At 33.2% G+C, this 144,179-nt stretch overlaps 2 protein-coding genes across 3 annotated transcripts in view; one reads left to right on the top strand and one right to left on the bottom strand.

Annotated features, from left to right (window-relative positions):
- The window catches only part of LOC111060651 (D-beta-hydroxybutyrate dehydrogenase, mitochondrial), a 281,404-nt gene extending 228,016 nt beyond the window's left edge, over window positions 1-53,388 (top strand). Inside the window, exons 3-6 of the mRNA XM_039437445.1 lie at window positions 42,567-42,719; window positions 46,240-46,429; window positions 51,014-51,418; window positions 51,574-53,388. Of these exons, the coding sequence (XP_039293379.1) occupies window positions 42,567-42,719; window positions 46,240-46,429; window positions 51,014-51,242 (572 nt within the window). The 3' untranslated portion in view covers window positions 51,243-51,418; window positions 51,574-53,388. The remainder of the gene's footprint in view (window positions 1-42,566; window positions 42,720-46,239; window positions 46,430-51,013; window positions 51,419-51,573) is intronic.
- A 5,974-nt stretch (window positions 53,389-59,362) lies between these two features.
- On the bottom strand, window positions 59,363-115,217 carry LOC111062084 (protein FAM13A-like). 2 transcript variants are annotated; one of them, XR_005572437.1, is made up of 18 exons: window positions 114,797-115,217; window positions 111,783-111,923; window positions 110,237-110,414; window positions 108,039-108,251; window positions 105,658-106,006; window positions 104,265-104,447; window positions 101,370-101,577; window positions 89,405-89,861; window positions 87,479-87,600; window positions 86,150-86,395; window positions 78,468-78,734; window positions 76,659-76,834; window positions 73,689-73,828; window positions 71,276-71,418; window positions 67,295-67,525; window positions 64,145-64,329; window positions 62,041-62,303; window positions 59,363-61,531 (listed from the first exon to the last, which is right to left on the bottom strand). XR_005572437.1 is itself a non-coding variant. In XM_039437442.1 (18 exons), exons 1-17 carry the CDS (start codon window positions 114,905-114,907, stop codon window positions 62,096-62,098), a joined length of 3,558 nt encoding a protein of 1,185 aa, XP_039293376.1. In that variant the 5' UTR covers window positions 114,908-114,972; the 3' UTR covers window positions 59,363-61,262; window positions 62,065-62,095. The 2 variants fall into 2 exon arrangements, 1 of the variants encoding a protein (XP_039293376.1); XM_039437442.1 differs by having other exon boundaries at window positions 59,363-61,262; window positions 62,065-62,303; window positions 114,797-114,972.
- Window positions 115,218-144,179: the final 28,962 nt, after the last annotated feature.

Below are 144,179 nucleotides of genomic sequence, written 5' to 3' on the forward strand. Positions count from 1 at the left end.
ATTTAAAAGCCAAAACATAGCCTCCCACACATTTTCTCTTACCTTTGAACCAAATAAAATAGAATTTATTAGGTCATGTTTATTTATGACTAGACTGCCTGTTTATCAGCCTGCAATGTAAACGCAATGCTGTGACAACGTCCCATGTTCATGAACATCACAATGTCCTACTTTTGTTTCTGTTTGTCTGGTAGGAATAGGCACTCGAAGATGAGAGATACTCCCTAAAGTAGGAACTTTGAATTTTACCCATTGAATAGTCAATATTGTAAATAAGGATATTTATTTAAAATAACTCTTATTCTTTTGAAATACAAAAGTTTTTTAAGTTGCCTGATTTGAAAAAAATGTCGTAATTAGTTTGCGTTTTATTTTTGGTTCAAAATTTTTCTTAATAACTCAATATTTTCAAGTTCTGAGAGTTTATTGAATGTCATCATTCTATTATATTCGGTTTTTAATCAAATCAAATTCAAAATTTTTAGTTTTATTTCTGGATTGAAAAAAGGACTCAAATCAATTCAAGAGGATAGCATAACCTATCATTTTATTCATTCATAACTCTACCTTCATTGTATTATCATTCATCCCATCATCATCACCTAGGCTTAAAATACTTCTACAAAGTCGCCTTTGTAAAATAATAAATAAATTAACAGGATTGGCTCGTCAAGTGCTTCAAAGGTCTAGAAATCTTTCTAGTTTGATCATCGTATGACTTGTTTATCAATAATCACCTCGGTCGGTTCTTCTAAAGTTGCGTTTATACCAAAGTTATCAACAAAATGTTTATTTTTCCGTCCTTATAGATTCTATTACATTAAACGGATCTTGACAAACACATAAGCACATCATTTGTATGATAAGTTACAGTATGTTCAATCTAATAGAATCTATAAGGAAGGAAAAATAAAAATTTTGTTAATAACTTTGGTGTAGACGCATCTTTAGCTAGGCACTGAAAAGCCTTCCAACGAATACCACCAAATAGTAGCAAAGCTGCCTTAAATATTACTAAGAATATTTATGATATGAATTATGGAATTATCTGATACTTTCATTAAACATAGGATGTCTAATCTGGCAAGTCGAGCAGTTTATTCAGAACCAGTTATTGCAGATTCGGCTCATAGTTTCCAATACGTATGATTGACTCTTATTGGTAGAAATACTGTATATTTAACTTTGAATATAATATTTTTACCCTTTTGAAAATGAATATTTCTACAAATTTTGAATTTTATTTGGGAAGCTTTCAATTGTAATTAAGAATTGTGAATTGTAATTGAGAAATAGTAAGATGTAAGTTACATGGGAAGTTGTTAATTGAAGATTAGAAAATATTCCACTTGTCCAACGTCACATTCCATACTTGCATTCTTTGCATGAATTTTAATTCAGATTCAATTTTAATGAGATCAACTGGATTTTCAACAGAAATTTATGACTAACATATCTCATTACCGTATCTCAAATTGAATTCATACTTTCTCAAATACAATTCACTATTCTTAATATTACATGATGTGATAACTTCTAAAATACGAATGTCTATTCTCAATTATTAGGCTACAATTGATACTTTCTTGAATCAAATTTGAAAAGGTACCTATAGATTATCTCAAGTCTGGTAGCCTATAGGTAATACCTACACATTTATAATCAATTCAACCAGATTTTAGCGAATACTTAGCCGTGATAAAAAATAGCCATTTAATAACAATAATAATGCTTTTATTAAATCAAGAGCTTTTACAAACACAATTTGTAATAATTTTGAGTCAATACAATATAAAATACCTTTAAATAATAACTTTTCCACTGAGTAAACTGAATTCCATTCAATCACAACAATGTATGAAAAAGGATTGTCTGTTTCATTGTTAAATCATGACTAAGTGCCAAGAGCCGGTTAAATTTTAATTGTGATTAATTCCAGGAGAGCCAATCAGACAAACCGTATTATAAAAAATGCCTTCTCTGATTGGTTCTTGTGAAATTAATCATGGTTAAAATTTAGCCGGCTTCTGTGCAACTGACATTAATTAGAAGTTATTATTAATATAAAATATATCAATCGAATATGAGAAAAATAACATTGATTTAGAAAAAATCATCAGTCTGTAATAATTATTTTAGTAAAAATAGAATTGCTATCACCCGATTTCATTCTTTACCTATTTTTCCATTTTTTTTAAATAATGCAATGTTTCCAAATACCGGTGACATAGCCTATTAAAATTACGCCAAAGATAAGGCTAAAATCAGCGTTTTGAAGTGCATTATCGTATTTCGAAAATTACACAAGGTACATCTAATTGAAATTTTGTAAAGTTTATAACAAGATAAGCAATGCAATTATTACTGATAAAAATGTACTAGAATAATAATGTATTAAGAAAGTAAAACCGGTGATTAGGTTAGTGATTAGTTTCCATAATAGGCCTACATTTTTTATTCACAATAAATTATTTTAAGCTGCCGTACTACTAACAAAGAATTTACTTTATTATTGTAGCTACAATACATACGGCCTATCTAAATAAAAACTGTTGATTGAAATAGTCTTCTACATAATTTATTTTAGACCTTAATACAAATAAATGTAAAAATGATTCAAACTTTTCTATTAGCTAGCTCTACGTAACGTATTGTTTTAAATTATATTCATATAGGTATTTTAGGTTTTAAATCAGTTACCTTTGATTTGTAACTTGAAGTGAGTTCTAATAATAATAAATAATTATAAAATGTATAACGCACTGGAAGCTGTAGTGTGAGTAGTTTTTGAGAAAAAAGTTGAAATATGCAAAAAATCTAAGTAGAAAAACACAGACTTGATGCCCAATAACTTGACCAGTAAACAAATAATTTTTCGCAATAAAAATTGTAGAGAATTTAATTCTGAAAAGAATCATGTAAGCTGTGTAAACTAAATTTAAATAAAAGTTGAATAAAATGTATTGTTATGTAGTACATTACACCACAAAAATTTGCTGTTTTATGAGGAGAGAACTAATAACTCCTAAGTTGTAGCAAATAAAATATTCGGTTTCTTATGAAAAGTCTTATTTTTATATGAAAGTAACATAATCTAAATGACATTAAACTTATACCAAAAGACTAAAGATGATGTTGAAAGTGACTTCCGTTGTTCTGAATGCTTATGTTCAGACGTCTTCTCATCGATTGTCGGACCCGTTCAAATATTCCAGGAGTCTGCTTTATCATTTCTATTCCGTTCAAAATCCTTAATCGGAGTTCTTCAATGGTATCAATCGGAGTATTGTATACTAAGGTTTTCAAGTGTCCCCAAAGATAAAAATCCAAAGGATTTAAGTTTTATTTTTACCTCTACTATCACGTATTAAATTATTTTACCATAATTAAGAATCACCCTGTATAGATCAGAAGATACTCATCATATCATAAGAGAAATGGAACCTAGTCTATAGAAAGAAATCATCTACTGTGTACAAACATTCATTAACTAATACATATTTTATTTTATTTTTTAAATTGAGTGAAATTTTTGCCGACACCCCGCAAGGACTTCAATTGCTAATGGACAAAGTCGCTGAAGTTAGTAAAATATATGGTCTGGAAGTCAACATTAACAAAACAAAGACAATGATAATTAGTAAAGAAAAAGTTGACAATGTGCATTTTACTATTGATGGTAGGGTAGTGGAGAGAGTGCCAACTTATATATTTATCTGGGTACAGTTTTGAATGAGCAGTGGGACCATTCTCAGGAGGTGAGGGCTCGGATTGAAAAGGCGAGAGCGGCATTCAAAATCATGTCAAGAGTATTCAAGTCGCATAATTTGACCCTTGAACTGAAAATTAGACTCCTCCGTTGTTATATATTTTCCATTTTATTATATGGAGTGAGTCTTGGACCATGACTGAAACAACAACAAAGAAACTTGAAGCGTTCGAGATGTGGACCTATAGACGAATCCTGAAAATAGCATGGATGGACAACATTTCCAACAACAGGGTTCTTCAACAACTCAATAAGAAGACGGAAATAATGTACACTGTCAAGAGACGAAAATTTGAGTATCTGGGACACATTATGAGGAATGGAACTAAATATCAGTTGTTGAAATGTGTACTACAGGGTAAAGTTCTTGGCAGGAGAGGTGTTGGTAGGAGACGAATTTCCTGGTTAAAGAACTTGAGAGCATGGTTTGCAGTGTCCACTCCGGAACTTTTTAGAGCGGCTGTCAACAAGTTTATAATTGCCAGAATGATTGCCAACAATCGGTAACGGATAGGCACCAGAAGAAGAAGAAGAAGAAGAAGGAAATTGAGTGATCATTTTTAAAGTTCTGAATTCAATCTCCAAAATCGTGCTGAAAATACCTACATCACAAAAATGGATTTCGATCCATGAAATGTGATAACTGAGCATGTCAAACAGTAACTTATTCAGTCATCAAATCAGACATAAATATACGATTATGTAACAAACCAAGAATAGCTTGAGAATATTCCTTGGCATTTGAATTTGAATTTTGAAGATTTGAATGTATTACGGACTTCATTTCTGTTTAAAAAAATGTTAGAATGTGTCCGTCAATAATAAACCGGTTTCTCAATCATATTCACACGTTTTAAAAAGTTAGAAAATATTTTTTAATGTAGTTGTTTCAAGAGTATCTGAAGTCTGACACGTTCCATTCAGCTAGGCCTTGAATAACAATGAACTGGACATTAAATTGAAAAAACTTCAAAGCTTCAGAAATCAATATTCCTTTCTAAAGGATGAGAAATTATGGCTCAGTTTCAAAGCCTCTAAGTTTCAACGAAGCGGAAAACTGATTCTCGATTTTCCGACAAATTAGAGGATTGATGAAAATAATTTTTGTTTTTGAAGTAACAGTTTTCTCGGTAATAAAGAGAATTTCCTTCCGTTGTTGTTGGTCCATCCCTCGTCGAAAACTTCCTTCAAAGTGATTTTCCTTCTGAATTTTTAATGAATATTTATCTTCGGAATCATTAAAGAAAAATATGATATTTCCACTAGTCTGGTGCTTTAGCAGCACGTTTTTTCTAGAGATGGTAGCGAAGTATGATAATTTTTACAATTCATTGAAGCAGTTTGCTTAGACAACATACATCTCACAATATTCTGAATTTCTAATTATGGATCACATTTTAATTAGAATCCAGAACTTTACACAACATGACGTCAGAGTTCACTTCACAAGGCCACGCCTCCAACACCTATCATTGGCTGATGCAGTTACGTCATGGCATAGACTCCATTTTGTTGAACAATGTTATTTAAATCGATCGCACGTCATTGTTAAAGTCTACAAACCTTGATAATAAATCAAACCATATTAGATTAGATGAATTGTAATTAGAAGTGATAATAATTATCATTATAGCATGATATAGGATATATGACATGGGGAGAAGAATTTTGAAACTGAGTAAACATTCTGTAGTAATAAACTTAAGGGTCCCATACACCGTGGGGTCCCATCTGACCGAATCCCAAAAGGTCGAAGAGTATACTTTCCCATCTAGCCGATGAGATTCGATAAATTGCGACAAACTACAACATTTTTCTATCAAATGGGATTCGACTGTTTGAGAATCGGTCAGATGGGAAAATCAAATCTTCGACCTTTTGCGACAGTTGAGATTTTCGGCCAAATGGGATTACTATTGAAACTTTTCGATCATTTTGGATTCGACCATTTGGGAAAGTATAAGTTTCAATTCTATCATTTGGGATTCTTCAATTTTCGATCTTTTGCGACAAAATAATAATTTCGACCAAATGGAAATCGGTCATTTGGCATGCCACCAAACTTGCACTTTCCCAAATGATCGAAAAGTTTTAATAGTAATCTCATTTGGCCGAAAATCTCAACTGTCGCAAAAGGTCGAAGATTTGATTTTCCCATCTGACCGATTCTCAAATGGTCGATTCCTATTTGGTAGAAAATTGTTTTAGTTTGTCGCAAATGATCGAATCTCATCGGCTAGATGGGAAAGTATACTTTCGACCTTTGGGATTCGACTATTTGCGACAAACTACAAAATTCTTCTACATAATAGGATTAGACCATTTGCGACGAACTGCAACATTTTTCTATCAAATGGGATTCGACTGTTTGAGAATCGGTCAGATGGGAAAATCAAATCTTCGACCTTTTGCGACAGTTGAGATTTTCGGCCAAATGGGATTACTATTAAAACTTTTCGATCATTTGGGATTCGAACATTTGGGAAAGTGAAAGTTTCAATTTCTATCATTTGGGATTCTTCAATTTTCGATCTTTTGCGACAAAATAATAATTTCGACCAAATGGGAATCGGTCATTTGGCATGCCACCCCATACACTAGGGAACTTGGATCGGCCAACTTGGTTCGGGGAACCAAGTTCGTGTAGGATTTGTCCACACACTGTAGTGGGGAGGGCGAACAACCGTTCGTTACTTCAGTGTTTTTTGGGGTCTAAATATGAGCGTTTCAAAGCTTGCAGCTGCTTTGGGAAGAAAATATATTGAATATATATAGATAGAATATATCGCCCTGGCGGACCAACCGAACAAAGTTTTTAATCCAGATTGAAGACCAAGTTCGTCACAAATTTGGTTCGCGGTTCGCCAATTTTCCACATACACTGGGGAACCGAGTTCGCCGATCCAGGTTCCCTAGTGTATGGGGCCCTTTAGCCTCAACAAATTGATGATATTAAAGCTATTTACAGCACGTGATGTTATCAATGTTTCACATCGTGTTTTTTAGAAGTTCTAAAAAAGTTCCAACTATGTTGAACAAACTGATCACACAACACTACATGAATAATATTAACAGAATACTAAGATATTAAAAATGTATGTATCTCAAATGGCTTGATTTTGATTGAGATCTCTCATTATCAATAATAAACTGTCCATTTATTGTGAAATTTACCTTACACCTATAGTGAAGTCCACGTTATAATGGCAGAGGAGAAAGATAAGAGACCAACGTTGCCGATCCTCTGTCTTGTCAATGCCTTCTATAGACGGTAGCTGATACAGGTATATTGATGTAATATTAACTGTTCATTCTCGTTTAAAACAATTGACCGAACGAAGTGAGGTCTATGTTTAACTCGGATTTTCTTTTGTCTGTATTTCTGTATGTAACGCAACTTACGGCCAAACGCGTTGATAGAAATGTATGAGATTTGGCAAGAAAATTCCTTTTTCAACTGCGCGTCGATGTATACACAAGGTTTATTGAAATTTTGCTTTTCAAGGATAATATGAAAGGAAAAGGAATTTCCTCCATACTCTGATATTACTATATATATATCGTCTACACTGAAGATAGGATTATTCAGATATAGAACTATTCATAATCAATCAGCTGACAAGTGGATTATTCATTGCATACATTGCACACAGATGATTGGAGATGCCGGTAAACAGGTGAGACCAGATAGAAGATACCTGTGGATGAGAAACTGCGTGAGGTCTAACTGTTCACAAAACTACTAGTCAATTATATTTTATTAAGCAAGAAATCATATTTTTCAATAGTTTCATAATAAATTTTCATAATTAAGATAACATATTTTGTCAATTAATTATCAATTCTACATTGTTAAAAGACGATCTGGCAACAAAGCAAAGCGAGAAAGAGATAGCGCCATCTGCTTTGTTGAACGATAGACAAAGATAGCAACACCATTGCAAATCACACACTGCCATTATAACGTGGACCTCTCTATAGTTATGAGTTATCTTTCTCATACATAAGTTATACGGGTCCTAATTCTTATGAAATTGCTACTTAATAATCATCATAATCCAGCTTTGCAACACTATTCTTCCACAATAACATTGAAATTATTCAAAGTGATGTGTGTTGGTATAGTCACATTCATTTCAAACTGTCAGAATTAATCATAAATAACATCAATGCCTCTAATTCAATCAATGCTGACAATTTGAAGTGAATCTCTCTACAGCTTATCTACAATATCGGGGCACCGAGCTTCGCTCGTTATTTTTATTTACTGATAAACAGAACACAATTCTCTAAAATGATCGTGATTTATATTTCACAGCTGGCTATACGTCATCTTATGAATTTCGGGGATGCGATATTTTGATTTTTCACATACTCACTCGCTCACTCACTTTTTTACTATCCACAGCTGTTTCAGCCAAGGATGAATCAATTATCCTTTTAATGTCATCAGCAAGTTTTCCCAAGGATGAGACCTAGTGCAATCGAATCTTTATATCATAAACCTACTATGTTCCAAATTTCTTGAAAATCGTTGGAGCCGTTTTCGAGATCCGTTAAACATAGATAACCAGATATAAAAATAGCCAGATAAAAAAATAACCAGATATAAAAATAACCCGACATATAAATACAGATATTGCTCGCTTAATATAATTCATCAAGTGAAGTGAGGTCTAAGATTCAAGTCGCCGGTTTGGCATTTCTCTTAATGTTTAAATGTTTGAATGTTTGTAAATGTTGCGCATTTACGGCGAAACGCGGTAATAGATTTTCATGAAATTTGACAGTATGTTCCTTTTTTAATTGCGCGTCGACGTATATCAAAGGTTTTTGGAAATGTTGCATTTCAAGGATAATATGAAAGGAAAAAGGAGCCTCCTTCTTACGTCAATATTAGAGTAAAAATCAGACTATGGAATTATTCATCATAAATCAGCTGATAAGTGATTACACAGATGTGTGGAGAAGCCAGCCTATTGCTGTATTTCCATAAAGTCCATAGTTTCAATCAGGTACTTGTGGATGAGAATACTGCGTGAGGTCTACTGTTCACAGAACTATTAGTAGGATTCCATCTGAATTCCCCACATGTTTACATAGATTAAATGCTCCGAGATTACATACATTGAATGGATAAAATCAAGAAAAATGGATGAAATTCCAAAGTGAATACAGTATTTAAATTCTCTACACGTACCCAACGAAGTAAAGAATCGTTAAAAGCGTAACGACTTAGATGGGATTACGCCTGAATTTGTAATACGAGAATATTCAGGGTTTGTTGTGGGAGTCTGAGGTTTTATTTGTTCGCAAAAAAGTTGGCGAGAAAGCTTTTTCGGGAAAACTAAGTGAAAAAGTTGAAGTAGGGTCATTAGAGATGGACTCTGCTTTCTTTGGACTGTTCTAATTTCCTCGTCTCTAATAGGATTCAGCAATTAGTGCTATGCAAAACGGGGATTTCTCATTTAAAGTTTGTTCGGTGTGCGGAAAATGTTGCTGGGGATTGTTGAGTGAAATATTGGTGAAGTGCTGTTCTCTTTAAACTGTCAGGGTTCCTTGGAAATAACATAGATGTTTCCCATTCTAACAATACTGACTGAGGTGAATCTCGTGATAGGAGATTTGCATTGGGAGATGGGATTGCGTTTTCTGATTCAGCTGGTTGATTTTTGTTTGGGAGCTGAATTAATGTTTTGAGATATTTGTTGGTGGTTCTTCCAGAAAATTGAACGTTCTTCTCTAAAATGTTCAATCGATGAACAGAATAAATTGACCGAACCTAGTGAGGTCTAAGTTTTAACTCGGATTTTCTTTTGTCTGTCTGTATGTAACGCGATTACGGCCAAACGCGTTGATAGAATTCGATGAGATTTGGCAGGAATATTCCTTTTTCAACTGCGCGTCGACGTATACACAACGTTTTTTGAAATCTTTGCATTTCAAGGATAATATGAAAAGAAAAGGAATTGCTCCATACTCTGATATCACTTTATAAATATCATCTACTTTGAAGATGGGATTAATCTGACTATAGAATTATTCATAATCAATCAGCTGACAAGTGGATTATTCATTGCATTCATTACACAGATGTCTGGCCGTGTCTATTTCTATAAGGTAGGGTTTCAATATTTTTTATGATGCGTGCTCATTATTATCAATATTTAATAGGTGATTGAAAATAAAAATAAAAAATGATTAAATGAACTAAATAATGCTGAAGAAATTATAATATTCTTCATTGAAAAAAAAATAGTTGAGAAATATTTTTATCAGATGGAAAGATTATCACGGAGCTGGATAAATTATCATATGGGATACAAATTCAAACGTGAACTGAGTTTATTAACATAAGTGGGTTTTTGATCTTGGAGAAAACAAATAACAGTTTTTAAGAGTAAATTATGATTCAACTGAATCAACTAGAACAGGTGATAAATAAATAAATAAATAAATAATAATAATAATAATAATAATAATAATTATGATTAGATTTATGATGAATAATTCTATAGTCTGATTTTTACTCTAATATTGGCGTATGAGGGAGGCTCCTTTTTCCCTAAACATTAAAAGAAATGCCAAACCGTCGACTTGAATCTTAGGCCTCACTTCGCTCGGTCAATTAAAATTGCCTAGTAATCAATTAGATGAATGAGAGATTGATTAATAGTCTAAAAAATATTGATAGGGATACCAGTTCGGGTAAAGTCTGCATGACTATTTAGATGGTGGAAACAACAGATCATAATTTTAATTTAATCAAGTACTAATCCTATTATAAAGTATAATCCTTGAGATTTTAATAGACCTGTATATTGATGACGGTGTTGACTTGATATTTAAAATTGTTGATCCACGATTTAATTTCATTCATTCCTTTGCTGTATTCTGTTTAGACATAGATACTAGTATAGGGTATTCGGTTCTGAATAGTGAAGATATCAAAAATATTTCATACTTACAATTTAAATTCTTATATACATTACAGTATGGTTGAAATCTGCTTTGTGAAAATATTTGATAACAGAACATTTTGTGAAGTGAAGATCTACAAGACTTAACTTATTTTGTATTATTGTGTAACCTTATATAAATCAGGAAGAGGAATAGCACAAGTTCATCTTATTTTTTTCTCTTGCTATCATTTAGATGATGTTCTAAAGAATCATTGTAAGAAAGAATATCAGCCTACAATCCTCAAAGCTTGCACCAATTGAAATTTTATTTGAAAAAAACTGGTTATTTCTAACAACTAGTAGTTCTGTGAACAGTAGACCTCACGCAGTTTTCTCATCCACAAGTAACTGATGTCACGTGTTCTAGTTGATTCAGTTTAATCACAATAATTCACAGTTTTAATCATAATTTATTTTACTCTTGAAAGCTGTTATTTGTTTTCTCCAAGATCAGAAACTCATTTATGTTTATTAACTCAGTTCACGTTTGAATTTGTATCCCATATGATGATTTATCCAGTTTGGTGATAATCTTTCCATCTGATGAAAATATTTCTCAACTATTTTAAAATTATTTCTCAACTATTTTAAAATTATTTTTTTCCAATCAAGAATATTATAATTTAAGTACCTGATTGAAACTATAGACCTTATGGAAATACAGCAATAGACTGGCTTCTCCACACATCTGTGTAATCACTTGTCAGCTGATTTATGATGAATAATTCTATAGTCTGTTTTTACTCTAATACTGGCGTATAAAGGAGGCTCCTTTTTCCTTTTATATTATCCTTGAAATGCAAAATTTTCAAAAACCTTGTATATACGTCGACGCGCAATTAAAAAAGGAACATACCTGTCAAATTTCATTACCGCGTTTCGCCGTGAATGCGCAACATATTATAAACATTTAAACATTAAGAGAAATGCCAAACCGTCGACTTGAATCTTAGACCTCACTTCGCTCGGTCAATTAATTTGATTCTCACAGTGACGATTTGAGATTTCTTCAGTGTTGAAAAAACTTGTCACTTTTGAAAAAGTTACAATGCTTGTGGCATCACATGAGAGTGTCAAGCCCTCATATATACACTTTCACTTTTCAAATCTGAATCCGACAAGTTTCTTACTTGAATTACATTGGCTGCGATGATGATATGCGTTTCAAGCCGTATGGAAATCGGCTTTCTATCAGGTTTGGGATTTCGAAACTTGTTCGTTCAGTATCTGTTGAGATTCACTTTGAACTGTCAGTATTCCTTGTGAATAATGTTCAATGCTTTCCATTCAAGCAATGTTGTACTCTAAATAGGGATACCATTTCGGGTAAAATCTGCATCACTATTTTGACGTATGAAACAACCCCTCATAAATATTATCGTAATCATATTATTAATATTATCGTAATCAAGTACTAATCATTTTATAAGAATTGATCCTTCATGCTTTAATAGGCTTGTAAATATATTAGGATGTTGACATGATTTACAAAATGTTTGCAACATTGTGTTTGCAACATTTTGTTTGCAACATTGTGTTTGCAACATTGTGTTTGCAACATTTGCAAAATGTTTGCTGACTGCAAAATTAACATGAATCTATATCAATACAGACTGACTCTATACGATACATACTGCCTATATACTATACAGACGTACTTTACAATATAGAATGACTGTCTACAATACGAAACTATGACAATCATTTGAATGGAATCACCCTCATAAATTGAATTCATTTTTGCTCTCTTTCTTCTTCCCTTCATAAGATTCACTCTACTTGACCACAAAATACCAACTCGAGTCTACCACGCACAGGCCACAGTGCCCATGTAGGCTCATTCCGTAATGTATAATATGAAACCCTAATTTAAGTACTTAATCATTTGTATTTTATATGATTTATACATTATGATAAATTCAACCATATCTACATGTAAACGTGGTTTAGCGTTAATCGTAGAAGGTGCATATGACTAACGTAATAATATTAGTATCTATGTGATTCAAAATTTGCTCGTTTATCTGAGTATTGAAGAGCGTAAATTGTATTTTGTAAAGTGGAAGTGACATAACCAACATTTTGATTTGGACAGTATAGTATAAATTGGAAATGGGACAGTTTTGGGCATGATCCTGTTGTGCCTTTCCTCATTTTAAGTATTTGTGCACAATGTGATAAATAAATAAAATTTATCATTTTTGTGCTTGCTGTATTGTGGAATGAAGAAGATCCTTGATTGATTGATTGAGTTACTTTCTTCCACTCCTTTTCTGAATTCTATATAGACATAGATTCTGTTTAGTATTTAATTCTGTTTAGTATTTACTTTCATACACAATTTATAATATTATATCAGCAACAGTATGGTTATCACAATCCTCAAAGTTTTCACCAGTTTAAATTCATTCAAATATAACAAGTGATTTTGCTCTCACAGTGACGATTCAAGATTTCTTCAGTGTTGAAAAAACTCGTCACTATTGAAAAAGTTACAATGCTTGTGGCATCACATGAGAGTGTCAAGCCCTCATATGAACACTTTCACTTTTCAAATCTGAATCCGAGAAGTTTCTTACTTGAATTACATTGGCTGCGATGATGATATGCGTTTCAAGCCGTATGGAAATCAGCTTTCTATCAGGTTTGGGATTTCAAAACTTGTTCGTTCAGTATTTGGTGAGATTCACTTTAATCTGTCAGTATTCCTTGTGAATAATGTTCAATGCTTTCCATTCAACTAATCGTGACAGTGAATCTGAGTATAGTAGACTCAGGCTTCGGCCTATGTTTGGGGAGTCTAATCGAATCTTGTTTCTTAATCCTCAAGGCAGCTGCTGTATGTTGTTACAAGTTAACATTAGAAAATTGGGTGTAGCGGTTTCCAGTCGCCTTCTAATTAAAAAGTGATCAGTTGAAATGTTTGTACAAAGTTGTAGCTTGTTGGCCTCAAGTCGTTTTGTTGGTTTGATCATCTCAATGCGAAATTGTTCTTATGATTTTCCGAGATTTACTTTGAATTCTGCTTCGAAATTCACGTTTTCTCGTTTAGTAAATCGGTATAAGGTCCGTATGCAATCTTCGGAGAAATGTCAGCTGTTCGTTTAAACCCCGTATGAAACACATTATGATAAATGCAACCTTATCTACAACTAAACGTGGTTCAGCGTTAATCGTAGAAGGTGCATAAATGACTAAGGTAATAATATTAGAACTTACGAATTGTCAAAAACAGGTGTGGTTCATCTTTTTCTCAAATATCCTATACTAGCCGTCAGGCTCGCTTCGCTCGCCATATCCGTCTAGCCAGGGGGCTCCGCCCCCTGGACCCCCGACTGGATCGTCCAAGAATGAGATCAGCAGGCTCGCTTCTCTCGCCTGCATTTTTCATTTGAGCATTTTTATCATAATTTATGTTAGGACAATCTAGTCGGGGGTCCAGACTAAACGTCTGGCTAAACGGATATGGCGAGCGAAGCGAGCCTGACGGCTAGTAATATAATATTCCCAGGAATAGTTATGATTGAAGTAGTAGTGCCCAATCAATTTTTCCGCGATAAATGCATTTCTATCTTCAACTTGGTGCCAACCTAACAAAGTCAACTCATTTTAATGCCAACCTTACAAAATTATTAATTTAGTTACCAGTTAACAACTGTTTCGAAGAGGTAATCTTTTAAGATTATAGTTCTATATTAACATATGGTATGGACATTTTTCAATTATAGTTAAGAGAATAAGAAGAACAGGGGTGCCCACAGCATGTTTTGATGTCGCAAGTTGCGACATGAGGCTGAATTTTGGGGGGAGTTTTGGAAAAAACTAGGAAAAATGGGGGGGATTTTTCAATATACAGTTTTTAAGTACCTAAATGGATACCAAATTTTAAGAATTTTGGGAGGGAATTTTGCGACATGGACCATTGGGGGGATGGGCACCCCTGAAGAAGAATATACATGCTAAAAGACAAACTTCAAACCCTTAAAAACCACACTTATCGTTAAAATATTGCCAAAAGATTTCTTAGTGCGCCTCTAAAGGGCCAACTGAACATAGCTACCAAATTTGAACGTTTTTGGTCCAGTAGATTTTTAGTTCTGCGAGTGAGTGAGTCAGTCAGTCAGTGAGTGAGTGCCATTTCTCTTTTATATATATATATATATATATATATATAATATATATATATATATAAGTAATACTGTAATCTATTGGTACTTTATATCTGTATCTACATCTGGTACTGTATTATATATATATATATATATATATATATATATATATATATATATATATATATATTATATATATATATATATACATCCAGAACTATGCGTATTGTTTGTATAGAATTTATCTCTATAGATAAATATAGAAATATAGTATAGTTTGTATAGAATCTCTGTGTGTAGTGGTGAATGTTTGAATAATCAGCCTACCTCACTCACTTTCAGCAGAGATCATAGATATTACTATGATGTACAGTAGTCTCTCCTCTATGCTTCCAGTAACTAATCAGCAGAGAACCGCAAATCGTATTATGCGTTCCTTTCCTTGTACACTTCCACTCTGGAATTATATAAACAACGGAAAGTAAACAAATAATACAGTACCCTTGCTAATGAAAGTCAAGGTTCTCTGAATTTCTCACGAGTGTGGGAAGAATTGGCCAATACAAACAAACATTTCCAATTCAATTTCAAATAGAATCTTCTCACCATTTTGTGGCAGTGCTTGACTAATCTTGTGAACTGTATAATTGTTACAACTTTATTGTTTTTAGCTATATCAGTCATAGTGTACACTCCAACCTGACAGCGTAGGTTAAATGTGAAGCAATGACCTCATTGTAGAGTAATTCTGACAGTTTAAAGTGCATAACAAGCAATGTAGAGAACCTATTTGTTTAATTATTAATTCTGGTTATGCGGCTTTACTTTTGATTTCATTTCAGATTAGGTAGGAATACTTTCTCTAGTTGTTTAATCTGAGTGGGTGATCTTGTGTAGGCCTATTGAATTTGGGAGTTGGATCTCATTCATTGCTGACCTGTGAACTTGAATAGAAATTGGAATTACTGGAAGATCATATTGAAGTTCTGATCGTTGGTGTCATTAGAAAGTGCTGACTATGCTTTGAATGAAATAATACTGGTTTAGTTAGGCTACTTTCACACGATAGGAGACGTGCAACTTGAACACTGAACAGTGTTCACGTTTTTTTGTCGAAGTACATTGAGTCAAATCGTGTTTTTCACATAGCGACCCCTAGCCACGAACCTCGTTTTGTCACGTCTTTCCCCTCGAGGCAAGCAGAAACCGGCTTGCATCGAGATACTAGCGGACAAATCGTCGCTTTCACATGGTGATTCTACGTCTCTCCGGTCACCACTTTTTCTCAAAAACTATCTTTCTTGAAAATGAAGATAGAAAGATTCTGATTTAGGATTTGGATTCAGCGACCCAAAATTCTTTAAAGCGTAAGTCCCGTTTTCGAAAATATCCGAAAACAAGGAAGTTATGGCTGTTTTCAATAAAGCTTTCTATTATCATATAATAGACGGTGAAAACGATCAGGTACTGTACTATACAGTACGTATGTACAGTAGCTATAATAATACAACTTACACTGTATTCGTGTAGGAAATTTGGTAGGATATTTATCTTGATTTCTGAAAATACCCCAAAATAAGGGAGTAATATAACTTTGAAAAACCAAAGTTTTCCTGCCGATTGAAGAAACATTAAAAATTAGTCTAAGACATATTATGTCTTAGACTAAAAACGTGTAACAAATATCAGATCACTATTCAAGCTATCAAGCATTTGTCTCCTCATGGCAGAAGGTTTGCGCCCAACGTTTTCACTTGAACATTTCTGTGATTAAATTGTGATAGAACACATTATCGTATTGATCTTCTAAATCCAGTTACATGTATATCGATTTTCGTAAAATTGATTTTTTACCGTTCCTATGAATTCTAACAGGTTCAGCAGTTAACATTATGTTTGATTTAACAGAATTCGTAAGGACGACAAAACATCGAACAACAAAGAAACGCTTTCTGAGTAACTGGCTTTAACAAAGCATGGCTTCACGAAATACAGTACGATAATTTAGAATAGTTGGTACAATGGTTATGCTTTTCGCATTATGGCAACACTGAGGATTCAGCTCAGCGACTAAAATCGACAAGCCATGACTATGTTAATCTTACTCATGATACAAAGTATCGAACTGCTTTGTACTATGATACATGGTTTTCATTCCGTATCATTATTTAATAAAAATAAAACAAGATTCCGGTTTCAAAAGCATCAAAGTCACCAGGCTGGTCTGAACTATTCATGACTTTTTCAATATGCATTATCCACTCAGCAGTTATAATACACAGACATCAGTTTCACTTGGAATGGCATGACATTTTCTATTCTTTCAATTCCTATTATTACCAAAGATCGATTCAGATCAGCACAATGTTTATACTGTATGTTTATAATAGATTTTTCTGATTGTTAAAAAGAAATGGTCAATAATTGCTGGGAATTTAAAGTGATATTCAACAATTTGAACCTGATAAATTGGATTGTTGAATTACAATTGAAATTCAGTGAAGTCTACTGTACAATATTCCTTTTCCTTCTATTTTATTGGGTGATGAGTGGAGATGATTTATGATTTCATATTTGGATTCATCTTTTCATAGTTCAATATTTTTTTGGAAAACTAGAACTTTTGAAAATTGAAAATGTTTATGTTTAAGCTTCTCAGGTGTTCAAAAACTTCTTGAAACCTTTGCCTGTCCCTTTGTGAGGCAGGAGTATTATTATCTTAGTATGTTTACTATATTATAATCATATGATAATGGAAAGCTATATTAAAAACAGCTATAACTCCCTTGTTTTTGGGTATTTTTGAAAATGGGACTTACGCTTTGAAGAATTTGGGGTCGCTGAATCTAAATCCAAAATCAGAAATCTTCTATCTATATTTTTAAGGAAGTTAGACTTTGAGAAAAAGTGATGAGTCATACTTTGAGCAAACGTCGGCGTAGTTGTTAGATCTGTCAGCTTATTCGTAAGATCCCCATGTGAAAGCACAGGAGAGCTGCAAAATATGAAATATGATCTTCCAGGAGCGAGGACTCTGCCGTGTGAAACTGGCCTTACAGTTTCTTTTATTTTACACCAGCAGGTTATCCCTGCTCATCAAGGGTTTAACCAGATAAAACTTCTATAATGTATTTGTATTCTGTGGTCTAACTTGTTATCAAAATATAATCAAGAATTTCAAATAGGCCTATAACCATCCTCGGTAAATTAAGAATCCATGTGAAAAAATTATATTATTTCATACGAGTAGGTTTCACAGGTGATTCCTTCACATTGTAATAACCATAATAATTAATTGATTTTTTCAATAAATACCAAATTATAAACTTTTCAAATTGAAAACTTGATCTAATGGAATCTTGAAGAATCCAGAATAAGCCTATCACCATCCTCGGTAAATAAAGAATCGATAAATGCAAAATTTCAAGTTAATCAGTTGAGTAGTTCAGACGTGATGATGCGTCATTCGTGAATTTCCTATCCCATAGTTTATAAGCCAATTCTTTCATTTATTATATTATAGACTAACAGGTGACCCGTGCTAGGGGTCTATTTTAAAATTTGACAAACTGAAAACTTGACCTAATAAAATCTTGGAGAATTTAAAATAATACTATAACCATCCTCGGTAAATTGAAAATCTACATTCAAAATTTCAAGTTAATCGGTTCAGTAGTTCAGACGTGATGATGCGTCATTCGTGAATTTCCTATCCCATAGTTTATAAGCCAATTCTTTCATTTATTATATTATAGACTAACAGGTGACCCGTGCTAGGGGTCTATTTTAAAATTTGACAAACTGAAAACTTGACCTAATAAAATCTTGGAGAATTTAAAATAAGACTATAACCATCCTCGGTAAATTGAAAATCTACATTCAAAATTTCAAGTTAATCGGTTCAGTAGTTCAGACGTGATGATGCGTCATTCGTGAATTTCCTATCCCGTACTTGTATAAGCCAATTCTTTTCTCTATTATATTATAGACTAGCAGGTAACCCGTGCTCCGCAAGGGTCTATTTTAAATCTTGACAAACTTGAAACTTTACCTAATAGAATCTTGGAGAATTCAAAATAAGCCTATAACCATCCTCGGTAAATAAAGAATCTATGTGCTAAATTTCAAGTTAATCAATTCAGTAGTTCAGACGTTATGATGCGTCAAACATAATTTTTACTTTTTGTGTAGTTGAGAAGTTGATATTGTGGTAATTATTCATATTGAATGAAAAAGACTAAGAAATTGTCAAAAACCACAGAAATGTGGGGTTTTTGACAATTTCTTAGTCTTTTTCATTCAAAACATAATTTTCCTATCACTTACGTGTTAAAGACAATCTTTCCTTTATTATCTTTATCTATATATATAAAAGCGAAATGGTACTCACTGACTGACTGACTCACTCACTCGCAGAACTGAAAATCTACCGGACCAAAAACGTTCAAATATGGTAGGTATGTTCAGTTGGCCCTTTAGAGGCGCACTAAGAAATCTTTTGGTGATATTTTAATTCTAAGGGTTTCAAGTTCTAAAGTTTCTTTTAGCATGTATATTCTTCTCATTCCAATATCTTAAAATTATAATTGAAATGTCCATACCATATGTTAATATAGAACTATAATCTAGACAGAGTACCTCTTCGAAACAGTTGTTCTGGTAACTAAATTAAAAATTTTGTCAGGTTGGCATTAAGTTGAAGATTGAAATGCATTTATCCAGGACCTCATAAATACCAATTTATCCAGTTAAACGCCAAAATTAGCGTTTTCTCAGCTTTTCTGCGTTTTCTCACCTTTTTCAATAATTATTGAAGGAAATATGTTAAAAAAAATTCAGTACACAGGTTTAGCTGAGGTGGAAGAATTTTGTTCGCCAAAGATACGCCGACATAGTAACAGGTGTTTTTCGAGATCAAATTGACATAATACGTTCAAATTCGGTACAGAGGTTCCGCTGAGGTCTACATGCAGGCGAGCGAAGCGAGCCCGCTGATCTCATTTTTGGACGATCCAGTCGGGGGTCCAGGGGGCGGAGCCCCCTGGCTAGACGGATATGGCGAGCGAAGCGAGCCTGACGGCTAGTATTTTATATTGATGAAGTGTTGTGTAATCTGCCTGTTCAACATGCTTGGAACATTTCTAGAACTTCTAAAAAACAAGATGTTAAACATTGATAACAACGCTGTGAATTGCTATCATATAAATTTGTTGAGGCTAAGTTTATTACAACAGATTGTTTTCTCAGTTTCAAAATTCTTCTCCCTATGTCCTATCCTATATCAGGCTATATGATAATTATTATCACTTCTAATTACAATTCATCTAATCTATTATGGTTTAATTCATTATCAAGGTTTTGTAGACTCTAACAATGACATGCAATCGATTTAAATAACACTGTTCAACAAAATGGAGTCTATGCTGGCTAGACGGATATGGCGAGCGAAGCGAGCCTGACGGCCAGTAGTATAGATAATCAAAATACTCCTCTCACTGAGCAATTATGAAGTTCATCATTTCACTTTTACTGCTTTTTGCACCTGCGTGACTTCTACACTTATTTCTCAATCTTTTACATTTGCATTCAGCATTAATAACTATGATAATGATGATGATACGCAACGCGACCTTGGAGGCTGCATAATAGCATTCACATTCTCGTCACGTGCCGTATTTAAAATATCCAGCATATAAATTATTGTTCCTACTGTGATATTCAGTTTAAATTGTCAGATAATGTATATATCTAACATCAATCCTTCCCATTTAATCAATACTGACTGTATTATGTGAAATTCCATGTGATAATCTGAGAATCTTCTAGTGAGATTCATTTTAAACTGTCAGCAGGTTTCGTATAAAACATCAATCCTTCCCATTTAATTAATACTGACTGTGTTATGTGGAACTAGCCGTCAGGCTCGCTTCGCTCGCCATTACCGTCTAGCCAGGGGGCTCCGCCCCCTGGACCCCCGACTGGATCGTCCAAGAATGAGATCAGCAGGCTCGCTTCGCTCGCCTGCATTTTTCATTTGAGCATTTTTATCATATGTTAGGACAATCCAGTCGGGGGTCAAGACTAAACGGCTGGCTAAACGGATATGGCAAGCGAAGCGAGCCTGACTGCTAGTAATATAATATTCCCAGGATTGAAGAAGCAGTGCCCAATCAATTTTTCCGCGATAAATGCATTTAAATCTTCAACTTGGTGCCAACCTAACAAAGTCAACTCAACTTAATGCCAACCTGACAAAATTATTAATTTAGTTGCCAGTTAACTACTGTTTCGAAGAGGTAGGCCTACTCTATCTAGATTATAGTTCTACGGTAACATATGATATGGAAATTTCAATTATAATTAAGGGATTAGGAGAAGAAGAATATACATGCTAAAAGACGAACTTTAAACCCTTAAAAACAACCCCTTAGAGTTAAAATATTGCCAAAAGATTTCTTAGTGCGCCTCTAAAGGGTCAACTGAACATACCTACCAAATTTGAACGTTTTTGGTCCGGTAGATTTTTCGTTCTGCGAGTGAGTGAGTGAGTGAGTGAGTCAGTCAGTCAGTCAATCAGTCAGTCAGTGAGTGAGTGCCATTTCGCTTTTATATATATATATAGATTGTTCCTACTGTGATATTCAGTTTAAATTGTCAGATAATTGTATATAATATCTAACATCAATCCTTCCCATTTAATTAATACTGACTGTATTATGTGAAATTCCATGTGAGAATCTGAGAATCTTCTAGAGAGATTCATTTTAAACTGACAGCAGGTCTCGTATAAAACCTCAATCCTTCCCATTTAATTAATACTGACTGTGTTATTTGAAATTTCATGTGAGAATCTGAGAATCTTCTAGCGAGATTCATTTTAAACTGTCAGCAAGCCTCGTATGAATAAATACTTGTTCATTTCCCAAAAAAAACTAAAAACTACAACATGAATTACACAAGATATTATATAAATTACAATATTACATACAATAGTTAGTTACAAAAAATTCGTATAATGTGTCCTCTTCTTGTTTAGTTTTTTCTGTGTGGAAATTGACCTACTCCACTATGGCGTACCATGTTCTAGAGTAGGTTTTGTTGGTTTTTTGTGCGTATTATTAATTAGTTAGTGTTTAGTAAGTCATTAAGTGGTTAGTTGTTGTTTGTAATAATGTTTTCTATGTTCTGTCTTCCTGTATAAAACATTAATGTTAACATTAATAATACATAACGTATTATTATTAGTTAGTTTTTAGTAAGTCATTAGGTGGTTAGTTGTTGTTTGAAATAATGTTTTCTATGTTCTGTCTTCCTGTATAAAACATTAATGTATTGATAATTAATGTAATTATAAACATTAATGTTTTATACAGGAAGACAGAACATAGAAAACATTATTTCAAACAACAACTAACCACCTAATGACTTACTAAAAACTAACTAATTAATAATACGTTATGTATTATTAATGTTAACATTAATGTTTTATACATAAGAATAATAAATAGGTTTTGTTGGTTTTTTGTGCGTATTATTAATTAGTTAGTGTTTAGTAAGTCATTAGGTGGTTAGTTGTTGTTTGAAATAATGTTTTCTATGTTCTGTCTTCCTGTATAAAACATTAATGTATTGATAATTAATGTAATTATAAACATTAATGTTTTATACAGGAAGACAGAACATAGAAAACATTATTTCAAACAACAACTAACCACCTAATGACTTACTAAAAACTAACTAATTAATAATACGCACAAAAAAAACCAACAAAACCTACTCTAGAACATGGTACGCCATAGTGGAGTAGGTCAATTTCCAAACAGAAAAAACTAAACAAAAAGAGGACACATTATCAAAATTTTTTGTAAAATTAATGTTTTATATAGGAAGACAGAACATAGAAAACATTTTTTCAAACAACAACTAACCACCTAATGACTTACTAAACACTAACTAATTAATAATACGCACAAAAAACCAACAAAACCTATTTATTATTCTTGAGAATCTTCTCGTGGGATTTGATTGCAACTGTCAGTATGATATACCTATAGTATCAATACTTTGCATTCAACCAATGATGACAATATGTCGTGAATCTTACAATAAACAATTTCGTAATCATAATAAATGCTGGTAGCTATCATGGAATTCCTTATATCTATATGTGACATGAATACTTGACATTTAACCAGTACTGACTTCATGAAGTGAATCAGTGTAGACAATTCCAAATATGCTGGTAGCTGTTAGGCTAGGGAAGTGTGTCACTGGAACTCATTGTTTCAAGTTAGACTTTTCACACTGCAGCGCAGTCCTGCATTTGAATTATTGAAGACGTGTTTTGAATTGTTGATACTTGCATTTTTATAGTCTATTGTGTGTCATGTGATAGGTGGTAGGTTGAATATTTTAACAGTATGTTTTTGAAATGTAATTTTTTTCGTATGGGAGAATCAATGGCATCCAATCGATACCATCAATTCTTTTCATTGGAATTCTTTATTGATTGATATAATAAGTATACATCATCTAAATGATAGGGAGAGGAAAAATTAGGTAGCCTTGTGCTATTCCTCTCCCGAATTAAGATATGGTTACACATAGTCCGAAATAGGTTAAGTCTTGTAGCTCTTCACTTCACAAAATTTTCAGACCACTAATATGTTCACAAAGTAAATTTTCAAATTTAGATGCTTCAAAACAAAAAACAGATATTTGACATTATTATCACTTGAATAGAGAAGATTCGTATATTAAAGATATAAGTTTGGAAAAGAACCGAAAAAAATCAATTATTTATTGAATGGAGTTTTTCAGTTCATCGCGTAATAATTTGACATCTTGGGAGTTTGAGGTGAATTTTACTAGAACTATTAGGCCCGGTTGCAAAAAAGCCTGTTAGATTTTAATCATGATCAAGTTTAACGAGAACCAATCAAAAATGTTTATCTGAGAAGAAGGCGACTTCTCTGATTGGTAGTCGTGGCATTTAATCTGGATTAAAAGTTAACAGACTTTTGTGCAACCAGGAGTCAGTTTTTATTTTCAGCACACCACTTTCTCTTGAAAATATCTCATCAAATATCATCATCAACTCTTCTAGACGAGCTGTAAGCTGTGAATAAATGCATAATCCATATTCATATTATAGAGAAACAATAGCGTAAGTAGATATCCCATGGTATGAACACTCATGGTTGAACATGGTATGGTATGGCGTTTATGTCGCAACTTTTACTGTTTAACTCAAGCAGATTATTGTCAATTATTGTCGATTTTTTTTGTTTGGTTGGGGTGAGAGAGTGTATGAACGGCACAGTATGAGAGACTACCAGCGTTACACAGCTTCACGGAAAAGAACTACATGGAATATCAGCTTGAGATAACAGTAATAGTTGCGACATAAACGCCCCATACCATGGGATATCTACTTATGCTACTGTTTCTCTATGATATTATCAACTCAAGTGCATATATTGTGAAGGCCTATGTAAACCCATATCTCTCAGTAGCTAATCTCTTTGAGATATCAATTATCACGCACCGATAAACAGATCTCATCGATAAACAGATCTCATCATCTCCAAACCTGTGAAGCAAACTATCCAATCGGATCTCTATCAACAGTTCCTATCATATCAACATGGACCAAATAACACGTTCCGCGCTTTTGTGTGTATATTATCAATGGTCTATTATACCAAATGTGTTTTACCAATGGGCTATTACCGAATGCGTATTATTGAATTATTATGTGAGGCTATTGGGTGTTTACAATGCCAATACGCTCTCCTGTATCGACAAAATCATCAGGATATCATTGTTCTCTCTGAAATAGGGACATTCACTTCTAATTGTCAACATTTCTCGTATATAACAGCAATTGTTCCCATTCTGCCAATGCTGAAACTATAGAGTAAATTTCACTATAGAATCCATGATTCAACATTGGTTGAGTTCAAAGCCACTGATCAATTCCATCGGGTTTTTTTACGTCCAATAAAAAACCTGATCACAGATTAGTGATCACAGATGAACCACAGAATGAAGAGTCGGCTAGTATCTTGACGCCATAATCCGCCATCTTGAAAGAAAGTGTAGCATTGTAATACAGCAGTAGTTTTAATTTCTAACAAGATGATGCAGTCATGTGTCGTGGTCTTGGTGCACTCAAATCTTGATTAGATTGATACCTTCCATTTTGTGTGTATTCTGTGGCTGAACGGTTGCTCATGAGTCATAACTGACAGATGTTTCCCCTGTTGATCATATTTTGTAAACAAAACTAGAACTTAACCTATTTCACTGTAATCAATTAAAATGGAAAACCATCCGGTGATTGGAGTAGTTTTAAATGCTTTGTAAAATATTTTAAATGCTATTGAATTTATGTAATCATGCATTTCTCTGCTCCCAAATACATCATAATGGATTCCATCATTTTAAACAACCTCATATTCAGCCATGTCTGTTTACGTTCAGCTACTCTATTTACGTTCTTTTCCATCGGTGGAAAAGTACGATTAACTGATCAGTGAACGAACCGGATATGACGTATTTTTTTCTTATCAGTTAGACCAAAGACCTTGAAGAGGTATAAACGCACAATACCTATGCCTCTCCAATGCTAGCTCTTACTTGAAATTAAAGGTTCCATTGATGTATTTTAGCACTAGATATTATATTATATATATTTTTGTAATATTATAGATCAAAAAAATCTTCAAGATCTTTAGTATGTAATAATCTTCCAGGCTGTCCCCTTAATGGCCGATTTCAATTCCAAATAGTCTAGCGCTGCATGTGAGTCTATGCATCGTTCAACGACAAAACAGTGGTTCGTTCAGAGCCATGTTCACTCACCGATCTCATCGTTCACTCACCGATCAGTGGCTTTGAACTCAACCATATCACCACGTAGAATAATTCATGATTCAAACCAGAATCAACAAGTATTGATGATGTAGATTTTTGTGATGAAGTTGATACAATACGAGGAGTGGTGGCTCGATCCTCGGTTACCCAACACATAGACTATCACTTCTGGAGATAGGCCCACACTATTGCGCAATAAAAATTATAAATAGACTCCCCCATAATTTAAAAGATATTTCCAACTTTCCAAAGATGATCGGAAGGATAAGGGAAGTTCTGTTAAAAAGAGCGCCATACACAGTGGATGAATGTGTGGCTGTCTTGAGGGAAGGAAATCAAATATCATAGAATTATTGAAAAATAAAAATTTCCTTTAAATCAACTGAAATTGAACGATTTCTTCGACGGAGTGCTCCTAGAAGCAGTGTTATTTTTTGACGTATCCTCCTTGCTCTACTATATCAGTAAAAAAGTCGGACAAGCAGCAAAAAGAAATAAAATAAAAAGGCAATTACGAATGCTACTTCTAGAACCTTCATTGCTGGATCGGATTCTACTAATGCTGTAAAATTTGTGTCTCGATTTATTAACTCTTTCTTCATTCTCAAAAATATTTCCTCAAAGTTCAGTGGTTCGATAATATTTGGCTATTGATAACCTATGCTCGGTACAACGAGACAATTTACTTTTTTTATGTGTTCATTATTGATTGTGACGATTCAATGTTGCGAAGCTCGTCTTTTTATGCAACTCCTCGAATAAATGAAATTTGATTAATTGATCGATTACATACCTTATTACTGGAATGTCAATATTCTAGTAGAGAATTTCTATGAATTATTGGTATGATTATTATGAATAGTATACTAGTATCAATATCAATTCAAGAGAATATCAATATTGGAAAATGTACGTCGATATTATGAGTGATAATAATGATATTATTCTCGTTTCAATATGAATATTATAGAATGTCAGTCTGTATTATTGAAGAGAATGTCTAGAATATCTGGTCAAGAATATCTGGTCTTTAAAGTATTGAGATTCACTTCAAACTGTCAGCATTCCTTATAAATAACATCAATGCTTCTCACTCAACTAATGCTGACAGATTCAAATGAATCTCAGTTGTAAATTGTTGTCAGAATGTGATAGCTAATGGAATTTCGGTGTTCATAGCTAGCGAAAACTATCATTAAGAACTGGATAACAATGTTTTTGTATTTCAAGGCAGTTGTTGGGTGTCTTAGAGGATGGAATTCGATGGATTCTTCTGAAAAAGATTTCTCTTGTTGGCGTACTATTTTTATATGATTTTTTCCTTGAATAATCGAGTTATTGAGCGTGTATTTTCCTTCAAGAACATCTGTTTTAAAAAAATAGGGAGCTATAAAAAAGCAGATCACATTGTAGGTGAAAAGTCAGGGATTTGGAATTCTTGTTGAACAATTAAAGCAATATTATTGCATTAAATTGTAGATGTAAAGTGAATTCGTGTGAATTCGTGTTGGACAATTAGAGCAATATTCTTACATTTATTTTGTTGAATTCTTTATGGGAAACATAATATATACGAGTAAGTATGCGATATGCTTCAAATAAAACTAATTATTTTATTTGTTTTGAAAGGTAAGGATAGAGAGTAGTTTGCTTCTTCAAAATGAACCATCCAATTACCGATCTTGTTTCCTCTCCATCATTATTCAAGGGTGCAACAAATTGTTTCCAAAAGAATCAAATTTCGAGCGTTCTTGGATAGTCAACTTCTGAGAACTGTATAAATTCTGTACTCTAGTACATTTCTTCCATTCCGAATAATCTATAATCTAGATTCTCTTATGATAATCGGCCTTTAACCTAGTTACAAGATCATAAGCTCAAATTTTGAAGCCTCAAAAACTCTACAATCTCGAAATTGGGAAATTATCTTAGAGCAAATCACAGGACCTTTTGTAGACCTTGAAGAACATTCTACTATCACTTTTCTGTTTCACTGTCCATTCTCCGAGATTGCTTATCAACTCAGAACTCAATCTCCATTGGATTTAAAAGCTTTAAAGTGGAATTAATGCTGCATTTTATTATTTTTTCACGATGACACGACTGGTTTCGACTTTTGTTTCGTTTGACGAAAACCGTGTAGTGGAAATTAGAGTTTTGAAAGGGAGAAAAGAGAAAGAAAGATGAATGAAAACTTTAAATACCTCATCACTACAGTAACTATATAACCATATAGCTACTGTACTTATCACTAATTGGTCAACTTAAGTCAGAAGTCTGCCAATAGTAGAGCAGCTGACAAAGTTCTAGAAGCATTTGGGAGGTGTCAGTAAGAGAGCTGTCAGCCAATCATCGTCCAGCATTATTGTTGTCTGTATTTAAATGAGAGACCACACACTAAGAATGAATTCTGACTTGTAACAGTTTTGGATGTAATCAAGAAAATATCTTATTTGAAGAAGAAGAAGAAGAAGAAGAAGATCAAGAACAAGAAAGAAGAAGAAAAAGTGAAAAGGAAGTAGAAAAAGTAAGAACGAAAAGTTATAGAAAAGATACGGATACCAACAGAATGAATTAAACTAACCAACTATAGTAAATCAAATAGAGACAGCAAGCAAGGCCAACCAGTGGATAGCGTGCGAAACTAGGCTAAATCCAATTATTGTTTTGTTCAAAGTCTTCCTATTTTTCGGCTATTTGGTGTCAGACACGAGAAAAAGGAAAGGCACCAATCAACTACAGTCAACTGCCCGAAACTATTTAGCTTTCAGCAGTTTAGTGACTCTGTTGGCTGAGTCTTGTTGTCTTCGACTCTATTGGTTGACTCTGGCCATTAAACAATTAATACTATATTTACTGGTTGACTATTATTGTGACTTCTATAATATTTCATGCTATAGTTTTACAGATGTAAATAAATGAGCGATTTCAATTTATTCGTTTGATAATTATTATATATAGACTCAGTGTACTCATACTGTCATTATATATGTGAATAGTAGACTTTGTAAACTCCGGTCACCACTTTCATAAATAACTAGCCGACAGGCTCGCTTCGCTCGCCTCATCCGTCTAGCCACGGATCTCCACTTCAAGCTCAGTTTTAATTACGAAAACTTTATCACAAAAACACTACAGGCCGATTTCCGAGCTCGGGATTTAGCTAAGTCCTAGACTTCAAACAGCTGGAGTCAGAAAATTGGTTTTCCAAAACGGGGCGTAGTCGCAGTCATTGTCTATATAGTCGCAGTCATCTATATATATAAAAGCGAAATGGCACTCACTCACTGACTGACTGACTCACTCACTCACTCACTCACTCACTCGCATAACTAAAAATCTACCGGACCAAAAATGTTCAAATTTGGTAGGTATGTTCAGTTGGCCCTTTAGAGGCGCACTAAGAAATCTTTTGGCAATATTTCAACTCTAAGGGTTGTTTTTAAGGGTTTAAAGTTCGTCTTTTAGCATGTATATTCTTCTTCTCCCAATCTCTTAATTAGAATTGAAATTTCCATATCATATGTTACTATAGAACTATAATCTAGATAGAGTACCTCTTCGAAACAGTTGTTAACTGGCAAGTAAATTAATAATTTTGTCAGGTTGGCATTAAGTTGAGTTGATTTTGTTAGGTTGGCACCAAGTTGAAGATTTAAATGCATTTATCGCGGAAAAATTGATTGGGCACTGCTACTTCAATCCTGGGAATATTATATTACTAGCCGTCAGGCTCGCTTCGCTCGCCATATCTGTTTAGCCAGACGTCGTTTAGTCTGGACCCCCGACTGAATTGTCCTAATATAATATGATAAAAATGAAAAAATGCAGGCGAGCGAAGCGAGCCTGCTGATCTCATTCTTGGACGATCCAGTCGGGGGTCCAGGGGCGGAGCCCCCTGGCTAGACGGATATGGCGAGCGAAGCGAGCCTGACGGCTAGTTGTCTATATAGTCATATAGTCTATAGTCATATAGTCATTGTCTATATTGTCTATATAGTCACGTTTGAATTAAATTTCGAAAAACTAGAAAATTGAACACAAAATAAAATAAAGAGAAAATAAGGCAAAGTTTCAGTTATTTTGTATTATTTAGGAATGTTTCATTTCGTCAAGGAAAAACGTTTCCAATTATAGAAATGAGAAAATAAAAACTACGACCACTGTTATAAAAGCTGCGACTATGCCCCGTTTTGGAAAGCCAATTTTCTGACTCCAGCTGTTTAAAGTCTAGGAATTAGCTAAATCCCGAGCTCGGAAACTGGCCCTACTAGTTTCAAGCCTTTTCAAGTGTATTTTTTAAAATCCGAATTTAGAGCGTGTCTGCAAGTTTTGAAAAATGTTGGATCCGAAAAAAAACTATTTTTAGGTTTTTTTGTGTTAGTCAATGAGTGACATTTCAAACTCTTTCAGATAGATACACAGATTTCGATTATAATTATAGTTGACTCTGTGTAGTAATTGTTATATTAATTTTATAGTATATATAGTTATTTATATTTATAGTTGACTCTGACTTTTGCTCCTAGAGTCACAATTATTGACTCTACTGATTACCTCTACTGATTGACTCTACTCATTGACTCTACTGATTGACTCTACTGATTGACTCTAGTGGCCATAATCTCAGCTACAACTACACGACCTTGACTCAAGTTGGCCTGACTGCTATGGTTAAAGTGAAATCGACGCTTTGCTGCTAATCAAATTTCAATTAGAGCCTCCTCACTCCTCAACTCTGTTGTGTGCTGCTTGCTGCTTGTTAGTAACGCCATTGTCTCTGACGGCGTTTCTTCAATGTTTGGAAAATGTCCAGCGTTTAGAAACTGGACGTTTTTAGTTGAAATTGAAGGTGACGCCAGTGTTTATCTTGACATTTGATTCAGGAAAAAGTATTATATTGAGGTTATCAGCTCCTACAAAGGGGATTGAAAATCTAATCATCCAGATTGATTAAGATTGATAGATCAGGTAGAGCATCATCCTCAGCAAATAAAAAATTAGCAAGAAAAAATGAGGGAGAAAGTGGCCACAGGCCATTACAAAAAGTATAATTTCATACCTTGAACATTTTTCACTATTAAGACGTGGAATAGTTATTTGTATATCTAGAGTGAAAAGTACGACTTTTTCTCCCTGTGGGAAAAAGTTTGAAGCCCGAGGTGAAGCCGAGGGCAACAATTTTCCTGAGGGAGAAAACGTATTTTTCGCTCGTGATGTACACAACATTTTTCCTACATCTACATTTTTTTATAGAAACTGCAAATAATATCATTTTAATAACTTACGTATTGGTGACAATGTTTCCTAACAACATAACCTAAAATCTGAAACCCAAAAACCGGTCGTATGATTGGCAATGCCGATTGCACTATCTATCGGCAAAAGTTGTAACAATTATATCAGCTGGGCGTCAACCAAAAATGGCTGACTCCAGATCACGCGGTTCAGATTTGAATTGCAGATCAAATATATTTTTCCTCCACCTACTGTCTAAAGTACTTACTTTACTCCCTAAAACATTCTAAAGTGTCACTTTTTCGCTCTCGGTAGTAAAAAACAGAAAAACTCCCTAGGGAGGAAAAGTGACCCCATTTAAATAACATGGGAAGCATCTCTATTTTGAAACTTACATTGTAATAGGGTAGAAGGTCTAAGCTCAGATGAGAAAGCATAATAGAAGTATCTGTCATTGAGTCAACTGAATTCAATACCACAACCAGAAATTTGATCAACTCATGAAATATTATGTTTGTATGATATTATATTCTTAATATTAGTAGACGATAAAAATTTATACAATTTTAAAAATATTATATTCTATTCAAAATACCAGCCAACAAAAAAAATTCTCAATTCTATTTTTCTTTTCTTGTAATTTGGCTGCAATCTAACACTTTGGTTAATGAACAGTTCAATTATTAATAGGTTAAAGTTTGACACTAAAGTGGTCTTTCAGCTTTCACAATCTCATTGAGCAATGCCCATATGCACTGTTACTTTCAAAATCACTCACTAACACTATGCTATATTTACACGAGATCTGTAGGCTTCTTCCTTTCCAGTCTCCTCACTGTAGTAGAGCTGTCAATGAGGTGTAGAGCTTGGATGTTCTGGTGATTATGTAGTCTGTTCATGGTTTATGGGAGCCTTATCTCAATTCTATGATAGCCTTTATTGACAACCTGAGAATTTGACTACTTGTATATTTGACAACATTTACCATCAAAACTATTTTGTGACATTTAAATGGGAGCCTTATCTCAATTCTATGAGAGCCTTTATTGATAACCTGAGAATTTGATCATTGTTTATTTGACAACATATTTACCATCAAAACCATTTTTGTGACATTTAAATCGAACATTATATTCAGCACACTAATATTCAAACATGTAATGGAAAAAGGTACAGTATGTGAGAGCACCAGGGAGAGCAACCCTTGCTCTTATAACACACAAGTTATACAATGAACAATGTATAATAAATTTAAGCTTAAACTTGAAAACTTGAATATCTATAAGCCTAGATAAAGATGATAATAATAAATATGACAAGCTTAGATCAGAATAAAAGATGAATGATGAGTTACTTCTTAAAATGTATGTATTCAGAGCTGCTTTCTTTTATTCATAAAATAGAATTTTTATAATACCTTTTGAAATTAATAAAATAATTTGTATTTCCAAATCTATTATTTTTTTAATTGTATTATTCTATTTTATAGATAGATGAGTTACTTCTTAAAATGTATGTATTCAGAGCTGCTTTCTTTTATTTATAAAATAGAATTTTTATAATACCTTTTGAAATTAATAAAATAATTTGTTTTCTCAAATCTATTATTTTATTAATTTTATAATTATATTTTATAGATAGATGAGTTACTTATTTAGTGAAATATAGCTAGATCATAATCAGTCTGATATAGCGTCATTGAATATGTCGTCCCTCCTCAAATGACGTCATAACCAAGTTCCATTTCAGATACATTGGTGTGCATAAATAAATAACATTACCTACAAACAGTGTCAATGCAAAGTGGAAATTGAACTTGAAATAGCAAAAATTAATTAAACCAAAATATTTTCAATTAAAAGAAGCAAATGTAGAAGAAAATTAAGGTAATAATCAGATCATAGTAACCCACAAAAAATATTCAAGAGGAAATCAAGGACAATGACTCATAATGCAAGGAAAAAACAAAAAAGAAGCAAGAGCTGGAAAGGCTTTCATGATATCATATATTAAATGATCTCATGATCTCATATACATCATAAATATCGGGGATCGAGCTTCGCTCTAGAACTCAAAAGCATAACAAATTTATTACGATTGAACGAAGAAATTATAATAACATTCATACAGAAATGTTCTATCTAATCACAGTGAATTGAGATTAATTCCCAGAGGAATGCAAAAATTTCCCTCACAAAGGCCCAGTTGCACAAAAGCCGGTTAAATTTTAATCATGGTTAACTTTACGTGAACCAAATCAAAGAAGACGATTTCAAAAAGATGGATCTACTAGAATTAATCAGGATTGAAAATAACCCGGTTTTTTTGCAACCGGCACTGAGTACCTGATTGAATGATTACAAAAGTTCAACAGCTGAGTCATAATATTTTGACACAGTCCCACACACAACGTTTACGTGAACTCGCTCACTCACTTCCAACACCAACAGACGACGAAATAATTATTTTCAGCTGTTTTTCCAAGGATGAATAATAATTATCAGTTTAATGTCCTTCAGCGAGTTTTCCCAGGGATGAGACCTAGTACAATCGAATTTTTATATTATAAACCTACTATGTTCTGAATTTCGTGAGAATCGTTAGAGCCGTTTTCGAGATCTGGTGAAATACAAACATATAAACATCTAAACATATAAACAGAAGTTTCTCGTTTAATAGTATAGGATAGGATATGCTTGTGATTTGCTCTTACATGCTGTAATTTGCTGCTTTTTCAAATATTGATATATTGGCTATTTATCTCGCTTCAAAATGTACAATATAATTCTCTCACTGAATTCAACTATATTACTCTATAAATGTTTTAAATTGTTGATTTATATTTTCAACGAGTATTCAATTATCAATATTATAATAAACTTGTTGTCTGAAGCTATGAATCTTTATCCAAAGAGCTCCTCTCATAATATATTGGAACTTATTGGAAGACTATTGGAATTTCTGTCATTTTCAATACTAAACAAAGTCATATAAACGGTATTCAACTTGCAGATGACACTCAACACAGTCTAACAATTTCAAACTCAACAAATAATGGAATTCGAGGAATTTGTGACATTTGTCAAGCCAAGCCTTTTCTCTCAGTTTCATTTGAACTTTGCCAACTGTCAACTTACAAGAAACTTGCATTAAAGTTGTACATGTACTGAAGAGTACCGTACTTCATCTGGGAAGAGGAAGAGTCGCTTTGATAAACCAACTGTACATGTTTCAGGAAGAAGAAGCTTTTCTAACATTCCTGAACTTTCTCTCGTCTAGTGTGTTTTTTTAAATCTATGGATTCTAGTCTGTCTTTATCTGTATTTACTCATTCTCTCGTCTAGTGTTTTTTTTTATATCCATGGATTCTAGTCTCACTTTCTCCGTGGAGTGTATTTTGTTAAATCTGTGGTGGATTTTTGATTGTTTATTATTTATTGATTTATTGTAGGCTACGGAACACTAGAATCACTAAATAATTATGACCATGACAATTTTGTTCATATCTCAGAAGTTTTTACTATAGATTACTTATAGTATTTACTATTTTATTACAACAGGGTTATGCCTGTTGTCTTCTCTTAATCATATTATATTTTAATATTGATTTGTGATTGGCAACTAAAATGAATAAATAAATATCTATAGATCTATACATTCTAGTACCTACAGACAACCTGTACTGGTGTAGATCTAGAGTCTATAGTGAGGTCCACGTTATAATGGCAGTATTGATTAGTATTGGTGTTTTCATCCTTGTCTATCATTCAACAAAGCAGATAGTGCAATCCTTTTCTAGCTCTTCAACGTTTCCAGATCATTCTTTTTGTAGAAATATAACTAACAAGCCGTCAGGCTCGCTTCGCTCGCCATATCCGTCTAGCCAGGGGGCTCCGCCCCCTGGACCACCGACTGGATCGTCCATAAATGAAATCAGCGGGCTCGCTTCGCTCGCCTGAATTTCTCATTTGAGTTTGCTTCATTCCATCAGAAAGTCAAAGTACTTCCTCGCTCGATAAGCGTAAAAAAAAGCTGGAAAAACGCAGATTTTGGGCGTATCTTTGACGTTATTCCAAATTCCTTCTAACACAACATTATTACACCCTAGCTAAATTTCTGTACTAAATTTGAACATTTTCTGTTCATTTGTTCTCGATAAAGCTGAGAAAACGCTAAAAAAACGCTGGAAAAACGCAGATTTTGGGCGTATGTTTGGTGATTTTTCCAAATCCGTTCTTAGTGCGCCTCTAAAGGGCCAACTGAACATACATACCAAATTTGAACGTTTTTGGTCCGGTAGATTCTTAGTTCTGCGAGTGAGTGTGTCAGTCAGTGAGTGAGTGCCATTTCGCTTTTATATAAATATATAGATTAACAGGATATTTTATCTCAATCATGAAAATGTATTATTTAATCATTGACAAATAAATTTTCTTGACTATAATAAAATATTATTGATTATTTTAAACAAAGATGAACAGTTAATATTGCATCAAATATACCGGTATCAGTTATATTCTATAAAAGGCACAGTATCGTCAACGCTGTTCTCCTATCTTTCTCAACTGCCATTATAACGTGGACCTCACTATAGTGTCAAAAGATTAGCTGAAAGCTGAATGTCAACAATAATTACAGGACGGAAACGCAAACTCGGAATTAAAGTGTAAATTGTTTGGACGATTAACTCCGGCTTGAAGAAGTGTCACGTTCTTCAGTGGAATCTGGAATGTGGTGACTTGTAGACAAGAAAGTTGATTAGGAAGGTTATACCGTTGTGTTTGCGGTATTTAGAAATTATTTCTAAGATTATGTTGGTGGAGTGATTGGAAAATTTGTTATGAACATGTTGATCTTAGTTCTGGTATGTGTGAATTAACGTGAAAGAACTATTTGTATTTTGGGGAATTCGGATGAGGAATAGTTTTTAAAATAGTTTTGGACTTGACATGCTTCAACAATTTTGTAGGCAGTATTTATGATTTTATTTTGACACTCAATAATGACATCATAGCAGAAACATGTGTCTAAAAACCAATAACTGGAAGAATAGGCCTATTTAAATAATCGGTTGAAAAGATTGATAAAATAATTGACCGAGCGAAGTGAGGTCTAAGATTCAAGTCGACGGTATGACATTTCTCTTAATGTTTAAATGCTTTATATGTTTATATGTTGCGCATTTACGGCGAAACGCGGTAATAGATTTTCATGAAATTTGACAGGTATATGTTCCTTTTTTAATTGCGCGTCAACGTATATACAAGGTTTTTGGAAATTTTGAATTTCAAGGATAATATGAAAGGAAAAAGGAGCCTCCTGCATACGCCAATATTACCGTAAAAATCAGACTATAAAATTATTCATCATAAATCAGCTGACAAGTGATTACACAGATGTGTGGAGAAGCCAGTCTATTGCTGTATTTCCATAATATATAGTTTCAATCAGCTACTTGTGGATGAGAATACTGCGTGAGGTCTACTGTTTACAGAACTACTAGTATTGAAATGAATAGTCTTAAAATAATAGGCTAGTTCTTTCGTCGATATCATTGAAATCTATTGCAAAATTTTTGAATAATTGACATTATGTGAAGCAATTGAATAAATAATATGAAATTTGTTGAATGAGAAATGTGTGTAATTTTATATATTTTCATAATATTGGAAAACAGTTTTATTTTTGTCACATCCACATTTATTAGACATTTATACAGGACTGCAGTTTCTGCAATGTCTAATTAATGTAGATGTGACAAAAATAAAACTGTGTTTATTCAAGAATAAAAAATAAATTAGCAATTTTTAAATTTTGTTCTCGATGACAAGGTAGAGTACAGTATTGCAAAAAAGCAAATTGTATTGACTCTAAATTTCTGTAAGACGAAACTCTATGTTTGTAAAAGCTCTTGAGTTAATAAAACATTATTATTATTATTATTATTAATATTATTAAACTTGTTGAAGTTTTGCAATTATAATTATACTTTATTATTAATCGTACCATAGTACGTACCAACTATAATTTGGTGTTTCAATTTTTCTAAATTTAAAATTTGCATCTCATATTTATTTTTGGACGAAAGTTGAGCTTGAACTTCTTACAGGAGAAACATAACCTATTTTTTGGACATGTAATCGAAATTTGGGAATGGAATAGTTTTGGGCCAAGCCTGTTGTTCCTTTCCAATCATATTTATATGATTTGTTATTGTATCCTCGTATAAATAAATAAATAAATAGTCCCTTTGCAAATAATGGATATTTTCAAGAACATTATTATTGTATCCTCGTATAAATAAATAAATAAATAGTCCCTTTAATGCAAATAATGGATATTTTCAAGAACATTAATGAATTATTAGGTAATGAATCTTTGTAAATTACTTGTAAAATATATTAATTAATACTGATATGTTATTATAGGCTATTATGTATGTTTATTCATGTTCTGTACTTAGAATGAAACATTGGAATATTGTCTAAAAATATCAGGAATTTATTGAAAAGTTACAAACATGTATCAACACCTATGCTGTCATCTCCAGTGTGAAAATTCAAAACTTAAAAATGTAGATTAGGATAGCTGTTATGCTTTATTCTATACTTAATCTCAATATAATAATGTCAAAGTTCTTGAATGGAAGATCTTGAAGTGTCAAAAGGATCAACAACGAATAATTACACTCAGGACCTCAATAACTAGTAGTTCTGTGAACAGTAGACCTCACGCAGTATTCTCATCCACAAGTACCTGATTGAAACTATAGACCTTATGGAAATACAGCAATAGACTGGCTCCTCCACACATCTGTGTAATCACTTGTCAGCTGATTTATGATGAATAATTCTATAGTCTGATTTTTACTCTAATATTGGCGTATGAAGGAGGCTTCTTTTTCCTTTTATATTATCCTTGAAATGCAAAATTTCCACAAACCTTGTTTATACGTCGACGCGCAATTAAAAAAGGAACATACCTGTCAAATTTCATGAAAATCTATTACCGCGTTTCGCCGTAAATGCGCAACATTTAAACATTAAGAGAAATGCCAAACCGTCGACTTGAATCTTAGACCTCACTTCGCTCGGTCAATAATGCATTTGTACTTCAACATTTCTAACAATGAATAGTTACACGCAGGACCTTAAATATAATGCATTTGATCTTCATAATTGGAGTTTTTCAATTTATTCTTCAAACTGATTATTGGACATTGTTTTAGACCAGCAAGTTGCAATTCCTTTTGTAGCCAGTACATAGTTGCAACATTTCGATTCATTGAAACACACAATTTGTTTCACAACTGCAAACGTAATACAACAAACACACACTTACCTTCAGGCCAATATGTTATTGACAAGTTGAAAGAGTGTACTTGTCTTCACACAACAATACACGCACATGCCTCCTAAATAGTAAAACTTTCACTAGTGCCTGAAGTGAGACACTCATTTTAAAATACCAGCACTCTTCATAAGCATTATCAGTGCTTCCAATTCAAACAATACTGAACGTTTGAAATGATTCTGACTGTAGCAAAAACTATTTAATCATATACGGATTTGTGCAACAAGTGTGTGTGTGTGTGCAGTATGGCGCATCCTACAAGCATGCATCTCTCATAGTATAGATATAGTTTATGTGCGGTTTCTTTATGTATGTGTCTACAATATACAGAGTGTTTCATAAGTAGTGTCGAACATTCTAGGGTATTGTTCCTGGATGATAGCTGACTAAAAAAAATGTCCTATTTGATGTGTCCAAAACTCAGTGATTATCCTTATAGATGCGATTTTGTTTTTAATTTTTATTTCATTCATTCATTCATTCATTCATTTTTTTTCATTCACAATCACAAATCATAATTAAAATAAGATTGGGAGAAGACAACAGGCATAGCCCAAAACTGTCTCCTCCCAAATTTTTACAAATAAAAGTTTCGAAAAAGAATGAGGTTAGAATTCACTTTTTACTTCAAAAAGTCCAATTTACAAATCACTTTTTGCTTTTGGAAAAAACGACTAGCAGTCAAATTTGTTTTTTCCAAAAGCAAAAAGTGATTTAATAATAAGCAGTTCGTGATGGAAAACAACATTGAAGAATCCAATTTACACTTCAAAACTAATGACTAAACTAAAAATTTTAAATTTTGATATTTTAAAACGAATTAAAAACAAAAATATTTCACTCAAATCTTTACAAATTGGAAATTTTTGAGTAATTTTACAAAATTTTGAGCCAGAAAAGAAACACAACTTCTTTATTAGCACAGCTGTTTTGAATTCAACAACGAAATGTTGTATTGATCTGAAATTTGGCATGAATATTAATTTATGCTATAAATACTCAACTTTAAAAAATGAAATGAAAAATTTTCCATGTAAATTTTCAAAATGGCGGCCATTTTAAATTTTTGATGGCAAATTTCACGAAAACCGTTCACTTTACAAGTTGGCAAATTCTATCAAGATTTTAAGGATACCTTATTTTTAAGGTTGGTCAAAGAATAACAGAGAAATTAATTATCTTCTTACTGCATGCATGCACAAAGGTGCGTACAGATTTACGCGCCGCGAACATGAGCAATAATTCACTTTTAATCAGCTGATGCCAAGCTTTTTATATCTGTATCTTACCGTTTCTGTAAAAATACAGTTATAATCAGCTGATTAAAAGTGAATTGCTCATATGGAGCAATTACTGAGTTTCAAAGATTCATCTTAAATACAATTTTGGAATTAAAAATTAAATATTGCTGTTTAAATGGTGAAAAGTAGTCATGCATTCAGTACGAAAAGAATTAATCTCTCTGTTATTATTCGACCAATAAAGTATCCTTGAATTCTTGATGAAATTTGCTAACTTTTTTGTCTCTTGTAAAGTGGACTATTTTCGAGAAATTTGTCATTAGAAATTTTAAATGGCCACCATTTAGAAATTCACACCGAAAATTTTATTTTTCAAAGTTGAGTCTTTATAGCATAAATAGTCATTCCAAATTTCAGATCAATACAACATTTCGTTCTAGAGATAAAAATTCCTAAGTGAAAAAAAAACAAAATGGCAGCTATAAGGATAACCGCTGAGTTTTGGACACTTCAAATACGATATTTGTAGTCTCCTATCATCCAGGAACAATACCCTAAAATTTTCGACACTACTTCTGAAACACTATGTAGATATAATTCTGCTGTACTACTGTAGATATGGTTACAGTATAGGTATAACTCATGTGCTGACACTACTTGTGCTGTTACTACCACTTTAGATATGTGTACAGTACGGTATAGATATAATTCATGTGCTGATACTACTGTAGATATATGTACAATATAGGTATATGTGTTGTAGACATGTATATGGAAAGTGGCGAAAGCTGCATTCCTTTCATGCAGCACACACCTACTTACAAAATAGAAGTAAGTGCATGTGTGTGTCATAGATAGTAACACACGCAAACTAGAAACTGCGGTTGTTCCAAATAATGCACGCAACTATTTATACTTGCTGATAAGCTTGTTAAACTATCAAAACTATCATGCTAGGTATATTTGATTAGTCTCCAACCCAGTGCGTATTTCTATTTCTTTTAATGGGTTTTATATGATAATCATGTATTTTTTGCAATCTCTAATGTCCGGTTTTATCAAGCTCGGTAAATACATTTGAACATGCCCAAATCAATTATTATTATTCAACGAAAATCCAAATTAAATGTTGTAATTCACCCCGAAGACTTCAGCTACTGCAAATATTGACAACAGGTTAAACAGCTAGATGGAAATTCGATGAGCGCTGCTACTATTGAAAAATTATTTGTCAGCCCGGGAAGTCTTCGGGGTGAATTACAGCATTTAATTTGGATTTTCGTTCTATTATATTAAGCGAGCAATTTCTGTATATATCTGGTTATTTTTATACCTGGTTATTTATGTTTCACGTATCTCGAAAACGGCTCTAACGATTTTCACGAAATTTGGAACATAGTAGGTTTATGATATAAAGATTCGATTGCACTAGGTCTCATTCTTTGGAAAACTCGCTGAACGACATTAGAAGGATAATTCATCCTTGGAAAACAGATGATAATTTCGTCGTTTCTCGATAACAGAAGATGCGTGTGCCTGTGTGGGAGAGAGACAGAATTATTTCAAGCTGTGTAATCATAATCAATCAGCGAGAAATTTTATCTAGCTAGACAATTTAATCGATTTTATCAACAATAATCTGATTTGTTGACATGACATGATAATCTTCCTAAACTATAGTATATCATAATTTTCAAAGTTGATCATTATTTGACAATTTCAAGTGATTAGTGAGTGTTATTTTGTTATTTAATTTGGTTTGTATATAATCTAAATTATAATTTTTTTATTCTCAAATGTTTGAACATAAAATTGAACCTGAATTCAAGTGTATGGAACATAACCTACTTTCTGGACTATTTATAGTGTATAAATCAAAGTTCGGGAAAGAAACAGTTTTGGGCTGTGCTGTTAGTACTTCCCCAATCATTTTAAAGAATTGTGTTTGGTTTATCAAAAGTCAATAAATAAATAACGAGCGAAGCTCGGTGCCCCGATATAATAATTAATTCATTAGCATTTCAATATCTTCAATCTTCATTTGTAGGACCATTAACCAGCCAGATGAGCTGGGTAGGTCATCACGTCAATATACAATTTCACACAAAAGTTTTTGACAACACTGTCACGTCAAAAAATAATTGCAATATCTCAGTAATTTCCATCTTTATGCTCAAATCAGGTATACTTTACGAGTGAACTCAACATAATATGATTTCTAAGGCGATATAGTTATATTATCGTTTATCAATAATTCCAGTGTATGCTACACTTGTAAATAATTGTACCCGGCTTGACCATATGCTTCAATATCTTGACTGAGCGTTTGGTGAAGGCAGGCATTAGCCGTTTATAATATTATATTGTAAGGAATTGATTTTGTAAGTACCGTACACGGTTGTTTTACGGCTGTATTAGGTAGCTACTTACTGACTATCATGCCGAAGTGCAGTGGTGAAGGTTTGAATTACCATCCACCTATTTTTTATTAATTTAAATACCTATTCAAGATCTCTTGATAGTACAATATTTATATTCTACCTTTTTCCCCATTTCTGTAATATGTCCACATTTCGTCCTGTATTTTTTTTTTTTTTATTACTGTCTGATAATCTTGTTGAAAAAATCTTCAATGTTGTTTTCCATCACGAACTGCTTATTATTAAATCACTTTTTGCTTTTAGAAAAAAACGACTAGCAGTCAGATATTTTACAATGAATGAATTAATCACTCACTGTGACAACGAGATCTTTCGGCAGTTTTGCCATCTCCTTGGTTGTCCAAGAAGGATTGGTTGTCTTCTTGGTTGGTACAACCAAGAAGATGGCGGAACTGCCGAAAGATCTCGTTGTCACAGTGAGTGATTAATTCATTTATTGTAAAATATCTGACTGCTAGTCGTTTTTTCTAAAAGCAAAAAGTGATTTAAAAAATCTCTTATTGTTATTGTCAAGGAATGATTTGAATCACATTATAAATTGTTATATTTAATGATAAATGTTTCACTTTTTGCAGGACTATGGGGAGTGATCAACACAGCCGGCCTATGCATCAAGGGTAAACTGGAGGTCCAGGATCTGACCCAATGGGACGCCATGCTCAAGACTAACGTGATTGGTTTGCTCAGATGTGCTCGCACCTTCATGCCTCTGCTCAGGACTAAGAAAGGTACAACCAATCAAAATGTTTCAATTTTGTTTGAGTGCGAAAAGTAAAACATAGTTTACTGCAGTGATAATGATATAAAGATTATCTTATTTCTTCATATATGGTCTCTATAAGACAGTAATTGCAAAAAGTAAAACATAGTTTACTGCAGTGATAATGATATAAAGATTATCTTATTTCTTCATATATGGTCTCTATAAGACAGTAATTGCAAAAAGTAAAACATAGTTTACTGCAGTGATAATGATATAAAGCTTATCTTATTTCTTCATATATGGTCTCTATAAGACAGTAATTGCAAAAAGTAAAACATAGTTTACTGCAGTGATAATGATATAAAGATTATCTTATTTCTTCATATATGGTCTCTATAAGACAGTAATTGCAAAAAGTAAAACATAGTTTACTGCAGTGATAATGATATAAAGATTATCTTATTTCTTCATATATGGTCTCTATAAGACAGTAATTGCAAAAAGTAAAACATAGTTTACTGCAGTGATAATGATATAAAGCTTATCTTATTTCTTCATATATGGTCTCTATAAGACAGTAATTGCAAAAAGTAAAACATAGTTTATCTGCAGTGATAATGATATAAAGCTTATCTTATTTCTTCATATATGGTCTCTATAAGACAGTAATTGCAAAAAGTAAAACATAGTTTACTGCAGTGATAATGATATAAAGCTTATCTTATTTCTTCATATATGGTCTCTATAAGACAGTAATTGCAAAAAGTAAAACATAGTTTACTGCAGTGATAATGATATAAAGCTTATCTTATTTCTTCATATATGGTCTCTATAAGACAGTAATTGCAAAAAGTAAAACATAGTTTATCTGCAGTGATAATGATATAAAGCTTATCTTATTTCTTCATATATGGTCTCTATAAGACAGTAATTGCAAAAAGTAAAACATAGTTTATCTGCAGTGATAATGATATAAAGCTTATCTTATTTCTTCATATATGGTCTCTATAAGACAGTAATTGCAAAAAGTAAAACATAGTTTACTGCAGTGATAATGATATAAAGATTATCTTATTTCTTCATATATGGTCTCTATAAGACAGTAATTGCAAAAAGTAAAACATAGTTTATCTGCAGTGATAATGATATAAAGCTTATCTTATTTCTTCATATATGGTCTCTATAAGACAGTAATTGCAAAAAGTAAAACATAGTTTACTGCAGTGATAATGATATAAAGCTTATCTTATTTCTTCATATATGGTCTCTATAAGACAGTAATTGCAAAAAGTAAAACATAGTTTACTGCAGTGATAATGATATAAAGCTTATCTTATTTCTTCATATATGGTCTCTATAAGACAGTAATTGCAAAAAGTAAAACATAGTTTATCTGCAGTGATAATGATATAAAGATTATCTTATTTCTTCATATATGGTCTCTATAAGACAGTAATTGCAAAAAGTAAAACATAGTTTATCTGCAGTGATAATGATATAAAGCTTATCTTATTTCTTCATATATGGTCTCTATAAGACAGTAATTGCAAAAAGTAAAACATAGTTTATCTGCAGTGATAATGATATAAAGCTTATCTTATTTCTTCATATATGGTCTCTATAAGACAGTAATTGCAAAAAGTAAAACATAGTTTACTGCAGTGATAATGATATAAAGCTTATCTTATTTCTTCATATATGGTCTCTATAAGACAGTAATTGCAAAAAGTAAAACATAGTTTACTGCAGTGATAATGATATAAAGATTATCTTATTTCTTCATATATGGTCTCTATAAGACAGTAATTGCAAAAAGTAAAACATAGTTTATCTGCAGTGATAATGATATAAAGCTTATCTTATTTCTTCATATATGGTCTCTATAAGACAGTAATTGCAAAAAGTAAAACATAGTTTACTGCAGTGATAATGATATAAAGCTTATCTTATTTCTTCATATATGGTCTCTATAAGACAGTAATTGCAAAAAGTAAAACATAGTTTACTGCAGTGATAATGATATAAAGCTTATCTTATTTCTTCATATATGGTCTCTATAAGACAGTAATTGCAAAAAGTAAAACATAGTTTACTGCAGTGATAATGATATAAAGATTATCTTATTTCTTCATATATGGTCTCTATAAGACAGTAATTGCAAAAAGTAAAACATAGTTTACTGCAGTGATAATGATATAAAGATTATCTTATTTCTTCATATATGGTCTCTATAAGACAGTAATTGCAAAAAGTAAAACATAGTTTATCTGCAGTGATAATGATATAAAGCTTATCTTATTTCTTCATATATGGTCTCTATAAGACAGACAGACAAAAGGTTATTTGAAAAAAATGAAAATTGAGAGGTAAAAACGTTATTATCATGAACTCAAATATGGTATCAAAAGAACAACAAAAGAGATTTTTATGAAGTTTATTACAGTATAATGGCGATCATGAATACACTTGAAATAAAATAGAGTGCACAGATAATGTTATTATAATTATAAGTCCAGCGTTGTATTATAGATTAAGAAGAAACAAGGCTTTTTCGCGATTTTCTCGAAAACGGCTCCAACGATTTTGATCAAATTTATACCTAAAATAGTCATTGATAATCTCTATCAACTGCCACAAGTCCAATATCTGTAAAAATTCCAGGAGCTCCGCCCCATCTATGCAAAATTTGATTTTAGATTCCCAATTATCAAGCTTCAGATACAATTTAAACAAAAAAATCCGAGTGGAAAAGATTGAGCTTGAAAATCTCTACAATTAATATTCAGTAACATTTTTTCATAAAATTGAAAATATGCTCGAAATTTGAGAAAATGTGATTATCCTATTGAAAACTGTTGATTCTATTGAATCATTCACTATGAAGAGATAGTAGACCTTGTATGTCTCCAGCGTTATCGTCCTGTCACCAGCTGGCTCAGATCTTTGTTTATAAGTAGACTTGAGATGCGCGTGAACACTAGCGTTAGGTGATCAATTTTCATAACGGCAAGGAAAGTTGTGTGAGTGCGCCACACCAGATTTTTTGGTAAAGCTATGTGACGCTGGTAGTCTCTTACACTGTGCCGTTCTCACAATTCTCATCTGGCCAAAAGAGTGATAATAGACAGTAGTAGCATAGCCTACTATAGATAGATATCTAAAGTAAGCCATGGTAGTAGACATTAATCGGAGTTATTAAAAATTGATATGAAATTTGGAACATAAACTACCTGCTATACCATGGAATATCTTCTTATGCTATCTTCTCTCTATGATATTGAACATTATTTAAAAATTATCTCTATTATAATATATAAGATATTATAATGTCTTCTTCATTTAATATCGTCTGCTGTCTTCTCCCAATCATATTCTATTGTATTAATGATTTGTGATTGTCAATGAAATAAATTATATTATAATATATTATTATTATTATTATAAAAATTAATATAATAATTATTATAATATTTATTATAATAATAATTGCCTATATTATTAATATTTTCAATATTATTCTGACAGTTTTTGTGTGTTGTTTGCAGGTCGCCTGCTGACAATTGGCACAGGCATGGAGATGGGCTCAGGCTGTGTGGCGTACTGCGCAGCCCGCCACGCAGTGGTTGGCGCATCGGCCGCACTGGCTCAGGAGCTGCACCCTCACGGCATCCACGTCATCACCCTGCAGCCAGACACCATTCCCAGCGAGAAGCTATTCGCCAAGCCAAAAATATGGTCAGCATTCCAGAAATAACATTTATTCAAATGCTAAGCGAAAAACATTGTTTTATTTTTGTCACATCCACATTTCAAATCAAATAATATTCATTCAGAAAATAAGTAAATACAGCAGCAGAGACAAAATAATTATACATAGTGAATACTAACCCACAAAGACAACAAGTCTGAGTGTGGGGAATGAGTTCCATGAACTGCATTATAGTAACAATAACAGTTGAAGATTTTTACAATAAATAATTAAACAAGAGAATAAGTGTATTGGTACTGTAAAATAAATAAAAAAAAATCGTCTTTAAAGGATGTGGAGAGCACTCAATGCTGTTGACCTTAAATTTTTGTAGTATTAAAAAATATACATATACATGGTAAATTTATGTGGGAAGTTTTATTTTTGTCACATAAATTTGGATGTGACAAAAATAAAACTGTGTTTTTTCAATAAATCATGGAAGAATTCTACTAAGCTTATATCAATTCTAATTCTAAATTTTTTTAATGATAATCGATTTAAACTGAAGACCCTTCAGTCTGCTTGCGCTACCTGGTCGTGGATTCGAACACCGCCGGAGGAGGCATGGACATTTGATCATGAATATCAAAATGCTGTCCTCTCCCAATCATATTCTATTGTATTAATGATTTGTGATTGTCAATGAAATAAATTATATTATAATATATTATTATTATTATTATTATTATTATTATTATTATTATTATTATTATTATTATTATTATTATTATTATTATTATTATTATTATTATTATTATTATTATTATTATTATTATTATTATTATTATTATTATTATTATTATTATTATTATTATTATTATTATTATTATTATTATTATTATTATTATTATTATTATTATTATTATTATTATTATTATTATTATTATTATTATTATTATTATTATTATTATTATTATTATTATTATTATTATTATTATTATTATTATTATTATTATTATTATTATTATTATTATTATTATTATTATTATTATTATTATTATTATTATTATTATTATTATTATTATTATTATTATTATTATTATTATTATTATTATTATTATTATTATTATTATTATTATTATTATTATTATTATTATTATTATTATTATTATTATTATTATTATTATTATTATTATTATTATTATTATTATTATTATTATTATTATTATTATTATTATTATTATTATTATTATTATTATTATTATTATTATTATTATTATTATTATTATTATTATTATTATTATTATTATTATTATTATTATTATTATTATTATTATTATTATTATTATTATTATTATTATTATTATTATTATTATTATTATTATTATTATTATTATTATTATTATTATTATTATTATTATTATTATTATTATTATTATTATTATTATTATTATTATTATTATTATTATTATTATTATTATTATTATTATTATTATTATTATTATTATTATTATTATTATTATTATTATTATTATTATTATTATTATTATTATTATTATTATTATTATTATTATTATTATTATTATTATTATTATTATTATTATTATTATTATTATTATTATTATTATTATTATTATTATTATTATTATTATTATTATTATTATTATTATTATTATTATTATTATTATTATTATTATTATTATTATTATTATTATTATTATTATTATTATTATTATTATTATTATTATTATTATTATTATTATTATTATTATTATTATTATTATTATTATTATTATTATTATTATTATTATTATTATTATTATTATTATTATTATTATTATTATTATTATTATTATTATTATATTATTATTAAACGAAAATCCCAATAGAATGTTGTAAATCACCCCGAAGACTTCTGCTACTGCAAATATTGACAACAGGGTAAACAGCTAGATGATAATTCGATTAGCGCTACTATTCAAAAATTATTATTTGTCAGCCCGGGAATCGAACCCGGTATACTATCTCTATACTATCTATGATATTATGATATATGATAGTAGCGCTCATCGAAATTCCATCTACCTGTTTACCCTGTTGTCAATATTTGCTGTAGCAGAAGTCTTCGGGGTGAATTAAGAATTTAATTTGGATTTTCGTTTAATAATAATTATTATTAAACGAAAATCTAAATTAAATGCTGTAATTTTCACCCCGAAGACTTCTGCTACTGCAAATATTGACAACAGGGTAAACAGCTAGATGATAATTCGATTAGCGCTACTATTCAAAAATTATTATTTGTCAGCCCGGGAATCGAACCCGGTATACTATCTCTATACTATCTATGATATTATGATATATGATAGTAGCGCTCATCGAAATTCCATCTACCTGTTTACCCTGTTGTCAATATTTGCTGTAGCAGAAGTCTTCGGGGTGAATTAAGAATTTAATTTGGATTTTCGTTTAATAATAATTAATTCATTAGCATTTGAATAATTGCAATATCTCAGTAATTTCCATCTGTTGAAAGTATTTGAAATTGTAAGTTATCTGTTGAATAAGTTTCAAAGTTTGTAGAGTGAATATTGATGTTAAATGCTAGCATTTAATTTGGATTTTCGTTTAATAATAATTAATTCATTAGCATTTGAATAATTGCAATATCTCAGTAATTTCCATCTGTTGAAAGTATTTGAAATTGTAAGTTATCTGTTGAATAAGTTTCAAAGTTTGTAGAGTGAATATTGATGTTAAATGCTAGCATTTAATTTGGATTTTCGTTTAATAATAATTATCAAATACTTTCAATGCAGTGTAGATTATAACAATTATTTATCCAGTTTCTCCAACTTTTCGTCATCACTTCACTATGTTGTTACTGGCCTTCTGACCGTTTATCATTTTTATCTTCAGAGCGTTTTTTATAGATATGTAGATTGTAAATACATTCAAGTGTTTTAAGTGTAAATGGAATAAATAAAATAAATAGGTACAGTTAGATTTACCATAGAGAAAATATACCATATAACTTATGCTATATTTTCTCTATGGATTTACTTTCAACTGTGAATATTGGTTGAATGGAATTGAAAGTATTGATGAAGGCTATTGATTAACTTATTAACTGTTGCCGTATTTTATGATTGATGCTATTTCTATGAATAAATAATGTTCAAAATTTGAAGTCATATCTCACTAAGGCTGGCCACTAACGGTAGAACAAGCATGCATGACAAACAAGCATGATACACAGTCGTCATACATTGTTGTGTCATCACAGTGAAACGCTTTAAGCAAACATTTTTTGATGTTAGGTTTTTGCATCTCCAATTTTTTGTTTATTTCTTTGCTACTCTATTTGAGGTTAAATTACTTTTCTATCATTATTATTTGTTATTTTGCAGTGATTTATTTATTGTTTACTCTGTAAAGTGTATGAATTCAGGGCTACTTTCTCATATTCATAAAATATAATTATAGTACCCTTTAAAATTAATAAAATATTAAAAAACAATTACAATTTGTATTCTTGTCTTTTAATATTTCATTATCATTTTAACCTTCCGGTAGTCGCGCCCTACTCAATCACACGAGCAGTCGCGTGTTGTACTTTTTACAACATCCAATTTTCCAAGTGGTATGTACTCTGTTTACTGTCAAAACATATTAATTAATTGTATAATTACTTTTTCCATATTCTTGGATTATTTTACGCCTATGAACATTTGGATGATTACCATTTCATAGCCCAATAAGGTACACCAAGCAAAGCCATCAATTCTGTATTTATTTATTTATTTATGAAAAAACATGGAAGCATACAGGATTTCTCCCAAAAATTGCTTCCATAACAACACAATTACAATAGTTCGATATTATTGGTTCGATATTATTGGTTCGATATTATTGGTTCGATATTATTGGTTCGATATTATTGGTTCGATATTATTGGTTCGTTTACAGTCCCCATATACAGTCTTTCCCTATCTTATGCACAGTGCGACTTATGCACTGTGGCGACTAAATCGCACCTAAAAAGACTGAACCATTGCTCGGTTGATACTGCAACTCAGTGGGAGAGAGTTTTGGAATACATAGGTGACTCATTCACTGACACCACCCCATCCAATAGTTTGGGGCAGCAAAAAACTGACACTGTTGTACGTTTTACAACAGCGCGACTGCCGGAAGGTTAAAAAAATGATTTTGAATTCATTTGAGGGAGAAAGATCTTGAAACGACAGAGTAATTTTTCATTTCAAATAGGATCCCTAATGCAACCTATTGTCAAATATTATTCTTGTAAGAGGAATATTTAGCTGTTTCCATAATTTTCAACAGCGCGACTGCCGGAAGGTTAAAGGGTACTACAATTATATTTTATAAATGTTTACTTTGTGTTAAAAGCCTCTCGCTGATGATGAACATGTGTGCATGATCACTACCTCCGTAAACAGAGGAGGCATTACCTCCGGCGATTACGGAGGTGGTGGCATGATAGACATTCATGTAGGGAACACCATACTTGTTTTACCGTTAGTAGCCAGCCTAAGCGATCACATCAGCTAAATGATATTTAGCTACCAATTATTTTATAATAATATTGTTGTTGTTATTTTCAGCACAAGTAGCAGCGAGACAAGCTCCTCGGAAAGGTACCTGAAGTGCAATGTGGAAGTTGTTCCAGCCACCGCTATGCAAACCATAGAGGAAGCCCTGTTAACAGTCAGTCCGAAAACTCTCTACCATCTGGCATCGCCCTCTCCCCTCTCCAACTACATCGCCGCCATTACAGACCGATTCACACATGCGCACGACAAGAAAGTTGTCGCTGCTTCCACGCATATCTAGTCAGCTGGGCGCCAAATTCAATTTATCTCAAACGGCTTTCAATTTGGAAGTCAGAGAATTTTGTTTCAAAAATGAAATCTTCATTCAAATAGGTTGAGAAATTAAAAAAAGAATCTATGCAGCGAAACTACAGAATGGCCCATAAGTCAGTTGACAAGGGGATATTATAGATTAAGGCCCGGTTGCACAACAGCCGGTTAAATTTTAACCGTGATTAATCTCATGAGAACCAATCAGAGAAGGCGTTTCTGAAAAGACGGCTTCTCTGATTGGTTCTCGTGAAATTAATCACGGTTAATATTTAACCGGCTGTTGTGCAACCGGCACTAAGATTGCTAGCGTCAACTCACTTATGGGTCATTCTATATTTTGAAGCTGTAGTAAGATACTGTACACTTTGAATTGTTGGCATATTTTTCGAATGGAAAGCATTAATAGCATGTATAAGAAATGCTAAGGCCCGGTTGCACAAAAGCCGGTTAATTTTTAACAGTGATTAGTTTCAAGAGAACCAATCAGAGAAGGCCTCATTGATGAGTTCTGATTGGTTCTCGTGGAATTAATCAGGATTAAAATTTAACCGGCACTAAGAGTTTGGAGGGAATCTCATTATAGGAGTCTGAATTTGAGGAGTCAAAGGAATCAGAATTATGAGGCTTAAAGGATTTTAAAGGATTTTAAAAAGTATTATTGCTATCCGATATTGGTTGTAATTTTTTTATAATTCGTTCATTTTTATTGTACAAAACACTATAATAATAAAATTATGTCCATGGAGGAAAAACTAGGCTGAGCGTGTACCATTTTTATCCCAAATTTTGAAAAGAAGTTTCAAGTGAGAATGTTTCCTTGATAGAGAATGCAATATGTTGGTTGTATTGAAGTTGGAAAATGAATTGAGAGACATTTTGCAAAAAAGTTCTGTAGCCGTCAAACATCTTCACAAAAACACACTTTCCCAGGTTATCTGCTCATGGTGGAATATTGAAATCCATAATATTATCAGAGAGAGCTAGAGAGAATTTTACTCCTCTAACAGAAATTATGAGGAGTGGGCTATAATGTGAAATTTACTAATATTTTTTGTCGCCAGTGAAGCTTCACGTTTGAGAGCAAACTGTTCAAATTTTATATCATAGGACTTATCAATGAATTTAATGTGTTTTCAATTGAGAATTTGGATCTTATGTAGACCTATGTTTTGATGGACGAATTGAATACTAAGTACAAATTTACATCATTGAATTCTCCATTTCAACTCATAAATAAAAAATATACTCAAATTTATGAGTATTTCATAAATTTTGTATTTTTTTTTTTGCTCCCGTAAGTCACTTTCTCATTCATTAATTCTGTTATGCTCAATTTGAAGCCATAAGGTGACTTATGGGTTATAGAATTAGTTTTAAGATGTATATCCAACAAATTATTATATAATATTATGTACTGTGTGTGTATTATATTTTTGAAATTAGTAGAAAATTTAGGTGCTATGTATATTATTCTATCTGTTTCACTTTGAAGTATGTGCGAATTTCAACTTTATTTTAAAATATTATCCATCTCATTCATTTGTAATATATCATTATCATATTTTTCAATTACAATTAATAGTCAAATCATGAAAGAAAGAAATCTTTAGTTTTAACACAAAAACTTCAATAACTTCAACTGAAATCAGTTCCACTCCTATTAGTTTGTTTGGGAAACATTGTTATTAAAAATTTTCAATTTTGACAATTGCCTCATTCCAAGAACATAAATTGAAAACTGAGGTTTCAATTAAATTCACAATTATTGAGATCTACCAGAGATTAATTTTCAGATTTGGAATATTTTATTAGCTTGACTTCATAGTTTTATCAGAATTTGAATAAAATTGGTATCATATATTGCATAAGACATATATCTTCTTTTTGATTGTTCTATGAAGTAGCTTCTTTATTGACTCAGATCTTCTTCTGGGATAATAATGTAAATATTATAGTCAGTCATTTATGACCAGTATTGTAACATAGCCTGAGTCAAACTATCAAACCCCATGATGACAATTGAATGTATATTTAAATATTGTATATAAATGTGTCTACTAACATTCCAATGCTCATTGTAATATGCAAATATAAAGGAAATTACTATATTTTCAGTTGTTATTATTCTTTATTTGTTTATGACCTTATACTCCATAAGAATGTATAAAAATCATTTGAAGTGAATAATAATTATTTTTTCCTCCACCTACTGTCTAAAGTACTTACTTTACTCCCTGAAACATAATACTAAAGTGTCACTTTTTCGCTCTCGGTAGTAAAAAACAGAAAAACTCCCTAGGGAGGAAAAGTGACTCCATTTAAATTACATGGGAAGCATCTCTATTTTAAAACTTACATTGTAATAGATTAGAAGGTCTAAGCTCAGATGAGAAAGCGTAATAGAGGTGTCTGTCATTGAGTCAACTGAATTCAATACCACAACAAGAAATTTGATCAACTCATGAAATATATATGTTTGTATGATATTATATTCTTAATATTAGTAGACGATAAAAATTTAAACAATTTTTAAAATATTCTATTCTATTCAAAATACCAGCCAACAAATATTTTTGATCTGCAATTCAAATCTGAAACGCGTGATCAGGAGTCAGCCATTTTGGTAGCCGCTCAGCTGATATAATTGTTACAACTTTTGCCGATAGATAGCGCAATCGGCAGTGCCAATCAGCCGACCTGTTTTTAGGTTTTAGATTTTAGGTTATGTTGTTAGGAAACATTGTCACCAATACGTAAGTTATTAAAATGATTTTATTTGCAATTTTTATAAAAAAAAGGAAAATTAGGAAAAATGTTGTGTACATCACGAGCAAAAAATACTTTTTCTCCCTCAGGAAAATTGTTGCCCTCGGCTTTGCCTCGGGCTTCAAACTTTTTCCCACAGGGAGAAAAAGTCGTACTTTTCACTCTAGATATACAAATAACTATTCAATAGTTGACTGGTAATAATTACCAGTATTGTAGCTCTGTGAATGTTTTCAAAAACATTGACCGACAGTCAAATATCGTAACGTAAAATTGATCGATTCAACTTTCTTGCTGCCATACAAGATACGATTAGAAAGTTGCTGAAGCAATGATACGTTTTTTGAAATCAATTATGCATTAAATTACTATTCAGTTTTATTTCACATTCCAAAAACTAGATAGTGCTCTCCTTAGTAAAATTTGATTTTGCAAAAAGTTTAAAAAATAATATGAATTTGATCTTCCTTTTACGACCACCGAGGTACTGTAGAAAATAAAAGTATGATGATGATCAGCTGATTCTCTTGAACAGTGCAACATGTCGGCGGTGCGTTGTTGTTTGAATTTTGAATTTCAACTTTGTTTCGGTTCGGATTTTAGTGGTTTATTAACAATTATTTTGTTTCACAACAATTGCAATATGATTAAGGGCTTTATTAATATTAATAAGGGCTTCATGATTCGCTTGCACATTAATAATAAAATGAGTTGCTAATATATCAATGGATGAAAAGTAGTTCAAAACGAGCTAACAACCAGAGCAACCATCAACTATCATGTCTGAAACTGCAGTCTGCACAAGCAGCAAGCACCAAGCAGGCTTACCGGCCTGGTTTATCATCCCAATAACAGATAACCAATCACAGCGCTCGACTCAAAGTGAACTGGACTTCTCAGCCAATGGCCGGCTTCAAACCAATATCTATGAAGACTGAACAATTTGAGAAATAGAAGGTTCTAGAAGATTTCAAGATGGCTTGATATGTAGGCCTAAACTATTTGAATTAAATTCTTGAAAAAAATAAAATTAATAGTCTACATGAAAACTTGAAATTAACCCAATTTGACATGCGAATACGTTTTTGAAATTGTAAATGAGCAACTAACATTATAGTTTTTAACTCATTTAAAATTGATTCAAAGGATGATGAATTAATTATTGAATGAATATGAAACAAAAAGGGACCATCACAACGGCAGCCATAATGCAGGGCGAATAAAATATGAATATTATTAAATTTACTAGCAGGTAACCCGTGCTGCGCAAGGGTCTAATAATTAAGAACACGACAAACTGAGAACTTGAAGAATTTTTTAAATAAACCAACAACTATCCTCAGTAAATTAAGAATCTATATGCAAAATTCCAAGTTAATCAGTACAGTAGTTCAGACGTGAAGATGCGTCATCCGTGGATTTCCTATCTCCTACATGTATAAGCCAATTCTTTCCTTAATGATATTATAGGACAAGGCACAACTCATCAAATTTTTATAATGATGTCATTACGTGCTCTATTTCATGAAAATCACAGTTATTTAACTGAGATTATTCAAAATAAGCAATGAATCATAATCATTGAATTAAAAAAACGATTCACAGATAAACCAATAATATACAATAATTATATATGTATATAAATTTAAGAGTATATCCTCAAAATCCCTTACATGTATAATAATTTGTCAATAAATTGACTACATAAAAGACTGGTTGATGTCAGTTTGTCAAGTGAGCATAGCCCAAATTCTTGAGAAGGTAATATCATAGAGAAACGATAGCATATTAAGTAGATATCCCATGGTATAGGGCGTTTATGTCGCAACTTTTACTGTTATCCCAAGCCGATAGTTCACGTAGTTCTTTCCTATGCAGCTGTGTGACGCTGGTAGTCTCTCAAATTGTGCCGTTCATACACTATCACCCCAACAAAACAGTAAAAATTGACAATAATCGACAGTAATCGGCTTGAGATAACAGTAAAAGTTGCGACATAAATTCCCTATACCATGGGATATCTACTTACTCTATTGTTTCTCTATGGTAATATACTGGGGGATATTAGGGTAGGTGATTTAGGGGGTTTCCCTGTATGCTCCCGCACTAAAATGTTTGAATAAATAAATACTGAAATGGATCTCGAAGACAAGCATCAACTATGTGAGCAAGGAGTTGTAGCAGGAGATCAGATTCTTTCCTTCATAATATCATAGATAAAACAAATCATCATAGAGAAACAATAGCATAAGTAGATATCACATGGTATAGGGCGTTTATGTCGCAACTTTTACTGTTATCTCAAGCCAATAGTCCACGTAGTTCTTTCCCGTGAAGCTTTATGACGCTGGTAGTCTCTCATATTGTGCCGTTCATACACTCTAACCCGGTCAAAACAGTAAACATCTATAATAATCGACAGTGATCGGCTTGAGATAACAGTAAAAGTTGCGACATAAACGTCCTATACCATGGAATATCTACTTACGCTATTGTTTCTCTATGCTATCATATTATGGTAAATGGAAAGGGAAACTTTTGAGTGGAATCATAACACCAGATTCATTCAATCGATTATTATTAATATCAATATTAATGTCATATTAAACACATACGTTCATTTTGGTCCGCAAGACAACTGTTTGTACAGAAGCTTTCGACAACCAAAACAACAGTCATACATTCGAAATGAGAGAACATAGCACATAATAACATAACAATCCAAAATTAAAGAGAAATTTTTCCCAAAAAAAAACATGAATAGATTTTGCATGTACAACAAGCATATAGTAAACAACTCTAAACTGCTCTACGACTAATACTAGATAGCACTACTTGATTTTTCAAGATAATAAATAATACCGCTGTGGCTTTCAGCAGTATAAAGTTAGTACAGTAAGTTACACGAATATTCGAAATTAATATAAAAATTACAAAATCTCAACAAGCTACACATTTAATAAATACTAATCAACAAATTTAATGCGATAGGATCAGACATCAGATTACAGAATGAGATTTTACAGAAAAATACAGTACTATATTTATAAATATGTATAATATATACTTTCATTTATATAATTATTACAGTATATGATTATGATGTTAGTCTTTCAAGTTCCATTTAATTTGCATAAACTCTACATACACACTGAAAACATAACAATAACTTGCTTTTTCCCGTTATATTATGTACAAATACGTAGGTGGTTAGTTTTAAAACAAAGCGTATATAATACAAAATAATCACAATATCTTACAAAGTAAAAATTACAACATAAATCACAGTATTTTGGTTTCGTTCTTCTAATTACACAAAGATAATAAATAATAAGCATCAGTGTATCCCTGATGAAATAAAATACATTAGTTCATATGGGAATGTTCACACATCATTGTGAAAACTGCCATAAGAACAAACAGATTTCTCTTTCTGATAGTTCATATGAAAGCAGGGAGTGGATGCTTTAAAACATTATAAATAACGCATCTATCTAAAGCTACTACAAAACTGAAACTTCACAATATTTATTTTATCATTCCAAATTATTGCAATATTACAATACAAATTAATAACTTATTGCTTGAACTAATTTTATTAACTTGAAATGGAACCTCAATCGAAGACAATAAAGTTTTTTTTACCTAATTCACTAGCTTAGGTAGAAATTATCATTTAAACAATTTAATTTATAAGTTTTCAATTAATTTTTGAAATTTAATTCTCAGGCAGATTATATATATAATTTTATGACTGGTTTATATCCTCTGGAAGTAATTAGCGCAATTACAACATCATTACAATCAAGTAACAATTTACAATAATTACCATTTTTATGGTCAAACATTCAATGACCTTACACACAATGTTTACAATTCGCAAGAGGTAATAGAATCTTATAGTTCAATACTAATAGAATTGATCTTGAAAACATATTATTTTCAATAGAACAGTATTTTAGGTTTTTACAATAAAAACCTCAAAACCATGTTTTTTCAATCTTAAATTTTTGCTAATATATTTGGTATATAGAGGATCCCACAATTCAAATGGGGCAAATTACTCGCGAAAAATAATACACTTAGGAATACAATATTAATTTTTAAATAAGTAAATATTGATATTAATTGAATAAAAATTTAAACATAAGCATAGGAACAAAGTTTCTACAGCATAGTTCATTGTTAACATTACATAAGAATAAATTATCATAATTATATTAGTTATAATTTGATTATTAATTATAAACTGGAACAAACTAATAAAGAAAATTCAATTTTCAATGTTTCATTGAGAAATTTGTAATTTTATTTCTAGAATCAACCCCTCAAAACAAATCTAAATGTCAATTCATTTAAACGTGAAATAAGTTTGTCAATTGTCAATTAATATTATTAATTAATTGTCAAACTCTGTTTGGTGCTATATCAACAAATCAATAACTTGAATCTCATGGGTTTTTCAGAAATGTCCACAAACCTAAATTTACCGTTCAAATGTCCAGAAAAAGTTCTTCTCAAGAAAAACACTCATTACATACATTTATAACACCTAACAATAGATTTTCATAACATTTCATCCCTAAAAACAGACATTTATGAAGGAGAGGACAACAACATACATACTTCCTTTGTATTCAGATACATAAATTTACTTGTAGCTCAAGATGTTATGTATGATTTAATTATATTTTTGTGGCTGGTCAGAGGATGTGTTACATAATTACATAATTTCCAATCGGTTTCAAGAGAAACATCAATTCATTATTTTCTCCTTCGTCTACTTAGTCTCCAACAATAATGCTCATTTCAATTAGCTGTTGTACAAACATCAAATTCAAACCTCCATTAAATTAACTTCCATTAAATTTGATGTTGTACCAGCATCAATTTCAAACCTCCATTAAATTGGAGTCTAGCATTGTCAATAATCTACAACAATCCCCAATATAGTTATAGTAAGCATCATTTTCTCTATCAGATATAGACTCTCTTGAACATATTAATTCGTATTCTCCCACATTACACAGTAGCCCATCATAATTGTCCTATATAATATCCTACTAATAATGAGATTGGTTTTCAATACTCCATATAGGAAATAGCTCTGTATAAAGTATGTAGACTGTATAGTAACTTCAACACTATTTAGTTATATAGTGTATAGTTATATTATGAAAGTTATAATACACTTTCCAAATACGTGATTCTGAACTAAGAAATCTATCAAAGTGTTTTGGGTTTGCAAGAGTATTAGTCCATTTTTTTCTACAACAATATTAAATATGTTTAGGCAGTTTCAATGCTTTTCTTGGATTAACAATATTTTATCTAAAGATTGACAATAGCTTATTAATTACTTACAAATTATATTGGCCAATAAGAATTAATAATAGAAGAAGCCAGTTATGTAACATTGATTATTTCTTACACAGTTGAATTTTCTACTATTGAAATCTAAATCTTTTTGCAGTTCTACAATCAAATTTACTAAAATTAAATTATTCAATTTATCATCCATTGAGGTTGGAACAAGAGTACAGGAAATAACCTCTTTACTTGGTCTTTCCCAGTTTTAAAATGAAATCTACATTCATTTATGGGATCCTAGTTAAATTGGCTCAAAGATATAACACTATTTTTAGTCATGTTCAAACTGAAGCTTACTTATTCCTCTCTAGTACATCCTTTTCAATTACTTTAATAAGCCGAACCTAGGTTCTGATAAAATTTATTATATTTGTACTGTATCAAGCCAATACACTTACAAGTTCAACACAAATTTCATCAAGATAAGTTGAATTCAACCAGTTTGTACAGTGTAAAGTCATGTTGTTAAATGTATAGATCACTGTTTCAACACTCTAATCAGTTTGACTTCAAACCCTATTTTAATGTTACTCATACACTTAATACCTATCATTGAGTCACCTATGTAATCTCTAGATTTTCTCGATCGATATTCCATTAAATTTCAACTCGACCTATATTTAATGACGTGTAATTTACATCTCAACAATACGAATAAATCAATACTACTCCAGTCCTTCCAGCCTATACTTTTTCCAGATAAGTTCTTAATATTCCCCTTCTACGTCGAAACTTGATTTGTTGTAAGTCAAGTCCAGTTTACATCACACCAATATGACATTGATTGAATTTTTCTAGCATCCACTCGTCCAGCTTGATCATTTCCATATTCTCCTTAATTTGGCTTTGAAACCTACTACAGTATTAGCCGTTTCAATCACCAATTACAAATACATTTCCTAATAGCTCCTACATTTTGGTGATCAAACAAAACCTGTCAATCAATTTACAGGTACTTCTTTCTCTCAATCTTCTTTATTCATCTTTTTTAATAATTTTTACATCTAGTCAAGCCACGTTCAAATCTAACAACGATCTTCATGGACGTCAACAAGGTCTTACTATACAGTTTCAGTGACGGGTTCTAGTTCATTAAACAGTTCACCTTAACTAACTCCTCTACCATACACCAGCTTGACAGAGCTACAACTCTAGTTTGTTTTCTTCAATTTGAATCAAACTTCAACTCCAAAATTAGTTCAACTCAATTCAAACAAACCGCGTTTAGTCATATCACTGTATACGACTAACCATTCCTCATAGCTCCAAGATCTCTTTACAAGATCTAACGCTCCTTAGATGTAGTTGATCAAGGTGTATGAAACTCTAATTCTAAGCTCAGATCAACTCAATTCAAACTGCGTTTAGTCACATCACTGTATGCGACTAACAAATTCCTAATAACTCCGCCTTTACAGAGGTATAACTTTCTTCAGTTTTCTTCAATTCGAATCAAACTCCAACTACAAACCAGGTTTAAACAAACTGCGTTTAGTCACATCACTGTATGCGACTAACCAATTCCTCATAACTATGTCTTCACAGAGATATTCCTCTCTTTAGATTTTCTTCATCAAGTTGAACTTCACCAGTTATTGTACTCCTTCTAGTCTGTCTACTTCATTAGTTATACAACTCATTACATCAACTGTACTGCTTCTAACCAGTCTACTTCACCAGTTACACCACTGTACTCATTCTAACCAGTCTACTTCTCCAGTTATAACACCGTACTGCTTCTAACCAGTTATACCACCGTACTGCTTCTAACCAGTTATACCACCGTACTGCTTCTAACCAGTTATACCACCGTACTGCTTCTAACCAGTTATACCACCGTACTGCTTCTAACCAGTCTACTTCACCAGTTATATCACCGTACTCCTTCTAACCAGTCTACTACACCAGTTATACCTCTGTACTGCTTCTAACCACTCTACTTCTCCAGTTATATCACCGTACTCCTTCTAGCCAGTCTACTACACCAGTTATATCACCGTACTGCTTCTAACCAGTCTACTTCACCAGTTGTATCACCGTACTCCTTCTAACCAGTCTACTACACCAGTTATACCACTGTACTGCTTCTAACCAATCCACTTCTCCAGTTATATCACTGTACTGCTTCTAACCACTCTACTACACCAGTTATACCACTGTACTGCTTCTAACCAGTCTACTTCACCAATTGCACTGTACTGCTTATAACCAGTCTACTTCTCCAGTTATACCACCGTACTGCTTCTAACCAGTCTACTACACCAGTTATATCACTGTACTGCTTCTAACCAGTCTACTACACCAGTTATATCACCGTACTGCTTCTAACCAGTCTACTAAACCAGTTATACCTCTGTACTGCTTCTAACTAGTCTAATTTTCCAGTTATATCACCGTACTGCTTCTAACCAGTCTACTTCACCAGTGTCACCGTACTCCTTCTAACCAGTGTACTTCACCAGTTATATCACCGTACTGCTTCTAACCAGTCTACTACACCAGTTATATCACCGTACTGCTTCTAACCAGTCTACTTCACCAGTTGCACCGTACTCCTTCTAACCAGTCTACTTCACCAATTGCACTGTACTGCTTTTAACCAGTCTACTTCACCAATTGCACTGTACTGCTTGCTTCTAACCAGTCTACTTCACCAGTTATACCACCGTACTGCTTCTAACCTGTCTACTTCTTGGTGATCAATGCCTCGATGAGCCTCAACTTGGCCTTGACATGTTTGTACTGCGTGTACAGGGCGTCCATTGGCTGTCTGTCCTCTCGCTGCAGTTTGCGTCCCATCTTGCTCTCCAGTTCATCCTCAAATTCGTGCAGCTGTCGGCGCAAACGCTTCTTCTCCTCGCGAGTTGTCTTGTGCTGATCTAGCAGTTCATTTCTGCAACGAAAAAACAACAAATTGTACAAATTGACAACATAAAAATGTAAAAATGTATATATTACTTAGATTCTTGGAGAATTATATCTATACTGAGGTTCACGTTATAATGGCAGTGGAGAAAGATAAGAGAAAAACGTTACCGAAACTCTGTCTTGTCAATGCCTTCTATAGACGGTAGCTGATAATGGTTCATTGATGTAATATTAAATGTTCATTCTCGTTTAAAATAATCGATTATATTTTACTAAGCATAAATTATATTTTTCAATAATTTCATAATAAATTTACATAATTGAGATAAAATATTTTGTTAATTAATTATTAATTCTACATTGTTGAAAGACGATCTGGCAACAGAGCAAAGCGAAAAAGAGATAGCGCTATCCGCTTTGTTGAATGATAGACAAGGATAGCAATACCATTGCCAATCAAACACTGCCATTATAACGTGGACCTCACTATAATACAATGGGTTTACTATAGTGAGGTCCAGGTTATAATGGCAGTGGAGAAAGATAGGAGAACAACGTTGCCGATTCAATGCCTTGCCACTGCCTTCTAAAAAGGATAGCTGTTACCAGTATATCTGATATAATATCAACTGTCATTCTTGTTGAAAATAATCAATTAGGCCTATATTTTATTTGTCAAGAGAATATATTTTTCAATTATTAAATAATAAATGTTCATAATTGGGTTTGAATATTTTGTTAATCAATTATATTTCTACATTGTTAAAAACCAAACTGGCAACTTTGCGGAGCTATAAAGGATAGCTTTAAACAAGGATGCTTTGTTTAAAATGCTAAAGGTTTGTCGAAAGATAAACACCAATGTTAATCAAATACTGCCATCATAACGTGGACCTCACTATAGTTGTACAAATGGCTTCAACTTTAGGCAGGAATCACACGACATGCTCATTATAGGCTCAGGCTAGCTTATACAAGTATCGACTGTTCATTATTTTAAAAATAATCAATTATTCATCAAGAAACTAGCGCTTTCTGTTTTGACGAATGATAGACAAGGATAGCAACACCAATGTTGCTCAATTACTGTCATTATATATTTATTACATTCCGGAATCACAACATCAAATTAATGATTGGGAGAGAATCAACAGGATAAACCCAAAACCTATAACGTAGACCTCACTATAATACGACATAATATTAATTATTGTTTATTGATGATAACAGTACTCAATTATTCTATCTCATAAAACGGTATCTCATAAAACGGTATAGCTTACAGTATTTTATTCAAGAAAATATATTTTCTCATGTATTTATAAAAGAATTATAGTACCCTTTGAAATTAATAAAAATTCTAATTCGAAATATTTTTGAATATATCATTTGTATTCTTATTCTATTATTTCATTAATTTCAAAGGGTATTATAATTTATTTTATAAATACAAGAGAGTAGTCCTGAACTCATACATTTTAGTAAGATATTTTCTCATGATTTTCTCAAGTTTTCATAATTTTTTATTCTATAAGATATTTCTTCATAGCATACAAACGATTTTGCAAAAGTTCGGAGATAGAAAAGGATAGCGTTAGTCGAATGATAAACAAGGATAGCAACACCAATGTGTATCAAATACTGCCATTATAGCGTGGACCTCACTCTAGGAATCCGTGTCAATTTATGTAAAAAGCAACACTGATGTAAAACTATAAATAAAATACTAAGGCAGTCCTAGTGCTGGTATTACTTTTTCTCCCAATTTTAGGTGAAGACAAAAGTCAAAGACAAAAGACAAAGAGTTCAAAAACTAGGTTAGGCTTCCTTCACTTGATTTTGTTTATGTGAATTACAACTGCTTACCTGGGCAGCGCATGCAGATTCTCGAAGTAGTCGGGGGTGGTGGGCCTTGCTTGTACGGGGGCGGTAGCAATGGCAGCCGGGGGCAGCAGAGAGGCGGCAATGGGTGCGGGGGGTGGTGGTGGTGATGAACTGCTGAAGTCCATCTGCTCGTGTTCCAAGATTGTGCCCAGTTCGGCAACTCCCTCCTGGAAATAAAACAACACGATAAATCTCTCATTCTCTCCTAATCATTCTACTATCTTCAACGCCGTGATCAAATCACTTCAGCCCACATTGCTAGCTCAACATTAAAGCTTCCCGACCAAAGACTTCTTCGAATATTCAAGCTTGTTACAGATTTCTTGAAATACGGAAATCCGAACTATTTTAAAGATTATTTCAAATTTGTTTCTGAAGGTAGGAGGATAGATGCTTTACATACTAGAACCAGAGAAAGTACTTTAAGGATACCCAATCATCGAACTACTATTTTCACAAAATCCTTTTAGTTAGCGCCTGTCGTACATGGAATGCACTTCCCGGTTCTATCAAGTCTATTGAGTGCTGAGCAAGATTCACACTGACTCTGAAATACATCTTTTGGAACAAGTAACTGAAACTGTCTGGCCCTAGAACGATCACATGACAACCATCCCCCACCCATCCAACAAATACAAACCTTTAAACCTGTTATAGAATGAATTGTGTATATATATATATTATATAAACTCATGTTTTTTAATTATCCACTGCATACTGCTGTATATTACTGAAAGTTGATTACCCTTACTACTTTCAGCCTACTTCATTTTATTAATCAATAATTTGATCCCCGCCCTAGAATTATTGAATGACAATTTTTCATCATTAAGCTCAACAATCCCAACCTATAAACCCGCTCCTATAAAATAAAATTGTATATATAAGCTTAAATTTTTAATATCCACTTCATTACTGCTGCATACCTATTGCAGGAAGTAAATTATTTTATCCACTATTAATCTAGGCTTACTCCATTTCAATCATCAATAATTTCTATTGTAATTTACTTCCATAATTATATTATTTGATTCATCTCTTCTTAACTCTTCATATGAATTTAAAATTCCACATCAAATTTCATTTGTAAATAAATCTTCAGTTGAGTAAATCAATTCAACGTTTTGGTAGAGAGTTACTGGGAAGCATATTCTGAGTATTCATTCCAAAAAAGGACATTAATATGTTCAAAGCTCCGCCACTTTATGTAGATACAAAACAAAAATATCTTGAAGTAACTCCTTTATTGCATTTTTTCATATCATGTACAGTTCAATAATTATTATTTCAGTTTATATTATGTAAATTCATCTAAAACTTTGCTGTATTGTAAGCTATTATAATTATGCCAGCATATCCTATACTATTAAACGAGCAACTTCTGTTTATATGTTTAGATGTTTATATATTATTTGTATTTCACCGGATCTCGAAAACGGCTCTAACGATTCTCACAAAATTCAGAACATAGTAGATTTATAATATAAAGATTTGATTACACTAGATCTCATCCCTGGAAAAACTCACTGAAGGACATTAAAAGGATAATTATTATTCATCCTTGGAAAAACATCTGATAATAATCATTTCGTCGTCTGTTGGTGATGGAAGTGAGTGAGCGAGTTCATGTGTGTGGGACTGTGTCAAAATTATGACTCAGCTGTTGAACTTTTTTAATCATTCAATCAGGTACTTAGTGCCGGTTGCAAAAAGGCGGGTTATTTTCAATCCTGATTAATTCCATTAGATCCATCTTTTTGAAATGGTCTTCTCTGATTTGGTTCACATGAAGTGAATCAGGATTAAAAATTAACCGGCTTTTGTGCAACTGGGCCTTTGTGAGGGAAATTTTGCATTCCTCTGGGAATTAATCTCAGATTACTGTTATTAGATGGAACATTTCTTTATGAATGTTATTATAATTTCTTCTTTGGTAATAATTTTTTTATGCTTTTGAACTCCAGAGCGAAGCGAAAAGGACAGCAACAGTATTGTCAATCGTACACTGCCATTATAATGTGGACCTCACTATATCTTTGTCTATAATTCAACAAAGCGGATAGTGCTATCTCTTTCTTGCTTTGCTCTGTTGCCAGATCGTCTTTTAACAATGTAGAATTAATAATTAATTGACAAAATATTTAATCTTAATTATGAAAATTCATTATGAAATTATTGAAAAATATAATTTCTTGCTTAGTAACCGAGAATGAACCGTAAATATTACATCAATAAACCTGTATCAGCTACCGTATGTAGAAGGCAACGTTTTTCTCCTATCTTTCATCATTGCCATTATAATGTGGATCTCACTATAGCAGACTTAAGTGTGAGTCGACTTGGCTATCCTGGCCGGCAATAATACTTCATGTCATCTATCTGAGATATTTTCTTCTATGTGATATAATATAAGATAATAAGGTTAATAATTGGTGTCTCCTACAAAATAGACTACTACCACTGCTCCTTATTCAATTCGTAATTGTTTTGTTCCAGCTGTATTAACCATACATATATATGGTACTTGTTTTCAATTTGTCTCCTTGTTTATTCTATAAGTATATTCAAAAATGTAGTTATTGTATGATATTGAGAAATTTTATAAAAAAGCTCAACTCTATTTTTGTATGTTTTTCCTGAACAAATAAATTGATTTATTATTATTATTATTACTAGTAGTAGTTCTGTGAACAGTAGACCTCACGCAGTATTCTCATCCACAAGTACCTGATTGGAACTAGAGACCTTATGGAAATACAGCAATAGACTGGCTTCTCTACACATCTGTGTAATCACTTGTCAGCTGATTTATGATGAATAATTCTATAGTCTGATTTTTACTCTAATATTGGCGTATGGAGGAAGCTCCTTTTACCTTTTATATTATCCTTGAAATGCAAAAATTCCAAAAACCTTGTATATAGGTCGACGCGCAATTAAAAAAGGAACATACCTGTCAAATTTCATGAAAATCTATTACCGCGTTTCGCCGTAAATGCGCAACATAAAAACATATAAACATTTTAACATTAAGAGAAATGCCAAACCGTCGACTTGAATCTTAGAACTCACTTCGATCGGTCAATTATTACTTCATGACATCATGGCATCTAGTCTATGCAATGAACAGACCTTGAGTTTGGCAGCAGCGACGGCCCTGGCCAGGAGCCGCTTCAGCTGGCGATATCTGTCGTAGAGCGGCCTCACGAGGTCCCTCTGCTCCCTGGTGTTGGGACGGCCGTAGACCGCTTCCAACTGCAGCAGAGCGCGCTGCACCAATGTCTTCTCATCGGCCAACTGCTCGCGCGACATCTCCTCCAACACGCTCGGACGCCTTGCCGACTGTCGCTTGTCGTTCAGTCTCTGTAGAAATTCACAAAACAATTAAAATAGATATCATTTTGATGATGCAGAATCGTACTGGTTAATCAGAAAATTTAAATTAATAAACCGTGGACATGGAGAAAATATAGAATGAGATTTGTAAGTTACAAATACACTTTAAGCTACCATATAGAATAAGAAGATATTTTTTGTGTAGTTGAGAAGTTGATATTGTGGTAATTATTCATATTGAATGAAAAAGATTAAGAAGTTGTCAAAAACCACAGATTTATTGATACTAAAGGTGCGTACAGACTTTCGCTCTGCTCCGCAACCGAACGTCACTCCAGCAGAGTGATTGATGATCGACCGGGGAACAAGAGTGGTTCGACCGGGGAACGCGAAAAGATCTAAAGGTGCGTACAGACTCTCGCTCTGCTCCGCAACCGAACGTCACTCCAGCAGAGTGATTGATGATCGACCGGGGAACAAGAGTGGTTCGACCGGGGAACGCGAGAAGATCTAACATCTTCCATAACGTTCATGATGGGTGCGTGGGCGGAGCGACTGTGGTTCGATGGTGGTACGAGGGCGGTACGAGGGAGGAGCGTGCTCGGTGCTGGTTGGAAGCGCGTATATGTGTACGCAGCTTTAGAAAGACCGGTTTCGGTTATTACACCATTGTCAATCTCTGATAAACTATCTCCAATAAAGTTATTTCTATAGTGGAGCAGAATGATAATACTGCATGCTTAGTTTTCTATTACTCTTAATTTTCACCTGTTTTGTACTTTCACGCAGAAATAAAGTCAAATTTATTATTATTATTATTAAGTTTATCAGAGATTTACAATGGTGTAATAACCGAAACCAGTCTTTCTAAGTACCGGTATCAATAAAACTGTGGTTTTTGACACTTTCTTAGTATTTTTCATTCAATAAGAAGATATCTCATGGTATAAGTCGTTTATGTTCCAAATTTCAAGCCAATTTCTGTCGACTACAGTTCATTATTACTGTTTTGTTGGGGTGAGAGTGTAAGAACGGCACAGTATAAGAGACTATACCAGCGTCACATAGCTTAAAAAAAACTACTAGGACTATCGGCTTGAGTTAACATTGAAAATTGGAACATAAACGCCCAATACCATGGGATATCTTCTTGTACAATATTTTCTCTATGATTAAACTTATTTATCAACGTTATCATTAGAGGAGTTGAGTGGAAGAACGATCTGAGTCGAGAGATCAAGTTTTGAGTAAATTGCGTTTGAAATACTTAGAGCCAGACCATATTAAGCATGTTTACGATACTCTAATTCATATGTATCTATACCTTTTCCAATTTTTTTGAGAAAGTATCAATTTAATTTGAGAAAGTATCAATTGTATTTGAGAATAGTCACTTGTAATTGACAGAATGTCAGATGTATATGAGAATAGTCAATTGTATTTTCGAAGTCATCACATGTAATTGAGATTAAATTGTATTTGAAAAATCGTCAAATGTAAATAAGAAGATATCAATTGAAAATGCGAAAATTTTCCAAATGACATGTCGTGACTCTTCTGTAGCCTACAGTACAGGTTTGATTTGAGCAGGAAAAGATACTGTACTGCGTACACAGCCTACTCCAATTACTATCATAGGCGTTGCATGGGGGAAAATTAATATTTTCAATGGTGAAAGTATTTACCCTGTAGGCTACTGTTTACGAATGATTAATGAAAATTATTTCTAGGCTATGTATGTATTGGCAACGCGACTTTTGTCTCCAAACATTTTGTGAAACATTGCACTTGATGAAGATCAAATTCTCTAAGTTTAAGGCGCAATTAAACTTTATCATCAATCAATTGAATCTCTTGATCAAACAATTCGGCAATTCTTCAATGGATTTTGAGGCTTGAAAATAATGTTTTATTCAAAAACTGAACGTTTTATTGGAATATTAAATAGATACATAATCATATTATTTTATATGAGTACAGCTATGAAAAATATAAGTACTGGAAGTACTGGTTTTTTAAAATCATTTTCCAATTACAATTGACAACTTCTCGATTTCAAATTGTATGTTCTCAAATTGAAATTATACTTTCTCAAATAAAATTCACTATTCTCAAATTACAAATGATGACTTCTCAAATACAATTGACTATTCTCGTTTACATCTGACGTTTTCTCAAATACAAATGACTATTCTCAATTACAATTGATACTTTCTCAAATATAGTTGGAAAAGGTGTAGAATACAGGGATACCTGATATTAACATCGTTTGAAAATTGAAATTGAAATAGTTACATGTGTTGAACCTTTGGCCAGACTACAAAAAAAGTATACAACTCGATCAATTTTGAAAATACAATATAGATATCAATCTATTCAGAATATATTGAATGGCGGATGGAAGGACGCATGTTGCGGAAAAGCGACCCAGAGAGTTCATTCAGGTTACACATTCATAAAATCAAAACAATGATTGGTAGAGGAACAACATATTCAATCCAAAACGGCTTCTCTCCCGAATTAATAGAGTCAATAGTTTAGTTTAGTTTAATTTTCGTCATGTAACACTACATAATCAAGCAAAGCCTGGTAGTATTATGACACCTCAAAAAGTATTGAGTACAGTACTCAAAAAAAGTAATCATAAAATAGAGAAAGAAAGAAAATCAGAACATACAAAGGAGTTGAAAATATATGCTAGCAAAAAAATGCCTACACGCGCCAACAGTTGAAGCTTTCCTCTAAACTGTACGGAGATGCATCGATCAATTTAGCTTTTATTGCATCCTTAAACCTTTTCGGGCTCTCAATACATTTTATTTCAATTGGAAGAGAGTTATAAGCTGTTAATCCGCTATAATGTGGCCCTTTCTCTAAGCTTGGGGGTACTGAAGATGAACTAACTGGCTTCTAGTATTGTAACTATGATGGATATGACTCTCTCTTAATATCTTCTCTTTTTTCTTCGTCATAATTATTTATTTATTTAATTGTTTTATTTACCAATTCACTAGAAATTTACAAAATAACACTTATCAACTAATATACATTGGTGTGGCTGGAAAAAGAAGCATAGTTGTAATTTCGAGGAAGTACAGTGCAGGAACTGTTAAAATTCCAAGTCTTCTGAAAGATTTTTTACAAGATTCATAAGGCTTCAAGTTGTCGACAATTCTGATGGCTTTTTTTGCTTTTTGAAGACAGGATTGAGATTATTTTTTCCACTCCTCCTGAACATTTTTGTCTATTGAATTATCGACATTAAATAACCATGGAAGACATTCAATAGTGTTTTTGTTCCATTCTTCAGTACTTTCAACGAGAAGCAGACACTTGAGAGTTTGTTCAGAATGTGATCCACTTGAGACAGTTTCTGATTCTGACTCCCAAAAAGCAGACATCATCCTGAACAATCTCATCAATCTTTTGGCTGATTGTGCCACTTAACTTACTGGTCTCAGTCAACTTGAAATAAGCCAGTCTGAATAAGGTTATGATAGCAATTCTTACAATTCTTGAAGAATTTTGAAGTTATACATAACCTAACTATATTTGGACTGTTGTATAAATTAGAATTGGAACCGTTTTGGGCGATTTAGCCTGTGGTACTTTTCTGTAAGTTGTGTAATTCTGAATGATTAAATAAATAAATAAATTCTGATTGAATTGTGAGCATTGTTTGAGTGAGTAGCATTCATGTTATTCATAAGGAATGTTGACAGCTAAAGTGAATTTTATTATACAAAATTGAAATATATATTTTTTTCATTGGCTAACCTTTTCGACATCATGCACAACATCCTCGTTGATGACCTTGGTGGCTGACGCAGCTGACGCGACACTGACTCGGTCGCCTGACGCCAGAAACAGCAGTTGCGACATCGAAGATGACTGGCACAGTGTCGACTCTGACTTCAGTTCTACAACAAAACACAACAAAATCTATAAGAAAATACTGTAAATACAAGAAAAAATATTTATTCATCTACCAAAAAAAACGTGCAAGATCAATTTGACTTAGATTATGAAAATAAGAAAATCGTATTTCATTATAAGTGAGGTCCACGTTATAATGGCAGTGGAGAAAGATAGAAGAAAAACGTTGCCGATCCTCTGTCTTGTCAGTCAATGCCTTCTATAGACGGTAGCTGATACAGGTTTATTGATGTAATATTAACTGTTCATTCACGTTTAAAATAATCAATTATTGACCGAGCGAAGTGAGGTCGAAGATTCAAGTCGACGGTTTGGCATTTCTCTTAATGTTTAAATGTTTGAATGTTTAAATGTTTATATGTTGCGCATTTACGGCGAAACGCGGTGATAGATTTCCATGAAATTTGACAGGTATGTTCCTTTTTTAATTGCGCGTCGACGTATATACAAGGTTTTTGAAAATTTTCCATTTCTAGGATAATATATATAACAGGAAAAAGGAGCCTCCTCCATACGCAAATATTAGAGTAAAAATCAGACTATAGAATTATTCATCATAAATCAGCTGACAAGTGATTACACAGATGTGTGGAGAAGCCAGTCTATTGCTGTATTTCCATAAGGTCTATAGTTTCAATCAGGTACTTGTGGATGAGAATAATGCGTGAGGTCTACTGTTCATAGAACTACTAGTATTTTATTAAGCAATAAATTATATTTTTCAATCATTTCATAATGAATTTTCATAATTAAGATGGAATATTTTGTTAATTCATTATTAATTCTACATTGTTAAAAGAAGATCTGGCAACTGAGCAAAGCGAGAAAGAGATAGCGCTATCCGCTTTGTTGAATGATAGAGAAGGATAGAAATACCATTGCTAATCAAACACTACCATTATAAAGTGAACCTTACTACAATAATGACATTAAATAATCAGGATGATTGTTTATTGGTTATGGCAAATAAATCATATCTTATCTAAAAATATTTACATTCGTGTAGTGTGTAATGCTGTAGTGCTTTTTCATAATGACACTTCTTTTCCAATTTACGTTTTTCACTAAAAATATTTGTCAAACAATTACATTGTGGCCTAACTTAGTGAGAGAAGTTGTGTGTATTTTTGGGTTCAAAATTTTATAAAATAACTTGATTAGTTCAATATGAAGTGATAATTAAGTGTTATATTTAAATATAGTTTGGTGTTTTAATTTCTATAAATTCAAAATGTTCAACTTATTTATATTTTTGGACGAAAATTGAACTTGAACGTTTTACAGTAGAAACATAACCTATTTTTTGGACATTTTATTAATTTATCAAAATTTGGGAATGTAATAGATTTGGGCCAAGCCTGTTGTTCCTTCCTAATCATATTTATATGATTTGTGATTCTGTCCACGAAAAAATAAATAAATAAAACTTAGTATGTATTATGTAGCTTCAGCGACGGGACAAGATGCTACGCCGGTTTGAAATGGACAGATTAATTAACATTAGAAGATAAGTCAACCACGTCTTTCAAAAGAAGTTGCTGAAGCTACGCTACGGCAGTGTGAAATGGTCTTTAGTTTCGCATGGTTGCCATTTTGACTATAGTGAGGTCCACGTTATAATGGCAGTATTTGATTAACATTGGTGTTGCTATCCTTATCTATCATTCCACAAAATCAGATAGTGCTAACATAGAGAAACAATAGCGTAAGTAGATATCCCATGGTATAGGGTATTAATGTCGCAACTTTTACTGTTTTGTTGGGGTGATAGTGTATGAACGGCACAATTTGAGAGACTACCAGCGTCACACAGCTGCATAGGAAAAAACAATATGAACTATCGGCTTGGGATAACAGGAAAAGTTGCGACATAAACGCCCTATACCATTGGATATGCTATCGTTTCTCTGTGGTGCTATTTTCTAGCTCTGCAATATTGCCAGATCAATGTGGAAATCAACAAAATATTCAATCTTAATTATGAAAATGTATTAATTAATCATTGAAAGCTATTTCCTTGAAGCGATATTATATTTTTCAATAATTTTATAATAAATTTACACAATTAAGATAAAATATTTTGTTAATTATTATTTCTACATTGTTAAAAGACGACCTGACAACAGAACAAAGCGAGAAAGAGATAGCGCTATCCGCTTTGCTCAATGATAGACAAGGATAGCAATACCATTTCTAACCAAACACTGCCATTATAACGTGGACCTCACTATAGAACTAATTTGAGATGACTTACGTTTGAGTTCTCGCCTGAGTTTGGAGAGGGAGAGGCACATCTTCTTGGTGTCAGGGTTGGCCATCTTATCAGCCGACGACGGCTTATATCCAAACTCACGTTCGAATCCCTCCTCGTATCGTTTCAGTCTTTTCTTCAGCCTGCAAAACATATACATAGAAATTCTATGTAAACTTGAATTCATAAATAACCACACCTAACTATATACTGTTCAAAATCCTCAGGTTATTTACAATAAGGTAGTTCAGAGCCTTGGGCTGCTGAGCGGCTGGTGTTTTAAAAATAATATGGAGATAAATGTTGGAAAAACAAAGTTTAGAAATTTTAGTACCAGACCATTCGATTTCGACTGTAACTTAATTTATGATAACAAGGAAATAGAAAAAGTTCAGCAATTCAGGTATCTTGGGTTAATCTTTGACGAGAAAATGAGATGGAATTACTAAATTAATAAATTGCATAATGAAATGACAATGTCAATCAGGAAATTTTATTACTTGCGAAACTTCTGTGATGAAAAAGTGTTAAGAATGCTATACTATTCATTGGTACACTCGAATTTGCAATATGGCATAACATGCTGGGGTGGAACCTTTAAAATTAGAACTACTCAAAATCACTTTATAAGAATAGTTAGAAACCAAGGCGTGAAAGCTCTTTCCCACTTTAAAAAACAATTATTATGTCTTGCCGGTTCAGTATCTTTTTGTATTCAGGGTTCTGCGATTATTCTATGAAAAAAGTAGAAATACGGGTACAGATAACTTGATTTATAATACTAGACGAGCAGTTGATTTTACAATGATTTTCAAAAAATTCTTTTAGTTACTTGGGTACACAATATTTCAATGATTTGCCAATAGATATCAGGAAATGTAATAAGAATAATTTTTTAAATAAAATTAAAGCATGGCTATGGGTCCAAACGGATGTTGATGTTCTAAGAATTAACCCGGTTTGAATTTTTTTGCATTACTCTTTATTTAGAGTTGATTAGAAATTCATGAATCCAGTTGTTTTTCAGTTTGGGTATTGTTTTTGTATGCTGCTTTGTTTTTTTTTTTGTTAATTGTATGTTTGTATATCATTGTGCTGTACGGAGATCTACTCATGTATGTTGTCTTGTTATATATTTTTTTTGCTTCTTGCTGGTTATCTTGGCTTTTTGGGAATAGTGATTAAAGTTTACAGTATGCTACAGACGTCGTGCGCTAAAAATGTCTGTAAAGTGCATTACAGGAATGCGCAATTCGGGTGTTTGAGTCTTACCTTTCTGAGAGAAAACAGATTGTAGATTGGAATGATCAGTGCTCAATTCCTCTTCTGGTAAAACGGGGTGTGCCACAGGGCTCATTGTTGGGCCCATTACTCTTTCTTGTAGCAATAAATGATTTGCACTACTATCTAGAGGGAAATGTGCTGTTCTATGCGGATGACACTTTCTTGTTCTCTGCAAATAAGAGTGTCACCCAGGCTAAAGCAGATGTGATGGAGCTGAATGATAAAGCTCGTGATTGGTTCTCACTAAACAGATTGTATCTGAATGAGGCAAAAACCCAAAGTATATTGTTCTCTCTATCAGATGTCAGTGAGTATTTGCAGCCGGTCCGATTATTGGGGTTCACTCTTGATGCCAAGTTACTCTGGGAACCTCATATAGACATAGTGTGCTCCAGTCTCAGCAGCATTGTCTTACTGAGAAGGCTGATGTCTGAACTGCCAATTTCAGTGGTCAGACAGGCCTATTTTGCTTTTTTTCATTCGAGGATGAGTTATGGTTTGAAATTGTGGAGTCATGCATCTAGCATTTCTAAAGTGCTGTTAATTCAGAAGAGAGCGGTCCGGGTGATTTCTGGGGCGGGCTATCTCGATCACTGTAAGCCCCTTCTTTCTAAAAATGGCATTCTATCCGTCATCAATGAGTTCATCTATCAATGTTTGAAGGATATACATCAGATGCAGGATAGGCTACTAAAGAGCAATGACATTCACAGTCACTTCACAAGAAACCGTGAGAGTATATGTATACCAAGATGCAGACTTGAAAAGTCCAAGTCGAGCTACCCTGTGATAGGCTTCAAATTCCATAACTTGCTACCAACTCAAGTTAGATCCTTGCCAAATAAACGTTTTCTCCAAGTACTTAGATCCTGGTTGATTGTGAATCAATTTTACTCAGTAGAGGAATTCATTACTGCTGATCACAACACCCTGGTCAATTTAATATAATGCTTTTTTTGCCTATTGATACCCAAGTACAGGAGACTAAATTATCTGATCTAATTGTAAATTTGCTTTTACTGATCTGTGAAATGTACAGGCGACTAAATTATCTGATCTAATTGTAAATTTGCTTTTACTGATCTGTTTTATTTTATTTATTATTGTCTATTGTATGTATTGTATCTGTGCAATTTATTGTATGTTTCTTTAATGTGAATTGTGACTTGGCTATATGTAACTTCTATGTTCAACTGGCCCAATAAAAACTTGAACTTTAAACTTGAAGTGATGAACTGAACTCAAAAAAAAATTAATCTATGTCTTAACAATTTAGTAATTAAAATTACATACATTACTAACAATGACCACACAACTTGTAAAGTGGTCATATAATTTCCAAAACTTAAAATGAATGTCAAGTGAAATTTATGATGGAAATAAAATTATTTATTATTTATTATTTACATGGTACATATTACATAACCTTCATCTCACCGACATTCATTTCTGAGTCCAATTGTGTGGACCTCTACTGCTTGACCTGACCTCTACCCAACCTCACCAGCCAGCTGGTGAAGTAAAAGCTTCGTCTGCTAGCAGCCTTTTGCCAAGTGCTTGACCAGGGTGACCTTACCATTTAAGTCCCTGGACCATTTACTTGTGTGGAAGACACTTGTTTTACTTATGGCACAGCTTGAAGTTTGAACGTTAATCTCACTGTAGGATAGAACGAGTGTTTAGACTCACGTGTGAATCTGCTTAGCATGATGGTGCTCGATGACCGAGATGTGGGTGCGTCCTGACAGAGGGAGTTGGTCGGATGGAGTGGCTGCAGCTGCTTCACTCACCGCCTGTGCGGCCTCGAACGCGCGATGTCCGGCCGCGAACGTCGCGCTAGAACGCAGCGAACTGGCCTCGTCTTGCTGCAAAGCAGACACACAATCACAAACAATTAATAAACAACAACATGAGGGAGAAGAAAGAGTCTTGAACTATCCATTATATTCGTTTTTACAGTCTTAAATTCTAACACTCTTTATTCATTACAAATTGCTATGTTTTTCATCAAGTTTCAACACCAATTTGCAGACTATAATATAATTTATTGCGAGAAATCTATATAAATGAAAATCGAGCCTCAAATTTTGACGTTCAATAACTTTTTAATGTGTGCACCGAATTTGATGTTTTTTTTTCAGTTTTGTTCGTTATGTTCAATACCAGGTTTATGGTCTATCAAATTTATAATTCGACTTCAGGACTCTTTCCTACAGTCCTTCAAAGTTTGCATGTAATCCTTATGGGAGAATTTGTGATTTGGCCACACACAGAAATAAAAATCAGCTGTTATAATCATTGCGTCATCCAACAGCCGTCGGTAGATCTGTTTTTTCAATTCTCTTTCTACTAATTCACAAAATTTTAATTCTTAATAATGCCGCGGTACGAACGACGTCCAAACTTGGGTCGTTGAACTCGAAATGCTGTAAATTTAGAATATGCACGGGAAAATCAGCAGCAAGGAGATATACCATTCAATTCCCGGCAAGCAGCATTCAACTATAACTAAAAATACAAACTGCTGCACAACTAGCTGAGTACATGAGAAGTCCATAAATGTAAATACTGATTGTTGGATAATTTTCATAAAAATATAGTGCATCATATTAAGCTAAGGCTAAGCACACCTGAGGAGGCGCGGCTTGGTGATACAAAGTGTTGATCTTATTGAGATTGCCTTATCACACCGTTCCACGCCATGCCCGATTAAGTGTGTGTGAGTTCTTCCATTCAAACCAATAAACACCTGGATGCAAAATGCTGCATCGCGCCTCTTCAGGTGTGCATCCAGCTAAAGTTTGTCATGAGATCCATGAACTATTTGGCGGTACGAAGTTCACCGGGCCAGCTAGTATGAAATATTTACTCACTGACTGAAGCATGCTTTCGAATCGCATGGGGTTCATTGTCAACAGTTGAAAATATATCACCCGTGATTCGAAAGCATGCTTCAATCAGTGGGTTATTGTTTTATATTTTTCACAATTACCTATTTTCAGTCTGCAAGTCGTGATTAAATGTTTTGAATTTTGACTAAGAAAAATGTCGAAGAAGAAAAAGAAGGAATAACGAATACTGGAGAATAATAATGATGATGAATACCATGTTTATGGAATGATGATGAATACCATGTTTATGGAATCTCATCAGCGAGAGGCTTCAAACAAAAATCAGCTGTTCTACATCAGCTTCTAACATAAAATAAACACCAATGACAATAAATAGATCTCTGAAACATTACAATGATGAAAAATTAATCTAACCTCAAATAGATCAGCGAAGAAAAAATCAAACAGCAAACAGCTAACAGCAAACAATCGAAGTTACAAAAAAATTTTGTTTGAAGCCTATCGCTGTGATGACACAACGATGTATGAATACATGTTGTATTCAACACTATTGTCCTGTCTAAAGTGGCCACCCTTATGCCACAACGAATCATTAGATTGAGAAAATACGAAATTTGCCAAAAATTTCCGTTTTCTTTGAACCAACCTGAGGTTGAGGCAACGGAGGCGCAAAGCTCCAGTCATGACGACTCGGAACCGGCTCACTTAAATCTACGTCGCGGTGAAGTCGGTTCAAGTCCAGAACGGGCTCATCACTGTTCACCTCTTCTCCTCCTTCCTCCTCCTCCTCCACTTCCTCATCATCATCGTCTTCGTCCTCCTCCTCCAGCTCCTCCACATCACCTTTCACCTCCTCCTCTTCTCCTACTTCCACCTCGGCGTTCTTAGTTGATTCGGGTTCTGCTTTCTCGTCCTGTTTCAACAAACAAGGAGTGGAAACAAAAATTAGAATTAAAAGAAAATTGTACGAAGAAAAGTTGATACAACTACTGATTATCATTTCAATGAAATGTAGTTCAAAGCTGAAATCAACATTATTCAGTATTTTTATTAAACATCCTATACTATTAAACGAGCAATTTGTTTAGGTGTTTGTCTGTTTGTATTTCACCGGATCTCGAAAACGGCTCCAACGGTTCTCACGAAATTCAGAAAATACTAGGTTTATAATATACAAATTCGATTGCACTAGGTCTCATCCCTGAGAAAACTCGCTGAAGGACATTAAAAGGATTTATTCATCCTTGGAAAAACAGCTGAAATTAGTCGTCTGTTGATGATGGAAGTGAGTGAGCGAGTGCATGTGTGTGGGACTAAGACAAAATTATGACTCAGTTGTTGAACTTTTGTAATAATTCAATCAAGTACTTAGTGCCGGTTGTACAAGAGCCGGTTAAATTTAAATCCTGATTAATTCCAGTAGAACCAATCAGTTAAGCTATATTTTTGAAATGGTATTCTCTGGTTCACGTGAAATTAATCAGGATTAAAATTCAACATGCTTTTGTGAGAGAAATGTTTGCATTCCTCTGGGAATTAATCTCAATTCACTGTGATCAGATATAACCTTTCTGCATGAACTATAAGTATATTATAATGTTTTCTTTCGTTATAAATTTTATATGCTTTTGTACTCCAGAGCGGAGCTCGGTACCCCGATATTTGATAATAAATAGGGTGCAGTTTTATTCAGTAGTCTTTCTGATAGACTATCGCTTAGATGAATTAATAATCCCGCTACTCCCGTTGAAATGGTGTCCCCTTGAGCCAACTCCTCTGAATATGATTCATGAATGGTAAAATCGCTTCCCGGTGGTTTGGAACCCACCTAAAATTGTAGGTCTATTCATCTCCCATCATCATCCGCCTCATCACCCAAGCACAAGCCTAGAGCTCTTGTGGGCATCACCCTCAGATGATGTCAGAGCATATGGTAGGCCTACTTGATAACATAGATTGCAAACATTGAGAAGTGTTGATAGAATTGGCTAACTCTGAACTCGCTGACTCTTTGTTAAACTGCCATATGAATCAATACTACACCGATCAGAGCAGTTTTGATTCATACGGCAGTTTAACATAGAGTCAGCGAGTCCCGAGTTAGCCAATTCTATCAACACATTGAGAATATTGATTACAACATGAATTTACAAACACTCTACAAATTTGCGAGATTCTACAACTTGGAACTGTTTAGTGATATTGAGTGAGGGAATCAGACGAGATCTATCAGTGACATCAGAAAAACATCACATAAGTAGACTAATGTATGTGTTTATGGTATTTTACAGCCACATTATACTAAAATATTGGAGAATGAAGGAAACATAACGTCATCTAGGACTACTGGAATTATTCTAAAGCTGGGTTTACACCAAAGTTATTAATAAAATGTTAAAAACTTAATCCTTATAGATTCTATTAGATTAAACGGAACTTGACAAACACATATGTTCATCATATGTATGATAAGTTATGTTCAATCTAATAGAATCTATAAGGATTAAGTTATTAACATTTTGTTATTAACTTTGGTGTAAACGTAGCTTAAGAAAACTAGAGACAGAATTGAAATCAACCAATCATAGCCATGATTTATGAAGTAAAATAAATGAAATAGCGAAATAAATGGAAATTATCCAATTGGAAATGTTGAATTAAATTAAAACTCTGAACACTCAAAAGAGCTCAAACTTGGAAAAAACTACTTTAGGCCGTGCTAAATTGAAAAATGGCATTCTCATTAAATTCAGTTTCAATAACAATTTTGACTTGAATTATACATTATATACCTCTCAAATAACTAACCTCAAACTTGACACGAGGTTTGAAACGTATCTTCTTTGATACACTCCTGCATAATGGCACATCAACACCATTCACAACGTATCCAATCACTGTTTCAATAATTATCGATCTATTCATATTCTTTTTTGAGTAATCACCAAAAATATCTTCAACCAACTCTATCAACTCAATCAATAGCCTACTCAAGAAATTTGAAATTTCAAAGTTTGAATAGCGCAAACCATTCTATCCCACAGTCACTCAAATACAACAATAATATTATTGTCAATTTCAATCGAATTATCAAAAATTCTTACAAATGTCCAATAATCTTCACCATTACAATCTGATAACACAGAATATGGATAGAATTAGGACTAAGGATATCACACACAAATCGAATTCACTTCAATTTCCTTATTCACTTGATTGGACACACTATTTTTATGCATTTGTCAAAATTAATTTAGGCTCTACTGTATTAATTATGAATTATTAATATATGAGTGTAAATAATTAATCTTTTTGGTAGGGCTACTTAATTGTTTAATTATTATAGAAATAATTAGTAATTTTTTCTTTACAAAAACACTACTAGTTTCAGCAATTAAAAACTAGTTTACAAGTGTCAAAAAAGACTGAAATTCTTCTTGACACTTGAAAATGGCGTGACTAAAGAAACTAATAGTGTTAATCCAAAAACGTTTAAAAGGATACTAGTTATTTCCATAATACGTTCTCCACTTGAAAGGTGTCAAGTATACAATCAACCCTCAGGTGCCTTGTCTATTGTGTGGTGACTTTGAAGCAGACGAAACGCTGGAGCACATTTTTCTACATTGTGATTTATATAGCGGTTTCAGACAAAAATACTGAGGAAATACTCTCTGAATTGCCTGAACGACATTTTAAATATAAGTGATGGTCCGGAAATTAACGACGTCTTTAGTTTCATGTGTCAAATGCTGAGACTAAGATCTTTTGTGCTCTCAGAATAGTATCATCATGGACTGTTGACATGCCAGCAATGATAACTTGGACTTTTTTATTATGAGTAGAAATAATAATATGGAACTCTATTATTGGTTTTGTTGTGTGAAAAACTGTCTCTGTTCATTTATGTGGAACATTTTCAGGAACTTTGTAATCGTACACTGTATGAAGCAATAAATAAATTCAATAATATTTCATGTTAATTATGTGTACATAAATTCAACAGATAAATGAATAAATTTAAAGTTGCCAACACAAAACACGCAAAACACAACCTAATACATCATACATCATGTATGCGCGACCGAACTTCACTCTTACTGCCCCACGAACTTTATGCGTAGAATTCATCTCAAATAGAGGATCATTACCGCCATTATTACTGTAGGAACCAATCACAATTCGCGCATCAGTTCATTGAACTCAAAAGACCATCAATATCAACACAACATGTATTCTACTGCTATTTACAACCCGCCTACCTATTGTAGTTATGTGGTTATTGATTGAATACTGCTTTCTATACAAATACTCCACTAGTCATCATCATAAATCACTGACGTTTCAATGCCGTAGCATGAGATTCACTTAATACTGTCAGCTTTGGCTGAATGGGGAAGCATTAATGTAATAGATGAGGGAAATACTGACAGTGGACCCCACTATACAGCTTACATAGTTTATTGTAGTTTTTATTCTAATTTATATTTTAATTTTAGATTGTGATTTGGTGTAGAAATTTGAATGGACATAACCTATAATATTTGGACAATTTAAAACTAAATTAGGAAATTGAAGAAGTTTTAGGCAATAGCCTGTTTTTTCTTTTCCGATTCTTGTATTTTTTTGCTAACCTTATAAATAAATAAATAAATAAATAAATAAATAAAACTGAATTTCGTTTATTTTCTACAGTGAGTTTCACTTCAAACTGTCAGTTCTGGTTAAATAGATAGTACTATAGTGAGGTCCACGTTATAATGACAGTGGATAAAGATAGAAGAATAGCGATGCCGATTCTCTGCATTAATTAATCATATTTCTACACTGTCAAAAACATAATTGGCACCGTTGTGGACCTAGAAAAGGATAGTACCACCGGCTTTGTCGAATGATAGACAAGGATAGCAAAATCAAAGTTGACCAAATACTGTCATTATAACGTGGACCTCACTATAGTAGTTCTGTGAACAGTAGATCTCACGCTCAGTAAGTTACATTGACCTGTTGTTATGTTTTCTCAAAAATTAATAAATCATTTATCAATTTAAAATGTCTAGAAAAATCCTAAAATAAACATAGAGCTTTCTGCCCTATCGTACCGTGACGTGTCGTCCCAGAATGTGAGTGTGAGCGCTGTTATCAGGTCTGGCTGCCGTCGATACGCCAATCCAATCAACCCTTCAGAGAACATTCTGTGTTGTCGTGTTGGCGGAAAATCGGTGTGTTGACAAAATAAACTACCATAATGTTGATTTCCTACAAACTTCATTTTTCACTAAAACTTGTAGCACCCTTTATTTATTAAAAAACTTAAAATAGTTGAACAACTAGTTTCGGTTCTAAAACCGAAATAGTTTGTTCAACTATTTTAAGTTTTTTAATAAATAAAGGGTGCTACAAGTTTTATTTTGTTTTATTAATTTAAAAGCAGCCCATTTCAATAAGTGTTTCATTTCTCACTTTTAACAGTAGATTAATGACAAGAGATTAGCTCTTGCAGTAATGATTTTCTGTATTCAATTTAGGATTTCGTGGTTCAATTGACGCTCCACAGCTCATACTGTTCAGTGAAAATTAATAATATTATTTATTTCATATTGAGAGGTAGGCATAACTTGATTTAAGAAATCGATTTCTTTTCAATAATATTTTTTGCAATTATAATCATCAGATTAAAAAGAAAAATGTAAAAAAAATGTTTTCTATCAATAACTCCAAACTAGAATCATGGCTTCAGCTTACGGAAAGACAAAGTTAGTTAAACAACTGTAAACTAACGTTGATGGAAAGATATACATTTTTTTCGAGATGTTCTATGTTTTTGAACGGGTAGTATTAAGGTGCGTACAGACTGTCGCTCTGCTCCGCAACCGAACGTCACTCCAGCAGAGCGATTGATGATCGACCGGCGAGCAACAATGGTTCGACCGGGGAACGCGAGAAGATCTAACATCTTCCGTAACGTTCGGTGCGTGGGCGGTGCGACTGTGGTTCGATGGTGGTACGAGGGCGGTACGAGGGAGGAGCGTGCTCGGTGCGGGTTGGAAGCACGAATATGTGTACGCAGCTTTATAGTCCACTCGACAGCTGATTTTGATGAATAATTCTATATAGTCCGATTTTTACGGTAATATTCGGTGTTCGAAGGAAACTCCTTTTCCTTTTGTATTATTCTTAAAATGCAAAATTTTAAAAAAAACCTTATGTATAGGACGACGCGAAATTCAAAAAGGAACAAACCTGTCAAATTTCATGAAAATCTATTGCTGAGTTTCGCAGCATATAAACATTTAAACATAAAGAGAAATGGAAAAGCGTCGACTTGAATCTTAGACCTCACTTCGCTCGGTCAATTATAGTGGAATTAATAAGGAATGATGACCGTTTGAAGTTGTTCTCATTATAGAAAGACTCACTTTAAACTGTCAGCATTAATTGAATGGAAAACACTGATGTTATTTGGAAGGAATGTGCTGCCAGATTAAAGTGGATTCCACTGTAGTGGATTTATGATTTATGGTCACAGAAAACATCGCAAATGAATGACAACATCGCTAATCCATTAATCTTGTTAGGCCTTTTACTTTCATTACTTTAATTCATTTTGATAGTAAAGTCTGATTTAGTATCAGTCCTGTAGTATCCATTATCATTACTAGAATCCATTATGATAATAAAATCTGATTTGATTTTGATAAAAGGACAGCCGTACCCATCATGAGATTACTACCGTCACATTATTATATTCTACTCTCATTACTGAAATTCATTCTGATAAGAAATTCTTATAAGAGAGAAGAACACATCTCATAAAATTGAGACCGCCATTACATTAGATGTAATAGAATAGAATTCCCATATCATGTTCGGAGTAAATTTATGAGGATTTCACACTGATTACATCAACGGAATTGTGACTTGATTTGAAATATGGACTAAATTATGTTGTAAGTACAAATTTATGTTGAATCAATGAAATTGATGTTTGACTTGATAACAAAAAACTGGATCAGAATAGATTACAGTTAGAAGATTGCATAAATTACACAATAAATAATTGACAAAAACCCCATTGTCAGAGAAACGTTAGCCCATTGTCTGGAAATGAAGTTATTTCAACAAAACCCATTTTCATGAAGAGCCCAATGTTACTCGAATTCTTTCAAAAAATAACTAACTAGAAAATATACTAAATTATATTCCTTTCTTGAATATTGATTCTTTGTATTGAAAAATTTCTTAGATCAGTTGTAGACAAGAGAAAAAAATTGAATCTTTAAAATGAGAATAAAATAGAATGACTGCCTTTATTTTCCCTGAAGAGCGAAGTTAGAGCACAGTAGGCCCTCTCTTACACTCAACTCGCTGTTACATGATAACAATATAACAAATAACAGAATATCTAATGAGACAGAATTTTCAACTGTTTACCGCCTTTGTCATCTTCTGAACAATTTACAGATGGAATTAAATAGAGAATGCATTTATTCAAATGCTAATTAATATATAATCATTATTGAACGAAAATTCTAAATAAATGCTGCAAATCACCCCGAAGACCTCTGCTACTGCAGACATTGACAACAGGGCTAACAGCTAGATGGAAATTCGATTAGAACTACTATCCAAAAATTAGTTGCCAGCCCGGGAATCGAACCCTGTACCTCCCAATTGCTAGTCAGGAATGCTTGCCCTTACACCAAACTGACAATCTCTGGATAGCAGCGCTCATTTTCTACGAAGCCATAGCGGCCAACTAGTTACAGATGGAATTAAATAGAGAATGCATTTATTCAAATGCTAATTAATATATAATTATTATTGAACGAAAATCCTAAATAAATTCTGCAAATTGGGAGGTACCGGGTTCGATTCCCGGGCTGGCAACTAATTTTTGGATAGAAGTTCTCATCGAATTTCCATCTAGCTGTTAGCTCTGTTGTCAATGTCTGCAGTAGCAGAGGTCTTCGGGGTGATTTGCAGCATTTATTTAGGATTTTCATTTAATAATAATAATTCTGAACAATTTGTCAACTTAAAATTCATTTCAATATTAATTTTCCCAACTAGTTGTCACTCCGATTCATTTAATTTTCATCTATTTTTTTCATTTATATTGTATTCATTTCATACAACATCCATCTGAGCCTATGTAATTTTTTCAACCATCAAATCATCCATGAGTAAAGAACTCTAATCTAATCTAATCTTCCAACAATAGTTTTCCAAACATACTATTTTGTATCTACTATAGATACTGTATGCTATTTTTGGAGGATTATTTTATCCTCCAACAATATTTTTCCATAAAATTATAAAACCTACCTCAGCCGAGGCATCAGGATCATGCTTAGGCTCGTTCAACTCCTCCTCACTCTCCTCAGTGCTACTCCTCGACAGGCTGCCCTCTCCTCCTACTCCTCCCTCACTACCCCCACCACCAGCCTCCTCCTCACCCGAGAACGACGCCTGTTGCGACGCCAAGGGTGCCCGGTTTCGTTGCGCCGGCGGTGATACCACCATAAGAGTGCTGCAACGTCGCGACGCACCCCCGCTCACTGGCGTCCGTATCTGAAAATGGGGAAAAAATCAATGAGTTTATATAATGGAAAAAAACAGTTTTGGTCATTTCAAAGTTACAACTACTTAGCTCGGGATTTAGCTAAGTTCTAGACTTTAAACAGCTGGAGTAAGAAAATTGGCTTTCCAAAACGGGGCGTAGTCGCAGTTTTTATAACAGTAGTCGCAGCTTTTATTTTTTCATTTCTATAATTGGAAAGGTTTATCCTTGATGAAATTAAGAATTTCTAAATAATTCTTCAAAATAGCTGAAACTTTACACTATTTTCTTTTTATTATATTTTGTGTTTAATTTTCCAGCTTTTTGAAATTTAGTTCAAACGTGACTTTGACTACGCCCCGTTTCGGAAAGCAAATTTTCTTACTCCAGCTGTTTATAATCTAGAAATTAGCCAAATCCCGAGCTCTGAAACCGGCCTTTGAAGAATATAATTTGAGTCGTTAATGGACCTCACGGCTTTAGTTAGTTTATTCTTCGTCACAGTCTATTGACAGGGTAATATTGTCACTTATATATTATGACAATTCAGAAAACTTCCTTCTCCAATCTAGATAATCTCAATTTATTTCAACAATAGATAGTTTACTATACTAGTAGTTCTGTGAACAGTAGACCTCACGCAGTATTCTCATCCACAAGTACCTGATTGAAACTATAGACCTTATGGAAATACAACAATAGACTGGCTTCTCCACACATCTGTGTAATCACTTGTCAGCTGATTTATGATTAATAATATTCTATAATCTGATTTTTACTCTAATATTGTCTTATGAAGGAGGCTCCTTTTTCCTTTTATATTATCCTTGAAATGCAAAATTTCCAAAAACCTTGTATATGCGTCGACGCGCAATTAAAAAAGGAACATACCTGTCAAATTTCATGAAAATATATTACCGCGTTTCGCCGTAAATGCGCAACATAAAAACATACAGCCTAAACATTTAAACATTGGAACATTAAGAGAAATGCCAAACCGTCGACTTGAATCTTAGACTTCACTTCGCTCGGTCAATTAAATTAATCTAAATTAATGACAAATACTTCAAAAATAGCAAAACCAGCACCCTTACCTGTTCTAGGTCTTCATTCTCCTTGGACGAAGAGTCACCTGTCTCCGTCTCAGTCTCTTTGTCTGTCTCTCTCTCACGCCGCGGCGATCTGCCATGGCGTCGACCGTGCGAGCCAACTGATCCTGCAACAATATTCACAATTTCATTTGAACAAACCACAATTTATAACTTGGAACTAGAAACTTGAATTTAAAAACACTTATAAAGTGGAAAATTCACTTTCTATTAGTGAAGATCGTTTCGACCTGGTGCAGGACATCATCACACTGAAGAAACTAACTCTAAGGCTGGGTCTACACCAAAGCTATTAACAAAATGTTAATAACTTAATCCTTATAGATTCTATTAGATTGAACATAACTTATCATACACATTATGTTCAATCTAATAGAATCTAAGAGGATTAAGTTATCAACATTTTGTTAATAACTTTGGTGTAAACCCAGCTTAAGGCTGATGATGTACTTATTATGTCAATCAATCAATAAAAGGCTATTGCCCGGCTGCACAAAAGCCGATTAAATTTTAACCGTGATTAATTTTACGAGAACCAATCAGAGAAGGTCTTTTTGATAAAACGGCTTCTCTGATTGGTTCCCGTGGAATTAATCACGGTTAAAATTTATTCGGCTTTTGTGCAACCGGCACTATGTATGGTAAGGGATATAGGATATGATAGAATGAGATTCTAATAACAATTTATTCGAAATAAGGACAAGTCGGAGTGCAAAGAAGTATAACATGCGAATTTATTGCATGGTAGAATATTTGCATGGTAGAATATTTCTGTATATTATGTGAAATTTCTGCAATTTTGTAATTATTTTGTTTTTTTTATACGGAAATAAAGATTATTATTATTATTATTAATTTCACCAGAACCTCACAATTGTTAAAGAATTCCACAAATTTCAACGATGAGAACAGCATTTAAAACATTAAAAATTCAATGAATGTATCATAGAATCATTCAATTTCCTTGTTTGAAAACCAGAGTTGATTCACAGTACTTTGCTATAGCGAGGTCCATGTTATAATGGCAGTGGAGAAAGATAGGAGAACAACATTGTCGAACCTCTGTCTTGTCAATGCCTTCTATAGACGGTAGCTGATAGAGGTTTATTGATGTAATATTAACGGTTCATTCTCGTTTAAAATAATCAATTATATTTTATTGAGTAATAAATTATATTTTTCAATAATTTCATAATGAATTTTCATTTTAAAGATGGAATATTTTGTTAATTATTAATACTACATTGTTAAAAGACGATCTGGCAACAGAGAAAAGGAAGAAAGAGACAGCACTATCCACTTTGTTGAATGGTATACAAGGATAGCAATACCATTGCTAATCAAACACTGCCATTATAACATGATTGTAATCACTATAGATCACTAGCATCTAGAGAGTTTTACTTAAGTTCGACAATGGTGTACTCAATATTTTCATTTTTGAGAGGTTGCGACGATTTCAAGTCGCTATCCTATTACATTAACCGAGTAAATTCTGTATTTTTATATATTTATATCTGGCTATTTATGTTGAACGGATCTCTAAAACTGCTCGAACGATTTTCACGAAAATTGGAACATAGTAGGTTTATGATATAAAAATTCGATTACACTAGGTCTCATCCTTGGGAAACTCGCTGAACGACATTAAAAGGATAATTCATCCTTGGCTTAAACAGCTGTGGATTGTAAAAAAGTGAGTGAGCGATGAGTATGTGAAAAATCAAAATATCGCAAATATACCCCGAAATTCATAAGAAGACATATAGCCAGCTGTGATAAAATATAAACACGATCATTTTAGAGAATTGTGTTTTGTTTATCAATAAATAAAAATAACGAGCGAAGCTCGGTGCCTCGATATTATTGAATAAAATAGTATCAGACATGAATTATGAAAATTCAACTCACCCCTAGACACCACCTTCCGTCTCCTTCTCTCGCCGTTCTCCCCTCTGCCGCGTCTACCCATCACCCCCACCCCTCCTCCGCTGGGACAGGGCGCAAACCGTTCACTGCTTCTCCTCCTCTCATGCTCTCTCTCCTCCTCCTCGTCTAGGAGGGTGGAGGGAGGAGAACACACCACACTGACCGCCAGCGACTCATCGCGTCTGGCGTCTGTGACGTCATGTTGCCATGGCAACGGATCAGCTGATTCCGGCTTGTTGTTGTTGTTGTTGAACTCTGGAGAGGTGACCTTGACGTTGTTGTTTTTGTACTCGGGAGTGACCTTGACAGCGCTGCTGTTGTTGTTGTTGTTGAGGTTGTTGTTTTTGGTGGTGTTATTGGGAGAGGGGTTGTTAGTGGAAGCACTGCGAACGAACTGTTGGTTGCGCTCGTGTAGAGGTCGCGCTGACGGGGTTGACATCTAGAACAAACCCAATAAAAGAGATTGAACCCAAAATATTATTACACTAATGAAGGGTTAGTGGGACACTTATTGAATATATTGAACCATTAAACCTATAGATTTAATAAATTCCCAAGAAACCGGAACCTAAAACAACTAGAATAAGCAGAAAAAAAGGATGAAATGAGAATATAATAAAGTTTTCTGAAAATAAAACATTTAATGTCTTACATTCGACAAAAACATCTAACAAACAGTAAATGTGGTTAAAAATACTATTCAAAATTTGCAACTTTGCAATTGCTATAATACAATGAAAATTGGGATAGAATTTCTGTCAAGATGTACCGGGTAAAACTACCCATCTATCAGTAGATGGTTGTTGATTGTGGCTGGTGAAACACAGCAAAGTTATTCTCAAAATTTCCACATTAAACAAATAGTATTTTTTAATCTTTGATAACCTATTATTTGATTGGTTTTAGGCTACACAGTATGGATAATTGGGAATTGAAAATGATTTGATTCATATAGCTTCTCACCTACAGTTACTGTATAACACATACAGTTTACTAAAACTTTTCATTCTGTTTATAATAGTAACTGTAGTCTTACCCTACTATCCTATTTTCAAGCCTGGAGCGTACTGTTCTCAAAAATTCACCAAGAATTTTTAATTGCAATTATTTTATTAAAATAATTTTCTATGATGCTTGCTTATGATTTTTTTATTGCAATTATTTTATTAAAATAATTTTCTATGATGCTTGCTTATTATAACCTTAGCATAACTTCCACCATATTTCTCACATTATAATGAATCATCAGTGTGATGTGTTCAAGTCCTTCTCATAGATGAACGAAATTACTGAATAAGGATAGTTATGTAACTAAGTAATGATGATTTGAAACTAAGTTATGATTAAAAGTAATGGTGATTTGAAGATCTTAGAGAAATATTTAGTTGATAGATTATTTTATAGTGTACACGAGTTTCTTTCAAACCAAAACTAGTTTTGATTTACTTAGTTTTGAATGATGTAAACTTAGTGTTATCTAAAATTATAGACCTGACTTGTCTTATACTCCATTAACAGGAGTACTTGGTACCTTATATTTTCTTCAAGCATCAACAACTTGGAACAAAAACTATGGATTGAATTGTTATCTAATTTGAATACATTTTAAAAAAATCCTTAATACAAAAATCTAATTTTATTCTAAATTCAATTACGATATTAGATTTAGGGCATTGTAATAACTTTCATGACTATTGCATTTTACTTCACAATAAATTTGTTTGTACAGTGATAAGAAAAGTAATTCTAATCAAGTTAATGAGAACTTCCCAAGATTCCCTTCAAGCTATGGAGCACTTTCAAAGAAATTCAAATCAATCTGAAAGCTACTTTCCCAGAATCACAATCAATCTCAAATTCCCCATAATTTGAATCACTTTTCCCAATACACAAAATCACTCACCAGCACAACACACGGAAAATATTGGACGCATGCCATTATTTTATCACAAATCACGCAAACAAAATCTCAGCTATTCAACAATGTGAGACATGTTCACACAGATCACAGTCACAGAATAATGAAAACTGATCAGCCGAATCACATTCATTTTTATAGCTGGTCTGCTAACCACTCGAGAGTCAATTAAACTGATTAAAAACCCCGCAAAAAAACATACAAAAACACATCATGATATCTAGACTAAGATTCACTTCAAACTGTCATCATTGGTTGAACGGCAAGAAATTTTATATAACTAAACAAAATTCTGACAGATTGATGTGAATTCTACCACTTTCCCATTAACTCAGTTTTCGCTCTATAGTGAGGTCCACGTTTTAATGACACTGTTTGATTGACCGAGCGAAGTGAGGTCTAAGATTCAAGTCGACGGTTTGGCATTTCTCTTAATGTTAAAATGCTTATATGTTGCGCATTTACGGCGAAACGCGGTAATAGATTTCCATGAAATTTGACAGGTATGTTCCTTTTTTAATTGCGCGTCGACGTATATACAAGGTTTTTGGAAATTTTGCATTTCAAGGATAATATAGAAGGAAAAAGGAGCCTCCTTCATACGCCAATATTAGAGTTAAAATCAGACTATAGAGTTATTCATCATAAATCAGCTGAAAAGTGATTACACAGATGTGTGGAGAAGCCAGTCTATTGCTGTATTTCCATGAGGTCTATAGTTTCAATCAGGTACTTGTGGATGAGAATACTGCGTGAGGTCTACTGTTCACATAACTACTAGTAAATGTATATATAAGCATAATCGCTTATGAAAATGTTAAACCTTTTGTTGGTAATTTTGATTTAAACTCGCCTGTTCCTTAAAGAATACAGACAGATTAATGTGAATTCTACCACTTTCCCATTAACTCAGTTTTCCCTCTATAGTGAGGTCCACGTTATAATGACAGAGTTTGATTAGCAATGGTATTGCTATCTTTGTCCATCATTCAACAAAGTGGATAGCGCTCTCTTTCTCACTTTGCTCTGTTGCCAGATCGTCTTTTAACAATGTATAATTAATAATTAATTAACAAAATATTTCTTTCATCTTAATTATGAAAATTCATTATGAAATTTTTTTTTTAATAATACAATTTATTTGATTTGTCATGTACAAATCTACTTTCAGTTTTTCCTCTTGTTGGATGGCGATTTTCAAGATAATTTGTTATAACTATGTAATTTAATATTTTAGAATTGCTACGATCCAACCAAATTCAACGGTTATTCTTGTACTGAATTTATTTGTTTATTGAAAATGTTTTATTGGCAGAGATATAGAATTACAACATCTTAGAAATACATAATAAAAGCAATACAAATTTTACATCATGTGAAAATACTATTACAAAATAAAATGCAATGCCAATTGAGTATTTGCATCCCGAGGTACTAAACCTGTTTGAGATGGTGATATAAAATTGATTACAAAACTAGCGCTAAAATGTAGTTACTGAGGCCGACAGTCGCATATGAAATGACACATATTACATAACAGTATCGATGATACTAGTTTATAAATTTTAGCTTCGAAGTATATTGTACAATATTATGGTATAAAAGTTTACATGAAAATTCTAAAAAAGGTCACACATTACACAATATTCTCACATTCCATTACAAATCTCTAGACACCTCTCAAAACCCTTGATCGTATCTTGCACTGCCTTATCTCCAAGGGCAGCAGGTTGTAGAACTTTGGAGCTAAATAAGAAAAAAATTCCATGAGAATTTTTGAAAAGTATAAAATTCTTGCTTAATAAAATATAATTGATTATTTTGAAGAAGAATGAACAGTTAATATTACACCTGTATCAGCTACACCTGTAATAAACCATTATTTTATCACAAATCACGCAAACAAAAATCACAGCTAGTGATTTCATCCTTGGTTCAATAGAATTGTTTCGTGATTGGAAAAATAATCTTTCAGTAAGCTAAAATATAATCCAATAATTTGGGTATTTCCTCAGATCTTAGACATTATCCATGAAATTTGATTGTAAATTATAAAAACAATCTATGAAAATGGACGTCTACATTCTAAATTTCAAATTAGTTGAACATTGCTCAACAAAAACAACTTGTTCTCACTGTTTTAAAACAATTGTTGAAATCATATTTTATTTGTGGGAATTTTAAGATAAATAATTATTTCTTAGAATATAATTTAAACTTTGAATCGTTTGAACTTTCCTTATGGAAGCAACTTGTGTTTCACTGTATTTGGTTGAAATTGTTGACTTTTTCATCTTTAAATCTTTTAGATTTAACATCATAGTACCTTTTTTGGGTACAGTACAATTTCTGTTTTTAATCTGTTATTTTATATTAAAAACTTTTCAAAAAAAGGTACTATGATGTTATTTTATAAATAAAAATGAGTAGCCCTGAATACATAAATTTTATCATTATTTGATCCAACATTAATATATTCTCATCATCTATACTAGTCGGTGCCGGCTGCCTAAAAAAGCAGTCGTTAGGTCATGTGAGAGGCCCTGAAATTGATCAGTTGCGACCTGAAAACCCTGACACCAGACCTGAGCCAGCCATGATTTATTATTATTATTATAACTATACTTCATATTCAATATAAAAGTTGAGCCTACACAAACCTCCACTATGATTTGTTGATTTTTAAAATTGTTCAAAGCCTATGTGTTAGACTTCAGTCTGCAAAAAATAGATTGTCATAAAATGCTTCTAGATTAGATTAGCTTCAACTCTGGGATAAATAGTCATAAATCACCATATTTTAAACAGCGTAGATTCAAAAATACTCATTTATCTTGTGTTTACCTTGAGTCCTATTGTATGTTATGGTGAAATGATTCACCTTTTTCAGACATTAAAGGCAATTAACAAGTTTGAGAGCGAAATAAAGTTTGAAGTATCTTTTATAAGACTAAACGTGTGCCTATCCATAGTGTAATTTTCACTTCAAACTGTCAGCTTAAAATTAAACAAAAGCTAAAAATTTAATAGTCTAACGTGTCAGGATTACTAATAGATGAAACCTACATTTCCCTTCCAACCGATTCTGACTGTCTTAAGTGAATATCAATATAGGCCTAGTACTCCACCTCAATCTAGCTCTAATCACCAAAAACAACGCAGAACTTTCTAGATAATTCTTTCAGTCTGTGAAGAAATGGATTGTCATAAAATGTTTGTAGATTAAATTAGTGGGGGGAAAATTGTCATAGACTGATAAATAATATTATTGTTGGTCCATTGACTAAAGAAAAAACTAGTCAGTAAAAAATTGATTGTCAATGTTTCTAGATAAGATTAATTTTTAGTCTGGGGAAAAATTGTCATAATAAATAGTTATTGTTGGTACATTGACTGTAGTGAGGTCCACGTTATAATGGCAGTGGAGAAAGATAGGCGAACAACGTTGCCGAACCTCTGTCATGTCAATCAATACCTTCTATAAACGGTAGCTGATACAGGTTTATTACAGGTGTAATAATTTCAAACAAATATGAAATCAATAGTACATCATCAAGACTTTTAAAATGTTATCTAAATTTGGGAGAGAAATAGTACAAGGAGTATCCTTAGTTTTTCTCTCCCAATCAGTTACTTTGTAAAAATTATGAATAAATAAATTATGAATAAAAGAGACAAAAAAATGTATCTGTTTGAGTACAAACTGTTAATTATTTATCAAACCAGACAAAATTTATTCAATTAAAAAAATGCATGTTCCTTGATCAATTGATTGAGAATATCAAACACAAATTTTTAACAACAATTTAAGAACTCCTATTTGACACTAAAAAAGTGAAGTAGGCCTACATGTTCTGTTGAAGCAGCCAAAACAAAATTGAAGTGAAATAACATATTGATAATTATGGGGAAATAACTCTTAAGGATGTCAATTAATCTTATTATTTTCATTACATGATATTTCAAACGATTCACCATCAATAATAATCGAATCACACAAAACAATTCAAGTGAAACGACATATCATGTTATGATAAAATAAACTTGAGGATGTCAAAAATATTAATTTTGCTTTTTTTTAATTAGCTACTGTAGGTCTACAAAACATGATGTAGTTCCACAAGAAACATTTAGCATGAATTGCCGACAAGCCAGTTAATTATTTATTGAAGAATTTTTTTTCTCAACAAGTGTTAATTTAAAAAGATTCATCTCGAAGATGTCAATTTCATCAACAAGTGTTTGTATTCTACAAATGTGCTGATGAACACGTTCTGAACATTAACATGTTGAATATAAACACTTCATTAAGCCGGCTAGATTCAAATCGGTCGAAACACTTAATTCAATACAAGAAGCATGTATGAAATCAAGACAATATTATTAAGTACTTTTTTCAAGTTTTCAATCAATACAAAATACAAAGTTTTCTTTAGGCCTTTCCAAACCACTGATCATCATGAACGGTAGTTCCTTAGATAGGCCAGATTTCAATTTGTCTTGCCAATGAAATAAGATGAGCTTAGCCTAAAAGATGCTCTTAGATTATGTTTTAAAGGTAACAATAAACTTAAGTTTTTGATTTTAAATGGCAATATGTTGATAACATTCTCAATGTTTAGATAATAAACACAAATTGTAACGAAAAGTGGAAATAAATTAAAAATACACCCTCATGAATACTCTACACCCGCGCATACTACCAAAATATTAATCTGTCACAGCAATTCAGTCAAGTCGGGAACAAATTCATTCTGGATTTATTGATTTTTAAACTTTAAGGATTTAAATTCATTTAAATAAGATAGATACTTCATGGAGTTGCTATTTTCTGTTTTTGTTGTGGGTAAGTTTGTGGTAGAAACACAACATATTGAATAAAACGACTTTTAATAGACATAATCACTTTTATTGTAAAGTGTAAATAAAAGTCCTTTATCTATCTATCACTAATCTTGATTAGGCTATTGAAAATTCCAGAAACATACTTCTGTAGCTGAATAATTTAATCAATCCCTGGTGAACTGAAAGCTTAAAGACGAGCCGCAAAAAACAAAAACAATTTGCTTATTTATAGAACAAAAATAAATTATTGAGACAGTTTCAAGTCGACTTATTTAAAAATTCATAAAGTTCATAAGCCTCATCATCCATCCATCGAGCAGCAAAAAACATTAAGGCTATGCAAAGGTTAAAAATAAACTTTCTACTCGTGATATTTTTCCAAGTTTTTCGATTTGTATATCATCAAGCTATCAAAATGAGAAAGTTTTCTCAGGAAATTTTTTTTCTGATCATTACTTACGTTTTGAGATATGAGCGCCTTAAGTTTAAATAATTGGGACAGAACATTTCAAATTCGGTAAGAGATAAATCCATGAGATTTAGAGGATAGATTCTTCATGGTATTGTTGATCTAGTAAAACAAAAATTTTCTGAAAATATCAATTTTTAAGATAGTTATTCAATTTACTAAAAATAACTTTCAGTTGAGTTATTTTTGTAAATTGAATAACTTTTTCAAAAATTGATATTTTCAGAAAATTTTTGTTTTACTAGATCAACAATACCATGAAGAATCCATCCTCCAAATCTCATTGTTTTTTATCTTACCGAATTTGAAATGTTCTGTCCCGATTATTTAAACTTAAGGCGCTCATATCTCAAAAAGTAATGATCGGTAAAAAATGCTTTCCTGAGAAAACTTTTTCATTTTGATAGCTTGATGATATACAAATCGAAAAACTTTGTAAAATATCACGAGTAGAAAGTTTATCTTTAGCCTTTGCACAGCCTTAAGCTCATTCATAAACAAGAAATGAATTATGGAAACAGTTTTTAGTCGATTTATTTGAAAATTCAGCGATTCAGTCGATTCATTTAGCCTTTGCACAGCCTTAAGCTCATTCATAAACAAGAAATGAATTATGGAAACAGTTTTTAGTCGATTTATTTGAAAATTCAGCGATTCAGTCGATTCATTTAGCCTTTGCACAGCCTTAAGCTCATTCATAAACAAGAAATGAATTATGGAAACAGTTTTTAGTCGATTTATTTGAAAATTCAGCGATTCAGTCGATTCATTTAGCCTTTGCACAGCCTTAAGCTCATTCATAAACAAGAATGAATTATGGAGACAGTTTTTAGTCGATTCATTTGAAAATTCAGCGATTCAGTCGATTCATTTAGCCTTTGCACAGCCTTAAGCTCATTCATAAACAAGAAATGAATTATGGAAACAGTTTTTAGTCGATTATTTGAAAATTCAGCGATTCAGTCGATTCATTTAGCCTTTGCACAGCCTTAAGCTCATTCATAAACAAGAAATGAATTATGGAAACAGTTTTTAGTCGATTTATTTGAAAATTCAGCGATTCAGTCGATTCATTTAGCCTTTGCACAGCCTTAAGCTCATTCATAAACAAGAAATGAATTATGGAAACAGTTTTTAGTCGATTTATTGAAAATTCAGCGATTCAGTCGATTCATTTAGCCTTTGCACAGCCTTAAGCTCATTCATAAACAAGAAATGAATTATGGAAACAGTTTTTAGTCGATTCATTTGAAAATTCAGCGATTCAGTCGATTCATTTAGCCTTTGCACAGCCTTAAGCTCATTCATAAATAAGAAATGAATTATGGAGACAGTTTCTAGTCGACTCATTTGAAAATTCATAAATATATAAACTACTCAACTATGGAATACAACAGCTGAACGATTAAGAATATTTGAAAGGTGGCGGTCTATGAAAGAAATCTCAACAGAATATGAAAGGTGAGCTTCAAATCTATTTCAGAACTTGCTATCAATTTCAGAATTGGCTGACAAATTGAGGAAAACTGGTCAAATCTGCATAGAAGTAGATCTCCAACAAATTGATGCAAAATAACTTTAAAGTACTTGATAAAGTTACGTGATTTGACGCTGGTAACTCAAACACTATTCACTATGGTGGCATTCTCTATAATCTCTCCTTAGCATTCCTTATATAATATCAAAATTTTTCACTCAGACCACGCTGAAAATTCAAAGGGAATTTTACGATAAAGTACTCCACACAATCTTCTGTTATCTTCTCTAGTGCTCTCAATTGAATCATTTACTTCAAGTACCATCTAGACTGAACTAAGTGCAGCCATTATTTGGTCATCATTTTTATTTTTTTACTTGGATCTTCTACGCATTGATAACTTTCGCAAAAATGGGTCTGAAATAGACATCTTGTTTACGTCAAACACCGCGATACTCTCATTTTAACGCAACGCGCAAGATGTACTCGAAAACTAATTCCTCTGAAATCCCCCATAATTTACCTCTGACACTTATAAGGACTGTATTTGTGTTATAACACACTCAAATTATCAATTTTCGATTATTTTTTATTCTTTCACACATCAATATTCCTCTCCATTTCGGATTAACCGATTTTAATTAGAACTCCCATAACTTGGTCATAAATCAAAATTTTATTGTCAACTTGTTTATTGATTGGAAGCTGTGATATGGTATAGTAAAACTCGAACATTTTTGTATTTGAATTTTTTCAATGCAATTCTTGTGAATTTATTGACTGTGCAGCAATAAAACATCTGAAATTTATTACTGAAATCTTTATTGTCTGGGAGTTTTGATAGTTTATTCTTCCATGTAGCTATAAATATTGTATTGAATCTGATCTATGGATGAGAAATGAGGACTATGAATGTATTTTACTGTAAGAGAGTTATGTATTGTATCCAAAATATTGCAATAAATTTATATTTTTTACCAATTATTTTGTTCACCCATCGTTTCATTTTATTAGTATCACGTGGGGGGACATTTTTGTTATTCATGCAATCAAATTTTTCATAGAATACATATTAATAAATTGAAGTTATAGTTTATAGTTGAAATGTTTATAGATTATGTTTAATAGGAAAATCGTCTTTATAATGAGAATTTATGTAACTCCTTATTTTCTATTGAAGATAAAATGTAACCGACAAAAACATTCATTTAAGTAGTTTAATTTTTTTATTAGTAGTTGAAGAATGTTTCACCCAGACCACGCTGAAAATTCAAAGGGAATTTTACGATAAAGTACTCCACACAATCTTCTGTTATCTTCTCTAGTGCTCTCAATTGAATCATTTACTTCAAGTACCATCTAGACTGAACTAAGTGCAGCCATTATTTGGTCATCATTTTTATTTTTTTACTTGGATCTTCTACGCATTGATAACTTTCGCAAAAATGGGTCTGAAATAGACATCTTGTTTACGTCAAACACCGCGATACTCTCATTTTAACGCAACGCGCAAGATGTACTCGAAAACTAATTCCTCTGAAATCCCCCATAATTTACCTCTGACACTTATAAGGACTGTATTTGTGTTATAACACACTCAAATTATCAATTTTCGATTATTTTTTATTCTTTCACACATCAATATTCCTCTCCATTTCGGATTAACCGATTTTAATTAGAACTCCCATAACTTGGTCATAAATCAAAATTTTATTGTCAACTTGTTTATTGATTGGAAGCTGTGATATGGTATAGTAAAACTCGAACATTTTTGTATTTGAATTTTTTCAATGCAATTCTTGTGAATTTATTGACTGTGCAGCAATAAAACATCTGAAATTTATTACTGAAATCTTTATTGTCTGGGAGTTTTGATAGTTTATTCTTCCATGTAGCTATAAATATTGTATTGAATCTGATCTATGGATGAGAAATGAGGACTATGAATGTATTTTACTGTAAGAGAGTTATGTATTGTATCCAAAATATTGCAATAAATTTATATTTTTTAACCAATTATTTTGTTCACCCATCGTTTCATTTTATTAGTATCACGTGGGGGGACATTTTTGTTATTCATGCAATCAAATTTTTCATAGAATACATATTAATAAATTGAAGTTATAGTTTATAGTTGAAATGTTTATAGATTATGTTTAATAGGAAAATCGTCTTTATAATGAGAATTTATGTAACTCCTTTATTTTCTATTGAAGATAAAATGTAACCGACAAAAACATTCATTTAAGTAGTTTAATTTTTTTATTAGTAGTTGAAGAATGTTTCACCCGAAACCAGACTGATTAAAGACAGGATAATTGGAAAGATTTCCTTGTTTCTTTATAGGCATATTTATTTTTTGAATATGAGTTTGAAAGGTCGAGTATTTGATTGACTAATACCTCTTTAATCTAAAATTCTAATTTATTAACAATAAAATCATTTTTTATCTATTTATAATTTTAAAACATAATTGAATGCTAAGAAGGATTTATATTTCAGTGTTGGATAGAGTAAAACATATTTCTCAACATATTCCGCAGAACGTAGAAAACATTATTTCAAACATCTCATATTTTCAACTAAACACCTAATGACTTACTAATCACTTACTAATTTATTACTAATTCAGCACACAAAAAGAAACACAAACAAACAAAACCTACTCTAGAACATGGTACGCCATAGTGGAGTAGGTCAATTTCCACACAGAAAACACTTAACATTTAGAGGACACATTATAAGAAATTTCTGAAACTAACTATTGTATGTAATTGAAAATTATCTAAAATTTTCTGTTACTGATGTAGTAATTTTTTTTGAGGGGGGGGGAGGGCAATAAATATTTATTTATTTAATATCTCAAGAAGTTGTGTGTATTTTTGGGTTCAAAATTTTATAAAATAACTTGATTAATTCAATATGAAGTGAAAATTAAGTGTTATATTTAAAAATAGTTTGGTGTTTTAATTTCTATGAATTCAAAATGTTTAGCTTGTATATATTTTTGGACGAAAATTGAACTTGAACGTTTTACGAAACATAACCTATTTTTTGGACATTTTATTAATATTTATCAAAATTTGGGAATGGAATAGATTTGGGCCAAGCCTGTTGTTCCTTCCTAATCATAATTATTTATATGATTTGTGATTCTGTCCACGAATAAATAAATAAATAAAGAAATAAGTAGGCCTACTTGATGAAGTGATATGTTGATAAAGTGAATGCCACTGACCTGAATGCAAGCAGCCGTCTCCGAGATGAGCTCCATGAGCGGTTGAGCGCCCTTGTGGTGCGAGCGTGCTCGGCTGAAGTCCTCGTGACTGCTCACTCGGCGAATCGACTCGTCGCCAACCCCTGCACCCCCAGCGACCCCTCCCGCACCCCCCACCACCAGCACACCGCCGCAGCTCGACTTGCATGGACGTTCTTCCGAGTTGGACCTGCAATCAATCAAAAAACATAATTTAATTAATAAATTACATCCTCCAAATAACATAACATGATAGTAAAATTAAAGGATAATTTTGAAACTTTTACTGATTAATTTTCCAATGATTGTTCAATTCCTCAATTCTGCAGAAATGTGGTTATAAATTACTACTATTAATATTACACATTATTACTTTCCTTGCCCTATTACCATAGGTAAGGAAAGTATTGCTTTCCAAAAAAATTAAGGTACCCTAATTTTAAGTTTTCTATACGTTTCAAGGTCCTGAGTCCAAAAACATGATTTTTGGGTGTTGGTCTGTGTGTGTATGTGTGTATGTCTGTGAACACGATAACTCCATTCCTAATCAACCGATTGACTTGAAATTTTAAACTTATACTTGAAATTTTTAAGGTCCTTATACCATGAGGATCCGACAATAAGAAATTCAATGAAATTCAAATCAAGATGGCGGATAATTACTAAAAAAACATGTTTTTCACGGTTTTCTCGAAAACGGCTCCAACGATTTTCTTCAAATGTATACCATGGATAGCTAATTTATAAGCCCTATCAACTGACATTAGTCTCATTTCTGGGGAAAATTGCAGGAGCTCCGTAATATTCTTGAGAAAATGGCAGATAATCACTAAAAAACCATGGTTTTCCCGGTTTTCTCGAAAACGGCTCTAATGATTTTCTTCAAATTTATACCATGGATAGCAGCTATTCATAAGCCCTATCAACTGACATGAGTCTCATTTCTGGAAAATTGCAGGAGCTCCGTAATATTCTTGAGAAAAATTACGAATAATAACTAAAAAACCATGTTTTTCACGATTTTCTGAAAAATGGACCGATTTTTTTCAAATTCATACCCTGTATAGATAGATATTTATCAGCTCTATCAACTGGCATGAGTCTCCTTTCTGGGAAACTAATGGGGGGTCCACCCCATCCTTGAGAAATGGACTTTGTAAACTCCTTCTCGTGCATGAGGTAGGTAGGTAGAGCAGTTTATAAAAAGAACACATAGTCGAGATATTTCATCTGTAGAACAGCTGTTTTGACGACTTTTAAAAAAATCATCGAATTTCACAATTTACACAAAGGAAAAAGTACTCTGAAAGCAATTATTATATATACAAATATACAGTAGTCTGATCGTAGTTTCAAATATGTTGCCGCCAATCGTCATTATGTTATTCCCCTAAATTATTCTCGTTTAAGAATGAGGCTTACAGTTCAATGAGCAAGGAAAGTTGTGTGAGTGTACCACAACAGATTTTTATTCTAGTAGTCATTTCCAGAAGAGTGATCAGTGAGTACAGAAATGTGCAAGACTGCAATTGGATGGAATCAGGACTGTAGAGAGAGAGAGAGAGAGAGAGAGAGAGAGAGAGACCTAGAGTGACATTCACGTTTCAAAATCAGTGCAAATAATAGGAAAGCATTGTTGTCCTTTTCCACTGCCTCCTGTAGAAGTTAGCTGTGATTCGATTTGCAATATACAATAGTGAGGTCCACGTTATAATGGCAGTGTACGATTGACAATACTGTTGCTGTCCTTTTCTATCATACAACAAAACAGATAGCGCTATCTCTCTCGCTTTGCAATGTTGTCAGTTTGACAGAATATTTTATTTTTACTTTTGACAGTGACTGTACAAAAGTAGACAAACCATTCTCAGCCGCCATTTTTTTTCTTTATTCTATCAAAATACTTGAGTACACAAGTCGTATAATTCATTAAAAATGTATTTTTGGAACAATTATTTGTTATAATGTAATTATTGCTACTCCTACTGACGGACAAGTTATACTTTTGCCAGTAGAAATCCACCATGTAAAATGAATAATACAGTGTAATATGTATATTAATAACTATGTTATTTTGCTTTTGAGAACTTTTATTTTGATTTTGTATTGTGTACGTTTTTGTCGAATAAATTTGAATTTGAATAAAAAAAATCATAAATTAAAAATTTTTTAGACATTACCGTATGAGAAACACAAATTAAAATACCTGAAATGACATTTTAAAAGTTGATAACTAACCATCCTAGACTTCAACATGCTTCAATTAGCCCACACGTAAAGGTTAGACCTACTCGTACCGGTATAAACAATATTGAACGGTTTTTTAAGAATCATTTCCATTGAAATGACTCATTTTAAAAAGGATTTCTATTATTTTTGAAAGGAATTTGAAATAGAATAACTACCAAATAACTTAAATTCTGTTGTTTTGAAATTCAGATTGTTGTTTCACAGCTTTTTACATTAGCCGCCATTTCAGGTTTGTATAAAAATAAAAATCTGATCTCAGTTATGAAAGAAAATTTTTGAATCAAATTATGAAAAAAAATATATTTTTTTATTAATTTGACATTAAATTGATTATTTTATCAAGGGAATGATAATTATTATTATATTAAATTTAATGGGATGAATTGAGTAACAGCTGTGTACACTCAGTGGCAAAATGGAGGGACTTGGCAACGTTTTTCTTTTATCTTTCTTCACTGCCATTCTAACGTGGACCTCACTATATAGTGAAGTCCACGTTATAATCGCAGTGCAGAAAGATAAGAGAACAACGCTTGACAAAAATCGGCTTGAGATTTGAAACATAAACGACCTGCAACATGAGATAGATATCTTCTTACGCTATCTTTTCTCTATGCCAGTACTAACCTGACAAACTTTCTGTCAGCACTGCTCTGCCGGTCTTTGCGCTTGCGCTGCTTCTTACTTCCGCTGTATGCCAGTTGCAGCGGAGTCGTTTCACTCAAAGTCAAACTTTTATTCTTTCCCGCCGAAAACAGACGCGTTTCCGGTGTACTGGCACCGTCCATCTTCACGTCGCCACATGACATACTGCAAAAATTATAAAAAAAAAACACTGTCAACATTCGAATTATAGATATTGATTAGAATTTTTGCAAAAGAATGATAGCATCGTAACACCGAAACTACTAGCTAGTCCTGATTACAGTTGTTGTAACAATTTTCATTGAATACTAGCAGGTAACCTGTGCTCCGCAAGGGTCTGTTTAAAGAACAAATTGAATTCAGACAAGCTAAAACCTTGACGAACTGAAATCTTAAAGAACAGAGAATATGCCTATAATTATCCTCTGTAAATTAAGACGTGATGATACATCGTTCGTGAATTTTCTATCCCGTACATGTATAAGCCAACTCTTTCCTTTATTATATATTATAGAATAGAATAGAATAAATTTATTAGCCAAAAAACAGGATGTCACAATTTGACATATAGGCCGGCCAGTCAATATAACCATAGCCACCTCTAATACATGTATTAGAGGTGGCTATGATATAACAGTAACAAAACAACACTCAGTCAATACAAATACTGTCAATAAAAACAATACAAAGTCACATTTACAATAAATACATGTACGGTATACCAATCCTATTCATATAATAGTAATATTGATAAATTCTAAATATTGAAATCTTCTACATCCATTTTCATGCCAATAAACTCTTCAACTGAGTAAAAGGGGTTTTTCAAGAGAAATATTTCTAAAATCTGTTTGAACCTCCTGTGATCAAGTTGCCTCACCTCAATAGGAAGCCTATTCACCAATAATTATTAAACAGTTCTGCATCAGTATTAATCAATTACAAATAATATCAAAGAAAATATTATAGTATTATATTAAGCCATCAACATTATACTAGATCACATTAGCAATAATGGAGGAATGAAAAGTTGTTATTTGCATCCATGTGGAATGGAACTCATCATGAAAGTATACCATGAAATATTAAACTTCATAATACAATACAATAGAGGGTAGATGGAATAGGTAAGAAATGTACTATGAAGGTCCTATTACAAAACATTGTGATCAGACGTTTAATAAAAAAGAAGAGAAGTATTATGAAACTATGCATGAAATAGGAGCAATGAAATGAGAGGATGAATGCACCAAACCCTGCCAATTGGATTTAGTTGGATTTAACATTGGGAGATAGGACGTATTTCAGCGTAGGGTAGCTAAGTACCGTAAAGAGACCCTGAAAAATACGATTTTGAGTATAAAATAGCACTTACCTCTCATCATAGACCCGGTCATAATTAGCAATCAACGCACAGACGACAGCCGTCGTATCGGGTGATGCAATACGAGGCATCCCGTCATCCACACTCAACAGCAACGCCGCAAACACAGGCGCCAGCTGATTCTGCATCAGCTGATTTTGCGTCGTCTGCTGGTTTATCTGATGTGCCGCCAGCTGATTCAGCTGATAGCGGTGCAACAGTCTGAGGATGCAACGCAAAAGCCTTGCGTTGCGTTCACGCAGCACCCCCTGTCCGGGCACCCCTTGGCCTCCCCAGCAGCAGAGCAGACGCCCTGTTTCAGAGCACCATGCTTCTGTATCATCAGCGCCCCCTTTGTATTCTGCAACGGAAAAATAAATTAAAAAAATAATGAATGTATAATTATCAAATAGAAATTTTGTCTTATATAATACAAGTTAGGACCCTTTATACAGCCATATATCTGACCAAATATTTGGTGCCTTTAATCATCTTTGGTTGCTATACTCTGTACAAAATTACTACTTAATTGGGATGAACATGCGCAGATAGAGAAAGCATACAGCGGGAGGGATAGAGAGGCGCGATGTTGCCGTTTTGAAGCGGCCAGCGTTCATGTGACTGTTCATGTGGTCATGCTACACATGCGAAGTTTCCTGTCTGAAAGCAGTCAGACGACTGACAAATTGGCAACTGCGCTTCTACCTATGACTCTATTAATTGATATTTTACGAGTTGAGCTTTCAGTTGATCACTGTAATTGGCTGATCTCCCTCCATTTCTCTGCGCTGCATATTCCTCCAAGTCAGAAGTAATTTTGTACGGACTATAGTGTAGGTACAAGTTGAGGCTCTATTATACAGCCATAGATCTGGCCATAGCTCTTTCACAAGAAAATGTTGAATACCATCATGAAAATAATAAAAAAAATACAAAGAAAGCAGGAACTGTACACAAAATATGTTTTTCACTTTTTGTGTAGTTGTGAAGTTGATATTGTGGTAATTATTCATATTGAATGAAAAAGACTAAGAAATTGTCCAAAAGTCACAGATTTATTGATACTTAGAAAGACCGGTTTCGGTTATTACACCATTGTCAATCTCTGATAAACTAAAACTAAATAGAAGAACAGCAGAATTTATACTAGTAGGCGAGTACTGCTATTGGTCAAGGGCATAAACGCCTGCCATTGGCCGAGCTAGACAGTCTCCTCCGACTCAACGGTGTCACAAAATGGTGGCTTAAGCAACAGACTCGCCATGATAACAAAATTTACTTTCAGTGCAAAATAAGAACCAAGTAAACAAGGGTGAAAGATAAAACAAATATGTAAATGGAAAAACTATTGACTAATGTATGCTTACAATGTTAAATTCGTAGTGTTGTATTGGTTGAAATGAATCTGGTCATCTAAACTATACTGGGAATTTTCCTTAATTACTCTTGTTATTTCTAAAGCCTCTAGGATATTTAAAGATCTGCCTTTGTTATTAACATGCAGAAACTCAACATTATACTCAACTGTGAACTTGTGATTAATTTGTTATCAAATGTTCTGCAAAGTTAGATTCCCCATTTTGTTTATTCCAATCTCTGATGTGTTCTTTAATTCTACTTTTGAAACTTCTACCAGTTTGTCCCTATTAACAAGCATTACAATCACAACATTCAAGTTTGTGCACCCCACTTTTATCCCAAATATCAATTTTGTCTTTACTCCAGCGAAATAGACTATTTAAAATCGGTTTGGTCTTGAAAGCAACATGAAATCCATTCCTCTTCAAATCCTCTTAGTCTTTTTGATTCAAAATAGTGCAGGTTATAGAATGATTTATGACTAAAAATATGCCTCTATCTTGTATCACATAAATCAGTTATACTATAATAAACTTTTCGAGCAAGGAAGCTGTATAGTTTATGTTTGAATATTTTCTGATTGGATAAGGACTGCAGCTCAATTGGTAGGTTAAAATAAAGCTTTGCACCAATGTAAGAAGGCATCTTCTCATATATTCAAAGTCTATGCTGTATGGTGTTTATGCAAATTCTGAGATATGATTGAGCAATGGGCTCCTTAAGCAAGCCGCCCCAGATAATACATTGGAAGCCGATGCTTATACCGTCACTGTACACCAATTTCTAATTACAAAAAATGTTGATGAGAATTGGTCGATAATGATGTAATTGGAAACACTGGCCGCCAGTTACTTTCCGTTACTGCTCGGTTTCAAAAACAGTGTATCAAAAAGTTATAACTCATATAATTTAACACAATTCCTCATTCTTTGGAGTGGAGATTAGAGGTGAAGTTGAGTTTTATTCCAATTTTTCTAAACTACTTATGATGATAAAGCTATTGAATGAACAAATGAATAATATATGAAACTCACTATGCAAAAGAGACACGAGCTCAGCAGCTGTGACCGCCGGCACAACGGGTTCGGGCAGATCTCTGAGCCAAAGTTTGAGGAGCGCCGCGACGCTAGTGACGTCACCACAGCCCTCCAGATCGGCGTCGCCTGTCCTATCAAACGACGCCTTCAGTTGCTCCACTAGCGTCGGGTTGCCGCCTGACAGCCTGAACAGGCCTTCTAGTTGCAGACCTGCAAACAAAAATTACAAATTGAAATTTGTTCATTTCTCAAGATTAGTGATAATCATGATTAAAATGTAACAAGCTTTTGTGCAACAGGGCTTAAGGCCGCCGCAAAGTAGACCCACGCTAATCCACCCCACTCCAACCGCCACGCCGTGGGATGTTTTGTAAACCATTGCTATAGAATTATTCATAATCAATCAGCTGACAAGTGGATTATTCATTGCATGTATTACACAGAAGTCTGGAGAAGCCTAGCAATGGTTTAAAAAACATCCCACGGCGTGGGTTGTTTTCGTGGATTAGCGTGGGTCTACTTTGCGGCGGGCCTAACTCTATTAAAATAGTATCATCATGATGGAAAAAAAGAAAAGAACTTCAGTAGCTTAACAGCTGTGGTTGAAGTTCTACACTATTGTTATTGCAGTACATAATAATATGAACGAGACAGTCACTTGATTTTGGTAACTAAAAAAAAAAGAATAAGTCTTTGTCATTTCTACACAAACAGAATTAGAGCAATAGTAAAAAACAAAAAAGAAATTATAATAAAACCTGAAAAAACAAATAAAATACAATTTCCTGAAGAGCCTAAACATCTATACAATAAATATATAACATAAAAAGAATAAATAAAGAAATGAATAAATAAATAAACCTCTGTCACCAGTCAAATTTTTAACAATATTGAGTCTAAAACCAGTCAAATTGAGCATCAGTAAAGTAACAAATAAAGGCAAAAGTTAAATTTAGTACAAAAATTGTTTAAAATACTACAAGGAAATACTGAAGGAGAAATAATATCAATTCAATAAAAACCGATTTACGCGGGAAAAAAATGAAGAAAGTCTAAGTAAAATCAAAAACAGTGACAAGCGTTACTTGGAAAGATGGGAAAAAAGAGCAACGAGAAATGTATGATAGTCTAAAGAAAGGATTAGTTGGCCTCTAGAATATTTCCTCCTCAATGTCAATCCCACATATCCACTCATCAATTTCATTCCTGAGCTTTCTGCTACCGCTCATATTTTCTATGAATTTAGTCGGGATTAAATTTTATCAGCCTCTGAGAGACGTAAGAAAATTGTCTTCTACTCACATTTAAGTCCATTCTATTTTGCTGATATATGTCTCTAGTGGGGCGTAAGTTGAAGTTGGAACCGGTTACACGTATAATTAGTATAATTATAACACGTAAAATAGTATCTAGTGGGGCGTAAGTTCAAGTTGGAACCGGTTACACGTATAATTAGTATAATATTATAACACGTAAAATAGTATAATTACTCTGAAATTGATTAAGTTTGTGTAGTGAATATTAATGTTGTGAAACTTTCCCATAATTGAAGACACTTGAGATATTAGAATAAAGTGGATCTTTTGACAATTTCTCAAGTATCTTCAATTACTGTTACTTGTTCAATGAGTTTAAGGTATTAACAGTCCGTCAACTTTATATCAAAAACCTAATAATTTTCATTAAAAATAATAGACATCTTTTTCTTTTCCGTGATACAAATCTTAATTTGCGTCCTTCCAGAAAGAGATTTGAAAACATAAGAATGGATCTCAATGTTTGCAGAAGACAATACTTTTACATAGCAAATAAATTGATTAACAACATTCCAGATTACCTCATTGAACATATCAATGGTAGATCCGATAAATTGTTCAAAAGAAGATCTATTGAATGGATAATAACCACTTGAATGGAGGATAAAATTTTTGATTAAATCATATTATCTTTCTCTATCAAGGTATGTTTTGCTGGCACTCTTACATCTCTTTCTTTTTCTTTCTCTTTCTTCTCACTTCTTCATCTCTTTCATTTAATATTATGATATTGAATTTCTTATTATTTTTTGTTAATGTAATGTTGGCAACTCTCACCTGCGCACAGGATTTTCCTTGCAGGTGATTGGTTTCTTGTATTTTTGCTGTTCAAGTGAAATTTTTGAATGTATTGGTTTTGGAAGAAACTGTTAGTCTTACCGTATTTCTCAATAAAGGTAGTGATGCGCACAACGACACGAGGCAGACCTTCGTTGGTGAGAGGCAGATCCTCCAGGTGCACGGCGAATGTCTTGAGGGGTGGTCCGGCGGGGGGACGACGGCCCATCAGCAGGGAGCCCGTGAAAATGCGCTTCATACGAGCTAGCCTCGTCTCTTCCTGAAAACACCAGCAAAAACTTCGGTTATCTCACTTGTCCTATCGTTAGTTAGTGGTCTCATAAGATTCAATGATGATATTCTTCTGGTCTTCAGTCGAAAGTCCCTACTGAGTGAACTCACTAACTTTAAACAGTTTTTACTTTCCTTGCCCTATTACCATAGGTAAGGAAAGTATTGCTTTCCGAAAAAAATTAAGGTACCCCAATTTCTAAATTTCTATACGTTTCAAGGTCCCCTGAGTCCAAAAAAACTGGTTTTTGGGTATTGGTCTGTATGTGTGTGTGTGTGTGTGTGTGTGTGGTGTGTGTGTGTGTGGTGTGTGTGTGTGTGTGGTGTGTGTGTGTGTGTGTGTGTGTATGAGTGTATGTGCGTCTGTGTAAACGATATCTCATCTCTCAATTAACGGAATGACTTGAAATTTGGAACTCAAGGTCCTTTCACTATAAGGATCCGACACGAACAATTTCGATCAAATGCAATTCAAGATGGCGGCTAAAATGGCGAAAATGTTGTCAAAAACAGGGTTTTTCGTGATTTTCTCGAAAACGGCTCCAACGATTTTGATCAAATTCATACTTAAAATAGTCATCGATAAGCTCTATCAACTGCCACAAGTCCCATATCTGTAAAAATTTCAGGAGCTCCGCCCCATCAATGCAGATAGATTCCCAATTATCAGGCTTCAGATACAATTGAAACAAAAAAAATCAAGTGGAGTAGATTGAGCATGAAAATCTCTACAATTAATGTACATTTTCACCTAAATTTGAAAATAAGCTTTAAATTCGAGAAAATGTGATTATTCAATTGCAAATTATTGTTGATTCTATTAAATCATTCACTATGAAGAGATAGCAGACCTCATGTGTGTCTCCAGCGTTATTGCCCTGTCACCAGCTGGCTCAAATCTTTGAATAGTAGACTTGAGATGCGCGGGTACACTAGCGTCAGGTGATCAATTTTCATAACGGCAAGGAAAGTTGTGTGAGTGCGCCACACCAGATTTTTGTTTTCTGTACTGAGGCTCATAACTTCACTAATAAAATGAATTACTTTTACTTATATCCCATAATCAATAACTTATGTTTTATCGAATGACCTAAAACTTGAATTGAACGACCTTGACCTTGTGAGGTCGACGTTGGAACCCCAAAGCTTCGGCAATAGCTTCACTGCATAGCTTCAATAATGATAATACTGCATGCTTAGTTTTCTATTATTCTTAATTTTCACAAGTTTTGTATTTTTTTCACGCAGAAATAAAGTCAGATTCATTATTATTAAATTTATTATAAATGAAAATAATTTACTTGTATTCCATAACCAATAGCACATGTTTTACTGAATGACCTTAACTTTGACTGACCTTGTCAATGGTGGGTGCACCCTGGGAGGGGGGAGTCGGTTGCCCCCTATGGGTGGCTTCCACAGCGGCCACACTGTTGTGACAAAAAGTGGGGCGGCGCATCACGTCACCACAACACCAATCCACACTGCCCCAGCCACACTAAAACACAACAACACATAACAACATCAATCAAACAAAACAAACAAATGAGCAAACAATATACTAGAAAAGAGATCACTGAATGAAATATAATCAACACAAAACATTCAGCAACTCAAAATGTGGAAAATATATAGTGAGGTCTACAAACATAAACAAACATTAAAGAAGGAAAGATACCATCATGAAAACACTGGGTTGTTGTCAAAATATCACTTACTTATTAAAAAAATCACAAATATGTTTCAACACCAATGGTGTCATCTTCATTGTGAGAAATTGAAAACTTTGAAATTCAAAATTTGAATTTCAACATGTTTTAACACCAATGGTGTCATCTTCATTGTGAGAAATTGAAAACTTTGAAATTCAAAATTTGAATTTCAACATGTTTTAACACCAATGGTGTCATCTTCATTGTGAGAAATTAAAAACTTTGAAATTCAAAATTTCAATTTCAACATGTTTTAACACCAGTGGTGTCATCTTCATTGTGAGAAATTAAAAACTTTGAAATTCAAAATTTGAATTTCAACAATCATGTTTTAACACCAATGGTGTCATCTTCATTGTGAGAAATTGAAATTCAAAATTTCAATTTCAACATGTTTTAACATCAATGGTGTCATCTTCATTGTGAGAAATTGAAATTCAAAATTTCAATTTCAACATGTTCACACTGAAGATGACACCATTGGTGTTGAAACATATTTGTGATTTTTTTAATAAGTAAGTGATATTTTGACAACAACCCAGTGCTTTCATTATGGATAGGTATCACAATATCTCACCATCAACATTATCCAAAAAGATATCATCATTGAATAAAATATAATCAACTTAATATGTGGAAAAGATAATAATGCAAAATATAGAATTATTGAAAAATGTACCTAATTGAAAGCTAACACAACAAGCAATCGACCAAGAAGTAGTTCAATAGAAAAGTAATTGTACTTTTAGTTGACTATCAGTCAAGTCACAATTACCTACTAGCACTATCAGTAACTAGCATTCCAAGACGACAAATTAAATGGATATTGTTTCGTCGACTTACTCTATTTCACACAATTTTCAGAGAAGCAAAACAACTAAATGAAAAGGAAAAGAGTCTATTATGCAGTGAAAAAACACTACAAGTTTATTTATTGGAGTTGGAGTGGAAACCCTACTTGCACTTTATTGAAGTTGTAGGTAGTATAAACCCTAATTGCATTTTATTGATATTTGTCAATTTTCAACAAATTCATCATACAATCTAAAAAACAGGTTATTAATAATAACAGGATTAAATACTGAATACATAAATTGGTTATCACATACAAATGTCATTGAATTGAATAATGAATTGATTATTCGATTAATTTCAGAATTGATTCAAGAGAAATAATCCACAATCAATGATTCTTCAATAAAACTCCATTAAGGAACTTCAAGACAACATACAACAATCACACATTCGAAACCGAATAGTATCACAAATCATTCAATCAATAATCTATACTACAATAAAGGAAAGAACTGGCTTATATACGAACGGGATAGGAAAATTATGTTAGACGCATCATCACGTCTGAACTACTGGACTGATTAGCTTGAAAATTTTCATATAGATTCTTAATTAACCGAGGATGGTTATAGGCGCCTATTTCCTATTCTTCAAGATTTTATTACGTCAAGTTTTCAGTTTGTCTAGTTTTAAAATAGATCCTTGCGGAGCACGGGTTTCCTGCTAGTTCTCAAATAAAATTCCAATGAGAAACTACAAGATGATGACGTAGAACAATCACGCATTCAAAAAACACTACAAGTTTATTTATTGGAGTTGGAGTGGAAACCCTACTTGCACATTATTGAAGTTGTAGGTAGTATAAACCCTATTTGCATTTTATTGATATTTGTCAAATTTTCAACAAATGCATCATACAATCTAAAAAACAGGTTATTAATGAAAACAGGATTGAATATTGAATAGAAATTGGTTATCACATACAAATGTCATTGAATTGAATAATGAATTGATTATTTGATTAATTTCAGAATTTATTAGAGAGAAATAATGTACAATCAATGATTCTTCAATAAAACTCCATTGAGGAACTTCAAGACACCATACAACAATCACACATTCGAAACCAAATATCACAAATCATTCAATCAATAATCTATACTATAATAAAGGAAAGAACTGGCTTATTTATACACGTACGGGATAGGAAAATTATGTTTGACGCATCATCATGTCTGAACTACTGGACTGATTATCTTGAAAATTTTCATATAATATATTCTTAAGTAACCGAGGATGGTTATAGACCTATTTTCTATTCTTCAAGATTTTATTATGTCAAGTTTTCAGTTTGTCTAGTTTTAAAATAGACCCTTGCGGAGCACGGGTTTCCTGCTAGTTCTTAAATAAAATTCCAATGAGAAACTACAAGTTATCATCACAGAATACAATATTATAGGAGTTTTATATAATATATAGTTTCATACTTTCACACTGTCTCAGACTTAGGTCTATAGTTCACTGGCACATTTTGAACGAGACTTTTCACATGAACGTCTACGAATCTTCAACGGATTACAGTAGTTCATATTGCTCCGAAAATTCACCTGTCATGTAGCCAATATCACGAGTGAATGAATGTCTTTCAACCAACACTAAATATCTTTCATGAATATCTAAAAATTAAATATTAAATCCTATAATATTATAGGAGTTTTCTCTGGTTATCATGTAGAACAATCACGCATTCAAAACTCAATATCACAAATCCTTCAAGTTAACTGATACCTCGAAATGTTTAAGATAGATTCACACAAATTATGACAGAGGATATTTAATTAAAATTATGATTTCTAATATTTACCGCTCTATAAGGCGTGGGCTTCAGCATCAGGGGATCATACACGTGGTGTGACAACATTTTTTGAGATTCAGAGACTAAATTTTTCAACTTGATGTCAGAAGACTGCAACATCCATCAGTCTAGTACAGCACATTGTAATAACTTTTTTTCTCAAGTATAGCTCATGAAGCAACTTATTTTCTCAATTATCACCAAAATAAAATACACACTACTTGGTTATAGAGTTGTATCACGTATCTTGACACTGTTTCAGACTAAGGTGTATAGTTCACTGGCACATTTTCAACGAAACTTTTCACATGAACGTCTACGAATTTTCAACGGATTACAGTAGTTCATACTGCTCCGAAAATTCTACTGTCATGTAGCCAATATCACGAGTCACCGAATGTCTTTCAACCAACACTAAATATCTTTCATGAATATCTAAAAATTAAATACTACAATGAAACAAATGAATGAAAATCATTCACACTGACTACATATCTATTTATTTATTTTATTCACAATCACAAATCATAATTAAAATATGATTGGGAGAAGACAACAGGCTTAGCCCAAAACTGTCTTCTCCCAAATTTTTACAAATAAAAGTCTCAAAAAAGGAGGTTGGATTTCACTTTTCACTTCAAAAAGTCCAATTTACACTTCAAAACTAATGATTAAACTAAAATTTTGATATTTTAAAACTAACAACAAAAATATTTCACTCAAATATATTTTTAGGGCCAAGCCTGTTGTTCCTTCCCAATCATATTTATATGATTTGTTATTGTATCCACGTATAAATAAATAAATAATGAACTATTCTTAAATCTCTACAAATTGGAAATTTTTGAGTAATTTTACAAAATTTTGAGCCAGAAAAGAAACACAACTTCACTATTAGCACCTATGGCCATATCCCTATTCTCATCACACAATCATTTATCTTCAAATCAATAAAATGTTAAAAAAATATTGAACCGCTTTAAAAAAAACACAACGTAAGCCTAAGTCGTTGATACCACTCCACTCACACTTTGTACCAAGTCACACTTCAATAAAACATCAATAATTACAAGCTTCTCTTTATTCCAATTGAAAACATGAGATCTCTTCCAGAAATAATGTGGTCGAATATCACTACTAACTATTATAAGTTTCTCTTTTTTCTTTTTAAAAGCTGTGATAGATATAAGTTATTTGGTCGAATACCACGAGTGGGACTACTATCAGAGTAACTATCACAAGATTTCTTTTTGCAAGTTTTTGTTTTCAAGTTTACAATTTGAAAAGCGGTGATATCTTTGAAATATTTGGTCGAATACCACACGAGTAACTAAGTTAAAAAATCCTCAACGAAATTGAAACATGATAGACAATCTACTTCTTGCACGAAAACGGTTCAACACTGCACGCTATACAAAGGTCTGACACTGAATGACAAATAAATAATAATCAGAGAGGCACACAACAAAACAGAAGCGGGTGAGCGCGGCTGCGCGTGTGTGCGCTAGAAAAGTGTGTGAAGGAGGAATTATTGTTTACTAGACTAGACGACGTTGACGAAGAGGAGGAGAAGGTGGAGGTGGAAAAGGAAGAGAGCGAGAGAAGAGGTGGAAGCGGGTGGAATGAGCGAGGTAAACACGGTGGGAACGAATGAGAGAATGAGAACAGGAGGAGGTAGAAGAGAAGCTGGTGAAGAGAGGACGGGAAAAGACGAAGAGAATGTGGAGTAAGGAGGAGAGGGCGGAGAGAGAGAGGAGAAGAAGGAGGAGGAAGAAGAGGAGGTAGAAGAGAAGCTGGTAAAGAGAGGACGGGAAAAGACGAAGAGAATGTGAAATAAGGGGTGACGAGGGAGAGGGATAGGGAGAGGAGAATGAGGAGGAAGAAGAGGAGGAGAAGGAAGAGGAAAAGGAGGAGGTGCAGAAGGAAAAGGAGAAGAATGAGTGTGTGGGAGAGAAAGAGAAAGAAGTGAACACTCTTGGAAAATGTAGTTAGTGGGAAAAAAAGAAACAAGGGAAAGTAGTAGTGGGGAGTAAGAGAAAGAGGAGGATTTGAGAAGGAGGGAGAAACGACAGACACCATTCAGGAGGAAGAAGAAGACAACCAAAGAAGTAGAAGGAAGAAGTTGTAGAGAAGTTAATAAGTGAAAAAGGATTGCAATTTTTCATTACATCCTTTTATTCTAGGAGTTACTTTGATTATGGGAGTAAATAAGTAATGCCAATCTAATAATAAAGTCTCAACATAGATTCTCATGCCAACATGTTTTGCAATAAATGAATCAACTCCTATGACTTTTTGTTAGTGGGAGTCCTTTGCAAGAAGGTCTCACCTCGCCTTATATATTTCAAGTTTAAGCCCTCAATGAGCCTTACGACTGTCATATTTTAACCGGGACCGACAGTTCAAAGTGCCCATCCGATTACAATGTTGACAGAATACTTTGTACTTGAATTACTCATCAAAATAGGGGGTGAATATATGAGCTGTATAATGATGAGCCGCCAATACTCCAGCCGTGATCGACGATTCAAAGTGCCCATCCGATTACAATGTTGACAGAATACTATGTACTTGAACCGATTATCAAAATGAGTAGTGAATACTACGAAAGAATTTAGTCGAAGATGACTTAATTTTGAAAAAATATATAGATGAAGAAGTAAGAGGGGAATAAAGAGGATTGACATGGAGTCAAGGAAGAATGAGAAGGAGGGATAAAGATGAAGAATAAAGAGGAAAAGGGTAAAAGAAGAGAGGGAAAGGGTGCGAGAAGAATAAAAGGTGAAGAGGAGGAAGGAAAATCAGAAGAAGCACACGAAAAAAACAGAGCAAATCTAGAGGCAACTAAGTAACAATGTTGATATAAAAACCATGAACAAACAAGCTCAATGAGAAGATGATTGGTGTTGTGCTTTGGCCCCAAAAATACTACCAATCAATTGCTTTTGTCGGTCAACTATCAACTATTAACCAATAGTTATTTAATAGCCAACTATAGACCACTACTGCCGGCTTCAAATCCCGGAACGACAGGCGACTCTAAAAATAGAAGGCAACACAGAAAAAGACCGAAACTAATTAAACTCCACCCTCTCTCTCACACACTCCTTCAATTTCTCACTCCCTCACTCACACACACGATGAGACATTATACTTCACCCTCTCTCTCACACTCATTCGATTTCCCACTCTTTTCATCACCCTCTCTCTCACACTCATTCGATTTCCCACTCTTTTCATCACCCTCTCACTCCCTACTCGCACACGACGAGACTTAAATTCGTAAACAAGTCGACTAAAAAACATCAACAGACCTATTTGGCTTCTGGCATCGAAACACTCACAAATTTCCATCCATTCTTATTGCTCTGTGGATCACGTACGCATTCACACACACACACACACACACACACACACACGCACACAACTAACTTGATTAAGTTCCTAGTTTATGTGTGCTGGTGTTCTTCCAAACTATTCGGCAGTATGCAGTAAATATGCTACATTCTGTTTGTACTATCTATATTGCAACTAACTCAATTCAGTTCCTAGTTAATGTGCGTTGGAAGTTGATATTCTTCCAAATAATCAAGCGTCATCCAATAAGTAGACTGCATACTATCTGTCTGTGATATGAATAAATATGCAACTTTCATTAAGGCTGTGCAAAGGCTAATAATAAACTTTTTACTCGTGATATTTTTCAAAGTTTTTTGATTTGTATATGATTAAGCTATCAAAATGAAAAAGATTTCTCAGGAAAACATTTTTTTCTGATGATTACTTTTTGAGATATGAGCGCCTAAAGTTTAAATTTTTGGGACAGAACATTTCAAATTCGGTAAGATATTAATCCATGAGATTTAGAGGATAGATTCTTCATGGTATTGCTGATCTAGTAAAATAACAATTTTCAAAATAGTTATTCAATTTACTAAAAATAACTTTTAGTTGAGTTATTTTCGCTAAATTGAATAACTTTTCCAAAAAATTATATTTTCAGAAAATTTTTCTTTTACTAAATCAACAATACCATGAAGAATCCATCCTCTAAATCTCATGGATTTATATCGTACCGAATTTGAAATGTTCTGTCCCAAAAATTCAAACTTCAGTTGCTCATATCTCAAAAAGTAATGATCGGAAAAAAATGTTTTCCTGAGAAAACTTTTTCATTTTGAAAGCTTGATGATATACGAATCGAAAAACTTGGAAAAATATCACGAGTAGAAAGTTTATTTTTAGCCATTGCACAGCCTTAATGATGTCCTTGTACTATGTCTGAATAGTATAGATAATATTGTTTTATTAGCAATTAGCCTATATTGTTTTATGATTGAATAAATAAAACTTTCTTGGCTTTTTGCTGAGGGTGATGCCCACATGAGCTCTAGGCTTGTGCGTGGGTAATGAAGCGGATGATAATGAGAGATGGATGCACAACAGATTTTTGTTGGATTACAAACCACGGGGAAGCGATTTTACAACACATGAACCATACTTTATACAGAATTTAGGCGTACAGAATTTGTTCATTTCTTACAGATGAATACATGACAATAATAACGTACCAGCAATGTATGAAACAAATATTTTTGGGCATGAACTATATTGGCCTTGAAGCAGAATGACTACTATTTCGAATGACTTAGGAACTATGGATTTAGGAAGAGGAAAAGTCAGATGGAAACTACTGTTTTAAAAGGAAGCTACGCATTGGGAATAAATAAATAATCGACATAGTATTAAATCAAACTTTGGCTAGGAAATATCTTGGCATAGGACGAGAATAACTCGTGTTTTTAATCATTTAGGAACTACAGTTTAACAAGTGAATTCAAATTAAAGTATTGTTTTGAATGAATGCTGCTCTTATGAACTACAGTTTAACAAGTAGTAGAGAATTCAAATTCAGGTATATTTTGAATGGAAGCTACTCGTAGGGAATAGAAAACTATTGAAAATAGGATGATACAAAAACAAGAGTGTTTAGCAAGGGGAAAAATGAATTTATTATTTTTTTGAACAGAGAGTATAGATTGTAAATACTCTACAATCTATACATACATACTACATCTATACTCTCTGGTTTTGAATTGTGAGAATGCAATAAGAATAAATAATCAAATAAACTTCGAAGATAAATTATTACTACAACTGTAGATGTAAGAATAATTGTTTTGAATTATTGATGCAATAGTAATCCTCAAATAAATTCCTAATATGCCATGTTTAATATTCATTTCTTCCTTTGAAACTGAATGTAAATAAGAAGATAATAATGAAGACAAATAAGAAGAAAAATTAAATATTGAAGAGCTTGAAAGAGCACAGGGAGAAAAGTCGAAAAAAGCAAAGAATTGTAAAGAGAACCGGAGGAAAAAGAAGAAAAAATAGATAGAAAAAAGAACAGGGCTTATGAATAAAGGTACAGGCGAGAAAGTGGAAAAATAGAAAATAAAGGAAGAGAATACAAAGATAACATGATGAAACGGAGGAAAAAGATGAATAGAAGAGAGAAAAGGATGTATGAATGAAGGTGCAGTCAAGAAAGTGAGAATAGATTGTGAAGGAAGATAATCACACAGAAGTTTTGTTGAAAAAGAAGCAAATACATGGAAAAGAAGCAAAGACATGGAAAAGAAGCAAAGACATGGTAAAGAAGCAAAGACATGTTAAAAAAGCAAGAACAGAACCTATGAAAGGGACTGAAAAAGATTATGAAAGAGTAGGAAGTAAAATGGCATAATAAGAGGGAAGCTATTCAATGCAAATCGATAATATCAATTCACCCTTGAAATGAGACAGTGTGTCAATTTTTCACGTGAAGGGGTTGAAAGCTATAAGCTGTCAAAAATATTGACAGTATTCTTCATTTATTATGACTTTTCCCGCTGTGAGAGAAAAAAAAATTGTATATTGATTCATATCATTCCTTTAACCTTTTCAAGTTCATTAGCTTGAATAATTGATGAGAATGATCAATAATTCTCGACTGGAAAATATTTTCGACAATGTAGAAAATGGAGGGAGAAACTTTCTCGGTGAAAAACAATTCATGCGTAAAAATAATTATTACTTCAAGTTTGAGTTCATTTACCTAGATTTTGTCATACAGAAAAAAGCTTGGGTTGATACTGTATCATATTGTGTTGATACTGTATCATATTGTGTTTATGCTGTATCATATTGTGTTGATACTGTATCATATTGTGTTAATACTCTATCAAATGTGTTGATAGTACATGTTGGTATCAAATAATGTACTGAATCTACTTCTTGGTCAGATACTCAAAAATGATGAAACACATGAAATTCCAATTACAATTTACTAACCTAACATGCATTGGAGCTACCTATGCTGTGTGGAAATATGCCTGTATACAGCGGACCAATCACAAGCTAGCTCGGAATCAGACCACGCCTCTCAATTCCCCTCCCGACTTTGACTACTCACACCTGATTGGTCGACAGTTCATGCTCTGTCAGTTTCTAAATTCTCACGCTAGGTGGCAGCAGTACCTGGGTCAAGAATATATCCGTTCTATAGTGAGGTCCAAGTTATGGTAGTGAAGAAAGATGGGAGAACAGCGTTTCCGATTCACTGCCTTGCCACTGCCTTCTATAGAGAATAGCTGATACCGGTATATCTGATGTAATATCAACTGTTCATTCTTGTTTAAAATAATAAATAATTATATTTTATCCGTCAAGAAAATATATTCAATAATTGAATACTGAAATAAATTTTCACAATAATTGAGATTGAATATTTTGTTATTTTTTTTATATTTCTACACTGTTAAAGAACTATCTTTCAAAGTAGCTGATCTTGAAAAAGAGAGCTCTATCTGCTTTGTCGAATAGACAAGGATATCAACACTATTGTTAATCAAATACTGCCATTATAACGTGGACCTCATTATAAAAAACTTTATTGATTTCAGTTTACTCACATTCACATTTATACAGAACTGGAGTTTCGTGTTGACACCAACACATCTTCAGCTATAGTGATTATCAAACTTGTGATTGGTCATAAGCGGCTATTTTTCAATTATCGTACTAAATAAATAAATAAAATTTCAGTGTCGAAAACCGATACAGCATAGTTGCATAGACAACAACAATATAAGATAAAAAATCAATAAGTTCAAGTCACACACTTCTATAAATTGAATGACTTCTACAAGTTCAATTACTACTGTATTCAATGATCATGAATAAAAAAATTATTTTTTTTTAAATATACTAAAATAAAAAATACTCACAATACAATCCTTAGCTACACTCCACAGGTTGTTGAAGTACAGCGATGAAATTTTTTTCAGCTACTAAACTTTTGATTCACAATATTGATCACTCACACACGCACACTCACTGATGGGGGAGGTGGGGAAGTTCTCAATCTCACAAATAACTTATCGAAGAACACAACAACAATTATTTATACTATTTAGAGAAGGGGAGCCAACAATTGGCTATTGAAAATACTTCAACTTTTATCAGCTATTGAACCACCGTGTGGTTTTTCAACACTTAATGGTTATTTATTTTACAAATAACCACTTTTGAATACGTCAATACACAAATGTGACGTTTTAAAACACTTTCAATAGGTTATTAATATTGAAGTAACCACCTTGACTTCAAAATTACATCAAATTTCAGCAGGTTATTACATAAATAGCCAGCAGGGGTTGTATCTTGCATTTAAAACACTTAATTTTTATACAGTTATAACGGAGACGTTGAAACACTATTGAATCGGTTATAAAATTACCGAATTTGGTTTAAAAACACTCAACAGTTTTATAACTTCAGAATACTTTCTGATTGAATATAACCGATTTGGCTTTAAAATACTTCGATTATATCGATTAGTGGAGAATATATACTCCAATACGGGTTGAAAATATTTGTTCTTGTATAGATTACACAATTTTTCGAAAATAATTCACTTATTTTCTGAAGATAACCAACACTCCAAAATACTTCGATACACAATTAATCGAAAATATGTAGGCTTTCCCAATACTGGTTATACACATTTTTGAAAATACGTACGTCCAATACGGGTTTTGAAAATATGCCTCCGAAACAGTGGTTTAGGAGCCCTATTTTTGTAATATGGGTTATGAATATATAGGTATATATTTAGAAAAATGTGGTACGGAGCTAAAATAGCAACGGCAGTGTCCTGCTAAGTTGGGTTGAAAGTTTTTTTTCGGTTTTCGGCAGTTTTCAATGTTTTTAGGAGTTTTCTGGGAGGAAAATTTGGTCTATCGATGCTCGCTCAGTTTGAAAACTCTCATATCGCGGTCTCGACACATTGCTGCAGATTGTTAGGGCAATATGCGAGCAGAAAGGATCCCTGTTTGAGGCTAACTACGGCTGCTTTAGGAAGTGCGTGGAGACTAGCCGTAACGTAAGCATGGAGGGGGTCCTAGACTTGTCGGCTCGCTACGAAGAGGAGATTATGCAGAGAACGCTCTGCTCTCCTCGCGAGCTCTCTCGCTTGTTCTCTCTCTCTCTTCTTTCTTTTTCTCTCTTTCTCTGTATCTAGACTACCAACGGCAATCTAGCCTCTCGTCACTATCTGAAACAAACAAAAAAAGGGAGGAAAATTATTAAAACATACATAAGTTTCAAATTGAACTCAAAACAATTTATTGAAAGTATTCCATACATCAATTTATGAATTTTGAATGGGAAAATTGATGAAATTTTCAGAACCACAATAATTTACAACTTTTAAAAATCTGGCGTGGCGCACTCACACAACTTTCCTTGCCGTTATGAAAATTGATCACCTGACGCTAGTGTTCATGTCTCATGTCTCAAGTCTGCTATTCAAAGATCTGAGCCAGCTGGTGACAGGACAATAACGTTGGAGACACGTCTATCTCTTCATAGTGAATGATTTCATAGAATCAACAGTTGCCAACAGTTTGCAATTGAATAATCACATTTTCTCGAATTTCGAGCTTATTTTCAATTTTAGGTGAAAATGTTACTAAACATTAATAATTAATGTACAATTATTGTAGAGATTTTCATGCTCAATCTTTTCCACTCGACATTTTTTGTTTAAATTGTATTAGAAGCCTGATAATTGGGAATCTAAAATCGAACTTTGCATAGATGGGGCGGAGCTCCTGAAATTTTTACAGATATGAGACTTGTGGCAGTTGATACAGCTTATCAATGACTATTCTACGTATAAATTTAATCAAAATCGTTGGAGCCGTTTTCGAGAAAATTGCAAAAACCCTTTTTTTATAACATTTTCACCATTTTAGCCGCCATCTTGAATTGCATTTGATCGAAATTGTTCGTGTCGGATCCTTATATTGTAAGGACCTTAAGTTCCAAATTTCAAGTCATTCCGTTAATTGGGAGATGAGATATCGTGAACACACATACAAACATACACACACACACACACCACACACACACACACACACACACACACACACACACACACACACACAGGCCAATACCCAAGACCCACATTTTTGGACTCAGGAGATCTTGAAACGTATAGAAAATTAGAAATAATTGGGGTACCATAATTTTTTTCGGAAAGCAATACCTTCCTTACCTATGGTAATAGGGGGCAAGGAAAGTAAAAATTGAAGGAACTAGTTTCGGCTGTGTAATGGACAGCCAATAAGCATAACTATTGATAGTCATTCGATAGATGTATAGAACATCGACACTACGATACAGAAAGTGAATGAAGAGTTTGAACATCGATCATCTGCAGTACATAGTTGGTAGTTAAGTCATACGATTGGTAGACAAATCAAGGTTACAGACTGTCATTGGTCGAGACGAGAAACGCCCACAGTGAGATTGGGAGGGAAATTCAAACTTCAGCCATGAGATCATCTTCAAACTTCAACGCTTTGCAATTTCAACCAATGCTTACAGTTTGAAATAAATCTCACTAAATAATCCCAAACGACCTTGACCTCAGAGGGTTCTATCAAATTCGATACTATAAAAGGGATACTATTCTTACATAAACCAAAACTGATTTTATAGCAAATTAGCTGATTCAACATGTGACGACATCTATAAATAGATATAACAAGCATAATAGCCCGGTTGGTTTAAGAATAAATTTTCCACTAAAATCCACGTGCTCAGCCACTTCTAAGGATTCCCTGCAAAGTGTATTACATCAGACAATGTCAAACTATATCTAATTTAGGTAAAGCTTGCTTGTAGCAACAAGTGGTGAAGCACAATGATGTTATCCTTGTTAAAATCCAAAATTATTTTGGGTTTACAAGTAAAATACACGCTTTTTACAGGAATTATTAGAGATGTTTTGTGAAATGAATGTATCAGTAAATTACAGTGCTTATATGGGAGAATTATGTTTTAATGTTAATTTTTTGTTTTATTTTTCATTTTTCCAACAGATAACCTAGTACAAGAAAACACTCAAATGAATTGCTAAGCATAATTATTCAACAATAAAGCTAATTGAATTTGAAGTATTTCAATTTAACAACTAACAAGTCAATTTTTTCTGTTATTTCCATTAAAACTAGTCACTAGGACTAACCATTAATTTTGTTCTGTTATTTCATATCCTAAATTAATTTTTATTGCTAAAGTCTTCCAGTGAAGCCTACAGTTCCAATCTATAATTTCACTACACTTTTATTCAATATACTTTAATCACTCCACTAGCACTACACCAACTCGAAGGGTTTTGTTCTCTTCAACCTCCTAGTGAGTTCAGTGTTGTCTAGTAGTTGGATGACTTCGGTGTTGTCGTGTTGATGAAGACGTGACTCATGATGGGCTGCCAATCGTCTTATCTCACAGGTCACATAGGTGATGTGCAGATCTCGGTGCAAATCGCTGTTCCTTATGTACCAGGGCGCATTCACCATGTTCTTTGTTTTGGAATGTTTGAATCTGACTGATGTTAGAAGTTCTAGAGCAGCCCCAAAGCTGAATTCCATACGTCCAGAAAGGTTTTAGAATTTGTTTGTAAATCAATAACTTGTTGTCCAATGAGAGTTGTGATTGACGGCCCAACAGCCAATAGATTTTACTGTATTTGAGTCCTAGCTCGCTCCTTTTCATCTTGATATGCTCTTTCCATTTCAACTTGGCGTCAAGAGTCATTCCAAGGTATTTTGCTGTGTTGCTGTGTGGTACTACATTCCCATTCAGATTTATTCGAATCGGGTCATTGATAATTTTGTTTGTGAAGTTGATATGATACTTCATCTCATTTAATCGAATTCTCCATTTTTTGGTCCAGTCACTGAATCTGTTGCTAGCATTCTGTAGTTTTGTGGCTGCTTCTTGTACTGTTTCCCCTTCTGCCAGTATTGCAGTATCATCAGCAAAAGTAGCTATTGTCACTGCATCCAATTCAGGAAGATCGCTTGTGTACAGCACATAAAGAACTGGTCCAAGAACACTACCCAGTAGAACTCCAGCCTTTATTTCCTTCAATTCGGAGACGTCGTCACCTTGTTTTACTCTGAATAATCTGTTGTTGAAGTCAAATGAATGAAAAGTTTAAACAATTGCCTTGAAAATGCATTGAACTCTGAGTGAGGAACAGGAAATGCTTCTAATTGAGAAATTGAAGAGCTAAAATCCAAATTATTCAGCTTTTCAGTTTTAGTTGTTGGTTTCCCTCCTTATAATTAGAAGTTATTTTACATACAGAACAATGTGATATTGCTGTGTTCTTTAAGTATTTATTTAAATTATAATTATTCCATTGATGTCTTGATACAATATTTCATGTTATAAATTTTCAGTTATGCAGTAATATTCTATAAGTCTTGATTGTTTGATAATCCACATGGAGTGGAGACATTTATAACAGACATAGAGAGTGAAATCGTGCTCCCTCACGAACTGACACTTTACTTTAGAATTCATTTCTATTGGAGGTTATTGTTGGAATTATAGAATAATTGTGCATGTATCTCTATTTAACTGTATTTCTGTATTTGTATGGCTGGTCCATGAACAAATAAAATGATTATTTATTTATTTATTTATTCATACAGAACAACACTATAGAAGCTATTACATCATTCAGAACTAAGGGGATTTCTGAAACTTTGAGATATAGAATGGTTCGAGCTATCAATAAGTTTTACGTTACTTGAAAAAGTTAAAAATTAATTTAAAAAGTGTAATCTATTCAATCGATTCACAATATTTTAATTGGTGAATAAAATAATATTAATTCTAATTTTTCGCAGTCAACAATACAGAAACAATTTCTCAACAATTCTAAAGGGGTCTCGTCATTACTAAAGGTATTTTTACATAATTATTACTTAAGGGATTCTATTACTCATTGTTGATTTCGCACCTTATAATCAGAAGTAGTAGATTACAGAGACAGAAGGATCATAAGAGAGCTGTATACTGCTCAAACAGCATTTATAAAGGTGGGTGAGAAACAAAGAGAAGCTGCCATCAAGAGAGGAGTAAGGCAGGGTTGTAGTTTGTCACCGCTTTTGTTCAATATCTATGTAGAACAGGCTGTCAATAAATGTAAGGAATATTGTTCAGGAATCAAGGTAAATGGATTAAGAGTGCAAATGCTCCGCTTTGCAGACGATATTGCAATAGTGGCACAAGATAAAGGTAATCTAGAGAGAGCACTGAATACCTTGCATGACATTCTCAAAAATGAATTTGACATGGAGATAAATAAGGCTAAGACAGAAGTGATGATCTGCTCCAAGAATCCTAATTTTGAAATAGTAAAGATAGAGAATAACGCCCTCAAACAATTAAAAAAATTTAAATACTTAGGTAGCATTATTTCAGAGGATGGAAAAGACAAAGAAGACATAAAGCGCCGTATAAGAGAAGCCAAGGCCATTTTCATCAATAAACGGAATGTGCTTTCCTCCAAAAGTCTGAATTTGGATTTGAGAAAGAGACTTATAAAGAGTTGTATCTGGAGTATTGCACTATATGAAGTATGGTATTGGAGGCGAATGCTGAAAATAAAATGGACCGATAGAATAACAAATGAAGAAGTATTTCAAAGGGCTGAAGAGACACAAAAAACTCTATTGAAATCTCTTAGGGACAGACGGCATTCTTGGATAGGACATATTATAAGACACAGCGAATTCACGCTAACAATACTGGAAGGTGCAATCAGTGGACAACGGGCTCGTGGAAGACCCCGGCTACAGTATTTGAAGCAGATAACCCGGGATCTTGGGGTCCAGAGCTATACCCAACTAAAACAGCTGGCTCTGGACAGACAAAGATGGAAAGCTGCCAACCAATCGCACGATTGAAGCAGAAGTAGTTTTACATACAGTACAACTATAGAAACTATTAAACCATCCAGAACTATGATGATTTATTGAAACTTTTAAATATAAAATGGTTAGTGCTATCAATTTTACTTTAAAAATCTGTTCACTTATAATCAATTCTCAATATTTCTATTGGTCATTAAAATAATATTTATTCTAATTTATTGCGGTCAACAACTACAGAAACAATTTCACAACATTACTCAAATAGTCTCATTACTCAGGGTATTTTTTACATAATTATTACTTAAGGGATTCAATTACTCAATATCCACATGTTTATAACTCAATCATCTATAATGGAAATCACTAAAAACTGTCACCATTCCCAATAGTTGACACCAATAATTCCCATTCCAACCAATGATGACAGTTTAAATTGAATCTCACTATAATAGATCTTATTCATCTATTACCATAGAGAAACAATAGCATAAGTAGTAAGATATCCCATGGTATAGGGTGTTTATGTCGTAACTTTTACTGTTATCTCAAGCCGATAGTCCACGTAGTTCTTTCCCATAAAGCTATGTGACGTTGGCAGTCTCTCATATTGTGCCAATCATACACTCTCACCCGGCCAAAACAGTAAAAATCTACAATAATCGACAGTAATCGGCTCGAGATAACAGTGAAAGTTGCGACATAAACGCCCTATACCATGGGATATCTACTTACGCTATTGTTTCTCTATGCTATTACTCAATAGATCTTGTAGTAATAGAGCATACCACAACAAAACAGATATGTGGCGAAGTATCAAAACAAAAATAGATCATATCTAGTTGTCTAGTTGTAATTCAAGTTTTTACTAATAGAATTATTCACCTACACCAAAACCACAATAAATCAGAGTAAAATACCACAAACATTTGCTAGAATACATTTCAGGCACAACCTGTTTGATAACCAGAAATAACCAGAATATTCTCGGATATTTTTACGTTTCCGTACACAGCTGAAGAAAGAAAACAATGAAAAAAAGTTGAAATAATTCCAGATCAAGTTACGGATTGGCACTGTTGCAAAATATTTTTGTCACCGGACAAGAAGAGACAAACTCGATAGATTGTTGTTTATCAGGTTTGATAGCAGTAATACATGTAAATTATGCTAATCTGGAAGTCAAAATATTCGGCTACTGTCAAAGAGATTAACATATTAAGTAACTAATGTGTTGAACATTGATTAATTCTCGATGACAATGTATGGAATTTGAATGAACTCCAACAGACAATGACTTACTGAACTATTAGGAAGGATATATGTAGTGGGGTGGTTAACAACAAAAAAGTGGATTTTTTGACATCTCAAGTCTATTCAATTACAAAAATCTGGTGTGGCGCACTCACACAACTTTCCTTGCCGTTATGAAAATTGATCACCTGACGCTAGTGTTCACGCGCATCTCAAGAGTCTACTATTCAAAGATCTTAGACAGCTGGTGACAGGACAATAGCGCTGCAGACACACGAGGTCTGCTATCTCTTCATAGTGAATGATTTAATAGAATCAACAGTTTTCAATTGAATAATCACATTTTCTCGAATTTCGAGTTTATTTTCAATTCTAGGTGAAAATGTTACTGAACATTAATTGTAGAGATTCTCAGGCTCAATCTTCTCCACTTGAATTTTTTTGTTTCAATTTTATCTGAAGCCTGATATATGGGAATCTAAAATCAAACTTTGCATAGATGAGGCGGAGCTCCTGAAATTTTCACAGATATGCGACTTGTGGCAGTTGATAGAGCTTATCAATGACTATTTTAGGTATTTAAATTTGATCAAAATCGTTGGAGTCGTTTTCGAGAAAATCGCGAAAACCCCTGTTTTTGACAACATTTTCGCCATTTTAGCCGCCATCTTGAATTTCATTTGATTGAAATTGTTCGTGTCGGATCCTTGTAGGGGAAGGATCTTAAGTTCCAAATTTCAAGTCATTCCGTTAATTGGGAGATGAGATATCGTGTACACAGACACACACACACTCATATATACACACCAATACCCGAAAACCATTTTTTTGTACTCAGGGACCTTGAAACTTATAGACATTCAGAAAATGGGGTACCTTAATTTTTTTCGGAAAGCAATACTTTCCTTACCTATGGAAATAGGACAAGGAGAGTAATATCTAGAGCACATCATGTGTGGAAAATATACTGATAACATAAAATATCGACATCAAGGGTTTTTTTTACAGTGTAAGTTTAAACTGAATCAGTTTACACTCAAAATCTAAATTGAGTGACAGATCAGATCAGGATTTAATCTACCAGTTGTTAATATTTGGCTTCAAAATAAATTGTTCAAACATACTAATTCATCCACACCATCTATTTTAAACCTAAACATCAATCAAATTCAAGAAAAAAATTACAGAAATGTGATGAAAAACTTGTATCTCAAACTAAACAGTATCATCAATAAAATACCAGAAAACATTACATAAATTAATTAGAAAATAGTGTTAGAACGACAGGTGGATGATAGACAGAGGCATTCTAGGAAAAGAGTGTACCAGTTCATCAATTTACACTCAATTGTATTTGAAAAAAAAATGAAATTTCAAGTTCAATGATTGATTGCCATTTGTCATCAGGCACAGAAAAATGTAGGATAGTAAAGAGGACTATAGCCGAAACACTATAAAAAGAGGAGCTAGCAACATAGAAGAGAGAGTGAGAGAAGGGGAGATGAATTGATGCAGGAAAGTGAAAGAGGAGAGATTATAACGAAACATAATAAGAAGTAAACGACAAGAAAACCTTAGTACATGGATAGAGTTGACCGAACGAAGTGAGGTCCAAGATTCAAGTCGACGGTTTGGCAATTCTCTTAATGTTTAAATGTTTGAATGTTTAAATGTTCATATTTTATGTTGCGCATTTACGACGAAACGCGGTAATGGATTTTCATGAAATTTGACAGGTATGTTCCTTTTTTAATTGCGCGTCGACGTATATAACAAGGTTTTTGGAAATTTTGCATTTCAAGGATAATATAAAAGGAAAAAGGAGCCTCCTTCATACTCCAATATTAGAGTAAAAATCAGACTATAGAATTATTCATCATAAATCAGCTGACTAGTGATTAAACAGATGTGTGGAGAAGCCAGTCTATTGCTGTATTTCCATAAGGTCCATAGTTCCAATCAGGAACTTGTGAATGAGAATTCTGCGTGAGGTCTACTGTTCACAGTTCACTAACTTGTTTTAAATGTTAACAAACTCAGTTCACGTTTGAATTTGTATTCCATATGATATAGTTCATCCAGTTCCGTGATAATCTTTCTAGCTGATGAAAATTAATTTTTTACAATAAAAAATATTATAATTTCTCCAGCATTATTTAGTTCATTTGTTAATTTTTAATCACCTATTAAATTAGTTTTTTCGAATGTGAGAATATTGATATTACGCATAATAATACCATGACTGCAAAACAAAATATTGAAACCAAAGACCTGTGATTTGACCAAAGTTATTAACAAAATGTTAATAACTCCATCGTTATAGATTATATTAGATTGAACATAACTTATCATACACATGATGAACATGTGTGTTTGTCAACTTCCGTTCAATCTAATAGAATCTATAAGGACTAAGTTATTAACATTTTGTTAAAAACTTTGGTGTAAACCCAGCTTAAAGATGCATACCTCTTCAAGGTCTTGATGCCATTGAAACTATAGACCTTATACAAATACAGTAATAGACTGGCTTCTCCACACATCTGTGTAATCACTTGTCAGCTGATTTATGATGAATAAATTCTATAGTCTGATTTTTACTCTAATATTGGCGTATGAAGGAGGCTCCTTTTTCCTTTCATATTATCCTTGAAATGCAAAATTTCCAAAAACCTTGTATATACGTCGACGCGCAATTTAAAAAGGAACATACCTGTCAAATTTCATGAAAATCTATTAACGCGTTTCGCCGTAAATGCGCAACATATAAACATTAAGAGAAATGCCAAACCGTCGACTTGAATCTTAGACCTCACTTCGCTCGGTCAATAAAATAAATATAGAATAAAAACAAAAAAACTGAAAGACAATCACAGATAAATTACAGACTACATGGATAGAACCATTGAATAGAGGACAGAGAATTGTTGAATAGAGAAGATAGATAAAGAAAATGCAGTGGAGTAAAAGAGACGGAGATCTAACCAAGTACCGAGTAAAATACAAGCAGCATAGATTACAAAATACATAGACAGCTCTCAGCTCTTAGCAAAAACCTAGTAGAGACTCTAGAGAGTGCATAGATAAATAGAGATGCTTAGTAGAAGAAGAGGAATAAACGAAACAAAACAAGAAATAAAGGACAAGTTACATACATTACAGAGTACTTTGAGAGCATATTGAATAGTGAAATAAGGTAGATAGAAGAAGATGGAAATATATAGTAAAGAGGCAGAAAACAAGACCCAGTAAAATAAGACAAAATAAGGACAAGTTACATACATTACACAGTACTTGGAGAGCATATAGATAGTGAAATAAGGTGGATAGAAGAAGATGGAAATATATAGTAAAGAGGCAGAAAACAAGACCCAGTAAAATAAGACAAAATAAAGGACAAGTTACATACATTACACAGTACTTGGAGAGCATATAGATAGTGAAATAAGGTAGATAGAAGAAGATGGAAATATATAGTAAAGAGGCAGAAAACAAGACCCAGTAAAATAAGACAAAATAAAGGACAAGTTACATACATTACAGAGTACTTTGAGAGCATATAGATAGTGAAATAAGGTGATAGAAGAAGATGGAAAATATAGTAAAGAGGCAGAAAACAAGACCCAGTAAAATAAGACAAAATAAAGGACAAGTTACATACATTACACAGTACTTGGAGAGCATATAGATAGTGAAATAAGGTAGGAAGGAGAAGATGGAAATATATAGTAGAGAGACCCAGTTTACTTACATAGTGAACACGACGGGGGTAGGCTGGTCAACTAACCCAAGCCAAGGCACGGACCTCCCCTACTGTCACAATGTAGAACGCAATTTCCCCTACTTTCCCACCCTTCGGAAACATCCCTACATTTCATCCCTACTCCACATTTCCACCCCACTACTATACTTCCCCTCTTTCGCACCCATCTTGGAAAACAGTCCACATTTCCACTTCCACCCCCTGGAAATCCATTCCCCTATTTCAACTTACAACATACACCCAAACCTCTATATTCTCATCTTCACCATCGCAGTCCCCGGGTTAACAGAGGATGGGTGAAACAGGAATGAAGAGAGAAAGATGATAGAAAGAAGAGGGGATGCGGATGAGAATGAGAGAAAGAGAAAAAGAGTCAAGGAGAAAGAGAGAAAGAGAGGGAGTGAGACAGAGAGAGATAGCGTGAGAGGGGGATGGGATGAAGGAAAAAGATGAGCTTGAGACAATGAGTGAAACAGGAATGAAGAGAGAAAGAGGTTAATAAGAGGAAGAACGAAAGGATGAGGATGAGAGAGAGTGAAAAAGAGAGGATGGAAGGAAGAGAAAAGGATCATGGAAGGAGGAAAAGATTATGAGGAGGAGGGGAAAGAGAGAGTAGATGAGAAGGAAAGGTAGTGAGAGGATGATATTGAAGAAAAGGAAAAGAATTGATGGAGAATGGGAATTAGGGAGTGGAGGAGAATGAAGAGAAGATAAAGGAGAGGAGTTGGAGTATGGAGTGAGGAAAAAAGGAGGCGAAGGAAGAATGAACAAATATGAGGAAGGAGAAGGATAGTTAGAGTGGGCACTCTTCTGAATAATGTTGTTATGGCTAGGATTGTGTTGAAGGTCGAATGAAAAGGAGAAGAAGAATATAAACAATAAGTAGGGAAGGGGAAGAAGAATTACATAAGGGAGGAAAAATATAGAAGAAAACGATTGAAGGTTAGAGTGAAAGAGTAAAAGAAACAGGAGGAAGGAAGAAAAAAAATGAAAGAACTTGATAAGAAGGGAAGGGAGGAGAGAAATACATGATAGGAGAAAAACTAGACGACTAATAAAAACAGAAGGAGCATGGGAAGGGGAAATGGAAGTAAAACAAGCGAGAGGAAGATGAGAAAAAGACTGGCAGGAGAAACAGAACAATGCAAAGAATAAAAAGAAGAAGAAGAAGAAGAAGAAGAAGAAGAAGAAGAAGAATAAGAAGAAGAAAAAGGATGAGTTGAGTGAAGAATTGAATGAGAGAGTTTTCTGCACGTAGGCATCTCTATATAGCACACCATTCCTACTCTCTCCCTATAGATGCTGGATAGGATACACAACAGACCTCGTACAACAGTGATAGACTTGATGCAGTACTATACTGACATTCACTCCAAACTGTCACCATTCCCACGTATCAGTATCAGTTAACGTGTCCGGCACAGTGAGAATATTATTCCCATAAGTTGTAATGGAACTATCCCCTCTCAGTCCGACCAAGCGGGTATGAATAGTCCCATTAAAATACATGGGAATCATATTATTTTGACTTCACTGGACACGTCTGTACCGATACTGATATGTGGGAATTTTATTTATAAGAAAAGCTGATGGTTTTTATAGTAATCCTCATAATAACAGACAGTTCACAAGGATTTCCCCAGATTTGCCAGTTCTCAAATTGTCTAGAGTATAAAATTAGTTGAACATTGTACATAACCGAAAGGATCTGTTTAATTTATGTTCTCAAAGGTAAAAATCTGGTGTGGTGCACTCACACAACTTTCATTGGCGTTGTGAAAATTTAGTCACCTGACGCTAGTGTTTACGCGCATCTCAAATCTACTATTCAACGATCTGAGCCAGCTGGTGACAGGACAATAACGCTGGAGATCATCATTCACTATCTCTTCATAGTGAATGATTTAATAGAATCAACAGTTTGCAATTGAATAATCACATTTTCTCGAATTTCGAGCTTATTTTCAAATTTAGGTGAAAATGTTACTGAACATTAATTGTAGAGATTTTCATGCTCAATCTTTTCCACTTGAAATTATTTGTTTGAATTGTAACTGAAGCCTGATAATTGGGAATCTAAAATCAAACTTTGCATAGATAGGGCGGAGCTCCTGAATTTTTTACAGATATGGGACTTGTGGCAGTTGATAGAGCTTATCTTGTATTGCATTTGATCGAAATTGTTCGTGTCGGATCCTTATATTGTAAGTACCTTAAGTTCCAAATTTCAAGTCATTCCGTCAATTGGGAAATGAGATATCGTGTACACAGACATACATACACTCATATACAGGGGTGTTTCAGAAGTAGTGTCGAGAATTTTAGGGTATTGTACCTGGATGCTAGGAGACTACAAATGTCATATTTGAAGTGTCCAAAACTCAGCGGTTATCCTTATAGCTGCCATTTTGTTTTTTTCACTTAAAAATTTTTATCTCAAGAACGAAATGTTGTATTGATCTGAAATTTGGCATGAATATTTATGCTATAAAGACTCAACTATAAAAAATATAAAAAAAATTTTTCGTTGAAATTTTTCAAAATGGCGGCCATTTTAAATTTTTGATGGCGAATATCTCGAAAACCGTCCATTTTACAGAAAATTTACAAGAGACAAAAAAGTTAGCAAATTTTTTCACGATTCCAATGATACCTAATTTATTAAGATTGGTCGAAGAATAACAGAGAAATTATTTTTTTCGTACTGCATGCATGACCACTTTTCACATTTAAAGATCAATATTAATTTTTTTATAATTTCATGAAAACCGTTCTTATTACAGAAATATACAAGAATAACTTTCCTCCAAATTTTATTTTACATTGAAAAATATTAATTTCACTCAAATCGGTTCACTGATACTAATGCATACTAGAATTTCATTCGAGCACTGCAAAAGACATTCACGTCCAAATAAGTTACACTATTTTTTGTCATAGTAATATAGAAAAGAATAATTGAGAAACAGAAAACATTACCTGCTTGCATTGACATTACTACATGCATTCTATAAACATAACCTAGTTTACAAGTTTCGAATCAGGAATTTCTTGATTGCAGTTGACAAAATTTCCACCTTGAGCGCTAAAAGGCGGTTTTCGTACCATTTTGCCGTTCCTAATTCGGAACTAGGAAACATACTCGACTGTAAAGAAAACATATGATTTTATTACAGTATAGTATACTGTAATGAGAATCATATGTTTGTTTGTTCTACATCAGCTGTTTACCGGCTTGATTTCATGGATGTAAAACAGCTGAAATCGAATGACTATGACAAAAAATAGTGTACATTACTTGGACGTGAATGTCTTTGGCAGTGCTCGAATTAAATCCTCGAATAACATCAATCTCGCCTGCAAAAGGCTCCTTACCATCCTTGTTACGTAAGATACTATTAGCATTGGTTGAATGATAATCATTGATGCTATTCTCAAGGAATTATGATCGCCGATATTTCAAAGTAATGGTATTTCTTCCTCCTTCTATCTTCTTCATCCTCTCTTCCTACTTCTTGATCTCTATTCCTAGAAGAAACTTCTTCTTCTTCTTCTTCTTCTTCTTCTTCTTCTTCTTCTTCTTCTTCTTCTTCTTCTTCTCCTCCTCCTCCTTCGTCTTCTTCTTCTCCTCCTCCGTCTTCTTCTTCTTCTTCTTCTTCTACTCCTTCTTCTTCTTCTCCTCAGTCTTCTTCTTCTTCACCGTCTTCTACTCCTTCTTTTTCTTCTTCTTCTTTATTCTTTCTCCATTCTCTTTCTACACATATTTTCTAGTTTAATTCCTCTTCCTCTCTATCTCCTTCACTACTCCCTTCTCATTATTTCACTGCATTCCCCTCTTTCTCATTCAGATGTGGGATTTTCTTTACCTATTTTCTTTTGTCCTCCATAGTTGTTTTCTTCTTCTTCTTTTGTATCATTCGTCTCATTTTTTTCCAGTACTAGCCTACGTCATCTTGTACATTTTCTCCCGCATATTTTCCTTTATACTACCTACTTATACACTAGCTACATATTTTCTCAATCGTCTCCCAATTAAACTCTCTCTCTCTCTCTCTCTCTCTCTCTCTCTCTCTCTCTCTCTCTCTCTCTCTCTCTCTCTCTCTCTCTCTCTCTAACCCGGTCTGAGTTGATGGGAAGGATATTATTTTATATCCTTCTTAAAGAATCTACAATTATTTGTTGAATCACCGCCGATTTATGAAGTCATATCACATTATTATATTATCGTTATTCTGATTGCATTTAATCTTTATCTATACTTAGTAAAATTCGTTGAATAATCAGCATTACCGTCATTTAATGTAAATTAGTGTATAATCCAGTAGATATTGTAACATACGTACATAAATAAAGAAATCTAATCTAATCTCTCACTCACACACACTCTCTCATGCCCTTAACCTCTCATCTCACTCCTAACTCATCCACCAACATCCAATCCCTCTCATACTCACTCACTCACTCTCTCGCTCTCTCTCTCTCTCTCAAACACCCTACCTCCTCTCAAATGCGTTGAAGGTTTTTGGTGCTAGGTGCGTAGTACCCCTCACCCTTCCCAGGGAACCACCACCACCTTCAAGTCGCCCCCACCCTTGTCCACAAGGAGGCCTTCAAATTAATACTAGTCCTACGCATGCGCACAACACTGTTTATTGATCGTACCGTGCCAACTGTGCCACTTTGGTAGGCGCAGGGTATCTTCTCCCCCCACTCTTGATGTCGTCTCCCCCTCAAAACACCCCCCCACCGACATCCCCGACCCTACATCAACATCATCAAATTGAAATTCATCTTCATATCGCTGAATAATTCCCTAGTTCATACTTTGTGAAATTCATTGAATTGTTGGTTATATTGCTTCTACAATACCCTCCTCCCACCCACAACAGATGTCTTATTCACTCCTCTCCTACTCATAGTTTAACATCATCATCATCATCATCATCATAATATTGCATTTAATCTTCAATCGTTTTCCTAATCTTTTCAATTAACTTATTCTCCACTCACCCTCCTATCTTTCCTTCCTTGTCAAAATGTTTTGCTTTTTCGCTTGTAACTACCGTTCGTCTTTTCCTCATTCTACAATCCTCCTTTCTCCAATCTTCTTCCACTTTTCTCTCGTTTCAATCTATTTTCTATTAAAATCCTTCTTTCCTGATTTCCGTTCACATATATTCTCTCCTCACTCATATTTCAGTGATAACTTCAACAAACACAATACGAAAATAAGCGTAATTGTGTCAAACATAATATCAAAATAAGGGTGTAATCCCATTGAATTCTATACATCCCATTTATTCTGTATTCTGGATAAGCTAAATTTTTTTTATTTTTGTAATAAAAATAGTGTTCGCATGCAAAGGGTCTCGCAAGACCTGGCAGTACATTGTAATTTGTGATAAAGAATCAATATAGCCAAGTCAACAAAGTGTTATAGAGGGAAAAGTTTGGAAGACAATTTTTGACCGCGCAGGGTAGTTCAGGGTAGTGAAGAGGTAAACATATCAAAACATTAAGTAGTGATATAATACATCAAATTGAAGAGAAAAAAAGCTCTACAAATCTACGGTGAGCATTCATTTTTACAATGCATTGTTGGAGAGTTGTAGGCCCTGAAACATCGAAAAATAGAATTAAAAGCTGTTCTTTTGACAATTTTACACAATTTTTCTCGAAAACTGTTGGAGATATCACAAATCACCACAGAACAAATTAATATTGTAGAGAATTTATCAAGTTTCATTTCTGAATAGTTAGTCATGTCGGTTGAACGCATTTTTCTCAAGATATGAGCGTGTAAGCAAAACATTGGAAAATGCAACTTTTAAACCACCCTCATCCCAAAGAATCTTTTCAAAGAATGGACATTGATATGTCCAAAGCTCCGCCAATTTATGAAGATGCATAACAATATAATTATCTATAGTTATTATATTACAAATTACTTTTTCATATCATACAGTTCAATAATTATTTTCTCAGTCTATATTATGTCAATTCATCTATAATTTTGCTGTATTGTAAGCTATTGTATATAAGTGTATAAGCCAGTATATATTGTAATCTACATAAATAAAGTACTCAATCAATCAATCAATCCCTTTAGCACAAGGGGTGGGGATGGGGACTTGATATGTTCACCCCCTTACTACCCTAAACAGAACTGCGGGGTCAAAAATTGTCTTCCAAACTTTTCCCTCTATACCCTTTTTTGGGCATTCATTGCCTGGACTAATAAAGAATGCGTATATATTGTGCAAGTGCACATCAGATCATGCATGCATGAGCCGAAAGCGAAATCTGGAAAAACGTTGTGACTTGCATGTAGCTGCTCACACTGAACGGAGCCAGCAAGTGCAAGCGTTCAGTGTGAGTGTTCCTATTGCTCTTCCCAGATTTTGTTTCTCATCTGCGCGCTTGGTCCTGCATAACCAAGCGTTCATTTGCACATAATTATACGCAATCAAGGTGATCACACCCTTACTTGACATTCATACGTTGATGAAAAATTATCACAGTCCCAAACAAGGTAAGTTAAAAATCCAAATCTAATTAAAATCCAAACAAAGTACAAGTTGAATCCCATAATTGAAACTGAGCAGCCATTACAAAAATCTGGTGTGACGCACTCACACAACTTTCCTTGCCGTTATAAAAATTTATCACCTGACGCAAGTGTACACGCGCATTCCAAGTCTACTATTCAAAGATTTGCCAGCTGGTGACAGGACAATAACGCTGGAGACACACGTAGTCTGCTATCTTTTCATAGTGAATGATTTAGTAGAATCAATAGTTTGCTTTATTGGATAAACAAATTTTCTCGAATTTCGAGCTTATTTCCAATTTTACTTTCCTTGCCGTTATGAGAATTGATCACCTGACGCTAGTGTTCCCGCGCATCTCAAATTTACTTACAAACAAAGATCTGAGTCAGCTGGTGACGGAACAATAACGCTGGAGACATACGAGGTCTGCTATCTCTTCATAGTGAATCATTTAATAGAATCAACAGTTGCTAACAGTTTGCAATTGAAATAATAACATTTTCTCGAATTTCGTGCTTATTTTCAATTTTAGGTGAAAATGTCACTGAACATTAATTGTAGAGATTTCTATGCTCAATCTTTTCCACTTAAATTTTTTTGTTTAAATTGTATCTGAAGCCTGATAATCGGGAATCTAAAATCACACTTTGCATTGATGTGGCGGAGCTCCTGAAATTTTTACAGATATAGGACTTGTGGCAGTTGATAGAGCTTATCAATGACTATTCTAGGTATAAATTTTATCAAGATCGTTGGAGCCGTTTTCGAGAAAATCGCGAAAAACCCTGTTTTTGACAACATTTTCGCCATTTTAGCCGCCATCTTTAATTGAATTTGATCGAAATTGTTCGTGTCGGATCCTTATATTGTAATGACCTCAAGTTCCAAATTTCAAGTCATTCCGTTAATTGGGAGATGAGATATCGTGTACACAGACGCACATACACTCATACACACACACACACACACACACACAAATACCAAAAACCACTTTTTTGGACTCAGGGGACATTGAAACGTATAGAAATTTAGAAATTGGGGTACCTTTTGGAAAGCTACTTTCCTTACCTATGGTAATAGGGCAAGGAAAGTAAAAATAAAGGTTAGGGAGGTTGCGTTTTGACTTTTAAATGGAAATTTGTCAATATTAATCGAAATGTTTTGATAATTGCAGGTAAAACACAAATAACGAAGAGTTGAAATACTTCAATATTTGAAACACCAGACGATATCAATGATACCCTAGAACACACAAGCATTTTCAGATGCATTTGAGATTACATTTTTGTGACCATTATCACAAGTTTCCAAACACATATATTGATAAAACACACACACACACACACACACACACAACACACACATACAGGCCAATACTCAAAAAACACTTTTTTGGACTCAGGGGACCTTGAAACGTATAGAATTTTAGAAATTCGGGTACCTTAATTTTTTTCGGAAAGCAATACTTTCCTTACCTATGGTATAGGGCAAGGAAAGTAAAAATGACACTGTATCTAGGAAAAATACGATAACAATAATTGGTATGAAGAATCAGAAGTATGACATATTTGATACACAAAAATATACTTTGAATGAAAAGATGTACTGTATCAAGAGAAAATACGATAACAACTAGTGAAACATCCGTAAGACATTAGAAACACAAAAATAGAGCTAAATAGAGTGTACAAGATAATGGAAAGATTGAAAAGATTATGTAGCAAATCAATGCTGTGAAACACCGAGCACTTTATCAATGAAAGCAACTAACTATTGATAAAATTTAAACCATGGTCCTGTGCAAAATAAAACTGTAGAATCTGACGATATCTGTGTGTTTTTATTTCATAAACGATTGATACGCAAAATAATGGGAAAAGGAAGGAAAGATGAACTTCCGTACAAAATTGATAATATTCACCAGGAAACGGTTGAACTTATCATCATAAACAGTCAAAACAAAGTCTGTGAAATTTGAATAAACAACTTGAATCCTTACGTCTTTCAGTTCTGTACAGAAAAATGACGTGAAAAGAAAAATATCAATCAGAACAATCTTGGAATACTGATCTCTTCCTAACTGGAAAACTTCACTGAAAACTGAAACCTAACTTGACCTTCAAAGCACAAATTCACTGATTTCTTTTGAACTGGAAAACTTCACTGGAAACTGAAATCCAACTGGAAAACTTAACTGAACCTTCAAAGCACAAATTCATATCCATTCCTACCTTGAGGAATACTTGAATCTGTCAGTATTGATTAAATGGGAGAGCATTCATGTAAAATTCTCAATATGATGACAATTTAAAGTGAATCTCTCTATAGAGTACACCGTTGAATATACAACATATAGTTAAATTGTCTTTGATGACCACTTCATATTTTATTGTAAGACAGTTGATAATTCATCAGATTGTATCAATAATGAAATATCCTTCAGTCTACCCAAGCCTATCCATTAGCAAAAAAATAAACAATTTTTCATGCTGTTATGATTTTCTAGGGGTCATGACCTAATTTGAAATCGTCACTGGGGAGACGATCTTATGGGACAGTTGTGGGGGACTTGAAAATGCAATAAAATACTATATGTAGTAATAATGCAAAATTTATAAGATAAAAATTTTAATACACAGCAAAGGTTATGATATTATCATCAATTAAATGATTCACACAATAAATTAAATCGAGATAATTAAGAAAAAACCTATTTACGTTTCAAATTCTGGTTCGATACATCAAAATACTTCTACATATCGGATCAAATTTGTGAAATACAGCTAGAGGTTATTGTATGGGTATCAGTGAAATTTATTCAGACAATATTATTAATAGAAAAATAAATGAATCATTCAAGAAAAATCAATTTACGTTTCAAATTTTGGCCTGATAACAGTGACATTGAACCTCATGAAGTTTCAAGGCCATTACTTGGCATATTTTTAGATTATCTTTAGACAATAAGTAGTAGGCTATCAAGGCACGCTCCAGTCATAAAATCATAACCAGTTACTGATAAACATTACCAATATATTATAGATATTCATTCATAAAAAACATTACTCGTAAAAAAAATTTACTCACAATAAACCTATCTTCAATGATACGATGATAAACTCATCCATTGATAAGAAAAGTTATCATATTGTTAAGAAATTTGCTTACGTTAACTCTACAATTTAGATGGAGATTTTCCATAAAATAGTTTACTCAGTTCATTGTTCAGTCATTCATTTCAATAAAAAAGCAAATGGTTTGTATTAGCAATCATCAGAGATCATTTTTCCTAGAAAACTGTAGCTGGCGCCACCTACTAGCAAAATTGAGAACTACTCGAATAAGCGTCTAATCCACCAATCCGAAGAGAGAATGGGGAGCTGGGAGGCGTGGCTTGCAGCTATTGGTCCGTTATTCTTACGCCAAGAACTCTCGTACTCTCTCACACACACACTCTCTCTCTCTCTCTCTCTCTCTCTCTCTCTCTCTCTCTCTCTCTCTTTAAGTAGAGTTTTGAAGTGAAGGATATTCTTGATTATAGTTTCCCAAGAATTAAATGAATAAATATGATTTTATTGCCGTTAAATTCTTAGAACAGTAGGCAAAGTCAAATATTGAATACAGTACGACAAATTGATTCATTACCCATACAGAGTAACCTATAAAGTGTTATTGATTCACATATGATATACTTTTAATTGACCGAGCGAAGTGAGGTCTAAAATTCAAGTCGACGGTTTGGCATTTCTCTTAATGTTTAAATGTTTATATGTAGCGCATTTACCGCGACACGCGGTAATAGATTTTCATGAAATTTGACAGGTATGTTCCTTTTTTAATTGCGCGTCGACGTATATACAAGGTTTTTGGGAATTTTGCATTTCAAGGACAATAAAAAAGGAAAAAAGAGCCTCCTTCATACGCCAATTTTGGAATAAAAATGATACTATAGAATTATTTATCATGAATCAGCTGACAAGTGATTACACAGATGTGTGGAGAGACCAGTCTATTGCTGTATTTCCATAAGGTCTGTAGTTTCAATCAGGTACTTGTGGATGAGAATACAGCGTGAGGTCTACTGTTCACAGAACTACTAGTTTTATAAGTGAAAAGTATAGTTGCAGATTTGAAAAAACAACACAATAGGCATGAGCGGGTTCTCCAGCCCAGGGGCTCACTACTTATTGGGAATATAATGAAAAACTTTTTTTCATTTCAAACATTCGCTATTCGAGTAGAACAAACATAGATCAACTGATACTAAAAAGATAGATCAGTTTAGTTTCAAATGTTCAAAAGTAGGTCGATTTCTAGCTGAGATCAAATTTAGTTTCGTAATCAAACACCCGGTGATGGACAAAGCTAGTTTTAAATACTGTAGCAAATTAGTTTAATGAGAAGTAATTTCGTCTCGGTCAACATGTACTTGAATCTGTTTACGAAGCTTCAAATTTAACTATCCAACACTGCCATGTTTACAAGTGTAATAACGAATTATTCACGTTCATTAATTTGTTTACCGTAGTTGATTATAAACAAAT

Source organism: Nilaparvata lugens, chromosome 11 (assembly GCF_014356525.2).
Source record: "Nilaparvata lugens isolate BPH chromosome 11, ASM1435652v1, whole genome shotgun sequence".
NCBI lineage: Eukaryota > Metazoa > Arthropoda > Insecta > Hemiptera > Delphacidae > Nilaparvata > Nilaparvata lugens.

Excerpts from the sequence above, each read along its gene's own strand:
- LOC111062084 (XM_039437442.1), bottom strand. The coding sequence starts at position 114,907 with ATGTTGCAGTCTTCTGACATCAAGTTGAAAAATTTAGTCTCTGAATCT. Across the intron at positions 104,448-105,657 it reads GACCGGGTCTATGATGAGAG|TATGTCATGTGGCGACGTGA; the intron begins GTAAGTGCTATT and ends TAATTTTTGCAG. Across the intron at positions 73,829-76,658 it reads CATGCTAAGCAGATTCACAC|GCTGAAGAAAAGACTGAAAC; the intron begins GTGAGTCTAAAC and ends TATGTTTTGCAG.